Source organism: Nannobrachium achirus (genome assembly GCF_963921795.1).
Source record: "Nannobrachium achirus genome assembly, chromosome: 15".
Taxonomy (NCBI): Eukaryota; Metazoa; Chordata; class Actinopteri; order Myctophiformes; family Myctophidae; genus Nannobrachium; species Nannobrachium achirus.
The window spans coordinates 7,852,011-7,974,363 of record NC_137822.1 but is presented as its reverse complement, the minus strand read 5'-3'; the positions used below and the strand labels follow the sequence as shown (position 1 = coordinate 7,974,363).

The 122,353-nt window shown below is 43.5% G+C and overlaps 1 protein-coding gene across 1 annotated transcript; it reads right to left on the bottom strand.

The window, feature by feature from the left end:
• Positions 1-6,310: 6,310 nt before the first annotated feature.
• On the bottom strand, positions 6,311-80,724 carry znf462 (zinc finger protein 462). The gene is made up of 13 exons (XM_080743123.1): positions 80,595-80,724; positions 42,811-43,115; positions 34,569-39,799; positions 33,947-34,081; positions 31,886-32,289; positions 29,316-29,434; positions 26,423-26,617; positions 18,804-19,095; positions 17,814-17,953; positions 16,765-16,988; positions 9,688-10,024; positions 7,757-7,889; positions 6,311-7,064 (listed from the first exon to the last, which is right to left on the bottom strand). Exons 2-13 carry the CDS (start codon positions 43,073-43,075, stop codon positions 6,902-6,904), a joined length of 7,638 nt encoding a protein of 2,545 aa, XP_080599249.1. The 5' UTR covers positions 43,076-43,115; positions 80,595-80,724; the 3' UTR covers positions 6,311-6,901.
• Between the last annotated feature and the right edge of the window lie 41,629 nt (positions 80,725-122,353).

Below are 122,353 nucleotides of genomic sequence, written 5' to 3'. Positions count from 1 at the left end.
TTTATTTCAATGATCGATCAATATGTGTGTGTTAACTTCCAGTTTGAATCAAGGGAAGTAACATAGTTCATTTTTAGCAACATCTAGACTAGTCCGATATCTTAATAGCAATGAAAACTAACTTTTTCAAGATTTCAAAATTTCATTTATTTCTATAGTTCTTTTTTCTCTCTCTCTCTCTTTTTATATAATGTCGTTTTTGCGGTGCTAAACGCTCCTACATCTGTCTTTGTCGGTTTGTCATGTGTCTGTCCGGAATGTCATTGGTCAATTGGTGTCTGTTTGTAGGGCCAGCCAGGGCAGGATCACATTGGCCAAGCTTCGCTGGACACTTAATGAAATGAACTCATAAATAGCACCGCTCACTTTACACTGGGTGTGTTTTTCTTTTGTACATAATTTTGTATTCTCATTAGAATCTAGCGTTTCACCAATTATTTGGCCTCAAGGCCCCCGGCCCCGGCCCACAGGTTGAGAACCACAGTGTTTTATACCTTGGCCTCGGGTTAGTCTCTTCCTACATCCTCTGCAGGCTCCTTGGTGCGTCTCAGTGTGACTGGCATCATCCACAGCCGTGTGTTCAGGAGGCTTCAGTGATTTGTGTCTGACAGGCTGCCAGCCCCAGCAGCTCTGACTCTGTCAAGTGTAAGAGATAATGCGCTTGGAGCTCAATAAGGTGACACTCTGCTCTTCGTCCTTTACTTGCTGTGTCTGTGGTTGCTTCTTCTATCCCTGTCTTTATCCGTCACCTTGCACTGCCGCTCTCTACACAGCTCTCTTCCTCTACCACCCCTTCTTTTCATCTCTCCATCCATCCATCCCTCCCTCCCACACGCTCCCTTGCAGGGTCATTAAAGAGGGGGCAGCGGTGTCTTCACTTGCCTTGGCTTGCACTCACTCATCAGGCATTCAGCGTGCTTCTCCTGCACTCATATGTCCTCCTATCCCCTCTCCTCCCTCCGTGGCTACTCCTCCTTGCCTCTGTCTCCAGGGGTCGTCGGGCTGCCGTCGGCCCCTCTGAAGTGGAGAGCCATGGAGATTACCGGCTGATCCCAGGAGACACGGAGATATTTTTAAAAGATGATGTTAGACCTGTGAAATAAGTCGTCGTGCCCCCAGTCCCCCATATAGGCAGCAAAGGAACGTCAAAAACCAGAGAGAGAGAGAGAGAGAGAGACCTTGAATATGAAGTGTTCATATTGATGAAAAGGACTTGTCAACAGCATAATAGACTTTGAAACGTGTTTCACAACCCTTGTCAGAAGTCTGGGCCCCACATAGTCTCTAATGTTTGTATCCTGTTATCTGAATCGGTTTCCTCTTTTCTCTGTAATTATGATGAATTTTGACACAGCAAAACCTCAGGATCTTGTACGAAAAAACTATTTCACCCTTTACAGCAATGTGACGATAAACTTTAACTTCAACAGCATATGAACACAATTTGTATTTTGTACATGTGTTGGTTGGGGTGTCAAATTTGCATGTGCACATGCCACACACGCATGCACACACATTTTGTGATCATACATTTGATATGTTGTAATGAGGGGGTTATGAGTGAGCTACTGTACTATCTGACACTCAGTACCACAAAAAGAAAAATATACTACAGCCGTGTTCTATTAAAAAAATAAGTTCTACAGTATAATTAAGCACCCTACACTAGGCTACTGATTAACTCATGGCCAGTTTTCTTAAGATATGTGTTAGTTAGACGATATATTCCTTTCTACTACAACACGGTGAGAGAAATAAGTGAATTGAAGTCGAACATGCTTTTGAACTGCCTTTAATAGTGAATGTCAGACCTTTGTCTCTGAACCTGGCGCACATCTCCAAGGCCTGTGGATAGAACGGACGTGTCTGATGCAAACATCGCCGAGCTTTGTCACCGTTCCTTTTGAAGACGACTGCTTGTCACATCTTTTTATCTGTGCCCAAGGTGAAGCGACTACTCAATGGCCTCTAATGTCACACCTCTTTTGTCCCAGCCTGCCCGGAGGGACGCTCGGCACAATACGGAAGCCGTGTATGATGAAGACATCCGATTAAATTGCAGATACTGTATGCCGGAAGTATACCTGAAGGAAGGTCACGTTTAACTACTTTCAACCTTGAGCATGTATTATGCATTACAGGCGAAGATGTTCCTCGACTTTCCCCTTGAGAATAGACACATTGTTAACACTGGTAGGTTATCACGGTTTCCCTACAGCATAATTATGCCACTCTGTCAAGTTAAGTTATACATTATTGATCCCCATGGGTACATGTAGGGTACATTTGTCATCTGCATTGAACCCATCCCATACAGCAGTGGTTCTCAAAGTGGATTCCAGGGACTCTGTGGGTTCCTTTATGGGGGTCTAAATTGACCCATACAAGTCTGTAACTCTGACAGTGTACAAATGGAACCAAATGAACCCTAACGGGTTCATTTGGTTCCATTTGTACACTGTCAGAGAGTTAAGGGGAGACCTTGAAAGGTGAAAGTTTGAGAAACACTGGAGCAGTGGGCAGCTAGCCTAGCTGAGCTAGACATCCCAGCCATGTTAAAACAAGGTAGGTAGCTAGATGCATTAGTATCTAGGCTGGCCTCAGGCTAGTGGGCAGCCACCAAGCTTGGCAGCCAGTGGCCAGCTCCAACTCAAAGACCAAGCACGTGCACACATAGACATCAAAGGGGGCTTGAGCCCCTGCTCTTTTATCCTGTCTGCTATTTTCACCAAAAGGCCCTTGCCTTTCTAACATTCTCTGCACGTCCCTGTCAAAGCACTGCCTTGCTCAAAGGCCCTGGCAGAAGGATGCATGTGTTTTGTGTGACAGGAAACCGGAGCACCTGGCGAAGACCATTAGGTCAAAATGGTATATTTTCTCATGTAATCTACTGTTATTCTTTATCCTGCAACTGTCTTTAACCCTTGCAGAGCAAGCAACCTCCACAATGAAAGGCTGTTTTGAGACTTCAAGACTGGTGGTGATTCACCCAAAACACTATCTTCTGCATAGTTAGCCTTCACTTTACCATTGATCTTGCTTGAGTCTTGAAAATTATAGTGGGCTGTTAAATGATATATGGCTGTCTAGATATGCAATCCTCATTTGTTCAGGAAATTAATGATTATAAGTAATGTATTTAACAACAATTTAACTAGGGTGTTGGCTACCATGTGATGTTGTATGGAAAACATGTCAGCTTCAATCCCTAGCTCATACTAACTGTATTATATCAAAGCATACATTGCCATGAGAAGAGAAAGCACACAATTCAACTGTTATCTGATAACTTTATTATCAAGTTAAAAAAGACAATGAATTACAATATTTACATAATATCCAGAGATAAATGGAATAAAATTGTAAACAATCATTCTAGGCAACATCACAACCCATCATCAGGTAATCGGATTTGTATATTGGAAGAAAGGCAAGATGGAGAAAATCTAGGACTCAAACTATGGAGAGAACAGTCTGAAAAAAAAAAAAAAAAAAAAAAACTAAACATATATACAAGTATCCAGTGTGTTGTCAGCAGGGGCTAAATTGCAGGCAAATTGGGATTCAAGAATAATACAGAGTTTATCTCCCTTATGGAAATATGAGACTGTACACAGTGAGTTGTTTTAGAGTTAATCTTCTGTTAACCAGCGTTACTACCCGCAATGTCCCAATTTACCCCCTGGTTTTGAGTGGGGCTTGAGAGCCTCCGCACAAGCTCCCACCGCAAAGCTTATTCCCATAACGGTTTTTCGAACGGTTTAATATAACTTTCAAAAAGCTTACATGGTAGACATGTAGAGAGAAACAAAACAAAACAAAACTAAAAAAGGGGGTGAGGATTTAAGAGTTTCAGAACAAACTCAGCCTGTGTTTCTGAGGTACTGAGGCCGAGGAGGGAGGGAGGGAGGGAGGGGTGGTAGTTGGGAGAGGGCAGCTACATTCCCACCTGTTAGCGTCCCGTCTCTGACACACTGGGATCAACGTGAGGATTAACACCCCGGGACGACTTTAGCTTGTTAGCCGGGCTGACCACAGATGAATGGACTGCTTTCTTCTCTGTTACTCGGAGTGGCAAGGGTACCTTGTGGGGGTTTAGATACTGGGGGTTTCTGGCTTTTGGAGGGAACTGGTCGGCCTCTCCAAAACTGTGAGTTTGTTGGTTTAGCGGTAAACCAGGTAGCGAGTGACCAAAAGCGAGTGACACTCTCGAAGGCGCAGGTTTTCGTTGAAAAGGAGACAGAAATGGATAATAAATAAAATAAAATCACGTATAAATAGTGCCAGTTTAATCCCTTTGAACCTGGCGTCCCTACAATTGTGTCTCTGCTACTTTCGCAGTTTAAAAATGTATATTATTTGCTTCCAGCCATTTTGCAAGGTGGGGGCTATGGCCATTTGGGGGGCCTTGACTCGGAAACGGCGAACCCCTGCCCTAGGGAACCTGTCGTTTTCTTTATCTTTCTTGCTGTTCTTTCCCCCGTTCACAATAAAAGCCCCATGATGTCATTGATAAGTAAGGAACTATGTGTGTTAATATAGAACAACCTGCCCAGTTCCAATACAGTACAACAAAGAGGAGATAGGAGATCATTTGTAACCAGACATTGTACAACAGCATAATAACATTGGATGGGGGGCTAAAAAAGCCACCCAAGGGTAATCTATTATCTTTTGATTTATTTACTTTTTTGTTTATCATGAGAACAACACCTAAAGGAAAAAAGGGTTAAAGTATTCTTTCTGAAACACCACAGTTCAAACACTTGACAAGTAGTTTTTGTTTTCTATACATGGCTGCAAACATGCAGTTGATATCAGGGTTCCTACCCGCAGAATTAACAAAAAACTCTGCTTCTAAAAATTCCATGGTTCCCATTTCCATCAATGGTTCATTGCTCAGGAAAGAAAATCACAGCAAACGTCGCCAGCTCGCTAGACATTTTGGTAACAAGAACACAAATCCCTTCGTGTTCTCTTCGTGTACACATTGTCACTCCCAGGTCGTAACATGCGGTGGTGAGTTGGGACAAGATATACTGTCGCGTTCAGACGTTTGTTTGACGCGCCAGGCTCCCCCGCCACGTCACGTCGCGCTTCGACATTCAGGGTAGTCACGTGACTGACAAAGGAATGGACGTGCGTAGTAAAAATCAATTAAAACCAGACAGGCTTGTCGGCAGAAGCAGACTTGAGCCCCGCGAGTGCCCGCGTCGAGTGGTGCGATGTCTGCTTACTGCCGACTTGGTGCCGTTCCGAGTTGCATATACGACTTACTCTGAATCGTAATTGGTCAGAAGGTATCCAATGTACCACCGTAGTACGACCCGGCTGTGAGGATGTGTCTCTGCAACTTTGACTGCTCATAGTAGTTACTAGTAACCATTAATCGTTTCAGACTGTTAAAATGTTGCTTAACTGTTCTCATTGGAATTTGAAACTAAAAGTTGAATTAATTGCTATTTCATTTCTAATAAGGCTTTGGGGTATTAAAGCAGCAACTTCCAACAAAATACAATCTCTGCCTTATTCGTCAATAACATAAAAAAAAAAACAACAACAACACAGCTTTTTGTTTAAAAAGAAGAAGCACACAAACGCAGGCTCTGACAGTTGTCTCAACACAAAGCAATATAATATTATAGCCTCGCATTTGAGGTTTGGGGGAAACAACAATGTATACACCTTAAAATAATTATTCAATCTTCACATTACGGCCCTCAACTACACACACTCCCATTAGCATACATTAGCATACATGTATGTGCAAACAAATGCTGTCCGAAATGTCTTTTTAGCCACTTTCACCCTGGTGGCCCTATTTGGGGAATTTTCCAAAACTGTCCCCAAAAAGACTCCAAAACATTTCAAAAATAGATAGGGTTGTATATAGGCTATTTTTGAGTTTTGAACAGGGCTTAAGCAGTTGACGAGGAAAAAGACCACACGTATTTAACTACTAAACGAGTTGTGTTCCAGGTTAATACTTGTTGTTACCGCGTATGACTCAGCTCAGCCGTACAGCTATGACACGTTAGCACACCTGCTGAGCTGGTGTCCTGGAATACAATCACAATATACAGTTTGGGGCAGAAAATTCAACGCAACATAGTCCCTTCATTATGTTATTATTAGCCACAACAAACAAACAAACAAACAACGTAACGTAATGTTGGAGTGGACATGGGAGACGAAGGCTGAAGACTTTTTATGAAGTACATCAAGGGAATTATGATGTAGACTGGGGGGTTGGGGGGGGGGGGGGGTGTCCTACAAATCAATGAAAAAAATCATAATCATGTGTATAACTAGGATAAATAAGGTGCAACTATTCCTCAAGGAATACTTCTACTCAATTACTGTAATACTAGGCTAAAAAAAAAAAAGTCTTTCAACTTTTTTGATTTTAAATAAACAACAAACGGTAGCACAGCGGGGATGCTTTTTTATACCAAATTAGTTCCTTTTAGGTAAAAGGTGAAAGGTAAAAGGTGCTTAAAAACAGTGAATTCTTAAAATTTTGATTCGGGAAGATGTTTTTATTAAACATCTCTGTAGGTTTATATGGGAGGGAGGATTCACTGTAGTTTTTGACCAAAATGTCAGCACTAAGAGATCTGTCTACTATTGGTTACCAATATATTAAGATCTGTTCTAGGGGACTGCCCATTTTAAAATGAGTACTGTAGGATGCAGTACAACTTAATACTTCTAATGTGTAACTCGCGTAATCTAATAATATGTCCACACAAGAGAATTCACTTCAGTTTTCCTCTTCTTTCGTTTTTTTTTTTGCATCGTAATTTCCTTTAGCATCCTACTTTGATACCCAAACTCGGTATTGTTCCTATCAAATATTTAGGATTTTCTAGCGCAATATCATGTCAGGCAACGATTCTCTTCAACCAAACTGTTGATCGTTTTTGGTCTCAAGCAATTCTTTGTCTTCCACAAACAGGTTTTGACTTCTCTGTGACAGGTCAGTAGGACTGATGCTTGATAGATCCATGACAGACGGGCCTCCTACGGGTGTTTCTGGGGTGCTGCTGGTGTCCATAATGGTCCTACAAGAGGAAACAGTCCAAAAAGTAAACGTCTACATCAGCGTAACAACAAGAGATGAAGTAAAAAAAGAAGATTGCGGTTGTGATAGGCACTAGGCAGTCAAAATGTGTGGCAACTGATGCCTAGTGCTTTAGCATACCATAATGAGAATAATTAGCATCCTTATTGCTATACTAGGTAACCACACATAACAAGAGTTCGCCACGCAAAAGTAGTGAACATGTTTTGAGCTTGTAAATTGGCTATTTTCTTTACTTTCATAAATAAATAAAAACAATTTCGACAGGACACCACGTTGAGAGTGGTTAAGTCTGTCTGGGTTTTATAGATATTTAACCAATGGAAAAAAAAACTTTTGGAATTGGAACAGAGGATACTTTTTTTTCTTCCTGCAACAATATAATATAAAATATATGAAATGTTTTCATATATTCTAGCAGCTATTGGAAATAGCAGCAAGCTCACAACGCAAACTTATAGATTTGCCATTTCCACTATCAATGTTATTCTTTAAGTAAAAAGTTGTCAAATATGTCAGTAATTTCTTTGTATATTTAGGCTATGTGCCATATCTGCCAGTTCAAAGTTAATCGCAATTATTTGAGTGGCAATTAATCGTCATGTAAAATGTTATAATCGTGACAGCCCTGGTTGAGAGACACACAAGGTTTTATAAAAGTAGAATACTTACATGCCATGTCGCAGGACATGCCGCTCCCACTCGGTGCTGTTGGTAAAGCAGCGACCACAGAACTCACAGGGTAGACGCTTCTCCACGCCGCTCAGCCCGTTGGGGGTGCTGCTGGTAGGAGCTGCAAAGGCTTCTGGGAAAGAAGAGTAGAAGTCAATACGAGGATCATAATTAATAACAACGATGATCTATTATCCGTTCCTCTCATTCATTTCTCTTCAGAGCTCTCACCAGATACAGTGAGAAGCGTAACCCTAGTGGTTACGCTTCTCACTAATGCCACTAATATGGAATGCGCCAATAATTTCCTATTTATTATAAAATAGTCAATTGTGCCAATTTGGCAAAAGGGGGAATAAACGTGCCATTGTATCTTGAATCAATGAATTCATGTAAATAAAAGGTTTGTAAAAAATAACCTTATTTTCCCTGGTTCCTCACAAGCACATTTTAGGAGTGCAACAAAATAAATTGTTTGCAAAATGTGGCAACCGATATTCAGTTTTGAATTCCGATTCCGAACTACATTGTCTTTGTTACTTTGCAGTCTTTTGGCAGTGATAGTGGTTATCTATTTTCAAAATGAAGGATTCACAAGCTTTCTGACACTGAAACAATGTTTCTGAACACATCAGAGAGCAATTTATTTGAAAGTGGGACACAAGATAAAGATTATTCCTCCCCGTGCTAACGTTGGCAGCTGTCAATGCTCTGGAATCCTACTTTGAAAAGAAAAGTATCCGCGCACCATCTTAAAAGCACCCTAAATAACTATCAATTCGGAACACTCTGAACTATTTCATCATTCATCAAGTCATTTACTTTACATGACAAAGTATAAATCGGGCTTAAAGGGGAACACCTCTCATTTTCAACATTGAACTATGGCATTAAATTAATATACCTTGGAGTTGTTGTGTGGAAATACGAAAAAAGTCCTAGAACTGGAGGATTAATTGTGGGGTTTGGCTTTGGCTTGCAACATACACTTTGACGATGTCATCAAGGTATATTAATGACATAGTTCAATGTTGAAAATGAGTGGTATTCCCCGTTAACTGGTAAATCAGACTAACCACTTTTCGATTTCAATTAGATTTTTTGTAGTTGATTCATTGATATACATATAAGTAAGCCTTGCCGAGCCATGAGGCCCATTGGGCAGGAGCCTATATCTCCTGTTTCTGTAGCGTGAGTCTGCTTGATGTACACGTACACCCCCTGGACATGATGCTAGTATGTATGTAACATCCTTGATGCTGGGCAGAGTGCCAATCCTTGGTATGACCCAGCCGGGATCGAACCACAACCTCCCAGTCTCAGGGTGGACACTCTAACCATGAGGCCACTGAGCTGTTAGAACCTTTAACGTTAACATTTGATATTTTTGACATTGATATACATGTACATACAAAAATCCATCAAATGATATAAAAAGTGTGCTTCCCAATGATAGAATAATAGCTAACAAAATAGTGGATAGTTGCCAGCCTATAATATTCAACGGTGGTTCATGGGTGTTCATCTTGGGAGCGTGTCGATATTGCGAGGTAACATTCGTCCGACGTCCCACTAGTTCGACGCTGGTGAATGCTAACCTGGTGAAATGCTAAACTGCCGACGCTGGTGAATGCTAACCTGGTGAAATGCTAACCTGGTGAATGCTACTATGCCTAAACCTAGCACCTAACCCTAACCCAGTGGTTCTCAAAGTGGATTCCAGGGACTCTGTGGGTTCCTTTAGGGACGCCTAAATTGACCCATACAAGTCTGTAACTCTGGCAGTGTACAAATGGAACCAAATGAACCCGTCAGTACACTGTCAGAGTTAAGGGGAGACCTTGAAATTTTGAAAGTTTGAGAAACACTGCCCTAACCCTTAGTCGAACTAATGGGACGTAGAAATATGGAGGTTTTACCGAGCGTCTTACCTTGTGGGGCCGGTTTCTCCGCCTCCGCGTCCTCGGCTTGCAGATGCTCTTCCTCCTCCTCTTCCTCCTCTTTAATGGCTCCCTCCAGGAGGTCCATGTCCCTCCGCTCCTCCACCTCACTGTCCATCATGTCCATGCCTTCGTCCTCTTCCTCTGCAGCCGCTGCTCCCCCGTCGTCCATCATTAAGCCTGCCTTGTCCTCCTCCTCCTCCTCTTCTTCCTCCACCTCCTCTTCCTCCTCTTCCTCCTCCTCCTCTTCCTCACTGCTCCCTCGTCCCTTCATCATCTCCAGCTGGTCCAGGTTGACGCGGCCCATCAGCTCAAAGTTTCGGATAACCTGAGGAAATACAGGAATAGAGCGATCAATCAAAAGATCAAGCAAGTAATCGTCAACAATCATCAAGTAATCGTCAAGCAATTGACCGATCAATCAATTAATCAATTGTAGCATCTCTCTTTTTTTAAGATTTGTTTTTGGTTTTAAATGGCAAGATCCGCTCCCTCCCACTTATTCACATCGGATAAGAGAAGTTATGCAGTTCATTAAGTTGGAGAGAATTAGATATTCCTTTCGGGGATCCATTGATAAATTTGACATAGCCTGGCAACCTTTCCTGTCATTTATAGAGAGCATGGAGGTAGAAACTGTAGCTGCAACATAGTGCAATTTTATTTTCTTATTTTTTTACTTTTGTTTTCCTTTCTTTTTCTTGTCTTTGTCTGTGTTTTTTCTTTTCTTGTTACAGGTCTGAGGGGTGGGTGGGTGGGGATTTGTGTGTTCATGTTTGTTGTTTGCATAAAAAGAAATAATAATAAAAAGACCTTTATAAAAAAAACAAATGTTTTTGGGGCTTTTTATGCCTTTATTCGATAGGACAGTACACTGACAGGAAATGGGGGCCGAGATGGGGAGTGACATGCGGCAAAGGTCGTCCGGATAGGGAATCGAACTGGCGACGCCGTCAGGCATCAATGCCTATGTGGCAATGCCTTATGTGGTATGCGCCTGGACCAGTAGGCCAGCGGGTGCCCCAATTGTGGCATATCTCTGCTTTAACAGTTGAAATAATGACAATATAGAAATGCAGTCATTTCTCCGAACCAAGATTCTAGAGGTTGCAAATGAATTCAGTCGATGAGTATATCAGTAGAGGAGTTAAGACTTTAAATTGCATGATGAATGGGAAGCTAACAGTCATTCTCAAAGGTGTTTTCCCTCAAAATATGACGGAAGCAAAGAAGGATGTGGTGACAGGACTTCAGAGCGATGGCACTTTCAAAGAGCACAAACACTTCTCTCTTCTTCTGAGCTTCTGCTTCCTTCCTCAGTGTTAGAGATCTATTGTCTGCAATCTTCTTGTACTTCTTCCACTCCTACTGTAGCTTGCTACAATCAATAGACCCTGTCCATCAACAACTCATCTTCGGTTGTTTGATGAGCGCCAGTTACTCGCTCCCATTAAAACAGCAACGCTTGCAAAACCCATATCAACTGGCAAGAACATTTGTACTGCAACCGAAGCATATTTCAGAATGATTTCAATAGCAAATGTAAAAGTAAGCTAATGCCTTGAAAATTGTGTCTGTCAAAGAAACGGAATTGTACAGACTGTATGTATACAGTACACATACCGTATATACTGTGTGTGTGTGTGTGTGTGTGTGTGTGTGTGTGTGTATGTGTGTGTGTGTGTGTGTGTGTGTGTATGTGTGTGTGTGTGTGTGTGTGTGTGTGTGTGTGTGTGTGTGTGTGTGTGTGTGTGTGTGTGTGTGTGTGTGTGTGTGTGTGTGTGTGTGTTCATTCCACTCCCCAGATCTCACCGTTCCCCTTTCCCTTATAAAGACTGTCAGATCACACCTGCAAATTCCAATCTAGGCATTTTTGCAGACACTCTTAACCAGAGCGACTTACAATAAGCAAGGCAAACACATACATCAAATGCAGAGAGACAGTGCAGTGCCTCAGTAAACTATAGCATCACAGGTGAACCAAGAACCTAGCATCAGCCTAAAGTAAACAGTATACTATCAAATGTAATAATCTGCTCAACCTGAAACTATAGGATACCAGGTCAACAAGGAACCTAGCATCTGTCTAAATCAGGGGTTTTCCCCGAAACAGTATGCCTCCTTTGCCCGGAGAAGTTATCAAATGCAGTGCTGGTGCCAAGTAATGTGATTTACTCAATAAAAAACAAATTCATTCAGATGTTGTCATCTTTTTATAATAATTAATAACAAAAAGTGTATGATGTTTGATAAAATATGCTAAAGGTAATAGTAAAATATGCCATAAACGAATGAATAAAATATATATATTTATAGGGCTGCCCTGAGCCAAAAAGTTTGGGAACCCCATGTCTAAATAAAATGCTATCCAAATGACATTTTAACCTTTGCATAGATGTCTGCACGGTAGTCAAGACTACTGTAGGTCAAGTGCTAGGGTAACCCTAACCCTAAGGTCTGAAGAGGCGAGTCTTCATTCAATTCACTCATTTTCCCAGAGATGTCGAGTCCCTCTTCCACACTATTTCCAGACATTCCAGGTCCCGCCCCTGAACTATAATCAAAACGAGTCCGTTTCCTCCAAATTTCCAGACATTCACCCCCCCCCCCCCCCCCCCGACTCACAGAATGTCCAGTTTCCACATTCCTCCACCCAAGACCTGCAGAAAGTCAGCTCTCTCTGTCCAAGTTCACAAAAGAACCAGGACTCTCATTACCTTCAGTCACGTACACACATAGACATCAAAGCTGGCTTGAGCCCCTGCCCTTTCATCCGTCTGTAAAAAGGTCCCTCTCCAGACCATGAATGCAGTTTTTTACTATGGTGAATGACATGCAAATGCCCCCTTTCCATGCCATACCTTGAGACAGCATTCAAGATAATTGCCTTTTCCAAACTCTCCTGAACTTGAATGCAGCATCTTATGTTGAAAGTAATTTGAAAGAATATTGGAAATATCGGAAATAGACAACCTCCAAGCTCAAGACGCGTTGCAGCGCGACGCGTTGTGAGCTTGGAGGTCTGCTATTCTCCACCAAAAGGCCCTTTTAGAAATTTCAGCCCCTGCCTCTCTAAAACAGTCTCTGCACGTCCCTGATTACCTTCCTGGTGTGACGATTCCAAACGACTTCACTGTATCTTTTGGTGCTTTTCCAACGCACACCGTACTGTAGTCCTAGCCACGCTTGTGTCACGGCCCTACCCTCCTAGTTTTGCCAGGTACTAACGTGTACGTTTTTTAGTAAAGTCCAAGTTCAGGCTTTTACAAACATCTGTATGTACAAACACCTTTTCCAATGCGTATCTCATGATATGAAATGCTCACTACAGTATGAACAACTCCACTCATACTGTAAGAGCTTATGGGAGTTACTGCTCGTAGTTTCTACTGACTGCATAGCAGTGGGCCTGATTTAACTGGTGCCACTAAAAAAATTGCCCATTCATTTTTCCCATAGAGATTTACAAAAATATCAATTCTTTTAAGCCTAATTTCTGTCTGAAAGATGTAAGAAGCTGCTGTCACACGAGACACATGGAATTACACATTATAGAATTTCAAGATAAGTAGTATAAGTAGATGTCTATTGCCTCATTCTCTATTCTCAGCATGAAGCCTTTTTTATAGCACTCAGCTAAAGCAATTATTTAACCACTCAAGTCCCTCAGGGCTCTATGCTAGCGTCTTTACTATTCTCTCTCTACATTAAATGTCTACGCTGAAAATAGCCGATCTACAAGCTTGTATATCGGCTATTTTCTGCAAAAGTTGGCTGGGGTTCAAGTGGTTAATGAGATACATCCTACTGTATCAGACAGCTGATTAAAAAAAAGTGTTTATGCCAGTTATTATACACACAAATTATAATTTGTATGCAACCGTATGAATTTCAAATTTCAAACCCACAGGACAAGCATGAAAATAAATTCGCAATTACACCGGTAATTCTCTGCATAAAGTATGCAGGGAGAAAACTGTAGCTTTTTCCTTTCTTTCATTAAAAACAGCGGGCACACCCGCTTTAAGTATAATGTATACTTCAACCTTCCTGAAAATGTCGGATGCCCTCTCCTAGCGTCTCCTGCATTATCTCCATTAAGGGGATTGCGGGAGATGGAACGCATTCTCTTTCCGGATGTGTTCAGAATTGATGAGCCCTGAGCAGTGTGGTCTGTATGCAACCAGTGTATAGGCCGCCCACTGCACTCTTTTTGGAGCTGTGTGAAGCACAGGCTCCCTATACGTGGCCGTGTGGGTCTGTCTGTCTGTGTGTGTGTCTGTATGTAGCCTGAACTTCCTAAACTTCGGCACGCTACTAGTCCCACAGTTTTGCCACCACACACTCGCGCCATATGTCAAATCGACCGGCTTACTCGGGAATCGTGGGCTATTACTTTTCTAAGAGAAAGGTTCTATAGTTTAATTGATATTAATTTATTAGTGAATTAATTTTCCCCATTGACTTATAATGGGAATCGCAAAAACTCACATTCAATTATTTGTCTCTCGCAAACCATAGGGGCTAGAGTTTCAAGACTTGGAGAGGAGGTTCATAATGATTTCAAGGATTAAATAAAAAATAATTGTGTCATTTGGCCGCATGGTGGCGCCATAACACCCCACTTTACGTTTTGGCCTGTAACTCTTGAACCGTAGGTCGGAAAATTAAAAATATTTTTTCCCTGGATTCCTTGGGTCATGACGCATCTCCCCATATAGGCCACGCCCATTTGCGCCATGATAGATTTTCCGCCATCTTGAATTTTCTCCAAAACACACTTTTTGCTCCTTTTCCTACATATTTTCTTCAAATGTCACAAAAATCGGTACACATGATCCACACACACACACACACACACACACACACACACACACACACACACACACACACACACACACACACACACACACACACACACACACACACACACACACACACACACACACACACACACAGCTCCACTTCACACGGGTGTGATTTTTCCTTTTCTTTTCATCATCACCGCGCCGCAAGAAGTATGATTTGGGTTTATAGTAACTGTTAACGGCCTGTTATCTTGTCATTTGGAGCCGTGTCTGTGACCGAATCAGTCGCGTGAAATGCAACTGACGTTTTTTTTTTACACATTTTCGGGTTACAATGCCCAACAGTCAGGTCCTAAGGGACATCTCTAGAATGCATTCACTTAAAGGAGCACTTCGCCCATTTTATAGCTTATCTTCGCATTACCGTTCCTCACTAATGCTGATTGTAAGACAATTTCCGTCTACTCACTCTGTGTCTCATTGGTGGGCTGTGGACAGCTCAGAAACCTGCCTATAGCAATGATACCATCGATAGGGATTCAAAGCTAATAGAAACAACAGCCTTTCTCTTATTACAGGAAAGTTAACATGCTACCTGTATAATAAAACCCACTGTACTTACGTTAATATTTTTGTTTTTTAAATCTTGTTTGAAATGACATGTCACTGGTAGGCAGGTTTCTGAACTATCCACAGACCTTCTACCACAATGAGCACCAGTGACAATTTCTGTGAAGAGGTAGGTTGAGAATGGGTGAAGTGGTCTTTTATAAGCAATTCCCTGCCAGGCCCGATAGTCCCGAGATTATTCCAATGTCTTTCCCCGCCAGGCCCGATAGTCCCGAGAATTAAAAAAAATAATAATAATAATATTCAAAAAAAAAAATTTTCAAAATGTTTTTTTGACCCCAAAAAATGGAGTAGGCATGATAGCAATCGCGAAATTGCATGTTTAACCCCCATAGCAACCCCATCTTTCAAGCATGGCAGCCATTTTGGCAGCCATCTTTGTTAAACATAGTGGCTGTTATCTCATGAATGCCTGAACGGATTTCCATTCGGATTTTTTTGTTTGAAAGCTGTGAGCAATGTGGACACACGTGGTGCATTATCTAGGCATGGGTGTGCATGATCCGTGCACACCCAATTACATGGAAGTCTATGGAGACGAATGGCAGGTGGGAGTACGGAGGTATGTTAAAATGGCGGTCAATGTGTTAAGAAGATTTTTTTTATATTAATGCCAAAACCAGACTACAAGTCCTTTCACCTTTTTTGTACCCCCTATGCGATTCAATCGCCTGAAATGTAAATGGGTACCTGACATGTAAATGTTTGAATACCAGCGTCAAAACAACATGCCATCTAAATAACCAAATGTAGATTCATGAATACAGGAGGACCTCTTTCCCAGGTGGTTCGCCCAGATTGACAAGAGTTTTGAGGTTAGGTTTAGGCCTAATTTCTGTGAGGTTAGGGTTAAGGTTAGGTTTAAGCATAGTTTTGGTGAAGTTAAATGTTATGGTTTCAGCGCAACCTGGGCGACAAACCTGGGAAAGAGGCAATCCCGATGGGTGAACAAATTGTGGTGTGCGTACATTTCTGCTTAAATATCTGCTTATTTTTTTAAATTCAGTGAAAAGTGGAAATGAAAGTGGTTAAGTCTGTCTGTGGGTTTTATAAATATTGAACCAATGAAAAACATTGACAAAAATGATATATGATTGTCTCGCGTGGCCAGACTGTTGCCTACCACAGTTTTTAAAGGCTTCCGTCATACAGTCTGGAGCACGGAAGCTCTGATCATGATTAAAATATAAAGCGGAAGTGAAGCCTCCTCACCACTTCCGTTTCGTCTTTCCTACAGTCGCGCAAACGTATCCTAATATAAATCAAATTCATCTAAGCATATCGCCGTTGTCGGGTGGAAACCTCGTATCTCCAAGTTTCAAATTTGTATGTTCTTTCGCAAAGTAAAGCCCTGCTTCATCGTCCAAGGCTGTCGCACAAAAGTAGTGAAAACAGCAGATCTACAAGCACACCGCGAGGCGTTGCCTCATTTTTAAAATGAAAAATGCAAAACGAACGGTTTTGAACATAAAAGGTTTTCACCCGACAACGACGATATACAGCTTGCTGCTTAGCAGTAATCTTTTTTCCAGAACGGAAATGCCAGCTTCCGAGACTAGTGGAAAAGTCACGCTTTGGGACGTAGACGGCCGTCGTCGATACATTTCCAGGGGTGTACTACTCTACTGACCTTGTGCTCCAGACGGAGGTGCTCCTCGAGCTGGCTGTTCTGGCTGCTGTCGTAGTAGCACAGCTGGCACTGGTAGGGCTTGAGCTGGGCGTGCTTCTGGACGTGCTGCTGCAGCGTCTGGTCGCTGGAGCAGGTGAAGGTGCACTGGTGGCAGCGGAACACCAGGCCCTGGAGGTGGCGCGACAGCTTGGAGCGGCTCACCTCCAGCGGCGCCACGCGCTCCTCTGAGGGAGGAGAGGGGAGGGGAGGGGAGGGGGGAGAGACAGGGTTGACGTTAGGGCTGTCACGATCACGACGTTGTTGCCAGGCGGACAAATTAAACATTAGAGGCAGAAATGTTGAAAATAGCCGATCTACATGCTCACAACGCCTCGCGTTGCGAGGCGTTGTGAGCATGTAGATCGTCTATTTTCACAATAGAACAGTGTTATAGAGCATCGCAGTTTAAGCCCCACCCACGCTCACTCCGGTGTCAGAAGCGTTTTCCCCATGCATTTCATCCATAGACATATCATCAAGTATTTATTTAAACGTCTCGTTGTACCCTCGTCTTTTTTTCAGCTTGTAATTAATCGTTGCATGCAAATAATTTTGTTTATTGCCATGATTCCTCACCAGCCGGGGTGGCTTTGTCAGAGGCTTAAAAGACGTTTAAATAAATACTTGATGATATGTCTATGGATGAAATGCATGGGGAAAACGCTTCCGACACCAGAGTGAGGGCGGGCGGGGCTTAAACTGCGATGCTCTATACAAAATGTAATGCCTCAACTCTTAGCGCTCGTCAGGGTTGTGTAGAACTGGAGGATTGATTGTGGCGTCATGTGATCAGTGACATCATGAACGTGTACTCTGCAAGCCAAAGAGTACACAGTAAGAGATGTCACTGATCACATGACCCCACAATCAATCCTCCAGTTCTAGGAACACAGAAGGGGGGACTTTGTGTGTGTGTGTGTGTGTGTGTGTGTGTGTGTGTGTGTGTGTGTGTGTGTGTGTGTGTGTGTGTGTGTGTGTGTGTGTGTGTGTGTGTGTGTGTGTGGTGTTACCTCTGTGCAGGACGATGTGGTCGATCATATTGCTCTTGTGTTGGGTGTGGTAGAGGCAGAGGGGACAGCGCAGGTCTTTCGGGGCCTCCTCTGGGACGCTGGTGTTGTGGCCCGCCTCCACGTGCATGGTGAACGTGTTCCTGACGCACAGACACACATGTCATTCTTACACTACTGTAACTAAGTTGTGAATTATTCCAAACTCTCACAAGCTGATCTACAAGCTCACAACGCGTTGCATGGCGACTATCTGTGAGGTTGTAAATCCTAGGTTGAATAGGGACTCTGGGATTCATGCGTTGCAGTGTGATCGTGAGCTTGTAGACCTGCTATTTTCAGAGTGCAAACAAACATAACATTACTTGTCTTATAGTTAGTTGTACAGGATCTCTTCTCCACTAGTCCCTCCCTAAGATTTTAGTCTAGTTGTTATTTTGTTGACAAAATTGTCAATACAGTCTCAGTTTAGTCATCATAGCTTAGTCTTTATTTCGTTTTCGTCAGTGGAAAAAGGCAGTCGACGAGCATGTGCAAGTTTTAGTCTACAACAGGGGTCTTCAACAGGGGGGGCGGGACCCCTAGGGGGTCTTCAGAGTTACTAAAGGGGGTCCTCCAAATCTTCCAATCCTTTTTATATTAACTTGAACCCTAGTGTCCATATTCTGAGAAATAGCAGCGCGAGGCGTTGCTATTTTTTGACAAGAGCTTTGGTGTGAGGGGAAAAAGAGCAGACTAAGTACAGAGTGATAGGTCAAGTTTATTAAGTATCGACGGTTCACGTGGTTAAATATCTGATAACACAAATTGACATGAATCCAAAATACACTATTGATTGTGCTGTCAAACAATGAAACTATAATATGGAATCTCTGAAAAGGTTGTGGGGGTCCCTGCTTCATCTCTCTCTCAACTAATAAGGGGTCCATGGCCTGAAAATGTTGAAGACCCCTGGTCTACGAAATGAACACTGTGTGGTTGAACGGTTCTTACTTGTAGCAGGTGAAGAAGGAGCAGTCTTTGCACTTGAACAGCTTCTTGCCCCCGTGGCGGTCTCGGTAGTGGCGCCGGAGGCTCTGCATGTACCCGGAGCTGAACTCACAGAACTCACAGGTCAGTATGCCGTCCGGGCGGCCGTCAGCGCCGCCGGCCGAGGCGCTGCCGACTGCCGCTGAGCCGCCGCCGCCGCTCGCCGCCGGGCCGGAAGTCATGTGACTGCTGCGCGAGGCCAGCTGGTAGTGGTTGAGCTGCTGACGGACGTCGGCCGGCTCCAGGTACGATGGGTCTGTGACGACACAAGATGTTTGACATCAGACAGACCAGTGGTTTTCAACCCTTATCACATCAATGACCATTATTTATTCAGCGTTTGAGCCACAGACCACCGTTTGATGAGATTTAGGCCTCTCAGACCCAAGACTTGGAATATTTTGATATCGTTGGATACAATTTTGTCCACAATTCCATGCTGTATCGATGTTGGTACCATAGGACAGTGGTTCTCAACCTGTGGGTCGGGACCCCCAGACGATTAACTTAATGTGCAACATTGTTTTCTCACTCAACAGTAAACAAACAACATAAAGTTAAAGTGAATAGGGGGTTTATGCACATTTCTAAAGTGACAATTTAAGGACTTTTCAATACTTCTAAAATGACAAATTAAACATTGGCCAAATTGTCAAATATTAGTGACAGAAATTGTGAAAAGGGCAGATCTACATGCTCACAACGCCTCGCGTTGAACATGTAGATCTGCTATACACTAGAACCGTGTTATACAAAATGTAATTCCTCAACTCTTAGTGCTCGTCAGGGTGTGGGGGTCCCCCAGTTAAAATATGATTCTTTTTGGGGTCACGGCCTGAAACGGTTGAGAACCACTGCCATAGGAGAGATGACAGGCAAACGTTGACCAAAATAGACTTCTTTTAAAATTAAGTAATTCAGATGTTTAACAATACACTCTCATGAGTTAAAGATCTATAAGGGTCCATTTGGTTACCAACGCTCCATCATTTAGCTGGGGACCGCCTGGACCCCCTCAAGGACCACTGGTGGTCCCCGGACCACTGAGACAGACAGACAGTGCATGCATTCATGTCAACAATCATTATGCTACCTGAGATTCGAACTCAGGCGTCCCTGTGTGATATTTAACCATTCTGTCAAGACAGAATGCCCACAGATAGCTTAGGAGCTTCAATGCAATACTGCTTATGGACCAGTAGGTGTCCTACCAGACACCAGAGTCTAAGACCTAGGCTAGACTAATTTGGATCTTTTTCTAGACTCAGATTTACGTATATTTGCATAGAAAAATATCTAGGCCCACACGACAAAAATATCTAGGTCTAAAAAAATCCATGCCTACATAGATCCACAAAATCGGATATTTGTGTAAATATTCACTTGTTTATACGGTCACAAAAAGATCCGGTTTAGTGGCCGAAATCTCCAGATATGTGTGGCTGCAAGCCCTAATCGCACAACAAAATATGCGATTATAAAAAGATCCATATTTGTGTAGCCGGCACCTAAATCTATCAATGGAACAGTGGCGTCAGTTCAGCAAAAGCTAAGGTATGGCAACATGACTGGTGTCATCGCGCGTGTACAAGACACCAGTCATGTTGCCATACCTTAGTAACATGCATGATGAATTTATTTTAAGAAGTACATTTAATTTCTTTCCCCTTGTAGGTATGGCAGCCACGGTATGGCTGCCATACCTTGGCATACCCAATTGACGCCTCTGCAATGGAAGCGTAGGGACTCTTCCATTGATAGATCCAACCACTGCAGAATGTACTTGTTACAGTATATTGTATTACTCACACAGAAACACAAAGTGTTAGAAAAAGAATCCCTCGACACCTTTATAGCATAGAGAGAAAATACATTTGCGGCGAGTGCAAGAGCGCTTGGTGCTTCTGTCACAGGACTTGTCAAAGGGATTTCAATCAACAGGAGCTGCTCAAACAGTAATGTCCTGTAAGAACAGCACAGTGATGCAGCTGATGACAAGCTAGAGATCATTTACATCAGACATCTGCTCTGAATCTGTCTGCTATTCTTACGCACGGTGAATATGTCATGATGTCATGTTCACATAACATGAACACCAACAAAGGAAGTCTGTTCTGTTAACATCTGTGTTAATTGGTCTATTTGTAACTACATAGAATATGTACACACAGGGATTAGGAATGATGATAGTGATGATGCGGAATGATGCGTATACCACATAGGCATTGCTACATAGGCATTGATGCCTGACGGCGTCGCCGGTTCGATTCCCGATCCGGACGACCTTTGCCGCATGTCACTCCCCGTCTCTCCCCCCATTTCCTGTCAGTCTACTGTCCTATCCAATAAAGGCATAAAAGCCCAAAAACAAATCTTTAAAAAAAAGCAGTGGTTCTCAGAATTGAGAACAGGGGTCCTTGAGGGGGTTCCAGGTGGTTCCCAGCTAAATGAGCTAAAATGGCATCAAATAGCATCTTGAATTTATTTTAGACATTTTGAATGAGTTTTTTAACAATTTAACAGCACAAATATTGTAAGGGGGTCCATCCATGGCACAAAATACTTAGTTTCACATGGTTGGTCCGAGGCCAAATACATATTAAGTTGGGGGTCCTTGACATGAAAATGTTTGAGGACGACTGCAACACAGAACTCTTTGCAGGATTACTGGGGGCCCTGTCCAGTCATCTGAGTTTTAGTCATCTGAAAAGTTTTAATTTTAATCAAGTTTTAGTCGACTAAATCTACAGTTGATTTTGTCACCCAAAATGTATTTTGGTGGGCCTTGAGGAGTGAGGACATCTTATAAAGGCAGACTTGGTTGCGTGTTGAAAAAAGACGTTCAACAAGCTCACACACGTTGTGAGCTCATAGATATAGATCTGCTATTTTCAGAGCGCAAATGACTTGGTTGTCTTTTTGTTTTAATCGACAAAATGAACACTGCTGTCTGCCACCCCCCCGCTCTCCCTTTCTACACAGTCTATAATATCAGTGAACAAGCTCCTCTTCTTGTCCCAGTTTGAGCCTCAACCACATCAATAAATAAAGCCCAGCGATGCTAATAGAAAGTCTATCCATGTGAAAAATGCCCCATTCAGCACTGGAAGAGCACGAGGAGGTGGCCAAGAGAGAAAATCCCTACACTTTCTCTTTTGACTTGTTTAAAATGCTTGTGATCCAGCTTTTTTTTTCTCCCCTCACTTTTTGCATAAGGGGCAGATTCTCGTATGAATCAAACAATGCCACAGTTTGATTCATGCTAGCAATACTTTCTCCATTTTCCAGAGGTCTCATGCAGTATGGAAGCGAAGACGGGAGGATATGGGAGTTTAGCGGTGATAAGTCTTCCTGAGTAGCTGAGGCAGGTCGATGCTGTCGGGGTGTGATATTAACATTATTGTGCACAAAATGAATAGAGGAAACCTCAGTTAGAGATTGGACCAGACAAAGGGACCAGGGGTCGTCGCCATGCTGGCTTGTGGTGGACATTCTTGTCAAAACTCCATGGACATTATTGGACAATGATATTACCAGTAAGACTCCCTAATCGGGAGATAAGCGACCGTCAGGTTGCATACACAAACTTTAGAAGGCAATGGTAGCCAATCAGGAGGGAATATTGGAATATGTCAAAACTCCATGGACATTATTGTAGCCTGGTTCCAGCCCATAGACCCGCCCACTCTCAAAGTGGACTGCTTCAGCTGAGTCTGAAATCAAGCTAACATTATTGGACAATGATATTACCAGTAAGACTCCCTAATCGGGAGACAAGCGACCGTCAGGTCGCATACACAAACTTTAGAAGGCAATGGTAGCCAGTCAGGAGGGAATATGGGAAATGGGAACCAAGTGGACCCTACGCGGTCCATGTCGTTCCATTTGTACTCTCAGAGTTAAGGGGGTCATTGCAAATAAAACATTTGAGAAGCACTAGTACTAGTAGAGGACTGTGCCATAGTGTGTCATACATATTCTGAAGAAAACCTCGAGACTGACATTAAGTAATTGGCTCTTAAAAGTGATGTAAAAAAAAAAGAAAGAAAAGAGGATCACATGGCGCTAAAGCATGCCTCACATTTTTCCTCATTTTAATGAATGAAGATAAACACAAGAGCAAAAAAAAAGGAAAAAGAAGTGATCCTTCATACTGCGTGTTCTAGAAACCCATTGGTACACCCACAGTAGCTTTTTCTTTAACTTAGTCCGACTGCCTGCAACCCTGCAGCTTCTGACTGACACCAAACTATAATGCTTTAAAGTTGCCGCAGCCAACTTTGCAAAACAGATATTTGATATTCTCTGCCCTTTCTCAATGCCTCGTTTGTCTCGGCAGGACCCGACTGACATCGGTGTTCGGTGCACCGAGGAATGCTGCTCTACTGTGTGCTTCTCCTCCGGGGAAGAATCCACAGCTCCAGCAGAGCTAGGTGAGGTGAACACCTGCTGCCAAAGAAAGACCTGCCCGCAGTCTAGTGCTAGATGACACCTACTGCCAAAGAGCTGTCCACAATCTAGAGCAATCATATTCTAACTGGGGACCCCCCACCCTGACGAGCTGAGTTGAGGCCGAGTTGAGGCATTACATTTTGTATAACACGGTTCCATTGTGAAAATAGCAGATCTAACGCAAGGCGTTGTGAGCATGTAGATCGGTTATTTTCACAATGTCGGCCTCTAATATTTGACAATTTGGCCAATATTTAATTTGTCATTTTAGAGGTATTAAAGGTATTAATATTTAAATTGTCACTTTAGAAATGTGCATACATCCTCTATACACTTAAAGGTGATACACCATGCATTTAAAAAGTATTTATGTCATATTGTTTATGTCCCAAAAACGTTTTTCAAAAGGTTTGAGGCTAAATTACCACTCCTGAATAGAGAGCCTCTCTCATTTTTGAGTGGCTCTCAGAGCATTTCAGCTGCAGTACCACCTTTGGCCTGAACTGCGCCACCCCCCCCCCCCCCTTCCCCCCAAAATCTTTTTGAAAAAAAAATTTTTTTTAGAAAAAAAAAAATCTGTTGAAAAAAAAAAAAAAAAAGAAAAAAAAACGGCCGATGATGACGTCACAATCGGCAGCAAATCTGGACAGCCTGTTTTAAGAACCCGTGGGATACTTTTAACCTTTGCCTTCTCAAAACCAGAGAAAGACACAACGGTCAGAAATGGGACTTTGTGAGGATAGAAGGTGCTAGTGGGACCCCAAAAAAAGGTTTTAAAATAGAAAAAGTGAAATTTCATGGTGTATCACCTTTAAACTTTAGGTTGGTTTGCTTACTGTTGTGTGAGAAAACAATGTTTCACATTTAAGTTAATCATCTGGGGGACCCCAAAATATAATTTGGGGACCCCCCTGAGGGTCCTGACCCACAGGTTGAGAACCACTGATCTAGAGCTAGATGACACCCGCTGTCAAAGACCTGGAGCAGTGGTTCTCAAACATGATTGGCTCAGGGCCCCCCTGTAAACGACGTTTTCCATCCGCGGCCACCCCTGAATTACGTTGTTATTTATAGCCGATCTACAAGCTCACAAGGCGTCACAAGAGATTTGGTGTAGGCTGAAAAAGAAGGCACCAAGTACAGTGCAACTGGGGTCCTTTTTACAAAGTCAAATAATGAGCAAAGTATTCTGCGACACCCCTGGACTTGCTTCACGGCAGCACCCACTTTGAGAAAGCCCTGATCTAGAGCTAGGGGACACCTGCTACCAAATACCTGCCTGAAATCTAGAGCAGGGGTTTTCAAAGTGGGTGACGGGGCACCCTGGGGTGCCGCGACGGCAGTCCAGGGGTGCCGCGAGATAATGTGATAATATTTGGAATTTATTTGGACACTTGAGAAAATATTTAGTATCATTTTAAACGTGAAGTACAAAGTTATTTTCAGTCAGTTCTAACCAAAATGGCTATTATCTCAACGTTTTCCTCGCAACATAATCACTAAAATATCATTACTGTCAGGCAGAAACCTCTGTTGCACAAAACTAGTGAAAACAGCCGATCTACAAGCACACAACGCCTCGCGATGCGAGGCGTTGTGTGCTTGTAGATCTGCTGTTTTCACTAGTTTAGTACATTTTGTAGTTGATAAATACAAAACGAACGGTTTTGGACATACAAGGTTTCCACCCGACAACGATGATATGCTATAAATATAAGGTGCTGGGAGTGAAAATTATAATGTAGGGGTGCCTCGGATTAAAAAAAATATTTATGGGGTGCCCTGAGACAAAAAAACGTTTGGGAACCCCTGATCTAGAGCTACAGTAGGTGACAAGAGCAGGAGCTTAGCTGCTGTAGCACCTAAAAAACAGTGGTGTAAAGTAACTGTAAAGTGTATTCACTCAAGTACTGCACACAAGAAATACAGTTAATTACAAAACCTTCGGCAAGAGTACTTGTATTTTTGGTATTGATTATTGAGTATTTCTACGTTGTTGTATTGATATTTTTACTTAAGTACATAATGTGAGTACTTCTTCCACCACTGCTAAAAACACCCCAACATCACCCACTACAACAAGTGTTATCCGTTATCACAACAAAGAAAATCTGTTTGTCCACAAGAAAACTAATTACAGGTACTTCACGAAAATGAAAATTTGTGTCACCGTGCTGTACGGTGAATATTAAAAGAAGATTTAGGCGTGAGACCTATTATAAACAGGATAATTGGAGTGCTTGCGGAAGTGTGAAATTAACAGACACTAATACTTGAGGTAACACTGCCTGTCGTGTTAGGCATGTGTGTGTTTAATCCGTAATTGAAACAGAATTGCCTTCTGTTATGTACCCACCTTAGATATTCGTGTCAAATACACTGATAAATACATGAGCAGATTGAGCTCAGAATTGCTAGCTCCAGAATTAAATAAAGGCGTCCTTGAGGGGGTTCTAAGGGGTGCCCAGCAAAATGAGGAATAGTTCAACCTTGTACCTCTACAATGACATGCCCAAAATAAGGATGCCAAGTTGGAAGTGGATAATTTCACGGTTATTTCACTAGCTATCTAGAAGATGACCAAATGAGAGAATATATAAGAACGACAAATAGGTTTCACACTCTCCAATGTTTGCATATTTCCCCACATATAGACAACTGTACTGTACTGAGTTCTGTACTAAATTTAATCTAATAACAATCTTCACTTATTATGTATTCCGTGGCCACTAATACATATCGTCACAGTCAGGCAGAAACATTGTATCTCCGAGTTTCAAATTTGTACAGTACAGTACAAGACTGTCGCAAAAACTAGAACAAAAAATAGATCAGCTATTTTCACCATTTAAATCCTTTTTAAAATGATGAATACAAAACAAACGGTTCTGGACAGGTTTCCACCCGACAACAACGATATATGTGGGGGTCCTTGACATGAAAATGTCTGCTACTGCACATCATAAATTATGTCTGAAAATGTCTGAGAGCCGCTGCTGTACATCATACTGTACGACGTACGTTCTGTGCTGCCCATCCCCTGGGATGTACAGTGAGACGGGCAGCACCAACTCCAGCTTCAGAGAGCGGATCGTTACAGAGTGACATCATTACGGGGTATCTGTCCTTACCATCTGGGGCCGAGGGAGCCTGCTCTGTGTCACTGCCGAGTCTGGAGGGCCGGAGGCTGGCGTGAGCAGACTGACTGGCAGCCCGCAGCTTGGGCAGGGTGAGGGTCTCGCCGTGGTCTCTGAGGGAGTGCTCCTTCAGCTGGCTGATGGTCATGGACGAGAACGGACACGACAGGCACTTGTACGTGTGCTCTCCTGAAGGAAGAGGAACACAGAGTAGAATAGTTAATTGGCAGTTTAGAAGAACATGCAATCACGACAATGTCATAAATTTAGAAAACGCTAATACAAAAATAAGCTGAAGCTTCCGTTTCCCATTGCGGGCCACTTTTAGACATACTGTAGAACAGTGGTTCTCAAACTTTGACATTTTAAGGTCTCCCTTTGACTTTGACACTGTACAAATTGAACCAAATGGTCCTGTTATTATACGTTAGGGTCCATTTGGTTCCACTTGTACACTGTCAGTTATAAACTTTTAAAAGAACCTAGAGAGTCCCCAAAATCCAATTTGAGAACAACCTGCGACGAACTGTACAAAGAAGAAACTTGTGTCGTCCATGGCACACCTGAATTACATTGTTACTTTACAGTTTACCGTACCTTACATTTATGTCAAACCTCTTTCACCCTAAGCTACAGTTTATGTCACAAGGAAAACTTGAGAGAATGTCTGTTTCCATTATAGGACAGGTTGAAAATAACTTTTATACAAGAGACTTGGTGTTCTGTAGGCTGAAAAGGATTGCACCAAGTACAGTGCAGTACAGCACAACTCAGGTCCATTTTACTAAGTATAGGTGGTTAAACTGAAGTGATATTGATAAATTCCAAATATTATCAAAGTATTCTGAGGCACCTCTGGACTATTGTCACGGCAATCACATTGAGAAACCCTGCCTTAGCGTACAAACCATTCAACCATGTGATGTATGCATCCCACAGCAAACAAAGCACTACCAGCCTAACACAAAGGCCGAGACGCAGAGAATTCGTGGAGCGTGGTGTTTTTTCGACAGACACACAATCAAATTGAAGAAAGACACCGGCCTCCCGTCTCCAAATATAATCACTATTCTAAATAGATTTTTGGTTCGTGTCCATTATTCACAGCGTCTGTCAAATTTGACTGGTATTTCTTGTGCGCTCCTCCTTGCACAAAGACCAGAACATTCTTTACGTTTTGAAAGAAGGTCCTTCTCTGTTGTTTAATTTTAATGAGAGGCTATTGTGCTACTCCGGTGTTGGTGTGCGTCAGTCAGCCTTCAGAATCAATTTCTGCTGTTCAAGACAAACATCACGTCACAACGCGACAGGTATATATGTTCCACTCTGTGCCAGGTTGCCTGCCCAGGATGGAGTTTTACTTAACCATTTTCAACCTGGCTTCCCTATTTTGGGCATGTCATTATAGGCCAAAATGTTCAAAAGTGTTCAAAATGTTTTACAACACATTGTGAGCTAGTAGATTTAGATAGCCACTAGCCTCGGAAACCCAGGCGATCGGAAGAAAAAGAAGCCTCGGCGATCGCGTTATGATCACTGTTGTAGGAAGTGTAGAATTTCCCTAGCCAATCACAGTGCAGAGAGCGTCGCACCGAATGTGTTGACGTCATGATGCAGCAGCGTTCTCTGCGCTGAGCAGAGGAGCGGAGGGGGGTGGGGGAGGAGAACACATGCTATTGGCTGGAGACTCGCGGAGAGATTCCCCGCGCCCGCCCATCTGCCTACACAAACTGTCCGCGTTAGCTCAGAGTGGATAACCACCTTCATGTGGTTATTTAAGATAACCTCTCCAGACCAAATATGAACATCTAAGATGAAAATCTCCAGACCAAAACATTGTGATTGTTACATTGTTACGTTTTTATTTGCAACAAGACAACAAAATGGTGTGCGGGAGTCTTCTACACCAGTGGTTCTCTTTTCAGGCCACGACCCCCAAAATATTCATAGTTGAATTAGGGACCCCCCCACCCTGACGAGCACTAAGAGTTGAAGCATTACATTTTGTTTAACACGGTTCTATTGTGAAAATAGCAGATCTACATGCTCACAACGCCTTGCATTGTGAGCATGTAGATCGTCTATTTTCACAAAGTCTGCCTCTAATATTTGACAATATATTGTGCAGATAATAATTTGGGGGCCCACAGGTTGAGAACCACTGTTCTACACCAGGGTGTTCCCCCACGGACCAGCTGACAGTTCATAAAACTAAATCAACATTTGCTGTCAAAATCAACACTGGTGGATAAACAGGTATTTTAGTCAGAAGTATAAACAGGGTTCCCACACATTTTTACCAATTAATTTCCAAAACATTTCCAAAACTTTTCCAGAATATTTAACCCAATTTCCAGGACTATATAACAATAATTCAGCTCAATAACAAGTCGCTTACTCCTATGCGCAATGCCCAAAGACAGGTAGTGTATGCCAGTGGTTCTCAACCTTTTCAGGCTGTGAACCCCGAAATAATCATATTTTAACTGGGGACCCCTGGCACGCTGACGAGCACCAAGAGTTGAGGAATTTTGTATAACACATTTCTATTGTGAAAATAGCAGATCTACATGCTCACAACGCCTCGCAACGCGAGGCGTTGTGAGCATGTAGATCGGCTATTTTCACAATTTCTGCCTCTAATATTTGACAATTTGGCCCATGTTTAATTTGTCATTTCAGGGGTATTAACAAAATCAATAACCAAAGACAATGCATAGCTATTTTTTCCAGGACCTTCCAGGACCCTTGATAAATTCCAAAACTTTTCCAGTACTGGAAAAATATTTTTCAAATTTCAAAATATTTCCAGGAATTTCATGACCGTGGGAACCCTGAACAGGTATTTTAGTCAGAAGAATAAAGCAGGGTGTGTTAATGTGTTTACCTGCATGTGTCTTGTGCAGGTGGCTCTTCAGGCGGCTCAAGTAGGACGACTTAAAGGGACACAGCTTACATTTGAAGGGCTTGTGGTGGCCGTGGTGAGACTGCACATGTCTGTCCAGACTGGGAGACAACAAAAACACAAGGAATGGGTATAAAAATAGACGGATAAGAAGGGGCGATAAGAGGATACAAGGAAACAGAACAAAGACAGGACAAAAGGGGTTCAGATAAGGTAAAGAGAACACAGAACAACAGAGAGATGCTCAGACAAAGCAGAGAGACAGGAGTAGAGCTCGACTGATATATCGGTTTAGCTGATATATCGTCCGCTATTTGAAGTTTATGATGACATTGGTATCGGCAATTTGCAGCCGATGTGTCCCGTTTCTTCTTTTTTTTTATCACTTTAAACCGGGCATCCCTTATTTTGGGTATGGTATTATAGGTGAAACCGTCTTCCAAAGATGTTCAAAAATAGACAGGTCTAGAAGAGATCTGAGCTAGCAGATCGGTCAGAGTATCGGTAATCTGTGATCTAGGACGGTGGTTCTCAAAGTGGGGTCCAGGGACCCTCCGGGTTCCTCCAGGCGGTCCCAAATGGACCCTTACAGTTCTGTAACTCTGAGAGTCATGTGGACAATGAAATGACAAAGTTTGAAAACCACTGTTCTAGATTACTGGTTCCCAAACACTGGGTTGGGACCCATTTGTGGGTCGCGGACACATCTTTGACCCTTAATTTTTGTTTTCTTAAATTTAGTTTTGAATTGCTATTATTTAAAAACATTTTTTTTAAACATTCCCCAAAAAGCAATGATTTTACTAAGTAATTTAATTAATAAATACAATTAATAAAAAATCTAAGAAATGCTATAACTTAGAAAACATGTGTTTACAAGTAGTGACGATCTACAAGTAAAAGCTCACAACGCGGCGCTTGTAGATCTGCTGTTTTCACTAGTTTGGGCCCCGGCCAAACATCTCATTCTCTTTTGGATCTCAACCTAAAAGGTTTGGGAACCACTGCAAAATCTGGATAGGCATTGGACTACAAACTCTGGCATGGGTCAGACTCCAACAGTGAGATTCACTAATGTCCCACAGCAGCATCAGCTTTTGATGGCTTCTCCAGCAGGACATCTAGCACCATCTAAGCACTTGATTCTGTTTATCCCTCAACACATTTCCAATGACTACAAAACACAGGGAACCCTGTGGGGTGGTGAACTCATCTACCCACAATCCCCCGGGGGAGAATGAATGTCTGCGAGTGCCTGCAGGGATTGCGGGCGGGATTTTTTTTTATAATGCCAACCTCATAGGTGGGCATGAGAAATAACGGCTTCTTTCTAGGTCAGGGCACAAACAGAACAGAGGGATTACACCGGGGAGCCGAGAGGAGATGAGGGCTGTCTCTCTCTGTCTCTGTCTCTCTCTGATGAATAAAACAAATTGTACCAGATATCCGTCTCACTAGAATGTTTGTTCCTACGTCTGCCTGCCTCAGAGAGTTCTGGAATATTTTTATATATGAAGGTTCTTCAAATCTATAGGTCTATGTATTTTTGAAAAAAGTGAGCACCCGACAGTATCGCGTAACGATGCGCTGTGAGCTGGTACATCGGATACTGTATTTTTGTGTTTAACAGAAGTATAAGATAGGGTTAAAAGATTTTCCTGTGGATCCCCTAGAACCCCCTTCAAGACCCCTGGGTGTCCCCAGACTACAGTTTGAGAACCAGTGTTAAAGGAGACATAAGAAAAAACGCGAGAAGCTTGAGAATAAAAAGCAGTTTCATAAAAATGCTCTGTACGAAAGCCTGGATATCACAATACTACTGCCTGCAAGGAGGAGATTTTACACTGAGTTCTACTGAGTTTGACGACGTCAAATAAGTAAAATAAGGACCAATATAATTGGCCAGACCTGTTAAGGCCATACTGATACTAATGGACATACATTCAGACATACACAATCAGTGAAATGTTGGAGCGGGAGGCACCTCTCAAAAAACGACACTCACGGTTCCCACACATTTTTACCAATTAATTTCCAAAACCTTTTCCAAAACCTTTCCAGAATATTTAACCCGATTTCCAGGGCTATATAACAATTTCAGCTCAATAACAGGTCGCTTACTCTATAGGCGCATTGCCCAAAGACAGGTAGTGTATGCCAGTGGTTCTCAACCTTTTCAGGCTGTGACCACCCAAATAATCATATTTGAAGATAGTTGAGGAATTTTGTATAACACGGTTCTATTGTGAAAATAGCAGATCTACATGCTCACAACGCCTCGCAACGCGAGGCGTTGTGAGCATGTAGATCGGCTATTTTCACAATCTCTGCCTCTAATATTTGACAATTTGGCCCAGGTTGAATTTGTCATTTCAGGTATTAACAAAATCAATAACCTAAGACAATGCATAGCTATTTTATTTCCAGGACCTTCCAGGACACTTGATCAATTCCAAAACTTTTCCAGTACTGGAAAAAAATATTTTTCTAATTTCAAAATATTTCCAGGGATTTCATGACCGTGGGAACCCTGAACACTCATGTCAACTCACTTGTGCCTGAAAGGGGAGACGAACTGGCAGTACTGGCAGCTGTACTTGTCCTCCTTGCTGAACAGGGCCATGGCCGAGTGGCTCCTCTCGTGCGAGCGGAGGCCCTGCATGGACATGAACACCCGGTCGCACTGGCCACACGGGTGACCCCCGGAGGTCAGGCGCTGCTTCAGCTGGCCCCCCGACACGGACGCTCTCGCCGCGGCCACCAGAGCCGCCGCTCTGCTACCACCGCCGCCTACGGCCGCCCGGGGATGGGCTCCCATGGTCTCCACGCCGCCCTCTGGTGGGTCTGTCGTGGTGGCGTTGGTGGAGGCGGTCTCCAAGCAGTCGGGGACCGCTTGGAGACCGTTGGTCATGCTGTCCTCTGCGGGCAGGGACAGGGGCTGCTCACTGGACTCCTGCTGCCAACGGGAAGGAGAGGAGATGGTTCGGTTAGCTCGTTCTCTCTCTGCTCGCCAGCGTAAGTCACTCTTATTACTTATTCTCAAGAGTGAGTTTCAGGCAGTGGTGGAAGTTTTCAAATGTTTAAAAATCTTTTGAAAATAGCAGATCTACAAGCTCACAATGCGTCGCATCATTGTGAGCTTGTAGATCGACTATTTTCAAATGGCCGAAATGTATAGGGTTGAAGTGTTTAATGTATGTTCTGTAATAATAATCAATCAACAAAGTAACTAGTAACTACATTTTTCAAATAAATGTAGTGGAGTAAAAGTTGGAAATTGGAAATACTCAAGTAGTACAAATACCTAAAAAAAGTACAGTACTTAAGTAAATGTACTTAGTTACACCACTGGTTTCAGGGAACCCCCCGGGGGTCCTTGAAGTTGTTGTCACAACATGTGAACGTGCAAAATGAGAGCAATAGCACAGCAAAGCTATAGAGACTGCAATATATAGGGACTGCAATATAAATATTGTAACATGACAACGAAACCAAACAATCTACAGCATTCTTAACAGGAAAACAAGACAGGTTCTAATAATAGCGTGGTTTCATTCGACAGTGATGAAAGTGATGGCTCATTGGGTAATGTTTTAGCCCTATCCAAACCCCATTAACTTCCATTGTTATAAAATTATAATACATGTGTGCTGATCGGTCCATTGGTTTGCTAGATTAGTCCCGGACTGACAGGCAGACTCACTCACAGGCCGACTCACTCACAGACAGACCCATTTCTAGACATTTAGCCTCTTAATAATTCACTGAAATAACAACAGGCTGCCTCTATGACACGCTATTGACTCGTACCCAAATTATACAATGTTTTTTCAAAAAATTAATGTAAGTAAAGATTAAATTTGAACGTGAACTTTCCCTACGCTATGTAAATGACTCCCTGGCTAAATGTAGACAGCGATTAGCCTTGATTAAACTCCGGTCTTCCCTTATTACCCTAAACATTGGCAGGCTTTCAGAATGACAAAGCAGTGCTTCACTTCTTACGGCTAATAAATATGACATAGCGTCTATGGGGACAGCCGTGCCATTCTGGCAATGTTCCTAAAATCCTAACATCAATGCGTGTGACTTTCCTTCTCACTCTCAGTATTATGATATTTTGTCGACCTTTCAATTCAAAGTACCACTTTGAGAATACAGGTGAACACACCGCAGGTAGTTAGTTGCAAGAAAACAAATCAAATCTTTGTATTTTTCTTTCCCATTCAAACTTAACTCATGAGCTTAGAAAACAGGAAAGCATCTGTGTCATCTTAGATGTCTTTGGCTATTCAAAAACAGCAGATCTACAAGCGCATAGCACGTCGTGCTCATAGCACTTCGTGCCGCGCCCTAAGCTTTTAGATCTGCTATTTTTTGACAAATCTTGAACATTTTGTGCAAATCTTTGAATGTTCTTCTGGGGGTCAGTGGAACAAAATATTTTGAGATGGGGTGGTCGGCGGCCCAAATAATTTTGTGTGGTCTTTGACACGGAAACATTTTTGAGGTACAAGTACTAGATTGAGGTACAAGAGATGAAACATTATAATAATAATAATATCAAATGAGGGTGCATTAATATAAAAGCTAAGGATCGACATTGTGTTTACCTTGACATGTCCCTCTTTGACCTCTCCATACTGGACATGTTTCCTCAGGTGGTTGCAGATGGCTCTGAGGGTTTGGTGGACCTCCACGCAGAAGTTACACCTGAAGCCTATGGGAGCTTTGTTTGTGGGATTCTCCTGTTAACAGAAACGAGAAGGAGACAGGATAAATGTTTATGTGCAACCCTTTTTTTAAAGCAGTGGTTCTCAACCTTTTCAGGCCGCGACCCCCAAAAGAATCATATTTTAACTGGGGACCCCCCCACCCTGACGAGCACTAAGGGCTGAGGCATTACAACACAGTTCTATTGTGAAAATAGCAGATATACGCGAGGCGCATGTATATATGCTATTTTCACAATTTCTGCCTGTAATATTTGACAATTTGGCCAATGTTCAATTTATAATTTTAGAGGTATTAAAAAGTCCTAAGATTGTCACTTTAGATAATATTCAGATACCCTCTACATACTTAAACTTTATGTTGGTTTGTTTACAGTTGAGTGAGAAAACAATGTTGCCCAAAATAATTTGGGGGTCCCGACCCACAGGTTGAGAACCACTGTTTTAAAGGATTCTAAAATCAAATGTAAAGTGGTATGAATGAACTTCTGCATCTACTAACCTTGTCAGGCTTGGCGTTGGGCGGCAGGTCTGTGGTCTTCTGCTTGCTGAGAAGCCTCCGCCGCTCCTGCCGCATGGCCCTCTTCTCAAAGTCCTCGTTGTGGTCCATCAGATGCGTGGCCAGCACCGGCAGGTCCAGGAAGGCCAGCTCGCAGTGAGAACACTGGTACGACTCCGAGCCGTCCTCCTCCCCGGGGCCGACCGACACCGCAAAGTCCCTCTTCAGGTCCTTGCCGTGCTGGTCGTTGTAGTGCATGGAGAGCAGCTCGGCCGTGCTGAAGGACAACCGGTAGCACTTCTGACACTTGAACGGCAGCCATTCGCCGTCGCCGCCTTCCTCCGACCGAATCTGGGCCTTCACGTCTTCCTTGTCGTCCTCGTCCTCGGCGGCCCTCTCCGGTTCTTTGGCGTAGATCACGGTGAAGTAGCGGCCCAGCTTGCTGGCGTGCTGCTTCTTGGGGAAGACGCCCGGGTGGCGCTTGATGTAGTGCGAGACGATGCTCTTCCGGCTGAAGGCCTGGAAGCTGCAAAGGGAACACCTTTTCCTCTCCACGGCCAAACGTAGCTCTTCGCTCATCTCGGAGCTGTCCCCAACAGGCGACGAGGGCACCGTCACTTTATTGATGGGCTTGTCCGTCATGGTCTTGGAGGCCGCCAAACAGTGGGTGTAATAGGCGTCGATGTCGTGGCGCTTCTGGTAGTGTGCCGCCAGGCCTTTGCGTATAGGGTTCGTGTATGGACACAGGGCGCATTTGAAGACGTTGTTTTTGCCCTCGGGCTGAGCGCGGACATTGTTGTGCTTGATGCGGTAGTGGCGTGCGATGCCTTTCCGGGTGGAGCAGAAGTATTTGCACAGCTGACAGTTGAAAATAGCATGTTTCTCTGTCTTATTGATGGGGAACTGGGAGAGGGCCTGCGCAAAGTCTGATGGGACCTGGGGTGCCGCCAACACACTCGTTGAACTGCATTCACCTCCCGCCTCTGAATCTCTATTGGAGGAGTGATGGGCGTGAGAGAACATGTCGTTGGCTGGTTGATTGTGATATTTTTCATAGTGGATTTTGAGTTTCTCCATTGTCCCATGTGTGTAGGGGCATATTTTGCATCTGTACGCCCCGTAGCCCTGCCGTTGCGTTTTGCACTTGTCCTCGCTTTCATTTAAATCGGGCATCTGCTCTATGTCATCTGCAAAGTCCTCTGCGGTGACTTTCACTAACGGGTGTCGTTTCTGGTAGTGGGTGAGGACCCCGTGGATCCGAGAATTCACATACGGACAGTGACGGCACTTGTAAACGGAACTGGGGTTGATGTCGGCCTCCTGTGCGAAATCCGCAGCTTTTACCTTCATGCCAGGATGCTTCTTCCCATAGTGCGTCAGGAGGCCATGGAGGCTGTTGTATTCTGACAAACAGACAGTACACTGATATGGGTTGTTGGAGATGGACAGACGTGAATGAGAGTGGTGGGAGACACTTTCTCGGGGTGGGGTAGCGATGACCAGAGCTCCGTCGTCTTCAACAAACTGGAAATTGAACGTTGAACGTTCTTTGGCCATTGGCTGCGTCAGCTTTTCAGGTGGCCTATGTCCTTTGATAATATCCAAGAGTATAGATTCATCCCCTTTGATGACCCATGGGTGAACTGCTTGGTAGTGACTAGTGATATCCCATATGGTACAGGCCTCAAAAGCACAGTCTCTGCATCGGTAGTGCTTAGTGTCTGAACCGCCATCTTGCTGGGTTGTTTCAGGTCCAGCCCATAGCTTACTGGCCATGTACGTGTAGTCTACGTTGTGCTCAGGATGGCGTCTTTGGTAATGCAGCAACAGACCTTGGGGTTCCGAATGGGAATAGATACACCACTCACAATGATAGCCAGCCTCTAGAATGCCATCTTGGAAGGCCCAGTGTAAAATAGTCATTGCCGTGGCCTTCACAGTAGGATGATCTTTCTTCAGATGTTTCTTCAGGGCATAGACATAAGGGGATGCATAGGAGCAGTGTTTGCACTTTAATGAACGGAGACTTGCGGAGTTCTCAGGGTCTGGGGGCGCCGGCGCCACGAGTCCGACAGATGAGACATTTCCTGATGCTCCCATCTGCGCACGCTCACGCTGACTCCGGACAACCGCCGTGTGGCGGCGTACGAGATCTGCGTTCGCTTTGGCGTCCTTATGTTTCTTCTGGTAGTGAATAAGTACTCCTTTTACAGTGCGGTTGCCATAATCACAGTGCTGGCAAAAGAACAGCATCTCAGCCTCTCCCTTTTCTCCACTTCCAGTTTTGGGACTCGAGCTGCTAGATGCATCATGCCCATTATTGTGGAATTGCTTCAGAAACTGTTTGGGAGTTGCGATCTGCAATTCGTCCATCAGTTTCATCAGTCCGGGGGTAGGAGCGCCATGTTTGATATATTTTGCTGTCACCTTTACTTCTGGGTGTCTCTTCTGATAATGGACCAGCACGCCCACCACAGACCTGTTACTGTACACACAGTGTTTACAGTAGTAGATGTCCTCATCAGATCCATATGACGAGGAGGTGGCAGAGGGCTTCGGTGGCGTGGCGACGCTGAGGTTGAACGCAGAGTTGGCCGCAGGTTGTGAGCTATCTACCGAGATGACCTTCATGGTTTTTTGTATGCGGAAATAAGACGCCTTTTGCTCTGGATGCTTCTTCTGGTAGTGGACCAAAACGGAGTGCATGTTTGGGCTGGAGAAGGAACACACGTCGCAGTCATAGATCACAACGTTCCCGGCCACGGCCTCTTTCAGAGCCTCTGTCTCCGCACTGGTGGCTTCTGGGGTTTTGGAGGTGCTTTTGGGTGCCGGACTAGAAGAGGATCTCGGGGTGGAGGTGGCGGAATTGAAATTCTTGGGACCAGAGTTCAATATTTCCCTCAGCGTTTGAGATTCTCCACTCTTGTGGGACTGCTCCACCACATAACTGGAGAAGATCATGGCATTGTTGATTTTGACAGTGGGATGCATTCTTTGGTAATGAGGCATTAGGCTCCTGACATTGGGGCTTGTGTATGAGCAGAAGCGACACATGTACACCAGATTGGGCTGGTTGAAGTTGAGAACATTGCTAGCTTCGGGGTGGTGTTCCATATAGTGTTGGTGCAAATCATTGTAATTTGTATACTCGATGTAGCACTCCAGGCAGCGGAAGACAGCGCTCTGATCCTCAGGATCTAGAATGTATTTAAAGCTGAATTTGATATACGGGTGCATTCTCTGGTAGTGGGTGCTGACACTGCGGGCTGATTTGTTGTGGTAATCACAGTGTTTACAGTAGAAGCGCGCTATTCCGGGTTGATCCGAATATTCTGCATTCTCCTGGAAAGTGTCTTGGTTATTCTGGTCGTGGAGATCATTGGGGTCAGCGGACACGTTTTCACTGTCGTCCGAGAGTGTTAGAGTGATGGGAATGTTAGACTTAGGGTTGCTTTTCCTTTTGCCTATTCGGCCACTCTCGTGAGAGTTGACGGATCCTCTTAGTTTAAGTTGCTGTGTGTTGTAACGGTTTTTACTGCTAGCGTCTTCGTCGAGACCTGTGTGATTTTCTGCATCTTCCTCATCCATGTCATCTAGGTTTATGATCATATCCTGCTGGCTTTGATTTATCTTGCTCTGAAGGTTGCTTGCAATTTCATCAATTCTAGTTCGTTTCTTAACTGAAGACAAATCCAAAGGCAAGTCGTTGATGGACTTCCTTGCCCTTTTCCCTGTCACAAGGGGCTTTTTGGTGGCAAGGCCAAGAATGGAGGTTTGGGTTTTTTGCAGGAAAATTGGAGAAGTCTCCTCTTCAGTGTCTGGCTGGTCAGTCCCTTGGCCTTCAAAGACCGTGGCCTGGATGTCGTCACAGTAAGAGTGCTTATGCTGCTGGTGAACCCTCAGGCCCTTTAGCGAGGTGGTGGAGAAGCTGCACAGAGTGCAGCGGTGGGGATTCTGATTTAGATCGTTCAATGCGGTGCACGCTCTTTTCCCGTTGACTCTGGAGCCCACACTTCTTCCGTTTACCGGCTCTGCCGCGGTATCGTCCTGTGGTTCCGGGCTATCGCTCGTCAGGTCCATGGTCTCCAGGTCCGAGGAGCCGTGGCTCTGCTTGTGCGTGCCCAGTTTGAGAGGGCTGGTGCATATGAACGGGCACTGGTCGCATTTATACACCGTGGTTTTACCGGACAGGTGGATGTTCTCGATGTGCCGAGAGATGCTCCGCCGGTGCATGGTGACGAAGGAACAGAAGGGGCACTGGAAGCGGTTCATGTACTTTCTGAACGGTATCCCTTTAGTCTCCAGCAATTTGTTGCTTTCGTCGTCAGTCAAAAGTTCTTTTGCATCGGCCGACAGGGTTCCGGTGTAGCTGGGATCGTCTATGTCGCCTAAATCTTCATCGTTCTCTTCCAAGCTGCTCTGAGTGTCCTCGTCGTTGAGCAGGCTGCCGTCCACCTCGTCGACAGTGTCGGAGACATTTGAAACGGTAGCAAACCTCTTGGACACGATGGAGGAGCCTGTGCTGTTTGGTGTCACCGCGGAGATGTGTGCGTGCAGCAAGGACGGGATTACAGCAAGCAGCTTCCCAGTGTCGCGTTCCGGCGTTGCCACCGTGGAGCCCTCGTTCGCGGTCACGTCGTTAGGCGTTGCGTTTGACCTCGACGGGCTTCTGGAAGAGCAGGGAGAATTTGGCTTGGAGGAGCTTGTGCTCGCCTCGCCGTCCAACTCTTCACTACCGGAGACGATCTTCACTTTGTCGCCGTGCTCCTTCACCACGTGTTCGGTCCAGCTGTCCCTCTGATTAGTCTGATAGTCGCACCATTCACAGGCAAATGTGAATCCCTTGAGGAATTCACTGGTGGCGTCCGTTTCCCCTTCTGCCCCAGCCTGCGCCGAAGCCTCCTCCGTACCGCCAGAGGACGTTTTGTAATGATATAGTTGGTGTTTCATGATTCTTGATTTGCGCGGGGACTTATATGTGCAATGCTGACAGCAGTACACTTTAGAACCGTCATTGTGCATTACGATTGTGTAACTGGGATTCTTGGATGCCGGAGGGACGGAGGAGTTGCTGGCATCCGAGTCTTCCTGTATGTTATGCACCTTCTTGTTGTGGTTCCTCAGGATGGATTTCGATCTGAAGTAGCGAACGCAGAACTTACACTGGTAAAATCGGAGGGATTCAGCTGTTTGTTTTTGTAGTGGCTGACTGGAACTTTCATGGGAGTTGGGACCTGAAAAAGACACAAACTTCTGTTAGTGTTGTTGTCGATAGTATTGTAAAAATTAAGCAAAAAAACTAGTGTAATAAAAATTGAATTTGGCATGATAAATAGAATGGTTCTCCGACAAATACCATACCTCACATAGCGTTAAGGAGAACTCCTCCTATTCAAAGTTAACTCTGTACTGGTCCATGGTGTTAGGAGTCCTAACGCCATGGACCAGAGCTAGCTTTGAATACTTTATAATAAATTGAAAGGTCTTGGTGTTTCACATGAAAAAGCTCAGGTAATTTATATTAATAATAATACATAATATACAGTATAGTACATTTTGTTTTTTTATCAACCTTAAAGAAAAAAATAATAATAATGCTTTGTGCTTGTAGATCGGCTATTTTTTGGTGAATGTTCCCCCCAGAATAGGCATCATGCTGTTTTTTTAACAAGCCCTATGATGCTCACCAGTACATAATGCATGCTATGATGCATAATGAGAAGCCTGTTGGTCTACACATATCCTACACATACTACAAATAAACATTTTGTTGTTCAAAGGAGGTATGTCACTATTGATTTCGCACAAAGAATATAAATCATTTAAGTGTTCCCTTCATTGTTTTTCCTCCGATCTCAAACTCTTGCTCTGGATAAGAGCATCTGCTAAATGTCACAATTGTCGTTATAATTGACAACTTCTTACAAAGTACTGTAAGCAGCCATGACAGCTGTGATAACTTCCCACATGTCTCTCCAACACACAAGAACATTTCAATCGCACCAAAGAACAAATTCAGATGGTGGAAAAATGCAGAATGGAAATCAGGGACGTGCAGAGAATGTCAGAGAGGAAGGGGCTGAAATTTGGGGCCTTTTGGTGAAGATATCGAAAATAGCCGACCTCCAAGCTCACAACGCGTCGCGACGCGTTGTGAGCTTGGAGGTCTGCTATTTTCAGTACTTGATACCACACTAAACTAAGCATTAAAAAAGGCAATACTGGAGATACAGCATGGATTTCTACACTGTGAGGACAATTCTTTCAACATAAGACGCTGCATTCAAGTTCGGGAGAGTTTGGACAAGGCAATTAATTCTCTTGAATGCTACCTTCAGGTATGGCATGGAAAGAGGGCATTTGCATTTCTTTCACCATAGTAAAAAACGGCATTCATGGTCTGGAGAGGGCACTTTTTACGGATGGATAAAAGAGCTGGGGCTCAAGCCCCCTTTGATGTTTATGTGTGCACGTGCCTGATTGAAATGATCATATATACTGTACGGTACGCAGGTTTACGTAAGGCCAATGTAGCCAGAACTCATTAAAAGCTCCCCACTTCTTCTGTAGTGACTTTGTCTTTTTGTTCTCACATGTAGTGGCCGCAGCAGCAGGCTGGCAGCATTGAAAGCACTGGCGGCACACTGGGAGCAACGTGTGCAAATTGCACACAGCCTCCCAACATGTACACTACACCAGTAAGTGTACTCAGGTGGGTTAAAGTCAGATGCTCCAGTGCTCTAGTCCATTGGTTCTCAAACCTTTTAATTTCAAGGTCTCCCTTAAATCTGACCGTGTACAAATGGAACCAAATAAACCCTGACGGGTTAATTGGTTCCATTTGTACACTGTCAGAGTTACAGACTTCAATTTAGTCACTGGAATCCACTTTGAGAACCACTGCTCTAGTCCATTGCTTCTCTTTTTCATGTCAAGGACCCCCACATTGAGACTTTTTAGCCCGCGAACCCCCATTTGAAAAGACATGCCAGGGACTCCCATAAGAGAAGATTTTTTTTACAGGTCTAGCAGTGATTCTCGACCATTTTAATTTCCAGGACCCCCATTTAATGGCATTTCTATCTCTGGGACCCCAATTTATATTGTAAAATCAATGTTCATTTAACTCTGAGTTACATACCGGGGTCCATTTGGTTCCTAACTATCATTTAGCTGGGGACCCCCTGGGACTCCCTCAAGGACCCCTGGGGGTCCCCGGACCCCACTTTGAGAACCAATGCTGTAGTCTGTACCGATGTTGAGTACCGGTACTGACCCAATTCAAGCACGGTCTGTAACTACTTTGTAGCAGCCTTTTATGCGAACATGAAGCAACAATTAGGCGATCATGAAACAGTCTGGTTCATCTGGTTCAACACTGGCTTCCCTTTCTCGTTCATGAATAGTCCAATTTCTTCACGCAGCCTAATTGAAAGAAACGCTTCGCAGTGTGGCACGGCAGGCCGTGTCCAATATTATCATCAGACTAAAAGAGCATCAAATTGCTGACTGGGTGAGATGATTGGCTCTAATAAAAGTGTACCGTTGTTGATCACGCCGGTGCTCTCATCAACTGCAATAGAGAAGACAATAAAGACTTTGCCTTGTCTTGCAGTTGACTGTGTAAATATACTACAACAAGGTCCCTGATTCTACCTTTGTTTCTTGATTCCATGATTCTTTCTGCCATGTGTTCTTTAAGTTGTAGTGCACAGCGAGAGGTCAACCGCTGCCTCCACTGTTTTAGAAAATTGTCATTGTCATGAATTAACAATCAAGGCTTTTTGCTTTTTTTCTTTACTATTATTATTATTATTATAACCTATGGTGTTAAAATGTCAGAAGCAAGCCAAAGAAAGTTTAACTCTTATGTACCTGTGCACAAGATGACCTTGAACTTTTACTAGTGGAATGATGATATATAAAAAAACATCTAAAACCTATTCATTTACAATCTATTTATGCTCCACTGTGCGACGCACCGAGAATATCCGATGTACAAGCTCACGGCGTCCTACTCTCCGTGCGAGAACGAGTATGAATAGAGCTTAACCAATTTAGACCTGAGGCCAATTCTAAAAAAAATGCCTTCTAAATATTTCCGAAAAACTGTATTAAAAATTTACAAAACAACTGTGTTGCTATATACTGTACATGGCAACAACAACACAAAAATGTGTTCCCATCCTGAACGGTAAAAAGTTACACAAAAAGGGGTTCCTGTCCTTAATGGGACAACACTTACTGGTTCCAGCTGCGTTAGGAGGAGGAGGCGAACAGTCCTTGACCTCCTCTTTGTTGGTGTCAGAATCCACTAAGTCTTCCTCTTCTTCTTCCTCCTCCTCCTCCTCCTCCTCGTCGTCCTCTTCCTCCTCCTCGTCCCTCAGGGACTGGGACTCGTCTGCGTCGGCGGGCTGCAGGAAGGCGGTGTGGACCTCCTGGATGTGGCTCTTCAGCTCGTCGTAGGACTCGGCGCGGAAGTCACAGCCGTCACACTGCAGCACCTCCATCCTGGAGGAGTGGGACCACGCCCCGCACGGTCAGGGACACCTGGAGGACAAGGGGACAAGGAGGAAGACCAATGAGTCAGGGGGTCCACACGTTTTTTCATCAGACCAAGAGCAAGGACCCCTTTGCTGAGAGAGAGATGAAGCAGGGAAGGACCCCATAATTTAAACCAGTGTTTCTCAAACTTTCAAATTTCAAGGTTTCCCCTTAACTCTGTCACACAACTCTGTACAAATGGAACCAAATGGACCGGTTCCATTTGTACACTGTCAGAGTTACAGACTTGTATGGGTCAATTTAGACCCCCCTAAAGGAACCCACAGTGTCCCTGGAATCCACTTTGAGAACCACTTATTTAAACCACTTTATCCATTTACGTGTTGGCTTGGCTATTCAAAAATGAAAAGGTTTGAGAACTACTGGTGTAGAGCATATTAAAGGAGCATTGAGCACCCTTTAGGCTGAGCAGCATCACACGGTCCCATGTGGAAGTCACTCACACTCTCACTTTTCACATTTTCATCCATCATTCCATCCATTTAGTTGGCACAATTACAGCGTTGTTAGTGCTGTTTTGTAACAATATTTTTTGTCCGCAAGGTTCCACCTCTGGTTCACGTTTACATGTTTTGTTCTCGTTGATGTGCCAACGGTGAACAAAACCATGCCAAATGATCAGAAACCTAACACTATGTGAGATAAAACATTGGATAGGTGGATCATACCACGTTTAGAAGAATCACCCTCTCAAATGTAACTCATCTTTCAAAAGACAACAACCCACACTATAGGTGTAATAAGTCCTTAATGTCATTCATCTAGCCGTTGCATTTAGTTACAGCTTCTAAATAACTTCACGTTTAATGTCATTAAAGTTTATGTCTAAAATGATCAAATGTTTTTCTCATACTCGGGGGTGCGTATACAAGCATTTTTCAACCCACTACTCTCTTTCTGGGGCAAATTCAACCCTGCTTGTGTGTCAGCTGTTAACTAGCCTCATTTATCTGCCTGACAGTTTCAGCTGAAGAAAGGATGTGCGCAATTTCTATTTCAAATCAAACATTAATGTGCATACACGATTTCCAAGCAGAGTACAGTATATGCTTAGATACTGAATACATTACAATATATTTGAGATTATGCAAATGTGTTAACGAGGAACATTGCTTGTGTATCAAGTTCTTGCCATGTATCAAGCTTTATTAAAGTGATTCGTCTTCCTTTTTTTTCAAGTAATTCTCTTGTGTGAAAAAAGAATCCTGTTGAAAGATGTAACTATGGTAACACTAACCAGGTAGGCCTCGCTGTGCTGTGAACAGAAGTTGTCATGAAATGCTTAATCTTTAGTCCCATGCAAGTGGGACAGGTTAGAAGTTCATTTTAATTCCTCAGAACATTTTAAAAGGTTGAACTTAAGTTCAACATTGGGTGACAATATTTTCAAAAGCCCAGACCAGTACCGTTAATCACATAAATCCTATTTCAAATAGTCAATTTCTTTGACTTTCATCAGGATGGGGAACAATTATGTTAACCTTTCAACAGAACAGAACATGATGAACATTTACTGCATGAATGCCCTCAAAACAATTGTTACTGTATTTTGACTGGTGGTGAAAACCGAGACAATTAGTGAATGCTGAAAACCGGGACATATGAGAGTTTTTGATATATCTTCCTGGTCCCCAAAGGAACCTCAAGGATTGGGTTTTCGTGGGTGGCAGTCTGGCAGAAGGTTTTGTCACCAGCGTCCAGGGACAGAGACAAAGGGGAGCTTGAGCCACACTGACTTGTTACCTTGACAACAAAAAGGTAAGAGTCTTTGAAGTCGAGGGCTGTGGGAAGCAGCGATAGCTAAGAGGTCTTCCACGGACGTCTGTAGTGTGATGATGAATAAGCGGCGCGTCACCGGAATTACTCCGCCCTGGGGCCGAGGAGGCCTAGAAAAGAGCTGCCGCTTATTAGGGAACAAAAGAGTTCCTTCTCACCGTCAGCCGAGAGTTGTCCAATTCTATAATCATCTGGGGTTTCTCTCTGACAGGCAGGCACGTCAAAGTGGCAGAAGATTCCCAGTAAGCAGTGGATGATACGAGAGCAGGTACACTGAACACAGTTGAAGAAGAAGCCGTGGTCACACAACTCGCTGAAAATGGCCGGTGAGAGCTTAAGAGAAGGTGAATAATGGAACGGTCAATTCAGGAAAAGTAGACGTTGTCGAACTCGACGGGACCTTGGGGAGTGGTCAATCACACTTTTTCCAGATGCTTTATTATTCAAAACATCCCACCAAAAGTCAAAGTTGTATGTTATGTAGCAAACTGCATGTCCAAGACAAATTCTCCTCTGGACTTAATAAAATAATCTTGAGTTACAATCTTTGTTTGTAACATACTCTAGCTATAGTCTCATCATCAAACAGAGTATTATTTTCTATTAACGTTTAAGAAAGTATTAAGTAAGCAAGTAAGCCTTGCCCAGCCATGAGGCCCATAGGGCAGGAGCCTGGCTCCGGTTTCTGTAGCGTGAGGCAGCTTGATGTACAAGTACACCCCCTGGACAAGACGCTAGTATGTCGCGGGGACTTACCCCCAATACAACCCTTGATGCAGTGTGCAAATCAGGGAGGCGCTGGGTTCCAGTTTTCAGTCTTTGGTATGATCGAACCCCGACCTCCCAGTCTCAGGGCGGACACTCTAACCACAAGGCCACTGAGCTGGTGCAGGAACGTATTACCTCAGGAGAAAACATTCCTGTGTGGTCTGGCAGAGAGACCTTTTAGTTGATACTTGGGGTGTTGGATGTCCATTCCATAGGTTTGTGAAAGAGGCCTCAGAGGGAGAAGAGAGGGTTTTAGGAGTGGAGAGGTGCTGTGTTGTCTTGTGGCGTGGTCGGTGTCACTTGGCTTCCACCTCCATCCTGTTTGACAGAAAGTTCTCCTCTGAAGTATATCCCGTCACAGAGAATTGTTTTTGATGAAGCGCTGTTGAAAGCCCTTCTTCATCCACTTCAGTAGAGCAGACATGGAACATGAAACGGCTTGTTCTCCTCTCAGTCGCCCATCCTACTGTGCCTCCAGAGAGGCATGGCGGCAATACTTCAGGGAAATACCACTGATGTTCTATATTTGGACGAGTTGCTCTTCTAGTTACCATGCATGCCAACCTGGGAGTCGACCCTGAAGAAGAACTTAGTTTAGATGTCGACAAGAATGGAAGCCAAGAGCAGCAAATCTGCTTTGCCCGCTGAGGAGATTTGGCACTCGCTGAAGCTAGGAGTTGATGGTTCTGTTTGAACAGTGGTTCCCAACAGGGACGTGCTGGCCATTGGGAAAAGCGGGACAACTCCCGAACGGCCGGTCCATTCCCGGCCGGTCCAGGCTGGCCATTAGGAAAAAAATACAAACAAAATGTCTGCCTTCTTTCCATTTTGGGGGCTAGGCGGCCAACAAAGAAAATCGTCACTGTCCGGCAGAAACCTTGTATCTCCAAGTTTTAAATTTGTAATTTTTTTTTTCACAAAGCAAAGCCCTGCTTCGTCATACAAGGCCGTTGCACTAAAGTAGTGAAAACAGCAGATCTACAAGCACACAACGCCTCGCGATCGGCTGTTTTCACTAGTTTAAATCATTTTTTAAATGATAAATACAAAACAAACGGTTTTGGACATACAAGTTTTCCACCCGACAATATAACTCATGTAATTGGCCCACTGGCTTGTCACTTGTCATGATCTGAAATGGCAAATCTTTGAGTAGCAGCAGCGCTCTCTCTCTATAGCGCGCAATGAGGACCTCTCCAACTCTTTTTCCCGGGCTGAATCAGGGGGCCAGCACGTCTCTGGTTCCCAAACGATGCACCACAAAGGCACACTAGCCTAGACTAGTGGTCTGTCTGTGATTTTATGACAGCCACAAATTATTATTGCAATATACTGTGTACACAACTAACATGAATAATAAATAGCGAAAATAGCAGATCTGCAAGTTTATACAATGCATCGCAATGCAATTGTGTACCTTGAGATTTTGACATGCGTGCCTTGAGCACAATGATTTTGAAAACCATTCCGCTGTAGAGAATCACTGACTGACTTCAAAGCGTGATGAAATATCAAAGCTGTCTTTTATAATCTTTGTACTCTGCTAGCCCCCAGTAGGTCGGATATAATATATTACCTGTTATGAAGTAACAATGAAAAACTGTGGAACACAAAGATGAATTAACCACAATTTCTGAAATAAAAAAACAACACATTTCTAAAAATGTCTAAATTAGACAACAAGCTGATCATTTGAGGAAGTACAGATAAGTACATAATCTATTTTGCTAGTCCTGTAGCACAGATTGCCTGTTGAGAAAAGATGAACTATAGCAGTGTTTCTCTTCATTTGGTTCTATTTGTACACTGTCAGAGTTACAGACTTGTATGGGTCAATTTAGACCCCCATAAAGGAACCCAGTCCCTGGAATCCACTTTGAGAACCACTGTACTATAGCAATGGACTCGTGGATCATGAAGACGAATCAAAAAGTTCAAAGAGAGTGGACTTGATTCACTATTCCTTTTTGTCACACAAAGTCCTGATTTTATCATATGGTTCACTGTGTATTTTCTTTTGTCAAAATCCTCATTACAAATACTGTCACGTTCTGTGATGAAAAATACAAAGGGAATAAATGGACTGCCCACGTGATCTGGTTGGAATATATAAGCTACATAGATTTGGAAGACACTTCCCTGTAATCACACATCATAAAGCTCTTGATCTCAATGTAATGACATTAAAGCCACTGACACGTCCATATCAACACTAAAACACCTGTACAACCAGCAGACGCTGTGAGGCGTTGTGAGCTTGTAGATCAGCTATTTTTGGCAAAGAGGTTTGGTGTAGAGGGGAGGGTTAGGGTTAGGGTTAAATATCTGCAAACACATTTAACATGAATCCAAAATACACTGACGATTGCGCTGTCAAACAATGAAACTATATGGAATCTATGAAAGGATTGTGGGGGTCCCTGCTTCATCTCTCTCTCAACTAAGGGGTCCTTGGACTGAAAACGTTGAAGACCCCTGGTGTACAGGCATACACACCACACGTCTAAAAGCACTGTCCAGCTAGCTTAGAGTCCTTAGTGTCACCCGACTGGAAATATTGTCCTAATAGTGGCACTAGAGGAAAGGTCATGGTCATGGATGTCACCCTCAGTAGGGGCCCATTATTTTAAGGGAGCATGAAGGTACAACACAGTTATAGGAACAAGGCAGTGGTGGACTGCCATCCTACCCTACCACTAGCACGGTAACGCACTGTAAGATTATGGTACCGTTCACCACTATTAGCGGGGTTAGACAACGATACTTGTTCTACAGCAGTCCTATAGGTAGCTTCCCTTGAGTACGTATTGATGCTGCTGCAGTGAGACATCTTGATCAAGTGCTGCTGATGCTGAAATGAATGATACAAGGCAAGCAAGCTCTCTTGTCCTCTACAATACTGATCCCAAGCACTGGGTCGGGACCCTTTTAAAATTTTTTTTTAAGAAATTAAGAATTATATACGTTTTTAAACATGCAAACACATCTAAGAAATGCCATGAATAAAATATGATCATAATTAAGAAGTAGTGAAAATAGCCGATCTACAAGCTCTCAACATGGCGCGAAGCGACGCATTGTGAGCTTGTAGATCTGCTATTTTCACTAGTCGCGGGAGAATGTCTCATTTCTCTTTTGGGTCATGAGCTAAAAAAGCGTAGGAACCACTGATCCAGAGGAACCTTGAACTTCATGTGGAGTAAAGTAAATTAATTCTCAGAAAATATGTTTTGTCATACTACTGGTTGATTTACATTCCAAACAGATGTAGCCTGAATCTGACTCCTGATATACTTTTTCATGCGATAGCTGAATGGTTAGGGAGCCCACCTGGGGAACCAGAGCCCCTGGTTGTCCCTGGTTCGATTCTAGGCCAGGGTAGCAATGTCGTTGTGTGTCCCTGAGCAAGACTCTTAACCCCTTATTGCTCACACGCTCTTTATGGGCAGCAAATCATCTGGGTTGGGCTGAAAATACTGAATTTCCCCCTCTGGAGGAGGTAGGTAACAAGTAAAGCTCACATGTCATGACGTTTCTTTTTGTGTTTTTGAAACTTTCACACATGTCCAAAATAGGCCAGGTTAAATGTTTTAAATATATATATTTATACAACATATTCATGAAAAGTTTAATTGTTCATGGATGACTTTTTTTATGTAAAGCCACAGATGTGGGTGAGTAATAAAGTAAATAACTACGCTGACTTTGCTGTGTTTTCCAGACTTGCGAGTAAAAAATGGAATCAAATATGATATCAACATTCATCAAATGCACTGGCCTAAGAAACAGGTGCAATGTTGAGGGCGGGAGTTGCGATGATGTATGGGGGAAAGGTAACAAAAGTGTCCAGATTCCTAGATGAATAATTAACATGACACTGTGTACCAAAGACGTGTATCCAGCAACAACAACAAAACGAAAAAAAGTCCAATCTTGAGATGGTATTTGTCTAGTCTTTGACACGTTTCTCCCAGATCTTAATACTAAAATAGAAAGGAAATAACAGACATGAAACACATGATTGATGACACAAAGTGCACCTGCAGGGAGTCGGGCTGTGGAGGAAAAATAACCACGTAAAGTAACTAAGTACATTTACTCAAGTACTGTACTGTACTTAAGTACAATTCTGAGGTATTTTTACTTTACTGGAGTATTTCCAATTGCCAATACTTTTACTTCTACTGCTCCACTACATCTCAGAGGCAAATATTGTACTTTTTACTCCACTACAATTATTTGAAAACTTTAGCAGCTAGTAGATCTGCTATTTTCAAAAGATTTTGTATAAATTTTAGACATACTGTATGATAACTTGTGAAACGGGACTCAATCAGCAGAAAGAGTACTTTGACTTTTGGTAATTTAAGTATAATTCGATGCCAATACCTTTGTACATTTAATCAATTACATTTATAATACCGGACTTTTACTTGTATACAGAGTATTTCCCTATTGCAGTATTAGGTACTTTTTCCACCACTATAAGTAACACATACCAGGCACTTCCACAACTGCCTGCAGATGTTAAAAAAAAGAAAAAAGAGGTTCCCCCTCTCAAACAGGCTGGAAGAGACGGAGTAGACCAGCAGAAGAACATGTTGTGAGGCTAGAATGAACTCTAGAACACACCTGATTATACCTGAGGAGGACCGTCATGAAGTAACTGACTTCCACCAGAGGATGGTGCTGTTTCTACAACTCAATCAAGTACAAAGCTCTCTCTCTCTCTCTCTCTCTGTGTGTGTGTGTGTGTGTGTGTGTGTGTGTGTGTGTGTGTGTGTGCGTGCGTGCGTGCGTGCGTGCGTGCGTGCGTGTGCGTGCGTACGTGCGAGTACGTGTGTGTGCGCGAGCACGTGTGTGTGTGTGTGTGTGTGTGTGTGTGTGTGTGTGTGTGTGTGTGTGTGTGTGTAAATGGTGCATTTATATAGCCATTTTTTATCCAAAGCAATTTATATATGTAGATTGTGCATTACATTCACCCATTACCACGCACGCGCGCGCGCGCGCGCACACACACACACACACACACACACACACACACACACACACACACACACACACACACACACACACACACACACATACACATACAGTATGAATGTGTGTGTGTGAATACACCGATGGCAGAAGAAACCATGCAAGGCACCAACCTGCACATCGAGAGCAATTAGGGGTTCAGAGAGCCTTCGACATTAACTCTGAGGGAGCCCAGGATCAAACTTGGGACATTACCGTTCCCACCCGGCCACTCTACCCCTGAGTGTGCATGCGTGCGTGCTTGCGAGTGCGCCAAATGGACCCTTACAAGTCCATTTGTTTAAATAATGGACCTTAATATGAAAAGGGTTGACAACTACTGGTGCTGCTCTCAAGAGTTATTATAAGGGTCCATTTGGTTACTCTCCATCATTTAGCTGGCGACCACCTGGAACCCCCTCGAGGACCACTGGTGGTCCCCGGACCACTGGTTGGGAATCACTGTTCTACACCCCTGAACTTGACATAAAGAGTAAAATGGCCACAGCGTAATTATGGTCCATGCCGGGAATGAGGGGAAGATTATTATTAATGTGTCCCATTTCATTACTTTGGGATAAGCAACAGATGGAGGGGGTAGTAGGGCAGCAGACTAGCAGACTATCAACAGTCTCAAATAAGACACAGGATTAAGGATTTATGTCTTTGAACGGTTAGGTCTTTGTTTTTCTGTTGCTTGACCTCAACCACCATTCAAAAATATCTATGCACAATGTTACCAACGTGTGTGTCTTACAATTCAAGTTAGTTCTGAACTCCTAGTTAGCGCTAATAACTTTTCAACAATATTAGCTAGATATTTGGGTAGATTTGGGTTCTGTAGATTGGGCACTGTTATGGTCAATATACTGCATCCATCACCAGTGAGAGAAAAAACAGAGAGGAAAAGTGAGAGAGTGAACATTGCAGTGGTTCCCAAACGGTGTCTCACTCTCGAGACACTAAGGTGTGCCATGGGATTTTGGGACAACCACCACATATTATTATCATTACAATATACGTACAGTATACAACTAAACAAAACGTCATTGCTGTGATGTTGGCCCACACCAACCCCAGTAATAATGGTGGTATAAGAGCAGCAACAACACTAGTATATCGTCGTTGTCGGGTGGAAATCTCGTATCTCCAAATTTGTACGTTCTTTCGCAAATCATTCAAGGCCGTCGCACAAAAGTAGCGAAAACAGCAGATCTACAAGCACACAACGCCTCGCACCGCGAGGCGTTGTTCAAAACAAACGGTTTTGGACATACAAGATTTTAACCCGACAACGACGAAAACTGTCGCTGGAGTAGTGGGAACGCCATCGTCGCACCCTGCAATGTTGTGGCCCTCGGCTTGGTAGGTACCCGAGACATAATTCGGCCTTTGGGAAAAACTAATTAGGGAACCCTGATTTACTGATCGTGGTGTGCCTTGAGATTTTAACTTGTCCTTTGGTGCAGGGCCCCAGGTTTTGGGGGGTAAACCACTGAACTAGTGTAAACCTCAGAGACAGGTGTGGCAACGCAAGAGGGGGAAAAAAACTGTCTGTGACCAAAAAAGAAAATAGCAGAGGCTGTGTGGCAGCTTTTTCCCACAAATAGGTTTTTCCTTGTGTCCGCGGCACGTGGTTCCTTTGTTTGCTGACCCAGCGAGACACTTTTCATTTAAATATAACTCATTAGCATTCAAAATGGTTGATGGGCTCCTGCCAGGGCAAGAGCCAAACTAAAACACAACTCTTCCAAACAAACATCTCTTTGGTCATCAGCTCATACTTTCAGGCAATCACTTCTATTAAGAATGTATGTACACCACATGTTGTGTGCAATTTCTGATAGCTAACAAGAATGCTATGGAATATAATTCTGTGTTGTTCTAAGTGTCCTAATAAGACATACATGCAATGGTGGTTTTCACTGCACTATACTGCTTTGTTTATATACTGTACATACATTCATGCTTAATTGCTTAGACTTAACATACAAAAGACTACAGTTTTGCAGATGGATTGCAGATGATATTTGCATATTTTCTTTCCCCAGACAGTATTTTAATTTCAGAGCCTCGTGCTTGTCAAAAGCCAAAATTAATTATTCATCGGCAGATCTTTTGAACAAATAAAATCTGAAAAAAATATCCTTGCATAAGTATTCAACCCCTACGCAATGTTCTTGATAATAACAGCTTTAAATTGTGTTATCCTGATTATGGTGGGTCAAATGTCTACTCCAAATCTCTTCGCTGAAATTAACTGATCAACAAGCTCACAACGGAGCACAGAGCAGACTGAAGCAGGTGCACTATCTCCATCTGTATTTTTTGCCCCATCCATTCCATTCAATCCTAACAATTGTATCCAGAAATTAAATGCTATTTTAATGTTTCACGTTGGTTTTAATCTGTCAGTGCACAGGTGTTGATTACTTATGCAAACAGCATCTTTCAGATATCACTTTTTCTCATTAAATATTTTCTAATAATGAAAACCACATTTTGAGGTCCAGTCCAGATATTACACAGAACAAAATGTCAATGGCTTTTGTATCAGTTGTAATTCTGACAAATCTGACAACTTTCACAGCGGTTGAACTATTTCGCACGGCACCGCAAACGTTCTGTTTTCCCAGGTAGACCTTTCCACCCACCAACGTCAATATAGGACGACCACATTCCACCAACCTGTACCCCTCTGGACCTGTGTTACAATGGTATCTTGGAAAACAACAACCTTCAGCGCAAAACCGACCTATAGAGCAAGTACAACCACCACGATACCCATAATGCAGCAGCAGGTAAGCATTTCTCCCTCTGGTGTGAAAGACAACCTGAGAGAGATGGTTCATAGTAGTGGTGCAACACAAACCCAGAGCTAGAACCAACACAATGACTGAACCACTTCAACTCTAGCGTTTCTATTGGGGAGAGAATTTGCCGAAAGAAATATCCAATGTACAAGCTCCAAGATCGTCTATTTTCGGCGAATATATATTGTAGAACGAAAACAGGAGGGGGGCTTAGTAGAGCCCTTGGGAATCCGGTCAACTTAATATAGGGCAGGGGTCTTCAACAGGGGGTCCGGGGAGATACTACAGGGGGTCCTCCAAATCTTTGTGTGATAGAAAATGTTTATATTAACCACCTGAAGCCTGAACCATAGCGTCTATATTCTGAGAACTGTAGCCAAAAATAGCAGATCTACAAGCTCACAACACCTCGCAGCGCAAGGCGTTGTGAGCTTGTAGATCGTCAATTGTCGGCAAAGAGCTTTGGTGTAGAGGGGAAAAAGAGCAGACTAAGACAAGGTCAAGTTTATTAAGTATTGACGGTTCAAGTGGTTAAATATCTGTAAACAAATTGACATGAATCCAAAATACACTGAAACTATATGGAATCTATGAACAGGTTGTGGGGGTCCCTTCCTATATCAGGAGTCTTCAACGTTTTCAGGCCAAGGACCCCTTAGTTGAGAGAGAGATGAAGCAGGGACCCCCAGATTCCATATAGTTTCATCGTTTGACAGCACAACTATCAGTGTATTTTGGATTCATGTAAATTTGTGTTTTCAGATATTTAACCACTTGAACCGTCAATACTTAATAAACTTGACCTTTCACTCTGTACTTAGTCTGCTCTTTTTTCCTCTCTACACCCAACCTCTTTGCCGAAAATAGCCGATCTACAAGCTCACAACGCCTCGCGCTGCGAGGCGTTGTGAGCTTGTAGATCTGCTATTTTTGGCTAAAGTTCTCAGAATATGGACGCTAGGGTTCTTCACACAAAGATTTGGAGGACCTCCTGTAGTAACTCTGAGGACCCGGACCCCCTATTGAAGACCCCTGTCATATATAATACATTGCATTTGGTGAGCATCATCACCACATGTAAAAGCCGGCCCTTCACCCAGCCAGCCAGCCAGCTAGCCAGCCAGTTGAGTCTTCCATGTGAGCAGGCCAAGCTGCCAGTGAGTCCCAGCAGGACCAGAGGGGCTCCATTGTTGCTCAGGGGGTCGGGTTACAGCCCCGCAAGGGGCCCCACCCTACTCTCTTGGCAGTTCACTGCTGGTGTGAACAAAGTTGCCTTCTAATGCCAGGTTCCTTGACATGGATATCAAGAGAATCCTCCAGGAGAAGGAGGGGAGGAGAGGAATGCGTGAGGAGGAGAAGGGGAGAAGAAGAAGTGGGAAAAAAAGAACAGCCTATAGTAGCTCCATCTGCTCTTAGTGTCTTCAGCCCTGCCAGTCCCCGTGCCACACCAAGTTAATGGGTGAGATTGTGTAAATGCTTTCATGTGCTCAGCTGGGGCTCTCGCGGGCAGCCTCTGAGCTGCTCGAGATCCTCCTGCGAGCCGTGCTTCAAGGGCAGCCATTTTAGGAGCTGACTATAGTACGCTTAGGTGTTCAGCCAGCACACAACATGGACTCACTAGATCCTGATCCTCTTCCTCGCGGGCAGGCAGGCAGGCAGGCAGGCAGGCAGCCGTGTCATCGGAGAGCTGCTGACAGAAATCTATCTGCCAGATGTAGCGCACTGTACCCACACACACAGCTCAGCAGAAAACACCTTGCACTCTTGCCAGGATTGACTTTGCCTTTTAGTCCTTTCATTTCTGGAGGACATTATCTCTCACATCACATCGAAAGGTTTTTTCCAAAGCAACGCTGCTGCCTGGTGCCCCCCCCCCCCCCCCCCATTCCAAGGAAAGACAGGGAGGGAGAGAGCAGATCAGAACACATTGACCATACCAATATATATAAATACGTTGGGGTTTTCGCTTTTTTTTCCCGGGGACCTGCCAACTTAGCTCCAGAATAGGGTCTACAAATGCTACGCAAGTAGAACTTTTTTTTCTTTTTTTTTTTTTTTAACAGCTCAGAAAACATCTGCAACCTTGAGCTAAGGAGCAGAGAAGGAGGAGGGGGGAGGGGGGGGGGGGGACGGACGAGGACACACAGACGTCCGCAGAGGACAAGGAAGAGGACAGAGGACGTAAGAGGAGCAGAAGAGACATAAAGGGAGAGAGAGAGAGAGACAGAGAGAGGGAGAGAGGGAGAGGAAAAAAAGAGTGGGTGGATGAGAGCATGACAGCATGACCAAGCCACCTGGATGAAGGTTCACTGGTGAACCACACAGCACAGGACAAAGCCATCAGACTGGGCTCCCCAGATTCCAAAGTCTACTGACATTTATTAATCACCAACCGGTCTCCCTGCATCGTGGAGCACCGTGCCAACTGCCAAGGAGTCACCACACCCTCTACTCAAACTGGCCGGCAGCAGCTGCTCCTCGGCTCTGAAAGAGGGCCTTGAATAAGCCAGCATTAAGCTGATTAGAAGCACAGAGGTTTTTGTCCTTAACCGCTTGGTTCTAGGGCCACCGTCTCAGGGCCGTCGGGGGAGGAAGCGGAGTTGAGGCCGTTTGGATACGTTACATTATAATGGCCCGGGATCATGGGTGCAGATAATTCATCTGGCGGCAAGCGAGACAGAACATGCATCTCTTGTCAACTCAATAATTAATGACCCACCAACTGAAAATGACAGCCGGGTTTATGCGGAGGGAAAATATACCATGATGATGGCAGTGATAGCGGAGAGCCTGGGCCGTGGTGGACATTGATTTTAGTTTTTGTTCAGAGATGAGATGACAACGTCGGAGGGAAATCAATGGAATGACTTCTCAGTTTTTAAGAAAGTAAAAAGAAAAAGTATAACAAAAAAATAACTGAATCGAAATTCAGACTTATTCAACCAAACTTCCAGATTAGAGCCCGACCGATGCCAGATTAGTGGGTCTGATGACTATCCCGATTTTTAAGTAAAACTAAAAAAACAATGTTTTTAGATCGATATTTTGTCCACAAGTGCAAAGTCAATTATAAATAATTTTAAAAAACATAGATTTGATTAAAGTTTCTATTTGAGAACATTCAACTTACAGTATAAGCAAACAAATAATAATAAACACAATGGAAACAAGCCTCCTCTGCCGTAATGTTCTTAATAAAGTATTCAATCAATCAAAAAAGAAAGAAAAAAAAGACTGCTGATATATTGGCCAAACCGATATAACAGTCTGTCTCTATTCCAGATGTAGTGAACTTCTGATGAGACTCCTATGAGACAGAGGAGTAAAGCCTAATTTATGCTCTTTCATGACAAAAATAGCAGACCTAAAAGCTCACACGCGTGACACTGTTGTGCGACCAAGTAGGAATGAATCTGGCTTGAGATAACAGGTTTCATCACAGGCAGCAGCAATAGTGAGATAGTTACAGGCACCACAAGCTATTACTGTACTTGCATGATGTACAGTTGTACAAAACTGTCTGTTTATGATCGAATCTGCTATCATATCAGGGGTTGACAGTAAGGTCTCAGAGGCACTTGCCTGTCGGGCAAGTGCAGGCCATATTCTACTTGCCCTCAGGTCTTGGCCACTTGCCCCCCCCCCCCCCCCCCCAGCGATGGAAAGTATATTTACTTAAGTACTGTACAATACGTTTACTTCTACTCCACATCTTGGATCCTAATATTGTACTTTTACTCCACTACAATTATTTGAAAACTTGAGTTACTAGTTACTTACTGCAGATATACATTATAATATTATAAGACATATGTAAACCACTTTAGCACTTTTGCTTTTACTTTAGTACTTTTACTTGTAAAAGAGTATTTCTATATTGCAGTATTGATACTTTTACTTAAGTAAAACCTTTGAGTACTTTTTTCTACAACTACCCCCCCCCCCCAACACACACACACACACACACACACACACACACACACACACACACACACACACACACACACACACACACACACACACACACAACAAAAAAGGAAGAAGAAAATAAAATAGTCTTGCTTGTTTCTCTCTCACAAACAAAACCTGGCAACGCTGGACAGCAGACCATCAGAGTCGGAGATGTGTTTATGTTAGTTGTTAGCACAGAACGCTAACAAGCAGGCTGCCCTGCAGTGCACATGCATGCTGCTCATGATTAAATACATTATGTAGCGCAATACAGGGAGGGAAACATCGGGAAAGCACTGTTGATAGCATGGAAAATAGACGCTTCACTCGTAAAATAGACGCTTCGCGCCGTTCGCGGACATGTCAATGTTTTAGCGACTTTTGCGGTAATAGTTCTGTCTTCTTTCACTTTCTCCCCAACATTTGGTGACCTGTGCTTCAGCACGTAAAGTGCGTGCATTAATCTGGCCAAAGTGCGTGCATTAATCTGGCCATGCTGTAGCATAATGTGAGTGGGTATGCCTTGTAGATTCGCTGTTTTTGACGGATCTCACATAGCCACTGGCTGGCGGCTGCCTGCACACGCGTTCGTTCAGTGTGTGACTGTGTGTGTGTGTGTGTGTGTGTGTGTGTGTGTGTGTGTGTGTGTGTGTGTGTGTGTGTGTGAGTGTGTGTGTGTGGGGGGCGTGTGGAGGGACTTCGGAGGGAGAGAAAGACGGACAACTAGCCCTGTAGCCCCTGTTCAAGTATAGGCACACATCTCATTATTATGTTGCTCAAAATGTGCACTTGCCCGTTCGGGCAACCCAGTAGCACAATTCACCTGCCCGACCTTTTTATTTACTTGCCCCGGGCAGTCGGGCAACCGTTAGTGTCAATCCCTGCATATGAACATCACAAGCACAATCTTAGGTTTTACTGCTGTCTGTCCATGGGACCACGCAGAAAAACATCACTGGGCATTAGGACAACATCAACGCTGAGTCCTCCCTGGCTAGGCTCATCAAAGAGAGCAACTTGAGAGATATTCAGTGTTAACCGCTTAAATGTTGAGTGCGTGGAAAGAAACACTGAGGGACCTCATGCACTCCCAGCAACCTTGGGGTGGAAAAACTGGCCTTCTGGGTGGAGACCCTCGGCAAACACTCCCTGTTATAAAAAAAGAGTAAGCAGAGCCCAGATAGTTCCAGCATGCATCCAGATGTCACCACTCTATCCTCTCATGGAGCACCACAAGCTAAACATCAACATGAGGACAGACACAGCTGGAAAGGACTTCTCCAACTATCTCCTTGCTTTAGGGGACAGAAAACTCACTCACAAGGACACAGAAGTTCAGTTCCAAATTCCACCACAACACTTGGAACTGAATACTCGTATACATACAACTTTCCTGACCTGCAAAATGGATGTATCGAAAAAGACAACCTTCTCAAAGGCACTGTATACACTCCTCTGAACAATGACATCCGAGAAATCAACAACATATGCTTGGCTGACTTCCCTACAGAAGAGAGAGTCTACCTTTCAACCGACTCAATTCAGGAGGACAACCACAAGGTCGCAAGCAGGTCCCGACCGCACTCTCAAGAATGGCACCAGAATGGTGGTAAATCTGGTAATGCAAAGTCATTGAGTGTGAGATTGCAGTAGCTACAAACAGGGGTGAAACAATCTTCCTACCAAGAATACTTCACTATGACAGAGGTGAGCTTCCTTTCACCTTCATTAGACGACAGTTCCCTATCCGCTTAGCTTTCTCTGTTACCATCAATAAGGGTCAGGCCCAAGAGAATGAACAAGTTGGCATCTACTTGCCTCAACCTGTGTTCGCTCATGGCCAACTCTAAACAGCCTTCTCCAGGGGAAAGAGAGCCAGCGCTGTAAAAGTTCTCATTGTGGACAATGACAAGGGCATTACTGACAACATTGTTTATAGGGAACTCCTTTAGGATAATGGGACACAGACAGATACAGAGATCTCCATATACGGGCATAAAAGGGACACAGACAGATACAGAGATCTCCATATACGGGCATAAAAGGGACACAGACAGACAGATTCAGAGATCTCCATATATGGGCAAAAAATGGACGCAGACAGACAGATACAGATATCTCCATATATGGGCATAAATGCACACAGGCAAACAGATGGTCTAAACGGGTCCTATGACAACAGGTATAATGGGGTTTGCATTACAAGGTGTGCCATTCATTCCCTATTTACATCGTTCCCGAGTATGCCGGTCCCCGACCTAGACTTAATTACTTTCCACCACTGCCACAGGCGCACACACACACACACACACACACACACACACACACACACACACACACACACACACACACACACACACACACACACACACACACACACACACACACACACACACACACACACACACACACAGAGAGAATGAGAACCACATCAGAACCGTATATGGAGGACATTGCATCCTATGCAGTATGCATGCACAACACACACAGTCTAATTGGCTTCATTGAGACCGACAGGCTGACACTATTCATTCAGACAAAACCACCAAACAGTTGACTTTTATTTGAAACATACTTTTGCACGTCCCTAAACAAAGCACAATTAACCACTTACATCCAGTAAACTGGCCCCGCGTTGGCTTGGACTTAACTTCTAATTTGATCTCGGACATAAATAGCCGATTTACAAGCACACAGTGAGCCTGTGGGACGGCATAGCTCAGGGGTAGAGAAACCGTTATTAGAGCACGAAGGGTTCCCGAAGGGTTCCCAGTTCGAATCCGGGCTCCCCCTGAGTTAATGTCGAAGGGTCCTTGGGCAAGACATTGCTCCCGGTGAGCTGGTTGGTGCCTTGCATGGTTTCCTCCGCCACCGGTGTATGAATGTATGCATGAATGGGTGAATGTAATGCACAATCTCTGTAAAAGCGCTTTGGATAAAAGCGCTATATAAATGCACCATTTACCTGTAGATCGGCTACTTTTGGGTATTGTTCCCCCGAGAACACGGGTGCTGGGATTCAAGTTTGTTTGCCAAAGCAGTCCTCCTAAATGCCGCTTGGGGAAATCTAACCTACCTACTGTACATGCACACAATACACAAGAGAGAGAGAGACACACGCACACACGCGCACAGCTGCCACAGTACCTAGTACTAAAAGCAGAATTGTACTGTCACCATGTCACGGATTTGTAATAGCTTAAGCTTTACCTGGAGATTTCAACGTCTGGATATGTCACAAGACATAATTGCAGCCCACGGATCACGTACCGGCGTACACACTTTCTGAAGCATGCTCGGGGGGAGTTATTTTAGGTTCACATTGAAGAACGGCGGAGTGCAAAGTGATGCACACCGACCAAAATACCTGTCTGTCTCCGAGTTGGAATGGATGCTTTACACAGTCTGGTTGTGCCACGTTTAGGGCTGTTATCTGGAGTGCAGGGTTTCTCAAAGGGGGCGCCGTGGCACCCTGGGGTGCCGTGATTGGAAAAAAAAAGATATTTGGAATTCATCAGTTTAACCCCTTAGACCCTCTCTAGTCTGTACTTAATAAAACAGACCCAAGATGCACTGTACACGGTGCATTCTTTTTTGATCTACACCAATCTCTTTGACAAAAATAGCACTGCAGGTCTACAGGGCTTGGTAAAGAATAGGGATGCTGGGGTTCAAGTGGTTAAAAGTAAGTTATTTTCAAGTTATTTCAATTGACATTCCCTCAAGTTTTCCTCGTGACATACTGTATCTTAGGGGGGAAAGGATTTACACATTTACGTGCCGTAATATGACATGAATGTAAGGTGCTGCAAACAAAATAACGTGATTCGTGGAATAGTGGATAACGACACGTGTGTGTGTGTGTGTGTGTGTGTGTGTGTGTGTGTGTGTGTGTGTGTGTGTGTGTGTGTGTGTGTGTCCTCTCTCACATTAACATCCATCGTGACTCCAATTGGCAACACTAGTGCCTACACTGTCTGCCCCTGCCTCAAGACCTGACCCCCGGAGGTCCTTGAGCGGGCTCCAGGGGGTCCCCAGCAAAATGACTGATTGTTAGACCCTTACGGATCTGTAACTCTGAGAGTGTACATTTAGACCCAAATAGACCCTTTCGTGGTCCATTTGGTTCCAATTGTACACATAAATGAACGCTGTGGATTTAACAGTAAACTGATTGGGGTCCCCGAGGTAAAGCTCAATCAAAATGAGGGTCTAAATGCATATCAAACTGGGGGTCTAAACGGGCAAAAAAAAAATGTACTTCTATAAATTCATCATGCCTGTTGCTAAGGTATGGCAACATCTTGCACGCGCGCCTAGTCATGTTGCCATACCTTAGCCTTTGCTGAACTGACGCCACTGTGTGAGAATGACTGCTGTGCTGTGACCTCATCACCTTCACAGAGACATAGCGTACTGACAGATCAAACCTACACACTGCTGAGTCACTTGTTATGCTAACAAGCATTGGTGGAAAAAGTACTCATATTAATTTTTTTATTAAAAGTAAAAGTATCAATATTGCAACGTAGAAATGCTCTGTTAGGGTGCCCTCACTCCAAAATACCTACAGTGGAATCCGCCAATGCGTTAAACTTTCAACGAGAATGGAGCGTTTTTTTTGCAGAAATCCTCTACTGTCAAAAAACCCTCCATTCTCATTGAAACGCATTGGCGGATTCCACTCTAGGTATTTTGGTGTTAGGGCACCCTTACAAGTAAAAGTCCGGAATTCAAAATGTATTTGAGTAAAAGTACAAAAGTATTGGCATCAAAGTATACTTAAAATACAAAATTAAAAGTAATCATCTTGCAGAATGTCCCATTTCACAACTTTTCAAATGTATAAAAATGTATGAAAGTCTTTTGAAAACAGCAGATCTACGAGCTCACAATGCATCGCACCGCAACACACTGCAAGCTTGTAGATTGGCCATCTTCAAATGGCCAAAATATATATATATACATAGGGCTGAAGTGGGTAATGTATGTTTTGCAATAATAATCCAAATCTACAAAGTAACTATAACTTCTTAAGTATTCAAATAATGGTATAATATTTGCTGATGTAGTGGAGTAAAAGTAGTCACTTTACACCACTGCTTGTTATGCTAACAAGCATGAATCTGTAGACTATTCTGTGAATATAAGATGTTTATATGACACGACAGCACGGCCACTCCAAACAATAAAATATAAGGTGCTGGACATAAGAACAGGTGAAACGTTGAACAGAGAAAAATACAGTCCACACACAATGGTCTAGGAAGGAGCCAGAGACACGCAAAAGTAAACGTCACCTTTGGTGATGATAATAATAGAATAAATATCCCTGGGAACATGATCCAGTGTGCAGAGGCATACTCTATTTGAACTATTGGTGAATAGTGCATTCAAACACCAGTAAATGAGTACTGCAAACATTTCGACCTCATTGGGTAAATAGTAATACATTCTAATAAAATGTTAAAAATGTGCTCAGCGTAAATGTTGACGCTTTATATTTTTTATATTCCTTTAAAAAAGAACAATAGTCTTGAAACCACTGTGAATATTATTTTCAAGCATTCTTCACCGCTAAACTCCAGCGTCTATAAAAGGTACATCAAAAAAAGGTATCAAATGGTGCCGACAAACTGCGAGTCCTTGATAAAGTTCAGAATGACTTCTATTGAGCCACGGAGATTTAGCCTCTCAGACCCAAAATGTAGAATATTTTGTTGGATAAAGATTTTGTCCACAATTCCATGCTGTATTGATGTGTTAGTTAGGAGAGATAACAGGAAAAGGTTGATCAAAATAACAAATGTGTATTGTGTTAACAATAAATTAACCCTCAAGAGCGTAAAATGAAACCAGTTCCCAAGAGTTAAAATCTATAAAGGGTCTACTTGGTTACCAACTCTCCATCATTTTGCTGGGGACCACCAAGGAAGGACCACTGGTGGTCCCTGGACCACTGGTTGAGAACCACCGGGGTTAAGGGACACGAGGGAGGAGGACAATGACCTCATCTGTTACCTCTGTCCTTCCACCTCCCTGTCGTCACATCATCAGAGAGAGAGAGAGCCTCCTTCAGTGGCCGCCGGTCACATGGCCGCGACATTCATTCCAAAAGAAACAGTCTGAATGCACAGAGATGAGACATCGATCCATTCCGCACCTGGCTAATCAATGGACCCGGGCCTATTCAGAGAAGGACGTGACGAATCAATAAAGTGTTTCGGTTAGAAGCTCCTTGTCATAACAGCCATCGGCGCGTCTACAACTGGACTGGAATGAAACGGGACTTGAATGGTGGCAAGCCGGATGGAACGCGACGGAATGGGAACAGAAAAGTGAAGGATAGATCAAAAGGAGCAGGATGGAAGGAGGTACACGAGACAGTGGTTCCTCCCAACCCTATTTTGCCTCTGAGATAGCCCCACCTTCTAACATCTGACACACACACACACACATGCGCGCATTCATGCATGAACACACGCACAGACACACTATATACTTTTCGTACAACGAAAGGCAAAAAGAAATGCTCTGGCAGCTCTGGCAGGCTATGTGTGCGTGTGTGTGTGCGTGTGTGAGCCCAAGGGTGCCCAGACCCCAGACAATTAATAAAAGCACGGATAATATGCTGAAGCCCCACACAGCGTAAATGTACTTAGTCACTTTACACCACAGCCTGTTATGCTAACAAGCGTGAATCTGTAGACTATTCTGTGAATATAAGATATGAATATGGCCAAACATTACCATTATTTCCCAGGGGTTGGACAAGAAGAACAGAGAAAAATACAGTCCTCACACACGGCATGGTCTAGGAAGGAGCCAGGGACACTCAAACGTAAACGTCACCTTTGGTGATGATAATAATAGAATACATATCCATGAACATGATCCAGTGTGCAGAGGCATACTCAATTTGACTATTGATGAATAGTGCATTCAAACACTAGTAAATGAGTACTGCACTCGCTTCGCCCGTGCCTAGGAAACAACATCCAGGTGCCGCTGCCGTTCAGCCAGCCATGGGTCCTGAATATTGGCGTTGTATGTATGTATATTGGCATTGTATGTATGTATGTATGTATGTATATATGTATGTATGTATGTATGTATGTATGTATGTATGTATGTATGTATGTATGTGTGCGTGTGTGTGTGTGTGTGTGTGTGCGTGCGTGCGTGCGTGCGTGCGTGCGTGCGTGCGTGCGTGCGTGCGTGCGTGTGTGTGTGCGTGCGTGGCTGGAGCGGCCATCACTGAGGGATAACACAAAAGGAACTGGCCGATAATGTCCTCAAAAAGAGAAATGCCAAATGTGGCAGATACCGGTATGTAGGCCAAGCTTCCAAGCATAGTGGCATAGTATTAAACCTGGACCAGACTTTTATGCCCATATTGCTTGTGAGAACATGAATCAACCTACTAAGCATAAAGCAGCCAACATTTATTAACCCATCTCTGAAAAGCGCACAACAAGCTTTTGAAAGTGACAGCCTTTTCTGGGATGAAGCTCTGCAATCTATAAATTGCATTTCTTTATGAATTGCAATTTTTATAGCGCTTTTCTAAGTACTCAAATAAAGCGCTTTACAAAGGTTCCTTCTCTGCATCTCAGCAGTTCATTTCAACATTTTTGTGTAAATAAAAAGTGAACAATTACCCAGACATGTCAGTCTGACACTGGTGGAAAAATCACTGGATTGGATATTAAAAATAAAGAAACAAATTTAAAAGATAGAAGACAATTCACCGGGAAATCTAGCCTTAAACATCACCGTACAGTAACGATTGCGGCCATACTTCGTGCGACAAGCCGTAAAGAGAACAGCAGCAATAGTGCATGATGTGTCACGTGGTATACAGAGAGTCGCCACTCACTCAGCGGAGCACGTGAGAGGTGCCAGCAGTCGTCAGGTCAGCTGTGAGTGTGCGGAGGTATTTTAAGCTTATGGAGGAAAAAGCTAAAACAGCCGAATGCAACGCATGTATTGTTGTGTGTTTCTGGAAAAGGCATATTGACAGCTCAGCAGATGTTCAAGAGAAAAGGAGTATTGGGATTATTGGTGTTGGCAGATAATCATATGTTGTACTTAGGGCTGTCACGGTTATGACATTTTACATGACGATTAATTGTCACTCAAATAATTGCGTTTAACGATTTAATTGTGTTTTTGTCGTTGACAATTACATTTCGGTTTGGCTTTTAGGCTTTGAAGTTGCAGATATGACACATAACCTAAATATACAAAGACAAGTTGACATATTTGACAACTTTATACTTTATAAAAGAACATTGATAGTGGAAATAGCCGATCTACAAGCTCACAACATGTCACGATGCGACGCGTTGTGAGCTTGTAGATCTGCTATTTCTACTATTTTTTTTATAAAAAAAATATATATATGAACATTTTTCAACAAGGAAACGATTATGACAATTATGAAAAATAATCACGATTATGTGAAATAATCGTGATTAGACTATTATGTAATAATTGTGACAGCCCTACATACGTGGTACTCGTATCGGAACTGCAAATTGGTACAGAGCCATCCTTAAAAAGCCGTCATAAAATGTGGGATATATTTGGCACTCTCTTCAATGATGCAGTGAGTTGGGAATTGCCATTGCACCCATTAGTTAAGCATTTATCAAAATAATGTCTTAGATATTACGATCAGGTTTTCCCTCCATTCACTGTGTACACTGCAAGACAGTGTTTCTCAAAAGTGGGGTTTGGGGATCCCCAGGGGTCCCTGAGGGCGTTACAGGGGGGTCCCCAGCTAAATCGGTTAAGCATCAAAAGCAGCTAAACCAGTTTAATCGTATTTTATACTGTTATACAGATATTCGAAAACAGCCAATCTACAGGCTCACCACACGCCACACAGGTTATGATGAGCTTGTAGATCGGCCATTTTCAGACCACCGTCTGAAAATGTTTTGTGCCAGGGACCCCCAGAAGAGAAGATTTGTGTAAAAAGAAACCAACACTTTCAAGATCTTTTTGCAGATGTACAAGCTCTTACAACATCACTGCCCGGCCGCCCCTCCTCCATTGTGATTGGACAGCTGGAAAGAAACGGACAGTGACGAGTGCAGCCAGCATACCATATATATATTTATTACCCGGCTTGTTAGAATGCTTGATTCTGATTGGTCAAGCGCTGAAATCAGCGGTCTGTTATCACCCGATAACAGACCGCTCCGCTCTATAACAGACCGCTGGCTAATCAAAGACTCAGAGCACCTGCTGCAGTCAAGTTGCACTTCGTGAACCTTGTGCTGTAGCCAACATGTCAGCCATGTAAACAACCACACAGCGACATTTACAACTAAACGTTGATCTCAAGAATGTTTTTAAAAATATTTTAAGCGAGAAATAGAGGACGTAGTATCAGAAAATGGATTCTATCTAATCAGCACTTCCTTGTTTTCCAAGGCGACCGTGTCGCGCTGGGAGGACGCCCAGCGCAACACTTGTGGAACACTTCCATCCGTCTGTAAACAAGGAAATACTTTGTTTTGTTTTTAGTTTTGAGTCAAATTATTACTTTTATTTAGTAGCCGGGTAATAAGCGGGATAATGAATGGCTCCTTGGTGAATGACGACAGATAACTTCCCTTCGGACTGATAACTCCCCTCGGCTAGCGCCTCGGGGAGTTATCAGTCCGTCTGTCAGTTATCTGTTGTCATTCACCGCGGAGCCATTCATTATCCCTTACATATCCCAGTGAAAGCAATTCAAAGCATACAATGGCCTCAGGAGAAGACAGAAAACACTAGTACACGGCCTCAAGGTAGAGTTAACAAGGTGAATGAATGACATCACATCATCACCAGTCACCACCCACATACAACTGAACAGTTCCGTGTGCAACAGCAGTGGATCCTTGAAGGACAAGTGGGTGGGAGGTAAGGCACATACAACTATTCATTTTAGTCAGTCAGTCACACTGCATTTCCACGTTTATCTATTCCCTCGCTTCAGCAACTGGTCCCAACTTTCACATGACATTGACCATTAGGGCAGGGGTCTTCAACGTTTTCAGGCCGGGGACCCCCAAACTGATGGGGAGATGGAGCAGGGACCCCCTACCACCTCGTAGGGTGGGGGGGTCCGGGGCTACGACATATTTTTTTATTTTAAACATGTACAACTTATAGCGAGCAGGGTGGGCCATACCACTACCATTTCTAAACATTATTAACTGAGAACCAATGTCAATAATACAATCTGTCAATTGCATAGTAATCATGTATTCAAGCTATTCAAAATGGATAGAATCATGATATATTTTTTAACATAAATGTGAAAAATGAAAAAAAAAAAAAAATGTTTTTTTTTTTTTTTTTTTTTTAAGCAATAATTTCGCGGACCCCCTGTAGTACCTCCGCGGACCCCCTAGGGGTCGCGGACCCCCTGTTGAAGACCCCTGCATTAGGGCATTATTCAGACGGTGAGGAAGCCCAATTTACATTTTGCCCAAATTCAAGCTGTTTATTAATGTTTTCTTCACACTTCTGTTCAACTCTACGGCCGAGTTTTTGCAGCTAATGCGCATGCGCTCTCTGTTGTCAGGGTTACGGTCCGCTCCTCCAGGCCATGGGATCCTATACCTACTACTCATCATCAGAGCCTTGCTCTGACCATACATATCTATGGCTCTGACTGCTACTCTGTTCAACTTCACAACCTCAACTAATCCACACGAAGCCAAGGACTTCATAATTACACTTTTTCCGTCAAGGGGAAGCCGTCTCCATACACACCGCCGAGATACTAATTTCATTTTCCAGTGTTAGCTCTTTATGCTAACTGTTAGTGTCTACAATGCTGTGTGTGTGTGTGTGTGTGTGTGTGTGTGTGTGTGTGTGTGTGTGTGTGTGTGTGTGTGTGTGTGTGTGTGTGTGCGCGCTCTGTCAGTGACAGCGAGGAACATCATTTCTCTCCATTGTGGGTCCACGGTGTGATGCGCGCATGCGTTTACCGTGTGTGTACACATTTCTCTGTTCTGTAAGCCTGTCATTAGCGTGTCCACCGTTACGTGGGTTTAATTTCAAAGTATGATGTAGGTCTATTGTTATTTAATTTTTACTGATCAACTATATTATTCACAATTATAGCAAAGCAATCCTTCTACACATTTATCAACACTGTCTGTCTCAAAACATTGCAATCCTCCACGGGCTGCTCCTTACATTATGATGTGCCTACATATTCTCATGCAAGCACCAGTTACAGTTACTTTCCCCATAACCCACACACTGCACATATTTTGAAGCACATATCTTCAAATCTTCGGTAAGGTCTAGTAGACAGTCTAGACATAAAAGAGTAGACGTCTCCTCCGGCTCTGGGGCGTCTATAAAAAATCAAACCTCGGTTCGAAGTGAAGCAGTGAACTTTTATTCTGTGTTCTAGAGTTGTGAACTCTAGAACACATTCTTTATATTCTGAATGAATGAATGATTTTATCTGGAGGGCCGAATTGTCATGTGAAGCTTGACCAATCCTCAAAGTATCCAATCATCAGACCGGGACGGACACTACACACATATTCTGGACGTACGGGACAGATAAAACCTGTTCATGTTCATTCTGGACTGAAATGACCATATATGGACATGAGGTGACAGACATTTTGTTTTTGATAAAACCTGTTCATTCTGGACTGAAATTACCATATATGGACATGGGACACACATTTTGTTTTTGATAAAAACCTGTTCATTCTGGACTGAAATGACCATATATGGACATGGGACACACAAAGCCACTCCTTGGAAGCGGCTTTCACCGCTTCAAAAATGGAAGGTAACGTGGAAGGCAAGCTTTAAGTCCCGGGAAAGACACGCTGTGATTGGCCAGTAGTTCACTTTAAGTGACAGGCAGCATGCCATCTGCACATCCTTCCTCCTTCCCTTTTGTGCATGTCGCTCCCATGAACTGCCGCGGTGAATGAGGTATCTAGGTTTTTGGAGCGGTGAAAGCGCTCCCAATAGACAGGTATGTCCGTGGGTATGTCCCTGGGTGGCTGGGTGGGTGGGTGGCTGGGTGGCTGGGTGGCTGGCTGGCCGTGTCCGTAGCCTGGCAATACCTTGAGTGGCCACACACAACACACTAGTTAAAGGAGGGGCGCTGTTGTGCAGGCCAGGCACACTCACCACTCACTCACAGGCACAGTTTACAGTTTACAGTTTAGGCATTTAGCAACACACACAGGGTATAGCTGCTCAGATTCACCGCTCCACTTCGAACCGAGGTTTGATTTTTATATCTACGGTAAGGTAAGTAGCCTTGGGAATCAACGCTTCCTGAGCCGTGTGGCCCCTAGGCCAGGAGCCTAGCTCCTATTTCCATAGCATGAGGCAGCTTGATGTACAAGTGCACACCCTGGACATGACGCTGGCACCGTATGTCACAGGGACATGCCCTCAATCCAACCCCTTGATAATGAGTGCCAGGCAGGGAGGCCCTAGGTTACCATTTCTACCTTCTATGTCTAGGATTGAAACCCAGACTTCCCAATCTGAGGGCCAGCACTCTAACCACAAGGCCACTAAGCTGAGCATGTTGTGTAACATGATTGCACAGATTTGATGGTTTGCAAGATTCTCTCTCTCTCTCACACACAACAACACACACACACACACACACACACACACACACACACACACACACACACACACACACACACACACACACACACACACACACACACACACACACACACACACACACACACACACACACACACAAGGGGGGAAAACACGAAGATAGATACATAGAAGTGCAGCATGATCAGTTAATGTAATGAACTGGGTAATTTAGCCTCTTTAGCTACTGTCAATATTAACGTTTCACCCAGTAAAACAGAGATCACACTTCAGTCCACGGTGTTCAATGCAGAGGTTCTCAAACATGTTCACGTCAAGGCTACGGACCCTCATCCAAAAATGTATTGAGCCAGGCAGGGACCCCCATAAGAGAAGACAACAGGCTGTTGACAACATTTTGTCAACAGCTTGTCAAGGCTTGTGTTCTATTAGCTATACTTTTCCAATTTCGAAAAATGTGTTTAAACTGTTACACATTTTGCCAGGGACTCCTTAGAAGTAACCCCCCAAAAAAGGACCCCTGGCTGGGGGTCCCTGGACCCCACTTTGAGAACAAGCCTTAACATAGGTACAGGGTATAATACCTCAGTTATAAAGAGCAACGTGTAGGCCAGGGCCTCAAGAGAGGGGAGAATCTTGATCTTTGGACCTCAAGCTATACCAATACTGCTGACTGAGGGCTTCAATCAAGTCCTCACTTCAACACACACACACACACACACACACACACACACACACACACACACACACACACACACACACACACACACACACACACACACACACACACACACACACACACACACACACACACAGCTTTACAGATACACCTATAGCACGGTTCCTGTAGCCGCAACACTACGCTAATCCTGGGGGAGAGATGATAATATCGCTATTTGATGTCTGCGTCGTCCATACGGCAAGGTCAGACAGAGCCTGTGTGTGTCACTGTCAGCCCCTCTCTCTCTCTCTCTCTCTCTGACAGATGGTTACCTGACATCACCCACCCATTCAGTCAGCCTTTAATACTTTATATCTCTGGACACTGTTCCCCTCTTTATAGGGGCTTTCTCTACTGAGATATTTCCTCTCTTCCATTCAAGGGGATTCGTCTCAACAGCCTCACGTTTTGTTCCGAAAACGAGCGAACACGGAACATCAGAGAGCATAGTAACCTTGCTCTGAGGAGCCTTTTGTTTCCAGCAGGAAGCTCTGATCGTTCCATCTTGTAAACGGATGACTGCAACGCAGAGCACATCATCACGAGACTCCCTCTCTCTGGGCACAAATGGCCATTTTTGATCTGACTTACTGCTCCTCCGGTTGTCATGGTGAAAAAGAACCTCCACAAAAGGGCAGATAAAAAAGCGACTGACTCTATTCACACAAAATGTTACTGTAACTCAAGAACAGCCTTTCAAAGCGTTCACACACTAGCCCTCGCTCCATCCATCCTGCATTTAAATCATGAGCTTCGGTAGGAAAAAGGGGTCTGGCAATGTGTTTTTATTCAAGTGACCTTCACACATTAACATGGCAAACAAAACACAAGGCTGGTAGGATAAATCCCTGAGCTAAAGCATGCAGGTTTTTTGAAGGTCAGCTGAGGTATACCCAACCACAGACTCTCCTCATTCCAATGACGATCCAAAAATGACTCGATTCGAACATTCCTACGGTTTTGCACCTACCATTTTTATCTCGGATGGTTTCTTTCTTTTTTTTTTTACTGGTCTGGGGTTGTCGTAAACCAGTGTTTCTCAAATGTTCACATTTCAAGGTCTCCCCTTAACTCTGACAGTGTACTAATGGAACCAAATGGACCCGTTCATACACGGTCAGAGTTACAAACTTTTGTGGGTCAATTTAGACCCTCCTAAAGGAACCCACAGAGTCCCTGGAATCCACATTGAGAACCACTGTCGTAGACATCACATTATCTGAGTTGTAGAGGTAAAACGCAGGATCAAACGCTAAAATCTAACAGAAGTCAAGAAGAAAGCTGTCCCGGCCCGGGTGCAGCTCAAGCTTTTCTGAGGTGGATAAGGCGGTGGAAACAGACAGACATGCATGGTTAGGATTCACTGTCAGGCTATTGCTCAACCTGTTTTAGTATAGTCACCTCACTTGGCTGCTCTCTTCTCTCTCTCCCTCTCTCCCTCTCTCCTTCTCTCTCTCTCCCTCTCTCTCGGGGCTTGACAGAATTATCTTCTGCATCAGAGCAGAGGCTGGGCCAAGCGTTACACACACACAGACAGACAGACAGACAGACAGACAGACAGAGGAATCCATTTTCGACAACACAGTGGCTAAGGAGACACACAACCAGTAACACAAGAGTATCAGTGGCATTGGCCATCCACCATTTTGTGTGTGTTGTTGCTTCTCAAGGTCTCCGAAGGCTGGCCAACCTGTTCCCCTCCCTGTCCTGTTTTCAGCCGAGAGGAGCAGCCTCTGCTTCGCAACGCTGCTGCTATCTTGTTACACAGATGGAACTGTTTAGCTTTAAGAACACACAGACCTGGGCAAAGCAACTTCCCTCTCATTGGTTCCTCTGCAGGTTTGTCATGGCTGCCAGCAAAAGCAGAACTGTGTGTGAGTGTGTGTTCACACTACAAAGACAAGACAGCCACCAATAGTGTGTGTGTGGAGGGGGGTGGGCTTCTCTTTTCATCGCTAGGCTGCAGACGATCTTCTCAAGAGATCTCAGCATGACTCCAAATATGGCGCTACGGATCAATCCCTCCCTTTGGGTTTACCGTGGTTTAAAGCAGAGCTTCAAGGAGATATCTGCACAAAGGTTCCACAGATGATAACAACGCTGAAGCAAGAAAAGACTCGGCCCCTGTGTGTGACGCAACGCTTCTGTGTACACATTTCTTAAACAGGTTCTTCATACATTCTAATAGCCTGGCGGGAGGAGGGAAAATCTATTTATACATTAAAAAAACACACAAATAGGCAAAGCTCAAAATGACCCCCAGCAACATAGTTAAGTAAATATTCCATCCAACCAAAAAAATGGCTAACTAATTGCAAGCCTCTGGCAAGTGGCAACATCATTTATTATATTTTGTTTGTCCAAGTCTGTATGGGAATAGGTGTTTTGGTTGTCCCTAAAGGTTTTCTTTCCTTAAGTTTAAAGAGAGAAATAAAAAAAGGTATGTAACTCGGCGTACTAAAACAAAACTGCTGCTATTGTACGTTTTTAGTTTTCCACTGCATGATCCTCTTCAAACTACATTCCTCGTAGTCCGAACACAAACACGGGACCATGGACTAAAACCAAACGGGATTGAAAAGACACAAGTGAAGGATGTCCAAGGACGGGTCTGGAGAGAAACCAGGAAGTGTTTTTCCACCAGGACAATGCTCCAGGAAACCCTGCATTCCATGCAGCCATGAAGCCCATCTCTCACAGAGCACCGTTTCCTGGAGTCAAATCTGCTGTAGGGATGGGACGATATGTGGACATTTCACATCACGATTATTGTGACCAAAGAAATCGCGATTTACGATATTATCGCGATAATCAAAATACATTAATTTGGGCGGAACATTTGCCAAAGAATAGCCAATCTACAAGCTCAACGCGTCAATATTTTGGCAAAGACATTTGATATTTGATAGAGAGTGGAAAAAAAGACTGTATCAAGTACGTATATTACAAGTACCTTTTACAAATTATAGTGTTTAAGTGGTACTAGATATGCAGCTCGGCAAATAAAAGGTAAATTATCATGATAAACGATAATATTGCTTATCATCCCATCCCTAATCTGCTGTTGTCTCCTACAAACAGGGTTGCCAGATTTTGCGACAGCAATAAGCAACCAGATCTATTGAAAACAAGCCAGAAAGAAGCGACTATATACATATATAAACCTATCGGCTATTTGAAAATAACGATCTACAGGTTCACAACGTGACGCATGAAGAATGTTTCATTTTAACAACCTAGATTACTGTTAAGAGTTAGTATCCTAAACTAGATTAAAATGGTTTGGTTTCTCAATATATTTATATTATCGCAACTGCATGCGAAGTCAAAGTGAACATTATTGGTCTATTGGTCAAAGAGAGGCCACAATAAACGAGACCACATCCAAGCAGTGATGTTAATGATATTATAAGGTCGAGTTTCTCTTTACAAATGTAATGAATGCGTAATTGGCATAATATCCATTTAATGAAGTTGTGGCTCCTTTTCCTGCCAGTGAAACGTATTAGTGTTAATTTGTTGTCCCTCTCTCCTGTCACACAAAGGCTATAGAAGTATGTTTCTTTTCAGCCTTTCTCCTTCAATAAAGTGCATCGTCCTGTGTGTGTGTGTGTGTGTGTGTGTGTGTGTGTGTGTGTGTGTGTGTGTGTGTGTGTGTGTATGTGTGTATGTGTGTGTGTGTGTGTGTGTGTGTGTGTGCGTGTGTGCGCGCACGCGCGCGTGCGTGCGTGTGATGATGTGACAATAAAGAACAGAAGATGCTTAATGTTGTACATTGTAAATGGGAATACTAACAGAACATGGCTTTAGGGATGAGACGATATGAAGACTTCATAGCGCGATTATTGTGACCAAAGAAATCGCCAAATCAACATCCATTATCCTGGGGCGGAACATTTGCCAAAAAATAGCAGATCTACAAGCTCACAACGCATCGCAACACAACGCTTGTAGATCTTATAGATCGGCTATTTTCTGGCAAAGAGATTCGGTAGAGAGTGAAAAAAGACTGTATCAACTATGTATATCACCAATAGAGGGTTTAAGTGGTACCGGATATGCAGCTCTGCAAATAAAAGGTGAATTGATCCCAGTGCATGAGGGAGGACGATATCGCGATAAATGAAATCTCCACGATACGATTATCGTGAGTGTTTTTTATCACGATAAACGATAATATTGATTATCGTCCCATCCCTACTAACAGAACATGGTGCATTGGTGTCTTCCCTGCAACCCTGCCATGCCAGTTACTACAGTTACAGACAGTGGGTGAGGTTACCATCCCTGGTCAGAATGATGGAGCACCTCAAACTGACCAAGACAGAAAGCAGTGGATAACTAATAGACTGCGACACTCACAAGACATTTGAACAAGACCCGGGTCGCCGTCCTAGCGGTCCCGGGCACTTAGGCTCTAATGTAGCCTGACGGCACGTCGCAGGTTCGAGTCCCGTTCCCGGCGACCTTTGCTCCCATCTCTCTCTCTCTCCCTGTTTACTGTCCATCTCCACTAACACACTATAAATTAAGGCCCCCAAAAATATCTTTAAAAAGATTCTGGGATTCGATTCCTTTTTTTTTTTAAATCCTAATTCTAATTTGCCACGTTGGTGGGTCGGAAAGTGGGCAGGGAAGTGTGTTCTCTGTCACTATAGCGCCTCCTACAGACAGGTCAGGGAACCAGTTCAGCAGGGTGAAACTCGTCTCTGTGAGGTGAGAAGAAGCCCCTGTTGGTGACTTCATGTGTATTAGGAGGGGACACGTGGTTGTAATGTATGCACGCTACAAAGACCAACATTATGGGTTGGCACTTGGCAGTGACAGAGAAGCACTATATGAAAACATGGGGGGAGCTAAAAACAAAAACAACAGTTGATCAAGTTTGACCTAAGCATATAGGTAACTTAACTTTAACCAGTGTTTAACAAAACAATAAATACATTTTTACCCGTCACTTCCCTCTATGGCTCCTTGTGGTGTGGTGGTGCAGTTACTTTCAGAAACACATTGTCCTATGGCTATTATGTTCACTTCTCACTGTATTTGGGTGGTTTCATTGTTTGTTTTGGTTGTCAGGGATGGTTTTGGTGAAACTGAAATAAACAGTGAAAACACCTACAGTGAGAGGGCATTGTGTTTCAGCAGGTAAACTACTCAAATGGCACGCTTGCATAGAGGTAAAAATGTATACGATTCTTTAGTTATAGAGACACAGGGAAAAAGTTACATATTATTTGAAGACCATCTGGTAGTGATCTTTTGATCTTTTTGAGTGTTTAGCCCGGAAGAGAAGCAAAAAGCGAGGTTGCACCAAGCCAACCTCTCTGGGTAAGTCGACAAAGTTTGAGAAGGAAAGATGAGAGACCCATCAATATTAACTCACCACCGAGACCTCCTTTCCAAGGCCTTAAATATTTAATCGTCCTTGGATAGCTCTGTTGCTTCGTAAGGCCCGAGCCAGTGGATCCCTCCCTTCTACAAGACCACTCCTGTTCCTTGCTCAATGAAGGCCTTGTCCAGTGCCACCACGCTGCCCAAGGAACGGCCAGTCTCTAAAGAATTCAGGATTTTTCCACCCCAGGCAGTGTGTGTGTGTGTGAGGCTTGACAGAGGTGGTTTACTGTATCTCTTAGGAGAAGGGGAAGGAGCCTTAACTTTAACCTGTGAAACAGGTTTGTCGATTGCTTGATTTGTCTTATAAGGACAAATTGGCTGGACAGCCGCGGAGAACAGAGTTTTCGGTTTAGGGCTAAATAATGCACTGAGGGAGTATATTGAAGTCATATGTTACTTTCAGTATTGACAGTGAGATATATCTCTGCAACAAAACTTCTCGTACTGGCAATTTAAGAGTAGGTGTTTTAACAGTCAACAACACAAACAGAGGCTGGAAGACACCTTGAGAGCCACTTCCTTGTGGTTCCATCAAAACAAACTCCTAATAACAGTTGCATACCTACTTAGTTAAGAAAGAATACAAATATTCAACTGATACTGATACTACAATGTTTGGATAGCTTCATATAACACTTGTTTTTTTTTTTTTTAAGAGAGAAAGAAAAGCAAGTAGGCAACAGAAATGTCACAGGGAAGGTCACTGAAAACTACAGATAGATAGAAGTGGTTATATTATTGTACTATAGTGACGCAAGACTTTATGAAACAGGGCCAGCGTGTTTCACATGCACAAACTGTATCTGATGAGCCAAGCATCATGGCAAGAATGCAGTCGCTGGAGCATTTCAATTGGCTTTTGTGTGTCTCTCTCCAGCCTCCTCCATCCACTGCCCCAGGTATAGGGAACAGAACAGAGTAATGCCACGTTTATGTCCCGTTGTGCGGCGGTGTTGCACGCCGAAGACAGCAGATCTACAAGCTCACAATGCGGTGCAAACGCAGTGCGCTGTGAGCTTGTAGATAGGCTGTTTCCCGCAAGCAACAAAGTATGTACTATATGAATCAGGCTTGGTGCATCACCGGTGAGCAGCATGCAAGTGTGTGTGTGTGTGTGTGTGTGTGTGTGTGTGTGTGTGTGTGTGTGTGTGTGTGTGTGTGTGTGTGTGTGTGTGTGTGTGTGTGTGTGTGTGTGAGTGTGTGTGTGTGTGTGTGTGTCACGTAGGGAGAGGTTGTGTGTGCACGCATGTGTACGTGTGTGATACGTAGAGACTAGAGAGAGAGAGACACACGAGGAGACCAGAGTCTGAGTGTCAGAGTGAGTAATGAGCTCTACAACCACTTCCTTCTAGCATTCAAAACAATGTTTGGTCCTTTTTAATCCCCCATGCGCGCCTTTCAAAATGGTTATTTTTCAGGGTAATCCTGAGATACCAAACAACAAATAGATATATTCTTTTTCTAAAGTAACTTGTCTAGCATCATCTCCTTAAAACTGAATTAGGAATTAAGCAACACTTACTGTAGTATCAAGTAATATTCGGGGCTACAAGTCACCTACAGTATGACCTGGCTAGACTGTTAAAGTCCAATGTTTGGCTTAACTTGTGTCTCAATGAAATGAGTACAAAGGACCCCAATGTAAACAAGCCGTAGTGCTTTCTTGGGTTTAAATCCTATTTTAGTAGACCTTGTTTCTTGTTTTGCTGAGCTGAGCTGAAAAACGAAACTGTGTCTGTGTCAGTTCAGAAGTTGACATTCACTGGAGAACGTGTGAGAGCTATGAAAGCAAACTGCAAAAGTGAGAAAAGAAAAACGTCTACTGATATCTTTTATGATCCAAGATTTACCGGTCCCTTCAACAACAAAAACAGAGACCAGACAAAAGTCCAACATTAAAACATTCATTCATTCAGCCCATCTGCTGAGCATACTTCACTGGGAGGAAACCGACGTGTCTAGTCTGACTGAAACCAATCTGTCAACCTTAGCAGAATCATACCCAGACTCCCCTATCGGCTTCTCCTTGAGAACCTGTTTGCCCTGACTGCCACACCGGGGAGAAGGAGAGCGCCACCATTTTGATTGCTCTTCTCAGCCCCGTTGTCGCAGCACCGTGTGTCAAGCTCTCTCTCCTTGTCAGCAAGATTTCACAGTGTCCAGGGGAACTGCAGAGCAGAGCACAGCACAAGCCATGCACACAGCAACTCTCCCTCTCTCTCTCTACCTCTCTCTGACTGTCACACACAAACACACAACACCCCCCCCCACCACACACACACACACACACACACACACACACACACACACACACACACACACACACACACACACACACACACACACACACACAACACACACACAAACACATGCATGCACGCAAGAGCACACACACACATGCACAGATGAGAACACACCTCCTTCACTCCAGACAAATGGGTCTGGTCTACACAGAGAGAGCTCTCTGGAATATAATTCCTACAGAAGTTACTGAAGGTTGTGCCACTGGCATACATCATTAACTAGAGTGTCCTACTGACAGATAAACCACTGTAAACCCTGTAATAAATATGCAAATGCAACATTACAACATTACAACAGACGCAGCTTTGTAATAACAGGTGCGTAGCTCAATACACAGGTAATAAAAACAACCACACAAGTTTATACAAAAAACAAGTTAAAGGTTAATTAAAATTGTTCAATTTGGACATGAAATCCCTCCAACAATGTTCCTACAGTGTTTTGATCCTTGATCTGACCAGAACCGATCCTGCAACAACAAGCTGGAGAAAATATTCCTGTGTGAATGTTCTTGAGAACTTCCACACACACAGCATCTAGTTCTACCAGTGCAATCTCTTCTCTTCCAGAATGTGTGTGTGCGGGGATCACTTTGTAGAACATTAACTACCTGCAGGCTAAAACACTGCATTATTCAGCATTAAAATTCCCATCTCACCCATGTGTCCCCCTGCAACAACCACACAGTCGCAAAGACTGTCAAATAGCATTAAGGAAGCCCTTAAATAATCCACAACATTACATGACATAATGTAGGTACATGGAGATGTGTATCAGCGTACAAATTACAGAAATGGGTGTTAGGAGCCAAAACTAGTTTAACCTTGACTTTTATATTCCACAATTCCATCATTTAAGAATCCAACGCCACTTTTGCAGAGTTCTTCTGTGTCCACAAAGCAGTCAAACTTTCAAACTACAAAGCAAAACAAAAAAAATCTAAGGATTCTGGGGCTATTAATTCAGGGACCAGAGAGCCAACCTTTGTTCTGCATGGCGTGAGGGATCATCCTGCCTGCCTGTGTCTGACTCCCAGGGCTCTCCTTGGAGACTCATCTGCCTTCCACCATTTTATGGTGAAGCCCTAGTATGACACTCACTGCCTACCTGACTAGTTCAGACCACCACCACCACCACCACCACTCTCTGACACAGTAATAACATAGCATCCAAGACACTCGACGCGAGCTGCTAAAATATATAAACCAACCTAAGAAAGTCACCCTGGGATAAAAACAATAATAATTCAGTCCACCGCTAAGCTTATCTAAAGATAGTTCCAAATGTGGTGGACAGGAGAGCCCGTTCACAAATCTCTGCTCAGATATATAGCCTATTATGTTTGTTTGTTTTTTAATTGAAGGAAAGCCCATTATAGCTCTCCAGTGTGGACAAGGCTCTTTCATGGTGAGCTCTGGACGTAGTTCCAGCGGCTATGCCAGCAAGACTGTGTCGCTAATGGAGGCTCGGCTCCTTCAGCGCCGGGCAGCTATAGGGAGAGCTAGGCTGCTTGTTGGGAGAGGAGAGTCGGTGCAATGGCTTCTTCTTCTTCTTCACGAAGCTAAAACACACACACTCACAACAGCCCAGTGGGACAACAGACGCTAATTCCCCAGCCAGACCAGACATGTCAGAATAAAAGGGGGGATAAACCACTGAAACCAACGCTGCTATAACCTAGGCAAACGTCCGTCTCGCTGGCTGTGTTGTCCATTTCCTCATGTCACTGACAACACACCGAGAGAAGGCGACATTGTGCCGAAGCTATAAGGTTGAATATTACTGAGGAGCTATGAAGAACCCACTTGACTTTGCCTTTAGTATCCATGGGCGCCCTGGCTTTAGCCTGCCCAGGCTAGAGCGCTTACCCCGTGTATCGTCGACCCCACAACCGGCTCCTTTCTCTCCAGAAAGTCGTCTTGGTCCTGAAACTAAACCGAAAGAAGCTCTTTCCAGGTCATTCACGAGGCGCTCTCCAAATTATATCCCATGATCTACCACCATAACGACGTTCTCGCGGAGAACACCACAGCTTTGGGGGAAATCTCGTGGCCGAAACTGGAGAAATATGGTGTAAAAAAAACAACTCACTGGTAGTGGTACGACGTTCTCCTGAAGCGATGTTCCCCAAAAAAAGTTGTCCCCCGGTTGTCCTCCTCGGTATTTTCATGCGTGTGCTGCTGCCCGTCCGGTCGCTCTAATGGATGATCGCCATCTTTCCTGCTTCTCCTTTGCTGCTGCAGCTGCAGATGACCTGAGAGATCTGCCGTCTGTCTCTGAATAATGAGCAACCACCACCACACAGACAAGGAGGAAGACAATCTGCAACGCAGGCTGCTACACAAAGAAGTTTGGGAGACTACCAAGCACCAGAGGGTGCACAAGAGTTTGTGATGAGACGAGCAGGAGGGAGCATCGGCGGCGCGGTGGACATCATCATCTCTGTCTGAGCAGGAGAAGCTCATCATATCCTTCATCAACAGAACGAAGTCAGATCGCTATAAGCAGGAGCCTCCTCTATCAGCGGCTTCGGTTCAAAAGCACCAGCGGATACATGATGTATGGAATGAGAATGTTATTATCCATATAGGCATTTCCATATGTCTGCTGCTGCTGCTGCTACGTCATGGGGTTATCCACAGTTCACAGTTCACACAGTGATGATGCTGTACACAGAGACCATAATAAATGGATAGATAGATAGATGGATAGATGGATAGATGGATAGATGGATAGATAGATAGATAGATAGATAGATAGATAGATAACACATTTGCAACTAGGTTATTATATACAGCTGAATAAATATGATTATCAATTCAGTCAGGTCTATGTAACTGCAGCATTATAATCTATTATGCTATATATCAAGATGTGAAAAGAAAATACACTACTTTTAATTAGATTTTTTTCTTGTTCTGTATTAATTGCTTATTAAGGGTTGATAAACAGCATAATGTCAGAAGTTCATATATTTCTCATATGATGAATATTCAATTGTGTTTCTGTTAAAAGTCAATTTGTTTAAGAGACTGAATCATGTGAATATAATATGTGTAATAATGTATGTATAATATTTAATGTAATATATAACTTTATTTCTATCTATAAAATGATTATTATTATTATTATTATTGATTATATGATATTTCTATATATTGCAGTGGTTCTCAACCAGTGGTCCGGGGACCATCAGTGGTCCTTGAGGGGATTCCATGCGGTCCCCAGCTAAATGATGGAGAGTTTGTAACCAAATGAACCCTTATAGATCTTTAACTCTTGAGAGTGTAAAATGATTGCGACCGTCAGGTCGCAATCATTATTTTTTTCATAGTTACTATGAAAAGCTCCACCGGCTGTCTTCTGTCTGTCCGTCACGTCACACTTTTGCCCCTACTCTTATATCTGGCACCGTTGGCCCTATCGATGCCAAACTTTGCACACACACTCCTTGGATGGCAAACCACAACCTCCGCCCCTGATTTCTCACATGGCCCTCTTCTAGCGCCACCATCAGGCAGATCTTTGCAAAACACATTTTTGGACACTGCTCCTACAGATTTTGGCCTAAAATCACGCAAAGCGGTACACAGTATCTCTAAAGTCATCTCATCAACATGGATCTGTCCCATTTCCCATATTCCCTCCTGATTGGCTACGATTGCCTTCTAAAGTGTGTGTATGCAAAGTGAAGGTCACTTATCTCCCGATTAGGGAGTCTTACTGGTAGAGTGTAACATTCATTTTACACTCTCAAGAGTTACATTATTGTTAAACATCTGCATTACTTAATTGACAAGAAGTCTACACAATTAGAGAATGAATGAATGATTTTATTTTCGTGTCTGGCTATTTTTATTTTGATCAACATTTGCCTGTTATCTCTCCTAACACATCAATGCAGCATGGAATTATGGACACAATCTTATACAAGTTCCACCGACATCAAAACATTGTGTAGGGTCTGAGAGGCTAAATCTCATCAAATGGTGGTCCGTGGCTCAAATGCCAAATAAATAATGGACGTGAAGTGAAAAAGAAACAAATTGACCCTTTTAACTGTGATTATAATACAATATAAATTTGTATTACAAATTATAATGCACTATAATGGATTATAACTGTGATTATAATACATTATAATTATATTATAAAGTATTAATGTATTACTATGATAATTATAATAGTGGTTATAACAAAATATAATTTATTATCATGTATTACAACTATATCATGGTAGTCTAAATGAAAATGAGTGATCAGTCATTATGAAGTGTTTGGCCCTGTGTGGCCTAGCTCAGACCTACACTAGAGTGGATACTTTTTAGTACCCCGTTTAGTACCACTTTCACACCACTCTACTCAGGTCCTTGTAGTGGAAAACCTGGCACAAGTGGGCGGTGTGGTGTGGAGTGGTGTGGAGTTGGGCCAGTGGAAAAGGTAAATAAAGTGATAAAGTACTCAACCACCCCAGTACTTGAGTATATCATATTGATTGATTGATTGAATACATTATTAGCAGTTTGCATAGGAAAAGCACAAGACAGTACGGTTACAAGGTCTACTAATAGGATTTAAACCCAAGAAAGCACTGTCTTGTTTACATTGGGGTCCTTTGTACTCAATTCAGTGAGGTGCTGAAATGCTGCTTTCCTATATCTTACTTCTTGAGTTTCTTGATGCAAACCTCAACATACAGTATTTATGTGGTGGTATTAATAGTAATAATAATGATAATAACAATACTGTAGCTATACTTAGATTTATATAATGCCTCTCAAGAAACCCAGGGACACAGTAAAGCAAGGTTGAGCGTGAGATGGCAGATGGAACCAGGAATAAAGCTGTGTTTATGGAAGTTCTTTCTGTTCTTCTGACGCATGTAGCCCCATGTATTTCCACTACTTTGGCAAATGCACACTTGGCTCAAGAGCATGTTGTCATGGGCACCGCTAAGGATGCCTGGACGTTAGTGGACTGCAGTCCAGGACTGTGCTAACTGTTTGTTGTTTAATTTTGTCCACTTTCAACCTGCATGGTTGGTGTCCCTGTTTTGGGCATTATCAGGCAAAAACAAATAAAAAACATGAGTTTCTTTTCAACAGATTTAATAAATAAAAAATGATACAAGAAAGAAAGAAGAGAGCAGATCTACAAGCTCACAACGTGTTTTCGGACTAATGCTCAGAAAACAGAAGCATACATGATACTGTACACACACCATTCATAAGTACTAGTACAATAAGTATTGTGAGACATGCACTTACAGTATGTTGCAACGCCTGTCAATGACTACTTTTTATTTAGTTTTGTTTATGTCTATTTATGATTGCTCTGTATATTCTTCTTTCTTTACTATTTCTTTTTTGCTTAGTTTTTATGCTGTACACAACAGTACTTTTTATGTTTCATACTTTTACCTGTGTAACTTTGTAACCTTAACTGCTGTGCCGTCTCTGGGTGACAGATTTCTCCCTCTTGGGATATAATAAAGGATATCCATCTACCACAGGTTTATGTTGATAACATTTCTGAGGTCTCGGAAGATCACTGAAGGAACGTTTCTGGTTGAACCATGTGTGAAATACAGACATACACACACGCACACGCGCACACACACACACTGTGTTGACAGTGAGTCCTGTGGGCGCTGGGGAGCGGCCAGGGTCTGTCCTGCTGCTCGGACATATGGCTGCTGCGGCAAATCTGATGAATACGGGATGGCCTGGAGGTTGGGCCTGACTGCACTGGGACAACCCAACCCGCTCCCCCGGCCTCCCCCGTGCCACCGAGCCACCAGGCCCCCGTCCAAACGCAGGGCTAAAAACAGCCCAGACGTCAGGGATTCAGATGGTCCAAGCGGTGGGAGAGGGAGGAGGAGGAGGGAGTGCTGGAACGGGGGTACAGATTTAGAAAGCGGCCCGGTGACTTTGTTTTTGGACACATTAGACAGACGTGGTCAATGCAAAATTGAATTGTTATATCATTGTGTTATCAAGGATGACATGGTGCATGGTATTCGAGGGCCAACATGTAAATCTTGATTAGATTTCCATTGCCATTGTCAGTCAGTGAAAAATGAAATTAGTCAATCAGTGAATATTATATACAGTATGCAAAGATACTGTATATCTGTTATCTATACATGGATAGCATGTACAGACAATCAACTGTGAATATAATATAGTCTATGAACAGTGAATATGAATGGAACAAGGATACACTTTGTGGTGTGCAGGGGGGGTGGATGACTGTGTGGCTGAATGTGTATCCCTGCTAGCACATCATAGTGGACGATGAGTGGTTACTCTACGTCCTGAGCCATGCACTGCGGCCATCTGCAGCAGTCTGTTGTTGAAGGATCCGAGCGTCCTCAAGAAGACCAGCTTCCTGTAGACAGAGGTCCTGGGGGCATAGATAATAACAACAGTATATTTATGGGGGGACGTGGGGGGGACGGGACATAAAAAGCGTTTCCTTTTGCACCGGTTTGTTCTTGTTCTAGTTTCTTTGTGTTCCTGATTGTACGTGGAAATAAGCTTTTTAGCTGTCTATAACCTGTAGCTTTGAGACTGCGTAGCCATTTTCCATGCGGCAAAATCAAACAGTCTATGGGATGGACTGGATCCTTCATGATTACCCCAAGCGTTGCTAACACAGCGTTCGTCAAACAGAGCTTGGATGGGGGAGATCACAACGCTGAACCCTCTGCATTGCCTTGCGGTTGAGGTCGGTGCAGCTGCCGTACCAGGCAGTGAAGCAAATTGCTTGCTCATTCAGGGTGGGACTGTCGGGTCTCTGCTCTACATGGAGAGTGTCTTGAGACAACTGATTGAGTGATTTGACACTTTAATAACATTTTATTGAATTGAAGCAGCCAGTCAGGACTTGGGGACCCATGCCAGCTTTCTGTTAGTTTTCTGAGAAAGTAGAGGCGTTGTTGTGCTTTCTTCACCACTCGCTCTGCAGTCTGCACTGCCCAGGTGAGATCTACAGTGATGTGCACTGCACCCCCAGGGATTTGAACTCTCTGACCCTCTCCACTGCAGCTCCCCCGATCTTGATGGGAGAGTGATCTCTGCTCTGGGAGGCCTCCTGTATAGTCGAAGATTAGCTCTTTTGTTTTGTCAACGTTGAGAGCCAGGTTGTTCTCCTAGCGCCATTGTGCCAGGTTCTCCACGTCTCTCCTGTTAAGCTGTTTCAAGAGAGAGGCTAAACAGGACGTGGTGACAGCATTCCTGGGTCGGTGTTCTGAAGTATTGAGGTCTGCTGGTGACGTAGCCCCATAACCACTAGGGCAGTGGTTCTCAACCTGTGGGTCAGGACCCCCAGGGGAGTCCCCAAATTATTTTGGGGGGTCCCGAGATGATTAACTTAATGTGCAACATTGTTTTCACCCTCAACAGTAAACAAACCAACATAAGGTTTAAGTCTATATATATGCACGTTTCTAAAGTGACAGTTTAAGGACTTTTTAATAGGCCTACCTCTACATTGGCCAAATTGTCAAATATTAGAGGCAGAAATTGTGAAAATAGCCGATCTACATAACGCGAGATCGGCTATTTTCACAAGAACCGTGTCATACAAAATGTAATGCCTCAACTCTTAGTGCTTGTCAGGGTGGGATCCCCAGTTCAAATATGATTATTTTGGGGGTCGTGGCCTGAAAAGGTTGAGAACCAATGGTCTGAAGTATTGAGGTCTGCTGGTGACGTAGCCCCATAACCACTAGGGAACAAGGCCGTGGTCCACCTGCATCACTGAGAGCTGCGTCGAAGAATACAGTATGACTTTCCGTGTGTAGACTTTCCACGAGCTGGGGCTGTGAATCGGGAGTGGGGGGTGAACACAAGCAGCTGCCTCCTGGGGCACTGTTTCCCAATTCCCAAACACTAGGAATGTTGGTTTCCTACATTTTGTTTTTAAACTATTATATCTAAATATTTTCAAATAACTTTCCCAAAAAAAGCAAAAATTGTCATGAATTAAGAAATAATAATTCAATGTAGAATTATGTAGAAAATGTCGTGAAGAAATAAAGACATTCTATAAATTAGAAAACAAATGTTTAAGAAGTAGTGAAAACAGCCGATCTACAAGCTCACGGTGCGGCACGTTCTGAGCATGTAGATCTGCTATTGTCGCTAGTTTGTGTCAAACGTCTCATTTCTCTTTTGGGTCTTGAGCTAAAAAGTTTAGGAACCACTGTCCTAGGGGGCTGGGGTGGGGTCAGGGGTGGGATGGGTGAGGATGGGGTAAGAGCTGCATGGGGGTGGGGGGGCAGGGGTGTTTGTGAATGGGGACATTGGAGCGAGATACTGGGGACCAAAGATAGTGGGGGCCCTGCTGAGCTGGTTGTGGGTCAAACCTGTTGAAAAACAGGTTTCAGCTCATTTGCATGTTCCAGTATCCCCTCAACGGCAGCCCTAGAGTGTTTATTTGCAAGTATTTACACACACACACACACACGCACGCGCGCACGCACGCACGCACGCACGCACGCACGCACGCACGCACGCACGCACGCACGCACGCACGCACGCACGCACGCACGCACACACACACACACACACACACACACACACACACACACACACACACACACACACACACACACACCCCTCTGGAGCTATTGGCCCGTAGCCTACCCTCCAGTCAGTTAAACGCCAGTGTAATTACTGTAAGTAATTTACAGTGTGGTGTTTAAGAACCTAAAAGCGCCTCATTAAAGTGTTTCCATGGGTATCAGGGGCTCTGGACTCCTAAGTGGAATACACTGGGATAGTACCAGTAGTACACATTTATGAGAAGTCAGAGGAGGATATTGTCCTGCTAGTGTGCCTGTTCACGGGCATACTCAAACTGTATCCACAACGCACATAAGTTGAATTATGCAACATGTTTTCTTTTTCTCCCTGATGTACCTGTCTCAAGTGGGATTTATACTCCATCTGTCTCTCTCTATGAGACTGTCACACCCAGCCACATGGAACCACTACATCACATGCATGAGGTCAGAACCTTATCAGAAGAGAGCTTGATAGCAAAAGGGAGAACAGGATTTGGATTACCATGAAATGGTGGAAACGAAGCGAGAGCTATTTGAAACTAGAAAGGTGCAATTCTGGGAAATTGCAAGTGTGGTTGACATTTTTTGCATTTTCCCATTCAAGTCAATGGGTTACTTTATAGAATAACTCTTAACTAGGCGCGTCACGACCATTCATTGTGAGTACGACGGGACACCCCCACTTTCATAAAAACGTAATCTCATCCCCCCCACCTTTTTTGCCGGCCGGGGTGTTTTTTTTTTTCTCCCCTGCACTGCAAGCAGGCTCTCATCAACACAAACGTAACCTCTCAGTGGCATGTAGGTGCTATTTGGCTACTATTTTCCAGAACAATTTCAAAATAAACATGTTGAATGATCGATTGTATAGATGAAAAAAATAAAATAAAGACTCTTGTTTTGAAATGCGCTTCTGTGCAGAGAGGAAATGGCTTTCATAGGACGAGCCTTTAACGGTCGTCGTCAGTGCGTCATGCGTCATGGACTCGTGGTGAAATTAACAACAGGCATAAAGGAATATAAACAGAACACCAAGACAAGACCATGTAGGCTATAAAGGCATTAAACATCGTCCTGCACGTCTCATGTCACTGTCAGCAATTTGGTGAGTGAGTCGTGACTCGTGGCTATATTAGAGTTGGTGTAATGATGGATGCTATGCTGCTAGCTAACACTGTTTTGGCTAGCGTTGTGGACACATTGTATGGGTCTTGAAAATAGCCGATCTAGAAGTTCAGTCTAGATCTAGAAGTGCTACACGAAATGTGGATAACACTATATATGGAGATAGTCCAGTCCATCATGTCATATGGGACTACCGTCATAGACAGTAGCCAAAAGAGAAGGATACACAAGACTAAGAAAGACAAAAAAAGGAGGAGGAGGATAAAGATACCAAAAGGAGAGAGAAGAAAGGGTGGATGAGGTACAATGTGTCTCAGAAAAGAAAAGGAGGTGGCAACGGGGGCGGCTAGATAAAGTTATTAGGCCTGGATCCGACTTTAAGTCGACGCACAGGATTCCAGAAGTGTAGCGCTTATTCGCTCTTGTATCAAACTGGTACTCGAAACGTTCTTAGAATTTAATATATATTTATAAGTAAATATGGGGGCGGCTGTGAAAAAAAGAGAAGAATAAAAAAGAAAAAAAGGAGGAGGAGGATAAAGATACCAAAAGGAGAGAGAAGAAATGGTGGATGAGGTACAATGTGCGGTATCCTCCTTGTCAAGCTCGACGTTGGTCATTTGGACCTATACATGGAGAAATGGAGCGAACCTGTTTGGCCTAAACATGGAGATGTGGTACAGAATGACTCATATATGGGCATAAAAGTATGTCATGTGACATCACTTCCTGTACAGACAGTCAGACAGACAGACAGCCATTGACTCCGGCCTAACAATGGCTACTGTCTATGACGGTAGTCCCATATGACATGATGGACTGGATCTCCATATATAGTGTTCTCCACATCTCCATGTTTAGGCCCTATCGCTCACACCCTAGGTGGGGTTGGCGATAGGGCCTTTCTGTGTGGAGTTTGCATGTTCTCCCCGTGTCTCCTAGGGTTGATACCCTCACAAAACATGAACAAACTCCCCCCAGAATGACAACAACTAGAATCGTCAGAGAAACGCTGTGGTTGGCCAGATGGTCAAGAATTGGCGCGACCTCGCCCTTTAGGGCGAGGTCGCATGTCACCCTGAGGTCAAATTCCACCCTCAGGTGTCTTACTAGTACTCACAAAGTGAAAAAGCATCAAATATAAACATTTTTACACTTCTTCTTCTTCTTCTTCTTCTTCTTTCGTGTATCATCATCCTTGATGATTGGTTGACAACATTGTATTTCACAAGATTTCTTGTTACACTTACACACACAACATAAAGACCCTCGTCCACTACAAGAGTCTTACCATAAAAACATCCACAAGTTGAAAGGGCAATCTCCACCAGGCCAGATAGGGCTGTGTAGGCCATATGGGTTCCAGCCACCAGGACTGCATGGAAATTGCATTTCTGACATACCGTTCAACTCTTTGCATTTGTGGTGCCCTCTATGGTCAGAAGTGGAAGACAGGCCAAGACACAAACAGAGCAAAAACAAAAACAGTTGTCAGTCTTTGCATGTATGTGGTTTATATGAAATGATTTTGAAAGAGCAGAAGCGAGCCATAGAACCGGATTTTGGAAAGCAGCTGAGGGAACTAGATATATAGATCTTCTGTACGATTATAGCAAACGTATGGTTGGGGTGGAGAGGGATTCTGCTTGCAGTGCAATATTGTGTGTTGTGCCCTAAGGGGAGGTCATTCTGCAGCAGTGGCGTCAGTTCAGAAAAAGCTAAGGTATGGCAACATGACTGGTGTCTTGCACGCGCGCGAAGGCAGACAACACCAGACATGTTGCCATACCTTAGCAACAGGCATGAGGAATTTATTTTAAGAAGTACATTTTATTTTTTCTCCTAGTTGCGACCGTAGGTCGCAGTTACTTTTACACTCTCATACTATCCAAACCCCCACCAGCCGTCAGTCTGTCCTTCCCTCCGTCACGTCACTCGTCACACGTCACACTTTCCCCCTACTCATATCTCCGCCACCGTTGCCCCGATCCATGCCAAAATATCCACACAAACTCCTTGCCTGCCAAACTACAACCTCCAAGGACCCCAGGTGTAAAAGATTACCAAATGTGCAAAAATGACCACCCCAACGGGGCTGATCACGGGGAATTCCCGGGGACCACCGACTCCTGGTGCCCCAGAACGGATGCAAAAGTGGTGGCGCCCCCAGTGGAGGACCCCCTCCACTGCTGCTCACATAAAATGCCTTAACTCGGGCTAGAAGCAACCGGGAGAGCCGGGGCCGGTACCTATTCGTCCGCCTCGGCGGCGCGGAGACCCCACCCCTCATTTCTCACATGGCCCTCTTCTAGCGCCACCATGAGGCAGATTCTTGCAAAACACATTTTTGGACACTGCTCCTACAATTTTTGCCCTAAAATCACGCAAATCGGTACACTGTATGTCTACACTCATGTCATCAACTTGGATCTGTCCCATATAGCGCCACCTTCAGGCCGATTTTTTAAAACACATTTTTGGACACTGCTCCTACAATCTTTGCCCTAAAATCACGCAAATCGCTACACAGTATGTCTACACTCATCTCATCAACATGGATCTGTCCCATATAGCGCCACCTTTAGGCCGATTTTTTAAAACACATTTTTGGACACTGCTCCTACAGATTTTGCCCTAAAATCACGCAAATCTCTACACAGTATGTCTACACTCATGTCATCAACATGGACCTGTCCCATATAGCGCCACCATCAGGCCAATTTTTTCCAACACATTTTTGGACACTGCTCCTACAGATTTTGCCCTAAAATCACGCAAATCGGTACACAGTATGTCTACACTCATCTCATCAACATGGATCTGTCCCACTTAGCGCCACCTTCAGGCCGATTTTTTTAAACACATATTTGGACACTGCTCCTACAGATTTTGCCCTAAAATCACACAAATCGCACAGTATCTCTACAGTCATGTAATCAAAACGCATCTGTCCCATCTAGCACCACCATCAGGCCGATTTTGGTAAAACAAACTTTTGGCCTATTTGTGGAGATAAGCGACCGTTGGTCGCTTATCTCCCGATTAGGGAGTCTTACTGGTTTCTACGGTTTCTTGGACTTGATATGGCAGCTTGGAACGGTTGTTCAAGTGCAGCTAAACATGGCATGTTAGTAAACGTGCTACAATTAACAATAATGAATTGCACCTGTGCAGCTGACCTACCTGGGAATATACCATTTTGTCAAGTGGGGAGATTATAATACCTTGTTAAAGTGACCATTTTGTTACATTTTGCATTTGTAGTTATTTCACTGTAATTTAACAACATAATAACCAGAACAGAAGAGACATTCATGGATTTATATTTAAAAGTAACTTTTATTTTCCCCCCTGGACCCAGGGTATGGCAGCTGCATACCCCTGCCATACCCAACTGACGCCCCTGTTCTGCAGTGTGTTGCAGCGCAGTGTTAAATTGCAGTGCCCAGGGGCTTGTAATCTCTGTGTGGGGTATTCTAGATTGGCGGGTGACCATACACCTGTTTCCGGCCCATGCCTTGCTGGCATTGAAGGGGAGTGTAGGACTCAGACTGTGTCCAACATACATACCGGTATACCTGTGTTTGTGTGCAAGGATGTCTCCAGTATGAATTTATGGGGAGGAAAGATGATGATTTACTGTTACTCTGTTTCCTCCGTTTATTATTTATTTACTTTAATGGAAACATTATGTGTGTGCATGGGCTCTATACACATTCTCATTATCTGATACTGGTAAACTGTATTTTTTAAACCGCTCAGGCAGGGGTCATCAATATGGCCGTACACGGACAAATGTGTCTGTGGCAAATTTTAGATTGTCTTTTTTGGAGCTGTGTGCAGCTCCCTATACGTGGCTGTGTGGGTCTGTGTGTGTGTCTGTCTGTGTGTCTGTGTGTATGTAGCCTGACTTCGGCGCGTAACTAGTGCCGCACCATTTACGCCACTCGCGCAATATATACATCAAAATGTGCAGCTCGGCCGGGAATGGTGTTCTATTACCTTTCGTTCCGATCCGCCTTACCATGCCGACGTAATCGGCAAAAAACAACGCTTAATTGTCCCCATTGACTTATAATGGGACAATGCAAGAAATCACTTTCAAGTATTTTTCTCTCGTAAACCATAGGAGCTACAGTTTCAAACCTCGGAGAGGAGATTCATAATGATTTTAAGAATGAATCGAAAAATAATTACATCACTCGGCCTCATGGTGGCGCTATAACGGCCCATTTTACGTTTTGCCCCGTAACTCTTGAACCGTAGATCGGAAAATTAAAATTATTTTTTCCCTGGATTCCTTGGGTCAAGACGCATCTCCCCATATAGGCCACGCCCATTTGCGCCAGGATAGATTTTCCGCCATCTTGAATTTTCTCCAAAACACACTTTTTGCTCCTTTTCCTACATATTTTCTTCAAATGTCACAAAAATCGGTACACATGATCTACACACACACACACACACACACACACACACACACACACACACACACACACACACACACACACACACACACACACACACACAGCTCCACTTCACACGGGTGTGATTTTTACACACCATTATAATGTTCTTATAAACAAAACATAAACAATTGACAATTAAAGTCTAATATTTCTACAATTGCTACAAAACCTGTATGTCAGTCATTTTGGGGCATAAACAAGAAGTTGAAGGATAAAATTAGGTCTGATAATGATGTAGGATACCGTGCATGTTCGCATCATTCGCATCATACTTTACATATACCTGTACTAAAGACCATTTTTCAAATATTAAACTTTTAACATTTTGGAAAAAATAGCCAATTTTACATCAGGTGCCCAGATGTCCATAGTGCACACCTGACCTGACCTGTATCCCTGGTACCCCCACCAATACCTGCAACTGAGACCACATGGTTGCAAAGCTCTGCAACTCAAGTTCAGTACAAGTTCACAAGTTTGAACTTGCAGAGGCATGTCATGAAGTAGGTATTAATTCAGGTTTACATCATTTTATTACCAAGACAACTGCCCACGTGATCATATACAGTGGAATATTGTTTATTATGTTGGAATATGTTGGTGGATAATCTTTCCCTTTTACTTCCCAGTCTCCATCCTCTGACCTCAGTGAAACGATGGGTTCTGATAATGCCATTAGGCAGTACCGTGCCATTCTCTGGGGTGACGATGTGTGAATGTTTCCAATAGCATATTGATCAAACAGAAAATAGTCAAATTTAATTTAGGTCTGAAATCCTATGATACATCAACCAGACTTCCTCTGCTGTGTGTTTTACGCTGGTGAGGCAGTCTCAAATGCATGGATAGTAAATAACAGATGCTCAAAGGCCAAACAGACAGGTATTTGCATCTAGTATCTGTTGTCCCCAATGTCATACCCCCACCCTGCTTATGAGCAGATCTCTGCCGAGTCAAATGGCATAAATAAGCAATTGATGTAAGGTGTTTTTGAGTTCCTGAGCTTGGATAGTGCTGCTAAATTCTGGATAAACTGGCTTAACCTCTGCTAGTGTGATTTCATTTGAATAAAGAGATGACCTATTAATCAAGTCACAAATTGGAATATGAAAGTAGTTTAACCACCTAAGCCCTATTATATACTTCAGCTATTCCGACAATAGCTGATCTACAAGCTTTATCATAATCATTTATTTTATGTGGACAACGTTTTGATCCTTTTTCCGCTATAATAATGCAATGCCCAAAATAGGGACACCAGGGTGATAATAGTATAATGTATGGATAATTTTGGGTGACTCTCAAAGGTCACACAATACAGTAGATCATCATTCAGGTTTGGGTCAATATTCCTGATCATTAGCAGCCAGATTGATTTACTACAGATAGAGATGATGAATGCAATAGTATGTGATGCACAGCACACACAGACATGCATGTGCATGCCTAGAAGTGTTTGTGCTTGCGTTTGAGTCTCATAAAGGCTGATTTATACTCTATAATCTATATCAAGGGTCTTCAACAGGGGGTCCATGACCCCTGACTTCCAAATCTTTGTGTGATAGACTTATATTAACCACTTGAACCCTAGTTCCATATTCTGACAACTTTAGCCAAAAATAGCAGGTCTACAAGCTCACAACGCCTCGCAGAGCGAGGCGTTGTGAGCTTGTAGATCGGCTGTTTTCAGCAAAGAGATAGAGGTAGAGGGTCAAATGATCAAACTATATGGAATCAATAAAAAGGTTGTGGGGGTCCCTGCTTCATCTCCCTCTCAACTAAGGGGTACTTGGCCTGAAAACGTTGAAGACCCCTGATCATCATTATAATGAAGAACGCTAAGAACCTGTTTTCTGAAGAACCAGTAACATCCGAAGAACCTCTCAGCTCCTCGCCAGCCCCTGTTCCCCCATCTCTCCCTCTACAGTATACACCTGCACATCTCTCCATCTCTGCTTCCCTGGCTCCAGCAGACACTGTCCGAGGTGCCCAATCCCGATCCCCATCCGCGCGACAATAAATCCGCTCTGCCACATGGAACTAAAACGTCCCCCAGGTGAGGTGGAGAGATGGCCGGTCCTATCAGGGAACAGCCAAGCATACAGTGGACAGTGGCGTCGCCGGGATTAAAAAACTGCAGCATCCACTGTTCCCCTGGCCCATTGACGGATGGATAAAGCCTTGGACTTCACCTTATTGAAAGAGGGAGAGAGAGCGCCCGGGGAGCCATGAAATCCATAGACCCTGCTTTAAAACCCATTTAGGGCCTAGAATTATTGACTGCTTTAACTGTTGAAAAATAGCAGATATACAAGCTCGCAGCGCGGCACCGAGTGCCGCGCTGCGAGCTTGTAGATCTGCTATTTTTGAAAAAAAAAGAGTCATGAAAATGTGTGCAAATCTTTGAATATATGTCTTTTTAGAGCGAACGTTTGTAACTCAAATTTTGCTTCTGGGTGGTCCCTGGAACTAGATATTTTGAGATGGGGGTCCGTGGCCAAATAAATATCATTTTAGGCGTCCTTCACATGAAAAGGTTTGAGAACCACTGACATAGTAGTCTCTCAAGAACAGACTAACTGAGCTCCATTTAAGTGAAAAGGACCTTTTCTTTGACGATGGCTGGCCAGATTGCTGACATAGAAACATAGGTTTTTTCAAAAAATCTTAGAAGGATTCAAAAGACACTTATAGAATCGGGTCAAAATTAAAAGTTTTCACGATTTTTCAAAAATAGCAGATCTACAAGCTCACAGCGCGGCACTCGGTGCCGCGCTGTGAGCTTGTATATCTGCTATTTTTCAATAGTTGAAGCATAAAATAATGATACACAAAATGTCTACCCGTTCTAAATGGGTTAAATGGGTTTGTAAGAGGCTTCCGCCGGAGCAGACCACGGCTGAAAGAGCCCATTAAATAAAGCCCAAGCTCCTCGGCCCAGGAGCTGGGGCAGATTCATCAGAGAGGGGAAGAAGGCAAAGATAATGATAGCTCATGGCCAGTTGTGAGACATTGGCTCCACCATGGCCTGCCATGGGGGACCCTGTCCATAACAATAACACACAGTCTCTTATATTTCTTTGATAGCAGCCTTTCTCTATGTTTGGAGTTCATGCAGAAACCGCCCCCATTCCTCCCCCCCCCCCCCCACACACACACACACAAAGGCATGCATGCATGCATGCATACACAGACAGACACACATTATGCATACACACGTACACACAAACAGATGTTTCAGAAGAACGAGCAGGACTCAGCGTTTCCGAGGCAGAAACGTCATTTAGCCTCATTCCCAGTCTTCTTATTAGTTACACGAAGGCCTCACATCTCTTCGTAAACCGTCAGCAACCCACACTGGGACAAAGAACACGCTATATACTTTCACAAATACAGAGCGCAGAGGAGGTGATCTGCCATTTCACGTGGCCATACCAGACATATGTCACCTTCTCTCTCTCTCTCTCTCTCTCTCTCTCTCTCCCTCTCCCTCTCTCCCTCTCGGGTAGGGTTATTGTGGCCAGGCCTTTGTGGTGAGAGAGGGTGGAACACTGCCGGGGTACATTTGAATATCAATGTGGCCAGATAGGATGGAAAGGTGGTGGTTGGGGAGAGGGAAGGAGGGAGGGAGGAGGGGGGGGGGGGGCTGGAGGGCCTCTGGCAGGACACTGGGGGAGATGGAGAGAGAGAGAGAGGGAGAGAGAGAGAGAGAGAGATGGAGGGAGGGAGGGAGGGACGGACAGACGCAGGGAGAGATTTGTCATTTGCTCTCCGTTCCACCTGCTCCCCTGTCATGCATCCTGCCGGGGGGAAAAATGCACCCTGAGAGAGAGAGAGAGAGAGAGAGAGAGAGAGAGAGAGGGAGAGAGAGAGAGAGAGAGAGAGAGAGAGGGAGAGAGAGAGAGAGAGAGAGAGAGAGAGGAGAGGAGAGAGTGACACGAGGGAGCAAGGGAGCAGAAAAGGCATGCAGGAGAAAGGAACAAATGGACGAGGGAGAGAGAGAGAGAGAGAGAGAGATGGACAGGAGGTGGAGGAGAGGAGAGGAGAGGGAGACAAAGAAAGGAGGAGATACAGAAGAGGCAGTGCAGCGGGGGATGAAAAATATCTGCATACCATTGCTGCATTCGAGATGCCATGGGTCCTGAGATGCACAGTAGCTAAACCGGAGGGGCAAAAACAGGAGGACGCACCACCACCAGTGTGCCACCAGATTACTTTCCCTGCATTTACTATTCATATATTTGCAAGGTGACTCACTTCAGACAAAGCAGGTGATCAAGAGAGCTCTCCCCCCTCCTCCTCCTCCTCCTTTCTCCCTCCACTTCTGAGATGCGAGAGGAGGAGAGGCGAGGAAGAGGCTATGATGGATCCACGGGCTCAGCAGAAGTCATAAGCCTTGCAAATGCCGCAGCCCCACAATTGCATGCCCGCAGATTTGATATGTGTTCCGTCAGCAAAGCCCATTTAATCCATTTCGCTGTCAGCCCCCCTTAAAAGCACCTCAAGTAAGACAGGGAGTGTTTAGGCTGGAAGAAAAAGCACAAAAACAAGCCACAGACACGTGTAGCTATAGCAATCACAAACCTTCTCGTCCCCTTTTCTTTCTTGCCCCAATCTTCAGAAATGTCTCTTGCCAGCAACAGTACATCATACCCGGTTAAAAGCGTCCACAGACAGGGCTGACATATTACTGCTAAGTACCGTATTTATCCCCCTGACTAATGTGACAACATCAACATCAACTTTGTGGTAGAATGCTTTTGGAAAACAAGATCTTCATTGCTACTGAGTGGTGGGAACATGTTTGGAAATGATTGACCCAGTCCCACCACAAAAGCAATGAAATAATAATAATAAACATTTTGGGGCAAATTATTAGCACCCCAGCTCACATGGTTAATCAACACATGTCTGTCTGTGTGTGGGACAAATCGGTGCTCTGCATGCAAATGTAAAAAATAACTAAATCTTATCCACAGAAAGAGGGCCTGCCTTACATTTACAGTATTATTACAGGCCTACAGTTATGTTTAAGTAGGATGACTAGCTTACTGTCCCAGATACCAAATCTCTCCACGAGCCTCTGAGGGCTTTGTCTTGGAAGATGAGACCTTTCCCAATGATTCTGTTTCATTACAGCCTTGTAAGCTCACAGTGAGCGGCAGGATAGGGACTGTGGGAATACCACTGAATGAATTTGTAACACTCTGCCCTCATATTGTTGGTGCATTTCCTGATGCACCAACAACATTATTTCTCGAGATGCTGCCTGCAGTCTCTCCAAGGTCACTCTCCATTTCACCACCAACACTGTAGCGTAACTGCAAAAAGGACCGTAATTGCAGTAAGAATTTCAAAGTGTGAAGCTTCAAAAAGGAATGTCACTCACAACAGCACCTTGGCTTGGAGTCCCCTAAAAAACACCTTGGTATACAAGCGTTGTTTGAATGTAGTGCCACATTAATTATTGAAAAACTGCAGGCTGCTTTCTCACATCGGAAAACTATCATAACAAACTTGTTAACATGTGTTTGTTTGTATAGAATGTATAGAATTATTAGAGAGAAATGTGTAAAAAAGTCATTTGAAATATATATACAGTATATGTTACAGTTAGATTGGGTAACTCAGTTAGATCGTGGTAAGAGCGCTCGTTTTGTCATTCACCACACACCCCTACCACCACCTGGATCAATTCACTTTGATAGTCTCTTATCAGCGCACCTGTGTAATTCTGCGTAGTCACCATGAGATGGCGACAACAGCCATTCACTTGTGTAGTCGCCCAACGTCACTCGTCTGCGACCCTTCTCTGTTGTTTACTAGCAGCCTAGCTCAGCTGTAGTTAGCCATTAGCTTACTATGCCTAACTCTAACCCTAACCCTAACCCTTAACCTCAGTAAAACTATGCCTAACCCTAACCCTAACCTTAACCTCAGTAAAACTATGCCTAACCCTAACCCTAACCATAACCTCCGTGGGGTGAGGAGCTATCATTCCTGCCGACGCTGTTGTCGTTGTCATTGTTGTGGATCAAAGCGACTGCAATTGTTCTGCTCCGCGCCGCACGACGAGCGCTCTTTTTCTAGATCTAACTGTTTCTCGATCTAACGGTGACATATATATTTATTAATGTAGGAAAAAGAAAATGGGATTTTTACTCATAGAAAATTGGTCCGTGAACCACAAATGGGTCCCGACCCACTGTTTGGGAGACAGTGTATTAGAGGTAACCAAAGCCGCGATCACAGGAAATATATATCTCACCATATAACCATACTGTACATATACTGTACAACCCATAAACAAATCAATCCAATGACATTACATCTCACAACCTAATTAGGATGGGGTCCCAAAGCAATAGTGTCTCCCTCCATCTGTAACTCCACGTTCATCAGTTGTTCAGTTGTCTAAAAAATATAATGCAAAAATCAATAACGCCTGAGCCTTGCTGACCATCTACTTTTCCACCTTCAGTTGTGTCTCTACTTCTCATAATCCCAAAATGTTTAAAACATTTTCCCAAATTTGCATATATTGTGCAATCCATAGTTGGGAGCGATGTGTCATTATCATCACCAAAGTCTCAGGTTACAAGAGGGAAGGTGCACACACACACACACACACACACACACACACACACACACACACACACACACACACACACACACACACACACACACACACACACACACACACACACACACACAGAGAGAGAGAGAGAGAGAGAGAGAGAGAGAGAGAGAGAGATCTAGAACAACAATCAAAAACATAGATCTAGAACAAAGAATTCATAGATCTAGAACACATAGAATTCATAGATATAGAACACATAGAATTCACAGATATAGAACACAGAATATGTACAGTACAGTACAGTTAGGTACAGTACAGTAAGGCAGTAAGGTACAATACAGTAGTGTACAGTAAGGTACAGTAGAGTACAGTACAGTACAGTAAGATACAGTACAGCAAGGTACACAAAAACATAGATCTAGAACACAGAATCCATAGATCTAGAACACATAGAATCCATAGCTATAGAACACAGAATATGTACAGTACAGTACAGTTAGGTACAGTAGAGTACAGTAAAGTACAGTAAGATACAGTACAGCAAGGTACAGTAGAGTACAGCAAAGTACAGTACAATGAGGTACATCAGAGTACAGTAAAGTACAGTACAATAAGGTAAAGTAGATTACAGTAGAGTACAGTACAGTAAGGTACAGTAGAGTACAGTAAAGTACAGTACAGTAAGGTATTTTTTCTAGTCACTTTTAGAGAAGAGATGACAATTTTATATACGTCATCTTTATATAAGTCATCTAAAACTTTACAACTTGCTAGAGGAATACACCATTTCAAGGACCTCCTGTGCATTAACTGGGCCTGCCTGTATTAGACTACGCAGGATTTCAGAAAAAGTGCTTATTTAAAGTGCTGAAGGTAAATCATGTTAATTCATGGCATACATGTTTTCAAGGGGTATTAAAGTGTCCTGAATCCAAACCTGCTGTATGCCCAGCTCAAAAATGGCCACTAAGCCCTCAAAATGGACAATTTAAAGAGGGTGGCCAACACTGCTGAAATATATTACAAAGCATATTTGCCAGACCCATGAAATGGGTAGGCCTACATAAGCAAATGTCGGTCTGTCCGGGTTTTCTATATAAAGGGTATATATGATGATGACATGATGATGACATGCCTACAAAAGGCATGATGTCATAAATGATGATGACAGACAGGGGGTCTGGCACAACCAGGTTGACCTGGTCTAGTTTTGACTAAACAAGGTAGATTTTATTTTAATTAAATATTTTGATTTGAAATCAAATGTGAGCAAACCTCTAAAAACTTGTAAAAGAGGACTGGCAAGCTTCCTGAATTCTGAAGGACGCTTCCTTGTGCGTCACAGAATAGGACGTTCGGTAGGCCAATCAGATGCGGGACTCCCTCTTTCCCAGAGGCACTTGCTTGGAGAATGTAAACGTTTGTCTCCTCATGCCAATAAAGGTCCTTTTAATTTGAATTTAAGTCCCTGAAAAGGCAGGCTGTGATTGGTCAGTAGTGTGCCTTCCACACTTCCGCTAGTCCTGTTTTACCAGTCGCGCCAATGAACTGCAACGGCGGATGAGGTATCTATCTAGCTTTTTATATCTGTGATCGTGCCAGTCTAGCCACTTAAAGGACCTACACCATGAATTTTCACTTTTTCTATTTTAAAACCTTTTTTTGGGGTCCCACTGGCACCTTCTATCCTCACAAAGTCCTATTTCTGTACATTGTGTCTTTCTCTGGTTTTGGGAAGACAGAGATGAAAAGCTTTCCACGGGTTCTCAGAACAGTGCTGTTCTGAGAGTTGACGCATGTGACGTCACACGCGTTTCCCGTTTTTTTTTTTCAGAGTAAAAAAAAAAAAAAAAAAATTTTAAATTTTTTTTTCAAAAATTTTTTTTTCTAAAAACTTTTTCAAAAAACTTTTTTTCAAAAACTTTTTTTTTCAAAAAACTTTTTTTTCTGGAAAAACCCCACTAGATGCGCCCCTGAGCAAACAGAGGCCGTTTTGGTATTGCAGCTGGAGAGCCTCATTATAGTAGAGCTAGAACAAACAAAAATAATGGTCAGAGTGTTTGTTGAGGGTTAAAACCTGTCTAAGACTCAATTTTGAGCATATATTTATACAAAAAATATAGTTTTAAAAGCATGGTGTAGGCCCTTTAAACCCTCTATACTTAGTTGACTGGGATCCACCAGGGCTCTGTACTAGTCTGGATGGACCTAAATTCCAGATACTACATAATTACATCATCACGCAATGACATCACAACATTGTCATCACAACCAATGTACAGTTTGTCTTAAAAAGTAAACGTCCAATAAACCAAATGTGTTTGGGGCCACTAATTAAATTGTCCTTTAACAACAAATCCTGTAAATTTCGTTACACTGATTCACGGGGGTGCTGCTGTGTGAAATGTTTCACTGGACAGTATATCTGAAAGGAGGACATGAGGATTCCTACCATGCTGCTGTGGTAGTCGGACAAAAGCTCTACTCATTTGGAGGAAACAACTATCTGACAACCAGTGATCAGATTGAAGTCTGCATCTTCAACACATTGTCTTTGCGTTGGAGGAAGTTGCCCCCAGTGACAAATTCGAGAGGAAAAGGTCCCATTGAGGTTCCCTCCGGGCGCTGGGGCCACACAGCTGTGCTGGTAGAAGAAATCGTCTACATCTGGGGAGGGTGTCCTTACTGCAACGTGCTTTACGCCTTTGATGTCGGCGCCCACAGCTGGTTCAAACCCAATATTTCTGGGACTATTCCAGAAGCAAGGTGTTCCCACTCAGCTTGTGTCCTGAAGAGGGTCATGTATGTGTATGGAGGAAATACCCGGCTCACTAGATATACTAATGACATGTACAAGTTGGACACCAGCATAATGGTCTGGTCTTTAATTAAGACCAGAGGAAATCCACCTCCTGCTTCATGGTGTCACTCTGCCACCATCATCGGGAGAAAGATGTTTGTATTTGGGGGCCGGGGGAGACAGGGGTACTTAAACAACAACACTGTGTTTGACACAGAGACCGACTGCTGGCTGAAGATACTTTCTGAACAGCCTCTCCCAGAAGAACGTACAAGTCATTCAGCCTTTGCCTGCAATGGAGAGCTGTATGTATTTGGTGGCTGGAATGCCAAACAGCGCTTTAATGATCTGTGGAATTTCAGTCCAGAGACCTTTTCCTGGAAGCAGGTTGAGCCCAAGGGGAAAGGCCCCTGTAGGATGCGTGGGATGTGCAGTTGCATGGTGGGAGGTCGTATCATCATCTTTGGAGGGTTCAACACTGATCACCTGTGCATCTTAGATTTAAGTCCTAGCCTGAAGACGTTATGCAAGCTATCAGTTATTCATTATGGTCTGGATAAGTCTGAACTCCCACATGACATCAGGTGGGAACTGGCAACCATGACTAGCAACAGAACAAAATGAACGCACACACGCACACATGTACGTACGTACACACACACACACACACACACGCAGGCACGCGCACGCGCACACACACACACACACACACACACACACACACACACACACACACACACACACACACACACACACACACACACACACACACACACACACGTGTAAAGCATGAAAGTGGCTTGGAAGCCGAGATATTGGCACTTTGTTAGTTTCAGCATAGTGGTGGCCGCCATCTTTAAATGGTCCAGTTTGAGGTCTTAGCGGCCATTTCTGAGCTGGGCATACATCAGATTTGGATTCAGCATTCCTTAATACCCCTCGGGACACATGTAGGCCTATGCCATAAATTAACATGATTTGCCTTCGGGGTTAAGATTGTTGGAAAACCGATCTGGACTATATATCAAACTATGCATTAGGCAGGCAGGCCCCGCTTAATACACAGGCTTTAGGGTTGCAACCCATGGCACCAAGCTGGCAAAAAAATAAAATAAGACTGTACAATTGCAAGTAACTGCACAGAAACACTGGTCGGGGGCTGCTGAAATAGCCCTAAATCGCCAAAATGCGTCAGAAGCACCACTCACCCCACTGATGAAGAAAATGTTTAGCATGCCAGCATCCTCTTCCAATTGTAACACTCTCTAAGTTACAGAACCATAACTCCTCAAGGATCCCTGAAGGTGGGAATCAAAGAAATTCAATATGAAAAGATAAGAAGCTCGCAGTGCGGATTGTGTGCTTGTAGATTAGCTATTTTCACTAGTTTGGGTCCCGGGCAAACGTCTCATCTTTCTTTCGGGTCTCGACCTGAAAGGTTTGGGAACCACTGGCCTAGTGGTTATGGGTTGGGCTCTAAAGCAGCCTGGCGGCAAGTCATGGTTTTAATTCCCGTGCCCGGCGGACTTTGCTGCGTGTCACTTCCTGTCTCTCCCCCCCTGTTTCCTGTCTCACTCTATTTAAGGGGCGGCATAGCTCAGGGGTAGAGAAACTGGTATTAGAGCACGAAGGGTATAAATCCCGAAGGGTTCCCAGTTCGAATCCGGGCTCCCCCTGAGTTAATGTCGAAGGGTCCTTGGGCAAGACTCTGAACCCCTAATTGCCTCCGGTGAGTAGGTTGGTGCCTTGCATGGCTTCCTCCGCCACCGGTGTATGAATGTGTGTGTGAATGGGTGAATGTAATGCACAATCTATGTAAAGCGCTTTGGATTAAAAGCGCTATATAAATGCACCATTTACCATTTTAAAAGCCGTGTCTCAAGTCCTTAAATTATTCCTATTCCTATGTCTGTTAGTCCCGCCCACTGGGAGTTGGCCTATCACCTGTGATGTTGTCATCAGAAAAGTCCAAAATCCCTGAAGGTCCACCATTATAACACTATGAGGTCCACAGACCCAACATTGAGAAACCAGAGGCGTCAATTGGGTATGGCAAGGTTTGGCTGCAAGGTATGGCTGCCATACCTTGACAACAGGGTAAAAAAAGAAAAAATGTACAAGTTTCTTAAAATAAATTCATCATGCCTGTTGCTAAGGTATGGCAACATGACTGGTATTGCACGTGCGCAAGACACCAGTCATGTTGCCATACCTTAGCTTTTGGTGAACTGAAGCCACTGTGAGAAACATTGGTTTAAATAACCCTAGTTAATTGGACCCATTTCTACACTGCCAGAAACATGTGAACACTGAGGAATTCACACGGACGTGTTACTATATAGGCCTGCATTCCAATAGCAGGGTCACTTCATCCTAAAATGAACATCAACAGCAGTAAAAACAGCATGGATGTGACACTTGTCTCCCCCATGAGTGCTTCATCAGCGACGGTCGACGTCGCAGGGAGTGCGCCTGAGGTCAGACTGATCAATAAAAAGATATTGAAGATAAGAAAGCGGTTATGAAATATTAGGGCTATACGGTGTAGCTCCAGGAAGCACAAGAAGAAGAAGTTGTTGGCATTTAATTTCACTTCTTTGTTGAGATTTCTTCCCGAGACAGTCGGCCGTGTCAGCAGATTCTCGCCGCCGGCACACAGAATTCATGGGACAAGTGTCCATGTCAGCACTTTCTCCCCCTTCTCAGCTGGTGCGTGTATAGGAGGACATCACACTTGTCAGCCGCAGTAAGCCAAAATTATAAGGACAAATAAAACGGTGTGTCTGTGAGGAAGGGCTCCTCAAAGAGCTCGTCCTTTTAGCTTGGAAGATATGATAAGTTATTGGCGGGGTTTTCACATTGTTGAAAGATAATGATAACTTATACTGTATGGACGGCGCGTGGAGAGAAGCTAGGTGCTTTTGTGCATGCACATGCGTGTGTGAGTGCGTGTGCTGGGGTGTGTTTATAGGAACATGTCTGAGTGTTTTTGGAGCGGTGCCTACCGCTCCAACATTTGACCGAGTGTGTGTGTCTGTCTGTCTGTCTGTATGTATGAGTACAGCCTCAACAGCTGCAATACCGCTGGGTGACCTACCTTCCAGTGGCGCTGTTGAGCAGCCTAATAAGGCACCACTCACTCATTTTTATGTAAGCCTAGACGAGCACGAGTTTGACAATACTAGTTAGTATTTTCAAAGCATAAGAGGGATCAGGGATCTTCATATATGGGTAACTGGTCCGATAAATATTAATAATGAATTCCGTCCTGTGCGAATTCTGTCCTGCGTGACTTCGCCCTTAGGTGTCTTAAGGCTATCACCGTGATTGGTCCAGATCGACCAATCAGTGAACCGGGTGATGGGGAGACTGTCTGATAGTAATAACAGAGGAGATGTGTCGGGGTTCGCGGTGGATAGCTCTTCACCGCGGCTAATGATGTAATGTTAGTTTTCTGACTTTAAAAGACTACACCGCGGTGATGGCTTATCACCCCAGACTGTACTATGATAGGGCCTTTACTGGTAATGTAGGAAACAAAAAAATAAAGAGGTACTCTTTTTTATTTCATTCACTCATGACCCATAAAAACATAAATGGGTCCCGACCCAATGTTTGGGAAGTGCTCCAAAGGTCTTCAAAGTTGGTCCTCAGAGTTACTACAGGGGGGCTGCCAGATCTTTGTGTGATAGGAGCTTTTTTTTACATCCCTATACTGGGTCCCCCCTCCCTATTTGCCAAAAATAGCAGATCTACAAGCTCACATGTAGCTAAATAAATAAGCTTGTAGATTGTCTGTTTTCGGTGAAGATGTTTGGCGTAGAGTAAAAAGAAAAAGAGCAAAGCCAAAGGTCAAGTTTACTGTATTGAGGGTTCATGTGATTGTGATTGTATACTGGTCACTAGAGCGGGAGGCAAACTGGTGACCTTCTGATCAACCTGAGTCAGGTTAGGAAATAGTGGCAGGTACATTACATCTAGGTTTTACACAGACATGCATACACAAGCGTGCGAGCGCGCAGGCACACACACACACACACGCACGCGCGCGCGCGCATACACACACACACACACACACACACACACACACGGAAAAACAAACAACTCAATTCATTCAAAAAAGTTTACATTCATTAATTTTGCATGCATGCTCACATGGCAGCAGTCTCCCTTCCCTTCCTCCCTTGTGTTTTTTTATCCCCCCCTCCCTTTCCCTTAGACATAGAGGGTTGCTGATGTAACAGGGTGGAAACGACAGGGGAGTTGCAGCAGGTAGATCGGTTGAGATTCTGCTCAGGGAACGGTGAGGGAAGAGCAGCGATGATTTAAGCCCGATTTATGCCCTGTTGCTCACATTTTGAGCCTGTAGATCGTCTATTCTCAGGCATTGATTGATTGATTGAATATATATACTTTATTAGCAGTCTGTGTAGGAAAAGCACAGGACAGTACGGTTCAGATACAAGGTCTACTAATAAGATTGAAACCCAAGAAAGCACTGTAGCTTGTTCACATTGGGGTCCTTTGTACTCATTTCATTGAGACATTAAATGACAAATATACACAATACTATGCAAAATAATCTAATAACAGTCAGAAATCAGAAATAAAAATAACACCTAGACTGAAGTGAGCGGTGCTATTAAGCGCCCCGAGAAGCTTTGCCAATGTGACCCTGCAGCGTACAACAAACTTTGAGCGCTTTGTAACAAGATGTAGGCCGCACAGATGTTGGCCACGCTTTGGGACGCTTTGACAAAGCCCGATGTTGGAGCTTATAAATTAGCTCCTTCCAGGAGCACCGCCCAAAAATATTTCACGTGTCTGTCTTTACTCTTTAGTCTGCACTTTGCAGGCTTTCAGAATCAACTTGATGACAGAGTTGAATCAGAGAGAGCTATGAAACTATAACCACCTAAATCTATCAGAAAACCTCAAAGGGCATCATTATGAGGTTTATTGATCTGATGACTGGCCAGGCTGAATATCACGCTAATGATATACAGTTCACTATATCGTTTTCTTGTCATTCGAATGAAGGCAAGGCAAGGCACATTTTATTTGTAGGCCTATAGCACATTTCAACAAGGAACTTCAATGTGCTTTGCACAGAACATCAGGCAAAGGAAACACAATTATACGATGACATTAGGATGCATGAAACAAAAGAAGTAAACATAAGCAGATACAATTACAGTGCAGAAGAGAAAGAAAAAAGGAAAAGTAACTCAATCAAAGGCAGAGTGAAACAGAAAGGTCTTCTTTAGTTGTGTTTGAAAAGGAATAAGAGTGCATGGCGGCAGACCTGCAGTTCTCTGGGAGTTTTGTTTCAGATAATGTGCATAAAACACTAAATGCAGCTTCTTCCCTTTGCTGCGTATACCAAAATCCTACCAAAAAACAACTACAAAACAACAACTACAAAACCCAAGGACAGCCTGGTCTGCTGTCCTCCAAGGCAGTGGTTCCTTAACGTTTTAACTCAAGACCCAAAACATAATTTAGACCTAAAGCTCAGCACGACGACGATGACCATCTTCTTTCTACGATGAAATTCTTTGATTTTAGGTATTATTTAATTCATGAAATTACTTACAAAATACCATGAACATTGAAATAATGATTAAGAACAAAATGTAGGAAATAAAAAATAAAGAGGTATTCATTCACTCATGACCCATAAAAATTGGTCTGTGACCCATAAATGGGTCCCCACCCAATGTTTGGGAAACAGTGCTCCAAGGGTCTTAAACAGGCCTGGGACCTCCAGTTGGTCCTCAGAGTTACTACAGGGGGGCTTTGTGTGATTTTCTTTTTACATCCCTATTCTGGGTCCCCCTTCCCTATTTGCCAAAAATAGCAGATCTACAAGCTCACATGTTGCGACACGCTCACATGTTGCGACACGCTGTAAGCTTGTAGATCTGCTGTTTTCGGCAAAGATGTTTGTGTAGAGTAAAAAGAAAAAGAGCAGACAAAGCCAAAGGTCAGGTTTACTGAGGGTTTAAGTGATTACAGTAAATGTCTGAAATAGATACATATGAATAGAAAAGATCACGTGTAAAAAAGAGAAAGGAAAATATGGATTTACACAACACTGATGATAGTGCCGTCAGGTCAAACAAGTCTACGAATCATCTATGCAATCTATGAAAAAGTTTAATCAGCAACACAATTTTTAGTGGGGGTCCCTCGTCCAACTCTCTCTCATCTAAGGGGTCCTTGGCCTACATTTTTTTTTGAAGACCCCTGCTTTGTGGTGTAATAGAAAAGAACGCTCATAAACTGATCAAACAGTGCATTTTCATTTGACATCTGTTCGATCAATTAGTGTGTGCGTGTACGCACGTGCGTGCGCGCGAGAGTGTGTGTGTGTGTGTGTGTGTGTGTGTTGTCAACAGCTACACATGTCCTTGATAAGTGGGTCCAGAGGGAGGAATAAGGTGTAACATCAATCATCACTCTATATACAGTAGTTCATGACCTGCTAGCTTGTTTTTCTTTTCTTTTTTTTTCTTTTCAATAGTGAATTCTCTGCACTCATCTGTAAAGTACACTGTAATGAAGACTTCAAGTGATGTCTCCTTTGGATGACAATGAATGATTCTTTGTGCAGTTATGTCACTATGTCATACAACAACAAGTAGCTAATACTTGTTGTTGTATGACAAATATCGGAAATAGATACAAGCTGAATCTGTGAGCTTGTTTTTTTGGAAAATGTTTTATTTCGATTAATTTTTCTCAGACTACAGTATGATGCCATACTCCAAATAAGGACGATAGGTTGAAAGGGGTGTTGAAAGTGGTCAACTAATGAAGAGATGCGGTTTCTCAGTACTGCCCCAAATGCCATATATGCCTTTTTAGGAGTGAGACTGTGTTGTCTCAGTACAATTTTGACAAATCCATTTTGATCGCAACCGCGATGCCTTTGAAGAGGCAGTAGATTATCAATATAGCCTAAATGTGACAAGCAAAGTGAGAGGGATGATTTGCGTACAGATGTGTAAGATTCATATATAGTGTGTTCCACTACAGTACCTTGCTTACCTGGAAAAAGTTCAAGTTTTCTTTTCTCTTTTGAAGTTTGCCCAAATATGGACACCGGGTTGGAAGTGGTTAATAATACATGCTGAGAGAGAGAAACCCAAGTGGGCTCTTAAAACAATATCACACAGAAAATAAAGGAAACATCAGGGGAGATCACAGCGATGAATATTAATGATAAGGAAGACATCAAAAATCATGCTGCATGAAGCTAAAGACACCCTGCCACTGATTCCATTATCACATAAAGAACTGTTGCTGTCTGGCAGAAACCATATCTCCAAACAGTATTTTAACTTATTTTGTTTTCTTTTTCATAAATGAATGACCTACTTCGTCATGCCACAACGTCACACAAAAGTGGCAAAAATAGCAAATCTACAAGCTTTAAACGTAGGCGTCACTGGCGCACTGCGTTTGAGCTTGCAAATCGGCTATTCATTTGCCGTTTTTTAATTTGAATCTGATGACCACTCATCGCCAGCCATGCTGGCTTGCGGCGGACATTTTGGTCAACATTTGCCACGGACATACAGTACAAAATGAGTGGGAATAAAAAGAGCTAGCGCTGAATGACCATAACGTAAAGGGTCATTCCCACCAGGCAAGATACAATCTCAGTTTCTCAGTTGAAGTGGAGGTGAGTGGAAGTTAGCTTCCAGTGTGGACACTACCATCCACTTCAATTGAGAACAATATTTTTTATCTTTATCTTGCCCGGTGGGAATGACCTTTACTCTGATAGTGTTCAAATGGGTCCATTTGCTTCCCTTTGTACACTCTTAGATTTATGGGGTCCTTGCAAATGAAACGTTTGAAACCACTAGTACTAGTTGGACTCCTAATGTGTCTTGGTGGTGTCGTAGTGAAGAAGTGTCATACATAGGCTATTCTGAAGAAAACCTGTAGACGGGACATTCAGTAATTGGGTCTTATGATCAAAATAAGAACATTATAATGGCGTGTAAAAAGGACAATCTAAGATTTGCCTCCGACGAGGCCAAGGACGAGTCGCTATGCACAAATTGGAAAACATAAAAGACAGAAAGGAATGACAGTGAAGGCCTAGCTCTGGAGAGATACTGCAAGCTCATCATAACTCCAAACAAATCTTTTCCAGGGCGTCATTATGGAAGTAAACACCTTTATGTCAGTGTTTGTGTGCACTGTGTGTTTATAAATGGTTGACGGACACACTTCTCCATCTGATCTAATTGTTCAGATAATGATCATTGGTTTGGTAACTTAACACATTAAGTACGGAGGCCGATTCTACAAATTCTAAATCAGAAGTTTCACACTTTCAAGATTTTTCAAAAATGTACAGATGTACAAGCTTGTATGTCCTGCTATTTTTTAATATAGCTGAAAGGAAAATAAGGTAAAAATGTGGTAAGAGTAATATAAAATAGTATAATGATGGACTGTATAAGATGAGGTGAGGTCGCTGGTAATAGTAATTCACTTGAATCTGGTAATATAACAGTCGGGGACCAATGCCTAGACTTTGAATAACTTTAAACTGGTGATAAAGTTAAAGCCCCCTTTCAGTTCAATTGACTAAAATTGTTCTTCTGGTAAATGAGGTAAAATTATATGGTAAATGATGAGATTCTAATGTTATAGATAAAACTAAACTAATCAGTGAATCTTAGAATCTGTCTGAGAGATATTACGAATCTCTAAAGGAATTGAGTGATTATCTAAGAATCTACTGCTAATCTCTTGTCTTCAGTGACATTTATAGTCGAAGGTGACGTCATGCCGTTGACGTCATGCATAATGCTCGTTTCCTCGACAACAATAGCCAACGCTAAAATCTATAATAACACGGATGCTTTCCTCTTTATTAATTTTTGGGGGTCTTTTCTGCCTTCATATTTAGTGAATAGTGAAGATAGACAGGAAACAGGGAGAGACAGATGTGGAGAGACATGCAGTAAAGATTATCGGGAATGGGACTCCAACCTGTGATGTACTGTTAGGCCACGTTGGAGCCTTGGTGCCCAGACCCAGAGGTGTCTATTGGGTATGGCATGGGGAGGAGTACTTCTTAAAATAAAATCATCATGCCTGTTGTTAAGGTATGGCAACATGGCGCAAAGGTGCCTATTATAGAGCCACCAGGGGGCCACAATAACCTACCTGACCTGGTGGAGACCTGTGCTCGGAAGAGCACTGCTTCTAGTTTAAAATACTCAGTACAGTTCGGAATACTTATCAGGCCCAATATTTGAATGTCTTTGCGCATGCCATCATTTGAATGATGCACGCGCATGTGTGTGTTTGTTTATAGATAATTGACAAGATAACAGAAAACAATATTAGGAAACGTCAAAGAATGAAAACAGGATTCTTGGGGCTTAAAGTTTGTTAGGTTAAAGTGCACACACACACACACAAGCATGCACGCACACGCACACGCGCACCCGCGCACACACACACACACACACACACACACACACACACACACACACACACACACACACACACACACACACACACACACACACACACACACACACACACACACACACACACACACAGTACACCCAACCCACCACCACACATATCAGCAGTGGAGACGACTTGTCAGTCATCTGATGTTTTCTAAAGGTTGCTGTCGGGTGGAAACCTCATATGTCCAAAAGTGCTGCTCTTTGAAAAGATAGCAAAAGTAGCAAAAATAGCAGATCTACATGCTCAAAACGCGCCGTGTCACGCCACGTTTTGAGCTCGTCGGTCGGCTATTTTTGCCACTTCTGTGTGACACTGTAGTGTGACGCAACAGGGCTTTCATTTACGAAAAGAATGTAAAAATGTAAACTATGGAGATACAAGGTTTCTGCCTGACGGCGACGCAGTATGCAGGATAATATCAAGACGGAGACAAACAGAAGAACCCAGGTGCATTTCAACAGTGTCTGTACAGAATTCAATCATCTCTCTCTCTCTCTCTCTCTCTGTCAGCTAGCATTTCATATTCCACCTGTGTGTTGTTGATCAGCAGTAGTCCATGAATATCAACACATGTGGCTGCTGCCCTGTAAGCCGGCGTGTTCTCATTCATGTCAAGGACCCCCAAAATGTATATTTGGCCGCAGACCCCCTTCTGAACATATTTGTGTCAGTGACCCACAGATCTTTTCCAAAATGTTTCAAAACAATTTGGCAGGCTGCAGATAACAACTCGCTAACATAGCCAGTACAAACTTGATGCTTCCCAACAACAGACAAATATCGGCTACTGCCATCGATGATTGTCATCCTTATTTGCCGATACGATTTACCGATACTGAATTCTCAGCTGATACAATATGTGGCCGAAATATCGGTGCATCCCTAATGGCCCATTCCCACTGGGCCAGATAACAGATAAAAAATCTCTTTCTCCAGATAAAAAAAAAATCTCTTTCTCCATTCAAGTGGATGGTAAGATACAGATAAAAAAATATATCTGTCATAGATAGAAAAAAAATCTGTGACAGATATTATTGTATCTCTATGTTCCCATCCACTTGAATGGAGAAAGAATCTTTTTATCTGGAGAAAGAGATTTTTTTATCTGTTGTCTGGCCCAGTGGGAATGGGCCTTAATTGCGACCGTAGGTCGCATTTACTATCAAACCCTGCACAAAGTGTAAGTCCGTCAGTCAGTCAGTCAGTCAGTCAGTCAGTCAGTCAGTCTGTCTGTCACACCTCACACGTCACACTCTTGCCCTGCTCATATCTCCGCAACCGTTGCCCCGATCCATGCCAAATCTTGCACACACCTTCCTTACCTGCCAAACTACAACCTCCAAGGACCCCCGGAGCTCCAGGGACCCCCAGGTCCCTGGGGGACCCCCAGATGTAAAAAATGACCAAATGTGCTAAACTGACCAAATGACCACCCCAACGGGGCTGCTCACGGGGAATTCCCGGGGACCACCCACTCCTGGTGCTCCAGAACGGATGCAAAAGTGGTGGCGCCCCCAGTGGAGGACCCCCTACACTGCAGCTCACATAAAATGCCGTAACTCCGGCTAGGAGCGACCGGGACAGCCGGGGCCGGTACCTATTCGTCCGCCTTGCCGGCGCGGAGACCCCACCCCTCATTTCTCACATGGCCCTCTTCTAGCGCCACCATGAGGCCGATTCTTGCAAAACACATTTTTGGACACTGCTCCTACAATTTTTGCCCTAAAATCACGCAAATCGGTACACAGTATGTCTACACTCATCCCATCAACATGAATCTCTCCCATATAGCGCCACCTCCAGGCCGATTTTTAAAAACACATTTTTGGACACTGCTCCTACAGATTTTGCCCTAAAATCACGAAAATCACTACACAGTATGTCTACACTCATGTCATCAACATGGATCAGGAAGATTTTGGCAAAACACATTTTTGCCCTATTTGTGGAGATAAGTGACCTACGGTCGCTTATCTCCCGATTAGGGAGTCTTACTGGTGGTGACAGAATAACCGTAGGAGTTGAACGTATTGTTTGTGTATTGTTGACTCCACCATGAATCTGAAAGTAGAAAGGACAGCATGGTCTTAGCATAATAATGCATATTATCTTCTGTACATTAATATTCATATTTAGACTGACACATGGGCCCTTTTTGCACCTGGCAGACATCTGCGTCAGAACAACCGTCTGTATGATTCTGTGCATGCATGCATATGCATAATCATTATAAAGTAAATTGTCTACACATGCTATAAGTAGCACTGGTTCACAAACGTTTTAGCTTGAGACCCAAATGAGAAATCTGATGTCTCCCCGGGACTCAAACTCTTCGAGCTAACGTGAGCTTGAGATCTGCTATTTTCACTACTTCTTTTTCATGTTTTTTACATCATTATTTCCTCTCTCCCAGACATAATTGTATCTCATGTGAAGGTTGAGGCCTGCATCACAGAACTCATCTGATTCTGTACTCCTTCAGGGGGAAAACAAAGGGGAGGGTCATTTAATTATGAAACAGAAACCGGTTGCAGGAGAATAAAGCTTACATTTATACTCATGAATAAATCAATACATCTATATCTATATCTATCTATATATATATATATATGTCTATACGAAGATAGATAGATAGATAGATAGATAGATAGATAGATAGATAGATAGATAGATAACGCATGTACTGTAGATCTGCTGTCTCACATACGGGGGTGCTTTCCATTCCGACATGTCTCCATTCCGACAGTGACTTCTTATTGTCGGAGTGGCAACACTTCCATAGAGGTTAGGGTTAGGGTTAGGGATAGGGTTAGATGTCGGAAAGGATACATGTCGGAATGGAGACATGTAACCCTCACATACACTGTATGGTAGTAGCACAAGCTGTCGAGCTGGTATGTGGTGAGACACAAAGACAATGGCACTCACCCTCTCTCGACAATGGCTTCTGATACAGGTGATACAGTTGAACAAAGGCAAGAATATCTCAGACAAGAGACAAACTAAAACCTATGCACAGAAGCCATATTGGGAAGAAATTGGGCCTCTGCCTTACTTCCTTTACAGGTTTTACAAATGATACTAATGAAGGCTCTGTGGTTTTCAAACGTCTTCATTTCAAGGACCATTATAACTCTGAGAGTGTACAAATGGAACCAAGTGGACCGTAGCTACCATGTGTACACTCTCAGAGTTACAGACCCATAAGGGACCATTCGGAAACCCCCTCAAGGACACTTTGAGACCCATTGGTGTAGCAGAGTGTTTCCAATGAGCCGACATGCACAATATCAGCACCCTGACTCTGTTTGAGCCTTAATCAGTATCATTGGTAACACCTGTGAGGGAAGGAAGGGGCACAATTTCTTTACAATATGGCTGCTGTGAATACAAAGAGCCTACAGTTTACAGTTTACAGTTTAGGCATTTAGCAGACGCTTTTAATCCAAAGCGATTTACAATAAGCAGATACAACATCGCAATAATAAACAAGATAATAGGTCAGTACATTAACAGCAATATAACAATGTAAATGGATATCTATCTAGAGAAAAACACAATATAATCAAGTTCTAAAGAAACCTAACAAACAAATGTTAACTAGCTTCATGTATGGTCATTGATTTTACTGTAGTGCTAAGGGTTTAGGTGGAGCCTATAGACGGGTTTCTTGTTTACAAACATTGAGACTAAATGCACAGGTGACTGTATCATGTAATCAATTCCGTCCAATCCCCAAACTTGTTGTTTTGAGGATCTGGTTTCATTCTACACTCTATGGTTTCATTGGCTAATTTTGGTACCGACCCTCAGTGTGACGTGGACCAGAAACCCGTCTATAGGATGCAACAAAGGACTGCCTGGGAACAAGACTGATCTACACAGGATCAGAGCGTTATATAGAAAGAGTGGTGTCACTCCTGTTCACTTCATGGGTCCAGGTATATACACATCAATTGGTGTACAGTATAGTGACAAACCGCGAACCGGAAGTTTACAGAATGCATTGAAGTCTATGAGGGGTAAAGTGACTATGAACCACGTGACCAGGACTGTTTCTGACCCCGCAATGGCAGAACTCTCTGATTAGACGACTCTGCACGGGATGAGGGGTGATTACAAAATGACAAATGAGATACAGCTGGAGCAAATAAACATCCAATGAAAAGTAAACCAGGGAAGAAAGTATGTAGAAATAGCCAGTACCATCAATGAGACAAAAGTCTGACTGTAGTGTGACAGAAGCTCTTTTCATGCATACTCGGCAAACTGTTTTGGACGACATAGTTCTTAGACAGAGAGAGTCATTGAAACACTGTTTGTTCCTCACTTGTTTCTCAGAGGTGACCATATCACAATTAGTATTCACAGCGGAGTCTCCTTCAATATGGCCGCAATCTGAATGTAGAAAATGAACATGGCAGAAGATATAACCTAATGTTGGATTTTTTTTCCCTTCTTCGTCAGTGCCTTAGGAGAAGGAGTTAATATGCACGTCAATCAAGGCCAGTGGCAACAGATAAAAACCAAACAAACCATTTTATAGCCTCAGAATGAATAAGATAGTGGTGTGAATCAACTGACCGGATGTCCTGACCTCCAAATAGAGATTTATGCAGAGTAGGACAGTCGGGGATGCGGGGAACCGCGACTCTCATTTGTGCCAGACGTCATTCAAATGTGGAATGGAGTGACACTTCAATTAACTCCCTGTCCTCAACTAAGTTTACCTTGGGGTCTTCAAAGAGGCACCGCATTTCTTCTCATCCTCCAGGATTAGCCAATCATATTTCCAATCTCGGAACCTGTCACCGCGGTGTCGCTGCGTGACATCAAGGAACCGTAATGACAGTCCCTTCCTTCGGAAAGTGGAGTTTTACTTCATTTCTTCCAGACCAAAGTGGAGCATTTCAAATCAGTCTGCTTATAATGAATGATTTTTTGATTCATTTGTATCTTGCGTGGGTTTTTGTATTATCTCTGTTTTGTTGCCTTATTTTTCATCCATTCATAGTTGCATCCATCCAACTGTCTGGTGGCCTGTAGTCTCACGTAGCCAGACAACTATTCCACAATCTCCGAATGCTATATAGAGTCTGGAACGGCAGCTCCCGAATGGCGAGTATCGGAAGTAGCCACTGCTGCACTGAACTGTAGTCCCACTGGAAACATTACAGAAACACAATAGCTCAGACAAAGTCATTCGAGCGGCATATTCTTGTTATGCGTGTATAGTTTAAGAAAACATTTGAAAACATCATGGAGGTAACACCAATAACACCAGAGAAAGACGGAATAACGCCCCCAGAAATATTGAAAGGAGACTTAACGCTTCCAGTAGGACATGTTATTGTTACTGCACCAAGGGAGCGGTTGCGTCACATCCGCTTTATCTCGCACTCATCGTTTCTATTTCCGTTTGCCAGACTGAAATCGCGGAGGCAACAGTCTGGCCTCGCGAGACTAGGTGGCCTGTGACTAGCTGTATGTGAACCCTGTAAAGCCAGAGTGTAGCTTGTATGGAGAGATGACCTGGCTGGCTTGTCAATGCATTACACGTGGACACAGTTTCAGTTGAAACTGGCTGAAGGCACCAAAAGTATTCAGAAAACGTGATGAACGTGGAGCTGACAAAGGGCACATTAGATAACCCAAATCAGCTCTTCATGACTGGCCACTTCTGGTAAAAAATGCCTAGATCCTAATTGAAAAGGATCATGCTATACTAAAAGGGTTGGGCAATTTAGTACTGGCCTATCTCAAGAGAGTGACTTGGGTCAAAATGGCCTAAGTCTGGAGTAATTCAGCAGGCTAAATCATTTTTGCCTGAATCAGGTTATACTATTCAATATACATAACTGACAGTGTTATTTTCATGTCATATATTGTTATAAACGTTTTAAGTGAAATGATTAATAAATATGTCGTTTTGTTTTCCGTTTTCTGAAAAACCTGACATGACTTAGGTGACGATTTTTCTTTCTTCATTCTCATTTTATTTGTATCTTGCACTCTTCAACACGAATAACTATTTGAAGACGGAACTGCTTTGGAAAAACTAAAAAGCTAAAATCATAGGCTACTGTTTGCTTTGCTTGCATGTTTTTGTTTTCGTGGTATTACTTACTGCAATAAATTAAAGATTCTTGAACTGAAGATTAATGGAGACATGGAAGAGCTGTGATAAGTTGAAGGAAGGCAATAGAGCTATTAAACTCGGACTGTTTAAGCCTTTTTATTCATGGGGTGCCTAGCAAATATAGTGACAAAACGTTTCGATGTCAATACTGTACATCATTCGTTGGGTCATTTGTCTGAAGAGCTGTGATACTCTGTTCCACACTGGATGATAATCATGTTAATGGGTTTATTATTTATGAACATAAGTGGTTGAATCATTTGCTGCATTTAGTGTCATAACGCATCTACTACAAACACACGCACGCACGCACGCACGCACGCACGCACGCACGCACGCACGCACGCACGCACGCACGCACGCACGCACGCACGCACGCACGCACGCACACACACACACACACACACACACACACACACACACACACACACACACACACACACACACACACACACACACACACACACACAGTACATCCTGTATAAATGCACACAATGAACACAAACAAAACAATGCATGCACTCAGTCTCACCCACGCATGCACTTGACTAGATGCATGCATTAATAGAACATAAATAGTACACAAATGCACACGCACGCACGCACACGCACGCACAAACACACACACACAGGTCTGAATGATATCACTTTCCCACATATGCCACCCGCAGTGTCAGCAGGATTTCCTTCCCAGCAGAGATGCCTTCAGACATGGGAGGAGGTGGGTTCATAGTTACATTTCCTGGAAAGGTTAGGAGGCCAGTAGAATTCATTTCATGGTGCTGTCACTGTCAGGCCAGTTCAGCTCAGTCCAGTGGAGCTTGGCAGCGCAGAGCATCTTGGTGTAGAGAGCAGGGGTCTTCAATGTGTGTGAATGTTTGCTAATGGGGCATGCTATTAGTGTTCAAGTGGTTAATGTAATAGAAAAAGAAAAGAGAGAGAAAAAAGGTCCCCATTACACAAAATGTAGGCGGCCCCCCTTTAGTAACTCGGAGGATTCCCTGTTCACAACCAGCATAGTTCTCAAACGTTTCAGGCCGCGACCCACAAAAATAATCATATTTGAACTGGGGACCCCCCCAAAATTATTATTTTTGAACTGGGGACCCCCCAAGATAAATAACCATATTTGAACTACACCCCCCACCCCGACAAGCACTTGGAAATGTAGGAGTTGAGGCATTGATTACAATTACATCTAAAGATGCTTCCTTCATTCATTCACGTTTGGAGTCTCTCCAAAACCGAACTTTTCTTCGGTGAGTTCAGACTTTCCAACGTGCAAATTGTAATGCTTTTCAGAAGTCGCAAGTGACGTCAAAAAGTTCAGTTTCGGAGAGACTATGGACAGGCCTTTAGCCAGGAGGAGTTGATGTCTTCAGGCGGCATTCATTGATCATCAGGTGTTTCGACCCTGAACCGTTACACCCTCCAATAGATGTAGCCAGCAGTGGTGGCCAAATCACTGCCCATCTTCTCCTTCCTGGCCAAGGCTAAACTCCTCTCTCCTGCTCCATAACCAGCAAGAGGCTCCTCTCAGTCCTCTGGGGAGGCATTGGGTGGGTCCCTCCTGAGGTCTTGAGGTGACACAGGTGTATAGAGATCTCCAGTACTGTGTGAGGTGATCCTGCCTGGAGCTCTCCTTCGTCTCACCAGCTGAGCGCTGCACCTGTGACCCCTCTTTTCTACACTTGGTCCCAGCCTGATGTATCCCTGGCCTTCTGACGTTCCTGCAGTTCTTCTTGCAGTGACACTTTACGTCCAATGCTTCCCCGGTTGATGTTGTTTGGGTGAGCCGTCTCGTTATCTGTGATTAATTCCTGGCTCGGCTGTTTCCGTTATGTCTGTATTATTGAGTCTCACATACTCCCCCCCCTCTCGGGAGACTCTGGGGGTATCTGTATTAATGTCTGTAGCTTGAGCTGGTGCCCTCTTGCGAGTGCTGTTACATCTTGTTTGACTCGGTTCCGCAGATAACCATTGTGAAACTAGAAACCTACATATATATTATATGTATTATTTGACATCTGGGGATCCCTCTTAATCATGTGGGGACGCGCCCCTGGGGGTCCTGACCCTCAGGTTGAGAACCACGGGTGTAGAGCACCTAAGAGAGCTAAAAATTGCCTAATAAAAAAGCCAAACTAACCTTGTTATTTTGTCTGCCACTGTTATCGCCTTGCCGTCGTTTATCTGTGGTTTTTGGCAGCGTAGTAAAACCGTCTCACTGGGAAGGTGAGAAGCGTAAACCATTTTTTTTTATTGGCTCATCATCGGTCTTTATCAAGTAGGAGTGTGTGGTGGTCTGGACACCTTTGACCTTGTCCTAGCTAATGACCCGGGACATCACACACACTGGCTCCTCAGGAGACAAGCAGAAACACCAGGCTTAGTTCAACAACGGCCCTCAATCAGCGCTCCGCACCAGCAGTCTCCTTGGCACTGGCATGTCGTCACTGTCAGGTAGAAACCTTCTATGTCCAAAAATCTGACATTTTTCTTATTTAAAAAATATATACTGTATATCTAACTATTAATTTACCGAATGTCTGTTTGGAGATGAGTAACAGCCGCATGCTGAAACAATGCCTAAATTTGGAGATAAATATGCTGACATCACTGACCAGATTAATAGTTTAACTCCTGCTTCTTAACTGTGCCGTATTAAGAAGCTCTGATGTTTCATCATCTCGCCCTTTAGGGTGAGGTCGCTTCTTGCCCTTAGGGCGTCTTACTGGTTTAGTCTTAGTTTTAGTCTTCATATAGCTTTTTATTTAGTTTTCGTCAGTGACAAAGGTAGTAGCCAAAACATTTTTCATCATAGTTTTAGTCTACAAAATTAAAACTGACATAGTGAAAAATAAGGGAGCCGATGTGCGAGTGGTTAAAGCGCATACCAGATCATAGGCTCTAATGTAGCCTGACAGCGAGTCACGGGTTTGATTTCCAAGCCTGATGACCTTTGCTGCGTGTCCGTCAATCCCTGTCTCTCTCTCTCCCATGTTTCCTGTCACTCTCCACTGTGCTATCCAAATAAAGGTCAAACTATCTGAAATAAAATGTGAAAACAGCTGATCTACAAGTTCACAACCCGGCACTGGAAGAAACATAAAAGGTTGAAACATGGAGATACGAGGTTTCGGCCCGACAGCGGACTATATTCATCATCATAATCAAAGTGTGATTTATGGTTGGGGGGATGAGGGCTAAGGAAACCACAGTGGGACACAAATGCACACAACACACAGTGACAGCAGCTCCCTCTGGTGTAGGGAAAAAAAGAGAAGAGAGAAAGACAACAACACAAGAGTTGTTTATGATGTAGCAGCAGCTACAGTACATGAAAGCAAAGTAGAGATATGTCACAGAAAGGCCACGCTGTTGCTTGGGAATCATTATGGTATTCCACAATGATTTCCAGAGATTAATTGCCGTTTGAGCATTTGTTGGTACAAGGCGTTTTCTAAATGTTTGTGCAACTTGGAGTGCTGTCTCTGTTTTCCTTCCTTCTTTCTTCTTCTTTTTCTTATGTCTCTTTTTTTTTATATCTAGTATGCACTATAGGGCAGTGGTTTTCAACAAGTGGTCCTGGGACCACCAGTGGTCCTTGAAGGGAATCCAGGTGGTCCCCTGCAGCTAAATGATGGAGAGTTGGTAACCAAATTGACCCTTATAGATCTTTAACTTTTCTGGTGAAAAACGCAAAAAAATGTCCTTCAAAATGAGACCTTGCCCAATGCATTACTCCAAATGGTTTAACAACAACAATTTACTTTGGGTATGCTGTGTATAGGCGTTCTATGCAAATTACCATATACAGGATTGTTAACAGGTTAACTCTTGAGGGTGTAAAATGAAACCAAATACAGGTCCATTTGGTTAAATTTTACGCTCTCAATAGCTATGTTATTGTAAAATCCACAATTAGAGAATGTTGGCAAATGTTTTGATCAACATTTGCCTGCCATCTCTCATTTTGTAACAAATTAACACAGCATGGAATTGCGGACAAAATCTTATCCAACAATAACAAAATATTTTTAGTTTGCGAGGCTCAATCTCATCAAATGGTAGTCTGTGGCTCAAATGCTGAATAAATAATGGACCTTGATTATGAAAAAGGTTGAAAACCACTGCACTAGGCTTAGAGCTCAAGTGACAAGGGCCTTCACCAACTAGTCGACTTTTCACTAGGCCTACAACTATAGTCGACTTGTGTAACCACTAGTCCGCCTTGTTGGTGCTAGTCAACTAGTTTAGTTGTACGTCTGAGAAATCTTGAATAATTTAGTTTTTTTTTTAAACACAAATTTTCTCTTCTGGGGTCCCAGGCACACAATCTAAAAAGGGGGGTCTGCGGCCAAAATACATAGGCCTACATTCATTTGGGGGTCCTTGACACAAAGAAGTTTGAGAACCATTGCTTTATGACAAGGCTTCAGCCTGATCCCTGTTGACTTCCATTCTAAATGTAAAGTTCATTTCAAAATGTATAATACATGTGGAAAAACAAATTATTAGAGATATTAGTTTGGCCTATGCTGGCAGTGTGCAATGTGCACGTACAAATGTGGAGCTGATTATTGGTCCAGCGTTTTGTGAGATTAATTCTCTTTCTCTCTCATAACACACGCACGCAAGCACGCGCGCACACA

What these genes read in the sequence shown, in the direction of transcription:
- znf462 (XM_080743123.1), bottom strand. Translation starts at nt 43,075, where the DNA reads ATGGAGGTGCTGCAGTGTGACGGCTGTGACTTCCGCGCCGAGTCCTAC. An exon ending in CCTGCACAAGACACATGCAG is followed by an intron (nt 26,618 to 29,315) that starts GTAAACACATTA and finishes CTCTTCCTTCAG; the next exon opens with GAGAGCACACGTACAAGTGC. An exon ending in GGAGAAACCGGCCCCACAAG is followed by an intron (nt 7,890 to 9,687) that starts GTAAGACGCTCG and finishes CTTCTTTCCCAG; the next exon opens with AAGCCTTTGCAGCTCCTACC.